This window comes from Ranitomeya imitator, chromosome 6 (genome assembly GCF_032444005.1).
Source record: "Ranitomeya imitator isolate aRanImi1 chromosome 6, aRanImi1.pri, whole genome shotgun sequence".
NCBI classification, from domain to species: domain Eukaryota; kingdom Metazoa; phylum Chordata; class Amphibia; order Anura; family Dendrobatidae; genus Ranitomeya; species Ranitomeya imitator.
The window spans coordinates 167,752,105-167,896,283 of NC_091287.1; the positions used below are offsets into that span (position 1 = coordinate 167,752,105).

Below are 144,179 nucleotides of genomic sequence, written 5' to 3' on the forward strand. Positions count from 1 at the left end.
TTCAATGGTGGCTTCACGATGCGGAACCTAGAAATTGAAGAAACACATTAATATAGTTGTAAAGATAAAATAAAACAAAAACAATCAAGAATACTTACCCGCAATCTTTCCATCTGAACTTGGGCCTGAGTCTGCTCCTGCTCTGCCGCACTGGAACTGTTCTGTAAAGAAAATACATGATTTTACCATTCAGTAGCAAATGTGTTCACTTCATCAATCTCCTGTCAGCTCTGGGAGGTATGCTTTTCACTGGAGGACATCTTTGATGAGGAATGCTGCAAGAGAGACAGAAGTGAGTACAGACTGCAGTGAGAGAAACAGACAGACATTTTCATAGCTTCTATACTCACATCCTGAGTGAACTCGAGTTTTCAGATCAGCAAAACAGTCTTCAGAGCAGCAAAGCAGTAACAATCACTTCCAGAGGCTTGAGAGTACTGTACTTCCAGTGCCAGCACCCTCTTTTTATACAGCTTTGTTTTGGTGGTGGAGTAAACCATTTCCTGGACCTGCTTATTCTGAAGTAAGCATGTGTATCAAAAGCAAGCGTACGCATGTCCTTGCGTACCAAAGCGTTTCAATAGACAGTAATGCGTTGTTTTGACGCATTTCATCCGCACTCATCCGCATACGTATGGCAGCGCATATTAGACGCCTCAAAAAATGCAACATGTTGCGTTCGCCGGACCCCGCCGCAGACTGCGAAACGACGCATGCTTACGCATTCGCAAGGGAATGCATGCAGTCCCTGCGTACACCATGTTAAATATATGTACACAGATGTTCCTGCCTCCTGACATCCAGGAAGGTTATTTGTGCCACCAAATCTGCGCCGCAAAGTAATAAGGGAACATCACAACTCTGTGCTTGCTGGTCTTCCAGGTGGTAAGGCAACCACAGATCTACTTTCTCGTTGTTTTTGGTGGCCGGGGTTGCACAAGTATATACTTGTAGCGTCTGCGCATGTTCTAAAGTATCGCATAACCATCCGTCTGGTACCCTTCTTCCACTACCTATTCCTAGTAGACCATGGACACTCTTGTCCATGGAATTTATTAAAGACCTACCGTTGTCTGCAGACAAGACTGTGGTTTGGGTGGTTGTAGATAGGTTCAGTAAAATGGTCTATTTCATCGCATTACCGGCACTTCCGAATGCCAAGACTCTTGCTCAGGTGTTTATAAATGAGATTGTGAACTTTCATGGCGTTCCCTCCAATGTGGTGTCAGATTGGAAGACACAATTTGTTTACAAGTTATGGAGGGCTTTCTGTTCTCAATTCGGTGTGCAGCTGTCCTATTTCTCTGCCTTCCATCCCCAGTCGAATGGACAGACCAAGCACGTTAGAATTTAGAGACCTACCTTAGGTGTTTTGTCGCCGAAAATCAAGAGGATTGGATATCCTACTTACCACTGGCAGAATTTGCTATCAATAATCACCATCAGGAATCTACTGGCAGGTCACCGTTCTTTGGTGTATACGGTTACCATTCTCAGTTTGGTACTTTTAGCAGGGGAAGGGCTTCAGGAGTTCCTGATGAGGAATGTTTTGCTTCGTCGTTGTTCTCAGTGTGGCGGGGGTTTCTAAGTAATCTGAAGATTATGGGAGACAAGTACAAACGTATGGCTGACAGAAAGCACGTGCCTGGTCCAGACCTGAATGTGAATGGCTCTGTGTGGTTGTCTACCAGGAATATCAGGTTGAAGGTTCCTTCCTGGAAGTTGGGGTCTAGATTCATTGGTCCCTATAAAATAACTGCAGTCATTAATGGAGCAGCGTTTCGTCTTGAGCTACCTCAGGATCCTAAAATCCACAAAGTCTTCTATAGGTCTTTGTTCAAGAAACATGTGGAACTTCTTGAGTCCTCATTCCTACCGCCGCCACCAATAATGGTTGATGGAAATCTGGAGTTTCAGATTTCAGGCATTGTAGATTCTCAGAGAATGCCATGATTAAGGGAGCCTAGTCTCCAGAAATGTGTTGAGATTCTTACCCATATGGTTTGTGCTGAAGTTTGTATCCTCCATGTTTAAGTTTGTGACTAAAGAAAACTTTTTTTCACGGATTCGGTGAAGCTGGACATTTTCTTCTCTTGGATTCTACACGCCTGGACACAGCGGGTCCGTGCTCCCGAAACTCAGCTTATGCATCACGGGTCAGCTGGTTTATATTCCTTCTCTTCATTGTAGACTCTCGCCTCCAATATCATTCCCTACAATACTTGGTGCACTGGAAGGGTTATGGCCTAGAGGAAAGGATATGGGTCTCAGCATCAGAGGTGAATGCCCAAAGACTGGTTTGTTCATTTCACACTTTTTGGCCTGAGAAGCCTGGTCCTAAGTGTCCGGAGGCCATTCATAGAAGGGGGGGTGGGGGGGGTACTGTCACGGGTGTGTCAGAGGCTGCAGACAGTCACACTGCATTTAGATGCAGAAGGTCTCAGCAGTTGGCTTTGCAGACTCCTTCCTAATCCTTCTGACTTTGGGACCCTGTGGCAATCTCCCCAGGCTCTAATTGATACACCTGGACTGGGATGTTTATAGAATCCCAGCTTGCTTACTGGGAGTTGCAAGTGATGTTTCCATTTCCCACTGTTGAGGCTTAGAGCTATAGCAGTCGGCTATCCCATCTGTCTTTAGATATAGAGGGGATCGACCAGCGCTCACCTCGTCCTTCCCTAAGCAGGGTTTACTGCTAGGGTCAGGCAGGGTTTAGGTATCCTGCTCGGCGATAGGTGCGGAACCTATATAGGGATGCTTAGGGCAGACAGGGTGACGTTAGATGTGCCTATGGGTCTCCACTCCACGCTTTCTTAGTGTTGGGCCCCCTTCCCCTCATTCCTTTGTGTTGTAATTAGTCTTTCCTACGCTGTGCGTGACAGCTGCAGAAGATAACCGTGCGAGTAGTACACAGCTGAGAGATCACTACCACGCAACTTTTTCCACACAATAATTTAGGAGAGGAAGTTACCCTCCTGGAGCAGTGGGATATAACTAGCTCAGACACACCCACCTTCAACCAACATCTGATGTCTCAGCATGCCATGGCATTTCTGTGTGTGAGCATTTTTGACATGATTATTACTTGTGTTTTTGGTGCAGATTTTTCAGTGCCCTGAACCAAATCTCTAAGTCAAAATTAAGTAATGTGTGCATCAAATCAGCTAGGCCCAGAGCTGCTATGAGATTTTGCCCATTATTGCATACCACCAAGCTGGGCAAGAGGTTCATGAGCAGAAACCACTCATCTGGCTGCTGTTGATCCCAGTCAAAAACTCTTGCGTGTTGTGGGATTTGTCCCTCAAGTAGAGGAGTTTAAGAACAGCCTACTATCTTTTCCCCCTGGCTGTGCTCAAGTGGGTGGTGCAGGTCTTCCTGTGACCAAATGAGGCGGCGAAATAGGAGGAGGGTAAATGCCCAGCAATACTAGGTGGTGGTTAGTGTTGAGCCACCCCCCCTAGTGTTCGAGTTCAGTTAATCGAATTGGGGCGTGTTCGATGAATGTTCGTCGAACCTTCGACGAACACCGTCGAACCCCATTGAAACCAATGGCAGGCAAACACGAACACATACAAACACATAGAAAACACATAGAAAACACCTTAAAAGGTGTCCAAAAGCTGACAAACTACTCAGAAGACACAACAAACACATGGAAAAGTCACAAGTACATATAGTCATGCGAAAAGAAAACAGGTGGAGGAGTAAAAGGAGGAGTAGACACAGATATAGACATGTCATGCCCTTCTAAAATCAAGACAGACTGGAGTAAAATTCTAAAATCAGCCTACCAACACCCAGACGTCATGACAAAAAAATTTAAATAAGAAAAATCTTTAGGTAGAATGGCGGCAGGTCCATTCAGAACACTTTCCTTAGAAGACGTAGTGGTATCCCCGTTGGGAATCGTGCCAAAAAAGGAACCCAATACATTCAGGCTAATCCACCATTTGTCATATCCAAGGGGCAGGTCAGTAAACGACAACATCGACGCGGAACCAAGTACAGTACTATGTACTGTACCTCCTTTGACGAGGCGAGTCAAGAAGTTGGGAAGGGGCACGCTAATGGCCAAAACAGACATTGAGAGGGCGTTCCGGTTACTACCTGTGCCTCCGAATAGTGTCCGCCTATTGGGCTGCTTCTGTGAAGGAGCATACTACATAGATCGCTGTTTGCCCATGGGGTGATCCATATCCTGCTCACTATTTGAGGCGTTTAGTTGCTTCCTCGAATGGGTCATCATGGACATTTCTAAGGGAGCACATATTATCCATTACCTCGATGACTTCTCATGCCTGGGCCCAAAAGATTCGCCATAGTGTGAATACACGCGATAGTCCACCTGTGAGAAGGAGAGAGCTGGAAGGAGAGCGGACACCCCAGAGCCGAGGGGTTAGATTGAGAAAGGAAGAAGGCGGTGTAGCTTGCTTCATGGGTGGGGTACTCTGTTGAGTAGCAGAAACTGCTACCAGGCCCAAAGTATTGCCGGGCTAGATGTAGTTAAAAATTAGTACTTAGATAAACAGGTGGTGTAGCTTGCTTCATGGGTGGGGTACTCTGCTGAGTAGCACAAAATGCAACTAGGTCCAAAAGGATTTCCTGGGCTAGATGCAGTTAAAAATTAGTACTTAGATAAACATGCGGTGTAGCTTGCTTCATGGGTGGGGTACTCTGCTGAGTAGCACAAAATGCAACTAGGCCCAAAAGGATTTCCTGGGCTAGATGCAGTTAAAAATTAGTACTTAGATAAACAGGCGGTGTAGCATGCTTCATGGGTGGGGTACTCTGCTGAGTAGCACAAAATGCTACAGCAAAATAGTTCTGGGACATAGTGCACCAGCGCATGCTCACTAATGCTTTTTGGCTTTGCCCACAGTTGGGCAAAGCATACTGCGCGTGCGCAAGGCAAGATTGCCTTGCGCAGGCGTTTACTACGGAGGACAGAGAATGAACTTCAATCCAATATTGCGGCCAGCATGCAGCCAGCGCATAAGGAAAGGGTGAATCAAACACCCGAAAACTCCGCCCATATGACCGAAAACCGGTCCCGCCAAATTCAGGTGACAGGTTCCCTTTAAATAACCGCCAGAAAACTAGAGGGCCTGGGTTGCGGGGAGGTTGGTAACTCGGGTGTACTCATAACCTCTGTGGGAAAAAAACTCAGTTTTCCTTCCAGCTATTTTATACGTGGGTGAAAATAGGTTTGACATGTCCGCCTTCTTGGACAGTGGGGCGGGGTTTAATTTGGTCGACACTAGGTTCATCTGGGACCAAGGCCTGATCTCACATACCTTGTCCAGACCGATACCCATTATAGCTATAGATTCTGGCCTTCTAAAATGGGGGCACTTCATGCAGGTGGTCCGTGACTTATGGCTTCAGGTGGGGGCCATACACTCTGAGGTGTTAAACTGCTATGTACTTGAGTGCCTGCCCTCACCTGTAGTTCTGGGACTTCCTTGGCTTGTTCTGCACAATCCGGTAATTGATTGGCAGACACAGGAAGTGGTAAAGTGGAGTACCTACTGTCAAGGACACTGTTTGGGTACCCGGTTGGCAAGGGTGGATACCCAGTCCGTGCCCCATTACCTGTCAAACTTCGTGGATGTGTTTTCTGAGCAGGGGAGCCAAGAGCTTCCTCCTCATCGTCCTTATGATTGTGCCATCAATCTGGTTCCTGGTACCAAGCTTCCCAAGAGTAGACTCTATAACATCTCAGATCCAGAAAGGCAGGCCTCTTCTTCCCCTTGCTGCAGGGTTCTTTTTCATCAAGAAGAAGGATGGCGGGTTACATCCTTGCCTGGATTTTCGGGAACTTAATGCGATCACTGTCTGTGATCCGTATCCGCTACCTTTTATCCCTGACCTTTTTAATCAAATTGTTGGGGCAAAATGGTTCTCTAAGATGGACCTCAGGAGGGCATACAACCTCATCCGCATTAAGGAGGGGGATGAGTGGAAGACTGCGTTCAATATGCCAGAAGGACACGAGAATCTGGTGATGCCTTTTGGGTTGACGAACGCACCCGCCGTCTTCCAGCACTTTATTAATGACATCTTTAGTCACCTAGTAGGCAGGTTTGTTATCTACATGGATGACATTCTTGTGTATTCACCTTATCTTGAGTCACACCAGCAACATGTCAGGCAAGTCCTACACATGCTTTGTGACAATAAATTGTATGTCAAACCTGAAAAGTGTATGTTCTCGGTTGAGGAGATCCCTTTCCTTGGATATGTATTATCTGCCACCGGTTTTCGCATGGATCCGGCGAAAGTCCGGGCGGTATTGGAATGGGATCGTCCTGAGGATTTGAAGGCCTCTGAGGTTTTTGGGTTTCGCGAATTACTACCGTAAATTCATGACTTTTCGGTAGTAGCCAAACCGCTCACTGATATGACTAAAAAGGGGACGGACTTCTCCAGGTGGTCCAGTCCTGCCAGGGAGGCATTTGACACATTGAAAAGGTGTTTTTCTTCTGCGCTGATTCTTATTCAGCCTGGTGTCACTCAGCCTTTCATTGTGGAGGTGGATGCTTCAGAGGTGGGAGTGGGGGCTGTATTGTCGCAGGGTGCGTCTCCTGGTAAATGGCTACCATGCGCATACTTTTCTAAAAAACTTTCACCAACTGAAACTATGATATTGGTAATAGGGAACTCTTAGGCTACTTTCACACATCAGTTTTTTTGTTTCAGGCACAATCCGGCAAGTTTTGAAAAAAACGGATCATTTTTTTTTTACGCTGGATCCGTTTTTTCTCATAGAGTTGTATTAGCGCCGGATTGTGCCTGATAGTCACACGTTTCATCCGTTTTTTTCCGGATCAGTCCAAATAGTCGTTTCCGGCGGACAGAGAAATGTCCAGAGGAATTTTTTTTGTGCGGCGAAAAAAGCGCACAGTGACGGAACTAGCCAAAACCGTATGAAATGGACATGTGAAACAATGATTCCGGCGTCCGGATCCGGTTTTCAAAGCATTTTCCATTCTGGGGTCTCTCTCCTCTTTTCCAGGAAGTCACTGCTATAAACTCCATGTTAAAAATTAAAACCAGATCCGGCAGAAAAACGGATCCGTTGCATCAGTTTTTACACTATTTGCAACGGATCCGTTTTTTTCGAACATTAGCCGGATTCTGCCCAAAACAAAAACCTGATGTGTGAAAGTAGCCTTAGCTATCAAATGGGCATTTGACGAGTCGCATCATTTTGTGGAGGGAGCGGTTCACCCGGTGATGGTAATTACTGACCATAAGAATCTGGTTTACTTGGAGTCGGCAAAATGTCTTACACCTCGTCAAAAAGGTGGGCATTGTTCTTTACCAGGTTTAACTTCGTTACTTTTAGGCCGGGGAGCAAAAATGTTAGAGCAGATGCTTTGTCCCGTTGCTTTCCTGGGGGAGCAAGTGCAAACCGTTACCTATTTTACAAAAAGGGGTAGTGATGGCGTCTATATGCTCCAATCTTGAAAGAGAGGTTGCTGACGCTCAGGGGGATGCCCCTGCTACCTGTCCACTTGGTAAACTGTTTGTACCATGTATCATGATACAGTGCTGGCTGGACATCCAGGGAATAAGGCCACCGCAGATCTACTTATGCGGCGTTTTTGGTGGCCAGGTGCTTATAAGAATGTTCAGGAGTATGTGGCCGCCTGCAATATCTATGCGCATTCTAAGACCTCACATACTCGTCCATCACGGGTTTTTCTACCATTGGAGATTCCCAGCAGACCTTGGACTCATTTGTCGATCGATTTTATTATGGATCTACATGTGTCGGCAGGGAACACTGTAATCCTGGTGGTGGTGGACAGGTTCAGTAAAATGTCTCATTTTATTGCTTTGCCAGCTTTGCCTGATGCCAAAACTCTGGCGCAAATCTTCCTCAGGGAAATAATAAGACTGCATGGGATTCCTACAGATATTGTTTCGGATTGGGGGGGTGCAGTTTATTTCCAAATTTTGGAAGGCGTTTTGCACCTGTCTGGGGATCCATTTGTCTTTTCCTTCTGCTTTTCACCAGCAGTCTAACGGGCAGACTGAACGGGTTAATCAGAATTTAGAGACATATCTTAGATGTTTTGTGTCTGAGAATCAGGAGGACTGGGTGACCTACTTACCATTGGCTGAATTTGCAGTTAATAATCGCTGTCAGGAATCAACCGGTAAGTCCCCGTTTTTCAGGGCATATTGGTTCCATCCGCAGGTTAGTTCGTTCAATGGTGATCGCCCTTCTGGTTTACTGGAGGAGGAATGGTTCTCTTCTTCCATTTCTACTATATGGCAGGAGGTGATTAAAAATTTGCAAAAGATGGGTTCCAAATATAAGAGTGTGGCTGATCGGAGACGTCTGGTGGGTCCGGACCTGTGCATTGGTGACTTGGTATGGCTGTCCTCAAGGAACATTAAGCTAAAGGTTCCATCTTGGAAATTGGGTCCCAGGTTTATTGGTCCTGATATCTTAGCCGTCGTCAATCCGGTAGCATTCCGCCTTGCTCTGCCACCTACTTTTAAAATCCATGTTTTTCACCGTTCACTTCTCAAGAAGTTAGCCACTCCTCTCTCCTATAAAAGCTAGGCCTTCTGGCCAGATCCTTGTCTGAGATAGCACTTGCTACATGGACCTGGAGTAGTGAGGAGCTGGTGTTTGGAGAGCTGGAGGAATTTATTGTGTGACAGTTGTTTGGTTTGTAAACTTGGAAATTCCTCATCCTAAGGCTACTTTCACACTTCCGTCTTTTAGAATCAGTCACAATCCTTCAGTATTGAAAAGACGGATCCTGTGCAGATTGTAAAAAATGGATGCACTGGATCCTGGTTTTTGACGGATTCGTCAATGCTGCAGGAAAAATGGGTTAAATTAAAGGAATCGAAATCCTTCCAGGCATGCTCAGTGTAAAAAAAATGGAATCTGTTGCTGGATTCCGTCATTTGACGGACAGCAACGGATCCTGCGCCCATAGGCTTCCATTCTAGCCAACGACGGACGCCGCAGGATCTGTCGCTGTATGTTTTTTTGACGCAGACAAAAAACGCTACATTGAACTTTTTTCCAGACGACAGTCCGCGAAAACACGACAGATCCGTCGCACGACTGATGCGACGTGTGGCCATCTGTGGCGATCCGTCGCTAATACAAGTCTATGGGAAAAAACAGATCCTTCGGGTACATTTGCAGGATCCGTTTTTTTCCCAAAACGACGCATTGCAACGGATCTGAAAAGACGGAAGTGTGAAAGTAGCCTTACCTGCCTTATTTTCTTCCCCCGTCCTTCACACCCTGGTGAATACCTCTGTTATTCGTGAGAGTATATTTTGTGTGAGTGGAGTTTTCTTTTACCCTTGTCTTGGTTCCCGTTTGTCGGGTTGGTGTACTATGGTACACGGTAGCGCCTCTCTACCCCAGATTGGGAAGGGGACAGACGCAGGGCTGCAGTTAGGAGACAGGGCAAGAGCGGAGGCCCCGACATCCTCACCATCTGAGGTATACTGGTGAACAGGGCGAGTTAGGGTGCCCCCTAGTGCTAGGGCCAGGAAAGGAGCCCCTGGTCCCAGTTAACTCACCAGTCCAGTCGTGATAGATAGTTTATGGGTAATTTATACAGTGGAGACTGAGTGTCTCCACAACATAAATTGACATGCTGAGGTCTGGAAAGAAGCACCGCATGTCCGTTTACTCAGGGATGGTGCAGGGGTCTCTGAACACATAGTGGAGATGGGATTTCTTGAAATCCCATCCACTATGCTGTTACATCTGGCTGCTGTGGGTTGGATGCTGTGTACATCCGCAGCGTCCAACCTGCAGCGTTTACTGCCCATGGGAACATACCCTTAGATTTATTTTTTCAGCACTAAAATAATAAAAAAAAAAACTGAACAAGTTTGGTATTGCTGTAATCATAGACAAATCATGTTGCCAGGTCATCTTTACCACATAATGTACACCGTAAAAACATTTCCCCAAAACAATGTTAGAAATGCAATTTTTTTAATTTTTCATGGCACAAATCTTTTTTTCTAACATTTTCTAGTGCACTATGTAGTAAAATAAATGGTGTCATGCAAAAGGACAACTTGTCCAGCAAAGAAGTCCACATATGGCTGTGGGGACGGAAAAATAAAAAGGTTGTGGCTCTTGGAAGAAAAAAAAGAAGAGGCCACAAGACCTTTATCCATCAAATAATAATTTACTGATTGCTGGGACCACAGTCACCTCTACAGTCCCATAGACAATGAGTGGAAATTGAGAGCTCTGCAGAGTATGGTGTCCAGAGCGCTGATCTCGGGATTGCTGGGGTCCGGTCAGCAGAGTCACCTGTCCTATGGATCAGCGATAACGTGCTACCTCGAGTAACCCCTCATATGCCTCGATCAGAGCAATACCAATTACATGGTGCTTTTCTTACTTCCGGAGATCGATATTGTAAATAAAACCTTCTAAAGGTCATGTTCCTGTTCCTAGCTATGTATCCTTTATTCATCTGTCACTGTGGATTCTGGTAATGTGGCCTGGGGTGCTCGATTGTCTAGGGTTCATCTGTATTACTGACACCAATATTATAGGTATTCCTCTATGAACGGGTAAGCAATAGAAGACTCCAGGGGTGGCCATATCATTGGTGTGTTCGCCCAGGGGTCACTTCCCCCCATACTGAGTTGGCTCCAGGATAGCCCAGTCTTCAAAGAGGACTGCAGCCCACCATTATGTGCACACCCACAGGGGTCTGCAGCCCACCAGCTGTGCACGACCACAAGGGATTGCAGCCCACCATGCTGTGTACGACCACAGAGGACTGCAGCCCACCACGCTGTGCACGACCAGAGGACTGCAGCCCACCATGCTGTGCACGACCACAGAGGACTGCAGCCCACCATGCTGTGCACGACCACAGAGGACTGCAGCCCACCATGCTGTGCACGACCACAGAGGACTGCAGCCCACCATGCTGTGCAGACCACAGGGGATTGCAGCCCACCATGCTGCGCACGACCCCAGAGGACTGCAGCCCACCATGCTGCGCACGACCCCAGAGGACTGCAGCCCACCATGCTGAGCACGACCCGAGGACTGCAGCCCACCATGCTGCGCACGACCCCAGAGGACTGCAGCCCACCATGCTGCGCACGACCCCAGAGGACTGCAGCCCACCATGCTGCGCACGACCCCAGAGGACTGCAGCCCACCATGCTGTGCACGACGCCAGAGGACTGCAGCCCACCATGCTGTGCACGACCCCAGAGGACTGCAGCCCACCATGCTGTGCACGACCACAGAGGACTGCAGCCCACCATGCTGTGCACGACCAGAGGACTGCAGCCCACCATGCTGTGCACGACCAGAGGACTGCAGCCCACCATGCTGTGCACGACCACAGGGGATTGCAGCCCACCATGCTGTGCACGACCACAGGGGATTGCAGCCCACCATGCTGTGCACGACCACAGGGGATTGCAGCCCACCATGCTGCGCACGACCACAGGGGGCTGCAGCCCACCATGCTGTGCACGACCACAGAGGACTGCAGCCCACCATGCTGTGCACGACCACAGAGGACTGCAGCCCACCATGCTGTGCACGACCAGAGGACTGCAGCCCACCATGCTGTGCACGACCACAGGGGATTGCAGCCCACCATGCTGTGCACGACCACAGAGGACTGCAGCCCACCATGCTGTGCACGACCACAGAGGACTGCAGCCCACCATGCTGTGCACGACCAGAGGACTGCAGCCCACCATGCTGTGCACGACCAGAGGACTGCAGCCCACCATGCTGTGCACGACCACAGGGGATTGCAGCCCACCATGCTGTGCACGACCACAGGGGATTGCAGCCCACCATGCTGTGCACGACCACAGGGAATTGCAGCCCACCATGCTGCGCACGACCACAGGGGGCTGCAGCCCACCATGCTGTGCACGACCCCAGAGGACTGCAGCCCACCATGCTGCGCACGACGCCAGAGGACTGCAGCCCACCATGCTGTGCACGACCCCAGAGGACTGCAGCCCACCATGCTGTGCACGACCACAGGGGACTGCAGCTCACCATGCTGTGCACGACCCCAGAGGACTGCAGCCCACCATGCTGTGCACGACCCCAGAGGACTGCAGCCCACCATGCTGTGCACGACCCCAGGGGACTGCAGCCCACCATGCTGTGCACGACCCCAGAGGACTGCAGCCCACCATGCTGTGCACGACCACAGGGGACTGCAGCTCACCATGCTGTGCACGACCACAGGGGACTGCAGCTCACCATGCTGTGCACGACCCCAGAGGACTGCAGCCCACCATGCTGTGCACGACCACAGGGGACTGCAGCTCACCATGCTGTGCACGACCACAGGGGATTGCAGCCCACCATGCTGTGCACGACCCCAGAGGACTGCAGCCCACCATGCTGTGCACGACGCCAGAGGACTGCAGCCCACCATGCTGTGCACGACCCCAGAGGACTGCAGCCCACCATGCTGTGCACGACCACAGGGGACTGCAGCTCACCATGCTGTGCACGACCACAGGGGACTGCAGCTCACCATGCTGTGCACGACCACAGGGGACTGCAGCCCACCATGCTGCGCACGACCCCAGAGGACTGCAGCCCACCATGCTGTGCACGACGCCAGAGGACTGCAGCCCACCATGCTGTGCACGACCCCAGAGGACTGCAGCCCACCATGCTGTGCACGACCACAGGGGACTGCAGCTCACCATGCTGTGCACGACCACAGGGGATTGCAGACCACAGGGGATTGCAGCCCACCATGCTGTGCACGACCACAGGGGACTGCAGCTCACCATGCTGTGCAGGACCACAGGGGACTGCAGCCCACCATGCTGTGCACGACCACAGGGGATTGCAGACCACAGGGGATTGCAGCCCACCATGCTGTGCACGACCACAGGGGACTGCAGCTCACCATGCTGTGCACGACCACAGGGGACTGCAGCCCACCATGCTGTGCAGACCACAGGGGATTGCAGCCCACCATGCTGTGCACGACCACAGGGGACTGCAGCCCACCATGCTGTGCACGACCACAGGGGATTGCAGCCCACCATGCTGTGCACGACCACAGGGGACTGCAGCCCACCATGCTGTGCAGACCACAGGGGATTGCAGCCCACCATGCTGTGCACGACCCCAGAACAAAAGCCTGCACATGAGAGCACGGCGCTGAGTCATACTATCCCGGCCGCACAGCAGCGGGTGACTCACGCACTGGATCTAGAACCCTCCACCACACGCGGGAGGAGGCAGCGGGGGCGGCTGCAGCCAATCACGTGCTCATGAAATGACGTAAAAACAAAGGCTGGAGGAGCTGAGGGGACGCCGCTAGGAATGTCGTGACGTCACGAGCGGAGCACTCCACTACTTCCACACACCAGAGATGACGCTCATGTGTTCCCGCCCTTGAGTCACTATTGGCGCCATTTTAGTGTAGGTGCTATTACCGCGCTCTAGTGGACGCTGAGGCACGCCGGCTGTGTACTGTGCAGTATGAGTGTGCCTGCGCTGCCCTGGAGCACCCCGTGAGCACAATGCTTATAGTATAATTCACAGAGGTGCCCGGGGACGTCCCCTCATTAAACATGTCTGCCGCAGCGCTGTAATGAAAGGTGCCACAAGCACTGGCAGCACTCAGCAGGGAGTGGGCGTGGCGGAGCTCGGCGGCCATCATCAATCACTGGCTGCAGACGCTCTTGCGCACTTCCGAAAGCTTCTTCCGATTTTTTTTTTTTACTCCACGAAAACTTTATTGAAAATTCATAAAATAGTCCCAAAATTGCACCACCGCCTTCCTGCATTCTCCGCCTCGGTGTTTGTCTGCTCTCTTCCACTCTCACCGCTGGTTGCTGGAAGGGGGCGGCGGTGGCAAAAACTGCACGGCGAGGTCACACCCGGAAGGAAAAGGAAAAGAGAGCGGCGGGGAAGTGTCAGGACGTGTGCGCAGCGCCGCCAGCACCCGGTGAGTATCATCATCATCAGTGGCTGCGGCGGTCTGTGCGGCTCTGGATCGCAGTGCATCAGATGGAGGGGTATTACACACAGCGGCATTCTCCCCGGATCACGCGCTATATCGGCGGCAGGGGGTCCACGTTCTGCTCCGGGGGCTGAGGACAATACTGTCTCCTGATGACACTGGGCTAGTAATGCTGACTGTCTCCTGATGACACTGGGCTAGCAATGCTGACTGTCTCCTGATGACACTGGGCTAGCAATGCTGACTGTCTCCTGATGACACTGGGCTAGTAATGCTGACCGTCTCCTGATGACACTGGGCTAGTAATGCTGACCGTCTCCTGATGACACTGGGCTAGTAATGCTGACTGTCTCCTGATGACACCGGGCTAGTAATGCTGACTGTCTCCTGATGACACCGGGCTAGTAATGCTGACTGTCTCCTGATGACACCGGGCTAGCAATGCTGACTGTCTCCTGATGACACTGGGCTAGAAATGCTGACTGTCTCCTGATGACACTGGGCTAGTAATGCTGACTGTCTCCTGATGACACTGGGCTAGCAATGCTGACTGTCTCCTGATGACACTGGGCTAGTAATGCTGACCGTCTCCTGATGACACTGGGCTAGTAATGCTGACTGTCTCCTGATGACACTGGGCTAGCAATGCTGACTGTCTCCTGATGACACTGGGCTAGCAATGCTGACTGTCTCCTGATGACACTGGGCTAGTAATGCTGACCGTCTCCTGATGACACTGGGCTAGTAATGCTGACCGTCTCCTGATGACACTGGGCTAGTAATGCTGACTGTCTCCTGATGACACCGGGCTAGTAATGCTGACTGTCTCCTGATGACACCGGGCTAGTAATGCTGACTGTCTCCTGATGACACCGGGCTAGCAATGCTGACTGTCTCCTGATGACACTGGGCTAGAAATGCTGACTGTCTCCTGATGACACTGGGCTAGTAATGCTGACTGTCTCCTGATGACACTGGGCTAGTAATGCTGACTGTCTCCTGATGACACTGGGCTAGTAATGTTGACTGTCTCCTGATGACACTGGGCTAGTAATGCTGACTGTCTCCTGATGACACTGGGCTAGTAATGCTGACTGTCTCCTGATGACACTGGGCTAGTAATGCTGACTGTCTCCTGATGACACTGGGCTAGTAATGCTGACTGTCTCCTGATGACACTGGGCTAGTAATGCTGACTGTCTCCTGATGACACTGGGCTAGTAATGCTGACTGTCTCCTGATGACACTGGGCTAGTAATGCTGACTGTCTCCTGATGACACTGGGCTAGTAATGCTGACTGTCTCCTGATGACACTGGGCTAGTAATGCTGACTGTCTCCTGATGACACTGGGCTAGTAATGCTGACTGTCTCCTGATGACACTGGGCTAGTAATGCTGACTGTCTCCTGATGACACTGGGCTAGTAATGCTGACTGTCTCCTGATGACACTGGGCTAGTAATGCTGACTGTCTCCTGATGACACTGGGCTAGTAATGCTGACTGTCTCCTGATGACACTGGGCTAGTAATGCTGACTGTCTCCTGATGACACTGGGCTAGTAATGCTGACTGTCTCCTGATGACACTGGGCTAGTAATGCTGACTGTCTCCTGATGACACTGGGCTAGTAATGCTGACTGTCTCCTGATGACACTGGGCTAGTAATGCTGACTGTCTCCTGATGACACTGGGCTAGTAATGCTGACTGTCTCCTGATGACACTGGGCTAGTAATGCTGACTGTCTCCTGATGACACTGGGCTAGTAATGCTGACTGTCTCCTGATGACACTGGGCTAGTAATGCTGACTGTCTCCTGATGACACTGGGCTAGTAATGCTGACTGTCTCCTGATGACACTGGGCTAGTAATGCTGACTGTCTCCTGATGACACTGGGCTAGTAATGCTGACTGTCTCCTGATGACACTGGGCTAGTAATGCTGACTGTCTCCTGATGACACTGGGCTAGTAATGCTGACTGTCTCCTGATGACACTGGGCTAGTAATGCTGACTGTCTCCTGATGACACTGGGCTAGTAATGCTGACTGTCTCCTGATGATGACACTGGGCTAGTAATGCTGACTGTCTCCTGATGATGACGACATTGGGCTAGTAATGCTGACTGTCTCCTGATGATGACACTGGGCTAGTAATGCTGACTGTCTCCTGATGATGACACCGGGCTAGTAATGTTGACTGTCTCCTGATGATGACACCGGGCTAGTAATGCTGACTGTCTCCTGATGATGACCCTGGGCTAGTAATGCTGACTATCTCCTGATGATCCAATATCAAAAATTACCGCACACTTGAAGCTGGTATGATGCAAATATATAACAAGTTTATTGTGTTCACAAAACAGGTTGCCACAAAAAGGAAACAAAAAGTGCAGATAGAAACCCAACGTTTCGACCCTCCCGGGCCTTATTCATGGGGTTACTTGATGCACGCTAGGATACATATGTAGGTGGCAGGCATAGGGTAGGAGGGCAAGTCCCTTGGTATACAGTTAGGGCCAGAAATATTTGGACAGTGACACAATTTTCGCGAGTTGGGCTCTGCATGCCACCCCATTGGATTTGAAATGAAACCTCTACAACAGAATTCAAGTGCAGATTGTAACATTTAATTTGAAGGGTTGAACAAAAATATCTGATAGAAAATGTAGGAATTGTACACATTTCTTTACAAACACTCCACATTTTAGGAGGTCAAAAGTAATTGGACAAATAAACATAACCCAAACAAAATATTTTTATTTTCAATATTTTGTTGCAAATCCTTTGGAGGCAATCACTGCCTTAAGTCTGGAACCCATGGACATCACCAAACGCTGGGTTTCCTCCTTCTTAATGCTTTGCCAGGCCTTTACAGCCGCAGCCTTCAGGTCTTGCTTGTTTGTGGGTCTTTCCGTCTTAAGTCTGGATTTGAGCAAGTGAAATGCATGCTCAATTGGGTTTAGATCTGGAGATTGACTTGGCCATTGCAGAATGTTCCACTTTTTGGCACTCATGAACTCCTGGGTAGCTTTGGATGTATGCTTGGGGTCATTGTCCATCTGTACTATGAAGCGCCGTCCAATCAACTTTGCAGCATTTGGCTGAATCTGGGCTGAAAGTATATCCCGGTACACTTCAGAATTTATCCGGCTACTCTTGTCTGCTCTTATGTCATCAATAAACACAAGTGACCCAGTGCCATTGAAAGCCATGCATGCCCATGCCATCACGTTGCCTCCACCATGTTTTACAGAGGATGTGGTGTGCCTTGGATCATGTGCCGTTCCCTTTCTTCTCCAAACTTTTTTCTTCCCATCATTCTGGTACAGGTTGATCTTTGTCTCATCTGTCCATAGAATACTTTTCCAGAACTGAGCTGGCTTCTTGAGGTGTTTTTCTGCAAATTTAACTCTGGCCTGTCTATTTTTGGTATTGATGAATGGTTTGCATCTAGATGTGAACCCTTTGTATTTACTGTCATGGAGTCTTCTCTTTACTGTTGACTTAGAGACAGATACACCTACTTCACTGAGAGTGTTCTGGACTTCAGTTGATGTTGTGAACGCGTTCTTCTTCACCAAATTAAGTATGCGGCGATCATCCACCACTGTTGTCATCCGTGGACACCCAGGCCTTTTTGAGTTCCCAAGCTCACCAGTCAATTCCTTTTTTCTCAGAATGTACCCAACTGTTGATTTTGCTACTCCAAGCATGTCTGCTATCTCTCTGATGGATTTTTTCTTTTTTTTCAGCCTCAGGATGTTCTGCTTCACCTCAATTGAGAGTTCCTTTGACCGCATGTTGTCTGCTCACAGCAACAGCTTCCAAATGCAAAACCACACACCTGGAATCCACCCCTGACCTTTTAACTACTTCATTGATTACAGGTTAACGAGGGAGACGCCTTCAGAGTTAATTGCAGCCCTTAAAGTCCATTGTCCAATTACTTTTGGTCCCTTGAAAAAGAGGACGCTATGCATTACAGAGCTATGATTCCTAAACCCTTTCTCCGATTTGGATGTGGAAACTATCATATTGCAGCTGGGAGTGTGCACTTTCAGCCCACATTATATATATATAATTGTATTTCTGAACATGTTTTTGTAAACAGCTAAAATAACAAAACTTGTGTCACTGTCCAAATATTTCTGGCCCTAACTGTATAAGCTGTCGCTTAACCTGGAACAGGCTGGGAATATGCTGTTTTGTAATGCAAAGCGATAGTGGCACACAGAGGCTCTGACATCCGTAGTGGGCCTGTGTATAGCTGGATGACCCGTGCGGGCAGCACTCCTGAGGCTTGTAGTGACGTGAATGGAGGGTGCTGGATGAGCGCACTACAAGCCTCAGGAGTGCTGCCCACACGGGTCATCCAGCTATACACAGGCCCACTACGGATGTCAGAGCCTCTGTGTGCCACTATCGCTTTGCATTACAAAACAGCATATTCCCAGCCTGTTCCAGGTTAAGCGACAGCTTATATACCAAGGGACTTGCCCTCCTACCCTATGCCTGCCACCTACATATGTATCCTAGCGTGCATCAAGTAACCCCATGAATAAGGCACGGGAGGGTCGAAATGTTGGGTTTCTATCTGCACTTTTTGTTTCCTTTTTGTGGCAACCTGTTTTGTGAACACAATAAACTTGTTATATATTTGCATCATACCAGCTTCAAGTGTGCGGTAATTTTTGATATTGGACTGTTTTGGACCACACGGTCTGTTTTACCAGCACCTACTTACCTCTGTCCTGAGTGCACACCATTATTTCCTTTATCTCCTGATGATGACACTGGGCTAGTAATGCTGACCGTCTCCTGATGATGACACTGGGCTAGTAATGCTGACTGTCTCCTGATGATGATGACGACAGTGGGCTAGTAATGCTGACCGTCTCCTGATGATGATGACGACACTGGGCTAGTAATGCTGACTGTCTCCTGATGACGACACCGGACTAATAATGCTGACCGTCTCCTGATGATGAATCATAGAATGGTTGAATTGGAAGGGACCTCCTGGGTCATCTGGTCCAACCCCCTGCTCAATGCAGGATTCACTAAATCATCCCAGACAGATGTCTGTCCAGTCTCTTTTTGAAGACTTCTTTTGAAGGAGAACTCGCCACCTCTCGTGGCAGCCTGTACCACTCATTGATCACCCTAATCTGTGTCTCCTCCCATTCAGTTTCATCCCATTGCTTCTAATCTTTCCTTGTGCAAATGAAAATAAAGATGATCCTTCTACAATGTGACAGCCCTTGAGATATTTGTAGACAGCTATTAAGTCTCCTCTCAGTCTTCTCTTTTGCAAGCTAAACATTCCCAAATCCTGTAACCTTTCCTCACAGGACATGGTTTGCAGACCTGTCACCATTCTGGTAGCTCTTGTCTGAACTTGCTCCAGTTTGTTGATGTGTTTTTTTTAAAAATGTGATGCCCAAAAGTGGACACAATATTCCAGATGAGGTCTGACCAAAGCGGAGTAGAGGCCAATAATGACTTCACGTGATCTAGACTGTATGCTTCTGTTAATACATCCCAGAATTGTATTTGCCCTTTTTGCTGCTGCATCACACTGTTGACTCATGTTAAGTTTATGATCTATTAGTATACCCAAGTCTTTTTCACATGTGCTGTTGTGCCATATTCTTCCCATTCTGTATATGCCTTTTTCATTTTTATTGCCCAGATGTAGTACTTTGCATTTTTTCCGTTTAAAAATTATTCTATTAGTTGCTGCCCACTCTTCCAGTTTGTTTATATCTTTTTGAATCCCCTCTTCTCTAGTATTAGATATCCTTCCTAGCTTTGTGTCATCAGCAAATTTAATCAGTTTACCCTCAATTCCTTCATCTAAATTATTGATAAAAATGTTCAACAATACAGTGCCTAGGACAGAACCCTGTGGTACCCCACTTGAGACCTTCCAACTGGATGTGCAGCCATTTACGACCACTCTTTGGGTCCAATCACTAAGCCAGTTATGAATCCACCTAACAGTTGTCCATTCCATACTTAGTCATTTTTTTTCAATAAAGATTGTGTGAGATACTTTGTTAAATGCTTTGCTGAGGTCAAGATGTACGATATCTACCACATTTCCCTGATCCACCCAGTCAGTGATTCTGTCATGGAAGGAAATTAAGTTAGTCTGACATGAATTATTACAAACCCACGCTGACTGTTTAATCAATTCATTCTTATCCAGGTACTTGCATAAATGTTGTTTAATAATTTGTTCAAAAATCTTTCCTGGTATAGATGTCAGACTCACCGGCCTATAGTTCCCTGGGTCCACCTTCTTCCCTTTTTTGAAGATCGGAACAACATTTAGGGTATGTGCACACGTCAGGATTTCTTGCAGAAATTTTCCTGACAAAAACCGGGCATTTCTGCCAGAAATCCGCATGCGTTTTTACCGCGATTTTACAGCGATTTTGACGCCTTTTTTGTGCGTTTTTTCCCAAATGCATAGAATTGCGGGAAAAACGCAGAAAATCCGCAAAAATAATGAACATGCTCATTTTTTTTTTACTGCGATGCGTTTTTTTCGCGGAAAAAAACACATCCATGTGCACAAAACATGCAGAATGCATTCTAAATGATAGAATGCATAATGTATGCGTTTTTAATGAGTATTTATAGCATTTTTAGCGCGAAAAAACCTGTACGTGTGCACATACCCTTACTCTCCTCCAGTCTTCTGGGACTTCTCCTGTTCTCTAAGAATTTTCAAAGATTATGGAGAGTGGTTCAAAAATTTCTTCTGTTATCTCCTTCAGTACTCTGGGGTGTAATTCATCTGGACCCGGAGACTTGAATTCATTTATGTTACCTAAGTGTTTCCTCACTATCTTTCTGTTTGTAGATATCCTGGATTCTTCTATTCCCTTAATAGAACAGTGAAAATCAGTTGATGTTAGATTTTTTTTCTGAGAGAAAACAGATGCAAAATAGGACTTTAAAAGTTCGGCCTTCTCAACATCCTTTCTCACCAGTTCCTCATTTTCATTCTGTAAAAATCCTATAGCATCTTTGACTTTTTTTGACATATCCCCAAAATACTTTTTTTATTGCTTTTGACGTCTCTTGCAAGCCTTAATTCATTGTCAGCTTTAGAAAACCTGATTTGTGCCCTGCAGGATCTGCCGACAGCATTATAGTCTTCTTTAGATATGCTTCCCTCTTTCCATTTGATAAACATTTTCTTCCTTTTTATTATGTGTTTTAAGTTTTGTGTTCATCCATCCTGGTTTCCTTAAATGCTTCTTATTCTTCTTTTCGGAATTGTTAACGATTGTGCTTTGAGAACCTCATTTTTCAAGATTTTCCATCCTGACACTTGGCTAATAATGCTGACTGTCTCCTGATGATGATAATCTTTATTTATATAGCACCAACATATTCCGCAGCGCTTTACAGTTTAACCTTTTCAAAACACAACAGTCATAAGTACCGTAACAACGTTAACCATACAATCATTAAAGCAAAATAAGACGACCCTGCTCATGAGAGCTTACAATCTACAATGAGGTCGGGGAGATACAAGGTAGAGGTCTGCATTTACAATGATCTATCTACACTGATGGTCCAGCCATCTTGAAGGAGTGAGGGATAGATGGAGCTGGTGAATGGGCTAAACACGCACAGTTACACATAAAATGACTTTGATTAGGGAACGTGATAGGCTGCTTTGAATAATTGTGTTTTGAGGGAGTGCCTAAAATTATGCAAATTGTGGATAGTCCTAATTTCTTGGGACAGAGCATTGCAGAGGATTGGCACAGCACGGGAGAAGTCTTGGAGTCGGGAGTGGGAGATACGGATGAGTGCAGAGGTTAGTCGAAAATCATTTGCAGAGCACAGCGATCGGCTAGGCCGATAGACAGAAATGAGGGAGGAGATGTAAGGGGGTGCCGCACTGTGGAAAGCTTTGTGGGTGAGAACAAGTACTTTGAATTGGATCCTATAATGAATGGGCAGCCAGTGTAACGACTGGCGAAGAGCGGACATGTCTGAATACTGATTAGCCAGATGGATGACCCTGGCTGCTGCATTAAGGATGGACTGGAGAGGGGAAAGTCAACTAACAGGGAGGCCAATTAATAGTGTTGCAGTAGTCCAGGCGGGACTGGATCAGGGCGACAGTGAGGGTCTTTGTTGTTTCCGTGGAGCGAAAAGGCAGATTCTAGAGATGTTGTTTAGGTGTAAGCGGCAAGAGATTGTATATGGGATGTGAAGGAGAGATCGGAGTCAAACATAACACCCAGACAGCGCCCCTGCTGCCGTGGTGTTATTATGGTGCCACCCACGGAGAGGGAAATGTCAGATTTAGGCTGGTTTCACACTTGCTTTGGGCAGAGTTGTAGAGGGCTGCTTGGTTCCTCTGTTAAGCCCCGCCCACTGCCGCACCTCTTCCATTCAGCTCCGCCTACGTGGGCATGCATTCTGCGTAGGCAGAGGCATCCGTATACATTCACATGGCCTGTGTACCCAATGTTAAAGATAGGTGCGCAGGACGCATGCCGACATAGGTGGAGCTGAATGGAAGAGGTGCTGCAGTGGGCAGGGCTGAACAGAGGAAGTACGCAGCCCTCGGCAGCACTGTCCAACGCAAGTGTGAAACCAGCCTTAGGGAGGATAGTAGACAGCAGGAGCAGAAGAAGTTCAGTTTTGGAGAGGTTGAGTTTCAGATAAAGAGTGGACATGATGTTGGAGACTGCAGACAGTCAGTGGCGTTCTGTAGTACAGCGGGGGTAAGGTCAGGGGATGACGTGTATAGTTGTGTCATCATCGTAAAGATGGTACTGAAAGCAAAATCTGCTGATGGTCTGTCCAATTGGGGCCGTGTAGCGAGAGAAGAGAAGGGGGCCAAGGACTGAGCCCTGAGGTACCCCAACAGTGAGAGGAAGAGGAGATGAAGTGGAGCCAGAGAACAGAACACTGAAGGAACGGTCAAAAAGATAGGAAGAGAACCAGGAGAGAGCAGTGTCCTTAATGCCAAGTGACTGTAGCCTAGGGAGTAGGAGACGGTGGTCAACAGCGTCGAAAGCTGCAGAAAGGTCGAGAAGTATGAACAGAAATGATGATAACACTGGGCTAATAATGCTGACCATCTCCTGATGATGATGAAACATGGCTAGTAATGCTGACAGTCTCCTGATGATGATGAAACATGGCTAGTAATGCTGACCGTCTCATGATGATGACGACACCGGGCAAGTAATGCTGACCGTCTCCTGATGATAATGACAGCGGGCAAGTAATTCTGACTGTATGTTGATGATGACGACATCGGGCTAATAAAGCTGACCGTCTCCTGATGATGATGACACCAGGCTAGTAATGCTGACCGTCTCCTGATGATGACGACACCGGGCTAGTAATGCTGACCATCTACTGATGATGACGACACCGGGCTAGTAATGCTGACCGTCTCCTGATGATGACGACATAGGGCTAGTAATGCTGACCGTCTCCTGATGATGACGATACAGGGCTAGTAATGCTGACCGTCTCCTGATGATGACACTGGGCTAGTAATGCTGACCGTCTCCTGATGTTGACGACATCGGGCCAATACTGACTGTCTCCTGATGACGACGACGACACTGGGCTAGTAATTCTATCTCCTGATGATGTCACTGGGCTAGTAATGCTGACCGTCTCCTGATGATGACGACACTAGGCTAGTAATGCTGACTGTCGCCTGGCAATACTGTGGTAATTTGCTGGAGCGGTGGACATATTCTCCCTTGTGTTTTCTGCCCTGTAAGGTTGGTTCCATCACTGTCAGTTGTGTGATGTCACACAGAACGAATGGCACTAGGTGTCTGGCCAAATCAAGTGATACAGAGTTTGATCCGTATTGACCTTTAAAAATAGTTGTTTTTCGCTGCTGGGAAACTGGTGCTCTGCATCATATAACAATTAGTGTATCAATAGCAAATTAGAAAAGATGCGGCACTCACCCAGTTGTAGTGAAGAAAATGTCCTTTTAATTCACCATCCAAGTGATGGTGCACCCTCACGCACACCTGCCGTCTTCAAGTAAAATGTCTGAAACCGTTGGATGGTGAATAAAAAGGACATTTTCTTCACTCCAACTGGGTGAGTGCCGCATCTTTTCTAATTTGCTATTGTTACAAATAATCCATCCCAATATGCTGTTAGGGACTTGGATACAGGGGTAACATAGTTTGCGCTGCCCCCTATAAGGCTACTTTCACACTTGCGTCGGTACGGGTCTGTCGCTAAGCGTCGGCACGACGTACCGACACACGTTGTGAAAATTTGGCATGACGTGGGCAGCGGATGCAGTTTTTCAACGCATCCGCTGCCCATTCTAAAGTGCTGGGGAGGAGGGGGCGGAGTTCCGGCCGCGCATGCGCGGTAGGAAATGGCGGATCCGACGTACGAAAAAACGTTATATTGAACGTTTTTTCGTGCTGACGGTCCGCCAAAACACGACGCATCCAGTGCACGACAGACGCAACGGATGGCCATCCATCACAATCCGTCGCTAATACAAGTCTGTGGGAAAATGCAGGATCCGGCATTCTCAAAAAAACAACGGATTGTGACTGTCACGGATCCATTCTCCGTGGTGTCACTTATTTGTCATGTGCCTGCTCTCACACGTGACTTGGGGTTGTGCCTGCAAGGGTTAATCTATCTCCCCCCACTCTCAGTCCCAGCATTCAACCTCTGTCCTATGCTGTAATGGGAGCATAAATCACACGCCAACCCAGGCCACACACCCGCTCATACGCGCTGCCACCACTCATCGAATACACGGGCGATGAGTCCCGGAACTAACAATACTAATAAAAAATATGTCTATCACTCATAAGGCTCACACACCTTTTAGTCCATGGATTCTTTTAGAACATTCAAGGTTCAACTTGTTAAAGTTTTATACTTTAATAGCAAAAGGTTAATAAAAGATAATAAGACATACAACTTATGCAAAACAGTGTCAAAATAAACAGGAGAAAACTTACAGAAATCATCTAACTGGTAGTTTGCTTTCTGCTCCCTGAGGGGGGGTAAATGGAGTTGATGGAACACATCAGCTTCTCTGGCTGCCCTCACATGTGAACACAATTCTCTGTCTGCAGCCTAAATTTATAACTTTGGTCTGAGGTCAGGTTTCTAGACCGGCCTCTCAGGTTAATATCATAATTGTGTTCTGTTTGATTGGGCACGGCCACTCTACTAATGAATATATATTATTTTCCTCTGGAGACACTTGTGATGTGGTTCCCAGGGATAGCTAGCCCTCAGGCCGCAATTAGCGTCTCCCCTCCAAGACCTGGAAGATGCCAAATGTTGCTTTTCTTCTCGGCCCTAGCTAGACCCCCTGGTGAGATATGGAAACAGAATTTCTACTAGTCCCAAGGAAGTACCTATTAACACCTAGGTGCGACTTGCCTTTAGGACAGATGTTACATTATCACTAGCCACACATATAACCCTAGACATTATATATATATATATATATATATATATATATATATATATATATATATATATATATATATATATATATATATATATATATATATATATATATATATTATTTTTTTTTTTTTTCACCACAGTGACGGAAGGTGAAAAACGCAAGTGTGAACGTAGCCTAAGACAGCATTATTTCAGTGTGGTATGTTATGTCAGCAGTCTATTACCAATGTGTTTAATGTCCAGTATTTTTTGAGAGTTGATATCCTAATATTTGCAGTGTTGAGGACCCTCGTCCCGCCCACCAATAATTGGTGGTATTCTAATTATTGCGGTAAGGAGAATCTTATCATCAGTGACTGGAGGGCACATACACCGGACTTGTATCCCAGCGAATCCCTCGTTGGCTGCATTCTGTGAGGCTAGATGAGCCCGATTCCCTGCAGCCGGAGGAGCCCAATTTTTCTAGAAGTCAGGAGGCCCTATAAACATCAGATAGTTGCTGACATTTATCTTAAATGTCACTCGTCATGCTGTCTAAACTGTGGGCACCATGAATCCGCCTGCATGCAGGATTGCAGCAACGTATGCTTTCTCAGAAACACTATGGCAATTGAAAGAAAACATTGAAGATCTGGCTGGGGCCTATAGGGAGAGACTTGCTGAGTCTGGCACAGCCGCTGGCCGCTTATCTCTGCTGCATCCAGTTGCTGGTGACACCAGCAGCAGGAGGCCAGACAAGTAGCGGGAGCACCACCAGTAATGTGATTTAGGCTATGTGCACACGTCAGGATTTCTGGCAGAAATTTTCCTGGCAAAAACCTGACATTTCTGCCAGAAATCCACATGCGTTTTTTTCCACGCGTTTTTGGTGCGATTTTTGTGCGTTTTTTTCCAAATGCATAGAATCGCGGGAAAAACGCAGAAAATCAGCAAAACTAATAAACATGATGCTTTTTTTTACCGCAATGCGTTTTTTTCTCGGAAAAAAACGCGTCGTGCACAAAAATTGCAGAATGCATTCTAAATGATAGGATGCATATGTCTGCAGTTTCTAATGCGTTTTTAACGCAAAAAAACCTGAACGTGTGCACATACCCTTAAAGCTTACTTAGCACACTACCCTGATCAGGGAAATAGCCCCATACAAACTGCATCTATCTCCATGACTTAAGGAATTACCAACGACGTATTGAATAAGACCTGGGACAGGGCGAAACGTCACTCAAATATAGTCGCTTTAGAATTGTTCCTGCGCTTTACCGATTTCTTCTGTTCCCATGAACTGTAAATAAATATTGTATTTTTGCGGTGATGTCAAAAAATAGTGCGGTGAATTTTCATTGACTAGAAAAGAACTATAGAAGTCGAACAAGTGCGGGGCCGCACTGGACATGTCTTGTCTCTCTCTGTTCCCTGTCTTGTGACTGTTCCAAAGAATAATATACCTGGCTGCATTAGCGCATGCAAGCTCTGATTCCTGGCTTCCGGCGGGCAAGCTCTGATTCCTGACTTCCGGCGGGCGGGCTCTGATTCCTGGCTGCCGGCGGGCGGGCTCTGATTCCTGGCTGCCGGCGGGCAGGCTCTGATTCCTGGCTGCCGGCGGGCAGGCTCTGATTCCTGGCTGCCGGCGGGCAGGCTCTGATTCCTGGCTGCCGGCGGGCAGGCATGATCGAATCTAGAATCACAAACTTACTAAACGGAAGTCAGTAAAAAACAAATTACTGAGCTCCCGCAGCTATCTGACACTAAGGCTACTTTCACACTTCCGTTTTTTAGAATCCGTCACAATGCGTCGGCGCGACGTATCGACGGATGCGTAAAAAATCGTGAAAAACTGATGCAACGCATCCAATATTTCGACAGATCCTCTAGACGGTTCCGTTGAAAAACTGGATCCGTTGCATCCGTTTTTACCATCAGTTTCATTCGTTTTTTTTTTTTTTTTTTTACGGAACCGTTTTCCATGCCTAAAAATGGGAGTCTCCCAAATGTGATTGGCTACTGGAAAATAAGGAAACCAATATATTGACTGGCTGGCTGTCTTCAGTCTGGCAGGAGTCTTGCTGTCACATTTGGGGGTGACGCCCCAAGCCAGGTTTATATAGATTTGGGGCCTGTCTGGCCAATTGGCTACAAATTCCTGATTCTGAGCATGCTCAGTGTAAAAAAAAAAAAAAAACTGATTCCAGCGCTGGATTCCATCATACGACATGTCACAATGGATCCTGCGTCCATAGGCTTCCATTCTAGTCAATGACGTATGCCGCAGGATCCGTCGCGACGCGTTTTCCCAACGCAGAAAAAAAACGTTACATTGAACGTTTTTTCCAGACGACGTTCCGCCAAAACATGACGGATCCGTCGCACGACAGATGCGACGTGTGGCCATCCGTCGCGATCCGTTGCTAATACAATTATATGGGAAAAAAATGGATCCTGCGGGCACATTTGCAGGATCCGTTTTTTCCTAAAACAACGCATTGCAACGGATCTGAAAAGACGGAAGTATGAAAGAGACCTTAAGGTACCATCACACTGAACGATATCGCTAGCGATCCGTGACGTTGCAGCGTCCTGGCTAGCGATATCGTTGAGTTTGACAGGCAGCAGCGATCAGGATCCTGCTGTGCCATCGTTGGTCGGAGCAGAAAGTCCAGAACTTTATTTCGTCGCTGGACTCCCGCAGACATCGCTGAATCGGCGTGTGTGAAGCCGATTCAGCGATGTCTTCACTGGTAACCAGGGTAAACATCGGGTTACTAAGCGCAGGGCCGCACTTAGTAACCCGATGTTTACCCTGGTTACCAGCGTAAACGTAAAAAAAAAAACACTTCATACTTAAATTCCGGTGTCTGTCCCCCGGCGCTGTGCTTCTCTGCACTGTGTAAGCGCCGGCCGGAAAGCAGAGCACAGTGGTGACGTCACCGCTGTGCTTTCCGGCTGGCGCTCACAGTCAGTGCAGAGAAGCACAGCGCTGGGGGACAGACACCGGAATGTAAGTATGTAGTGTTTGTTTTTATTTACGTTTACGCTGGTAACCAGGGTAAACATCAGGTTACTAAGCGCGGTCCTGCGCTTAGTAACCCGATGGTTACCAGGGGACTTCGCATAGTTGGTCGCTGGAGAGCTGTCTGTGTGACAGCTCTCCAGCGACCACACAGCGACGCTGCAGCAATCGGGATCGTTGTCTAGATCGCTGCAGCGTCGCTAAATGTGACGGTACCTTTACTCTTTCTATATCCAGTAGAAAATACTGTAGTAGTCCTTCCCAACCACGTGTCGTATACTGAAAATTTCGGGAAGGGGTTAAAAATTTGTTTTCAGGATTTCAGCCCTCGTCCCCCAAACTATATGTGCATGTAGCGCTTTTAAAAACAAGTCCAGCAATATCTTTACGTGGCCAGTCCGTTCCTCTGTTTTTGAGAATCAGTTGTTGAAAAAGTATGCAAATGAGGCTGTAGAGCTGAAGCCTCTGTCACTCCAGCTCCATTCCCCACCCACCCAGTGCTTCCTGCTTCTGTTTGACTGAGTGCTCCTTAACCTCTATGCTGTGCAACTTCAGGTAATCAGTAGTGATGAGCAAATGTGCTCAGATAAGGTGTTATCAGAGTATGCTCGAGTCCCCGCACCTGCATGTCTTCCATCTTTCGCACAGCCTTGTTGGGTAATTCCTGCATGTATTGTGGCTGTCGAGCAGGCGTGGAGACTCGAAAATATTATTAGAGCACACCGAAGTCATTCGGTTAGCACCCAAGCATGGTCAGATAACGCCTCATTTGAGCACATTCACTCATCATCACTAATGATCTTTGTGGATGACATATGCAGTAATGACTATGCCATGAGTTCTATTAATGCAGAGAGGAGGAAATGGGATAATATTTAATGTAAAGTAGTTTTCTGGCACCTTGCATATAGATATTGACAGCGTTTAGTGAGTGTCACCATGTCTGGATTTCTTTATGAATCTAGTGTAATTTCACCACCAGACTGCTTCAGTGTGGGTATATGAGGCCTTGGACTATCTGGCGAGCCCAGCTTCATTGGCACATGGTCTTCATGAATCTTGGGTTTTATTCAGTCCATAGATGGATATCTTGGTTTTATCAGTAATGGGATTTAACAGATAATCAAAATGATAGAGAAGCATTTTTTAAGATTTACTTTTAGGTTATAAAACGTACAGTAAGACAGGAAAATATATGTTATCACATTCGTATGCTTCCATGCAATGTCTGTCACTGCATCACCTATAGGTTCCCATTGTAAAAATATTGTGCAGGATATACAGCGGGTGACATAAGAACATGTCACCAATTTTCTAAGTAAGTATATTTCTAAACATGCTATTGACATGAAATGATCACCAGATGTCTGTAACAACCCATCCAATTCACACAGGCAAAGAAATCAAACCATAGATGTCCATAAATTAAGTTACGGTATGTGTAATAATGAGACGACACATGGAAATAGTTTTGCACAAACCTACTGAAATGTATCCATTACTTCATTAAAAAGCCTTTGTTGGTGATGACCGCTTCAAAACGCCTCCTGTATTGAGAAACTTGTCGCATGCATTGCTGAGGTGTGTTTTGTCACATTCTTCCACATAGTGCTAAATGATTGGAAGGGAGATGTCACTCTAGCCCTGCTGATAATGAATCCACAATGGTTACCAAAGGATAAAAATGTGTTCATAAAACAGGTTTCTGTCCTGATGAAGAGGTCCTGCACAACCTTGAAATTTTTATCCGTTGGTAACCATTGTGGATTCATCAGTAGCAGCGCAGGAGTGCCATCTTCCTCCCGATCGTTTTGCACTGTTTGGTCCTTCTAGTGACCGATGTGCTTGCTACAGCTGATATCTATTTCATGCCAGTTACATGTTGCTCTGTAGCATTTATATGAGGTGAGTGAATTTCTTTCCTTGCCACCTTTTGTTACCAGTTAAGACCCTATTGCGCTCTTTCTTTGCCAGTTTTGTTTGCATTCTTCCACATAAACCCTATACAAAACCTGAAGGTTCTCCTTCTATGAACTCTGAGCTTTAGTTCCTTACATAAATTTTTTATTGGATTCAGGTCATGTGATTGGCTAGGTGATTTAATTTTTTGTATCTGAAACCAATTGAAAGTTTCTCTGACTGTGTTTGGGATCATTGTCTTGCTGAAATGTCCACCCTTGTTTCATCTTCGTCATCCTGGTAGGTGTCAGCACAATTTTTTTTTTTTTTTTTTGGAGAATGGCTCGGCATATTGGTCCATTCATCCTTCCGTCATTTGTGTGAAATTTGCCAGTGCCGTATGCTGAAAATAACTTCACAGCATGATGTTCCCATTTCCAAACTTCACTGATGGTGTGCTGTTTTTGGGGTGATATGCAGTGGCTTTTGTCCTCCAAACATGGTGCGCATTATGGCATCCAAAGAGTTAAATTTTGGTCTCATCTGACCAGAATATATTCTCCCAGTATATCACAGACTTGTCTAAATGTTGAGAAAATGTTAAATGCACTTGATGATGATTTTTGTTAAGCCGTGGAGTCTTGTGTGATGAGCGTGCATACATATCTAGAGGAAAAGTAATTCACTAGTGATGAGCACACCTACGAAAAGTGTGCATATAGGCAATGGAGGCTGAGTGCATTACTTATAGTTTTCTTTGAAACGATTGTACCTACAGATTACAGGTCTTTCTGTAGCTCTTCGTGGGTGGTCCTTTTCTCTTGGACAATATTTCTGATAATTCTTTTCACTCCTCTCTCTGCAATCTTGCGGGAAACACCTGGTTGTGGCCTATTTATGGTGAAATGATGTGCTTTCGGATTATCGCCTCAATAGTGCCCACTTAAGTAGTTGAGAAATGTTTCTGTAACCAATGTCATCAGTATGCTTTGCAACAATAAGGTTGCGAAGGTTTTAGGACAGCTCCCTGGTTTTACCCATCATGAGGTGTCTTGTGTGGCACTTTTGTAATGAGACACATTTTTATAGGCCATCTGATGAACTAGCTGATATTATCTTTCACTAAAGGTACCGTTACAATAAACGACTTACCAACGATCACGACCAGCGATACGACCTGGCCGTGATCGTTGGTAAGTCGTTGTGTGGTCGCTGGGGAGCTTTCACACAGACAGCTCTCTCCAGCGACCAACGATCAGGGGAAAGACTTTGGCATCGTTGAAACTGTCTTTAACGATGCCGAAGTCCCCCTGCAGCACCAGGGTAAACATCGGGTTACTAAGTGCAGGGCTGCGCTTAGTAACCCGATATTTACCCTGGTTACCATTGTAAAAGTAAAAAAAACAGAACATACTCACATTCCGATGTCTGTCACGTCCCCCACCGTCAGCTTCCCGGCACTGACTGTGTCATTGCCGGGAAGCTGACGTCGGGGGACGTGACAGACATCGGAATGTGAGTATGTTCTGTTTTTTTTTTTTTTTTTTTACTTTTACAATGGTAACCAGGGTAAATATTGGGTTACTAAGCGCGGCCCTGCGCTTAGTAACCCGGTATTTACCCTGGTTACAAGTGAACACATCGCTGGATCGGCGTCACACACACCGATCCAGCGATGACAGCGGGTGATCAGCGACCAAAAAAAGGTCCTGATCATTCCCCAACGACCAATGATCTCCCAGCAGAGGCCTGATCGTTGGTCGCTGTCACACATAACGAGATCGTTAGCGGGATCGTTGCTATGTCACAAAGTGTGACGTTGCAACGATATCGTTAACAATATCGTTATGTGTGACGGTACCTTAAGTGACAGGATTGCTTTCTAATTCCTGGTAGATTTCAGTTGGTGTCATGACTTCCCATGGCTTTGTGCACCTCTTTCTTGTTTAATTTTTTTTCTTGTGTTATTCCTACTTCTTACACCTAATGTATGGACATCTACGGTTTGACTTCTTTGCCTGTCCGACATCTGATGAGCATTTTATGTTAATAGCACCTTTAGAAACATATTTACTTAGAAAATTGGTGATGTGTTCAATACTTATTTCACCCATTGTATGTTCATTACTTCATGCCTCTGTATAGAGGATTGCGGAAGTCCATCCGTTCTTCTGTAATTATGCTGAAGTCACACTAGAGAGAAATACGGACGAGTGCTATGCTAGAAAAAAAATCGCATAGCACTCGGACCAATGTTAACCCCTTCCCGACCTTTGACGCATACGCTGCGTCATGAAAGTCGGTGCCATTCCGACCCATGACGCAGCATATGCGTCATGGAAAGATCGCGTCCCTGCAGGCCGGGTGAAAGGGTTAACTCCCATTTCACCCGATCTGCAGGGACAGGGGGAGTGGTAGTTTAGCCCAGGGGGGGTGGCTTCACCCCCTCGTGGCTACGATCGCTCTGATTGGCTGTTGAAAGTGAAACTGCCAATCAGAGCGATTTGTAATATTTCGCCTAAAAAACTGGTGAAATATTACAATCCAGCCATGGCCGATGCTGCAATATCATCGGCCATGGCTGGAAACACTTATGTGCACCCACCCCACCCCTCCGATCGCCCCCCCCAGCCCCCCGATCTGTGGTCCGCTCCCCTCGGTCCTGTGCTCCGCTCCCCCGTCCTCCTGTCCGCTTCCCCCGTGCACCAATCACACCCCCCGCGCTCCAATCAAACCCCCCCGCACTCCGGTCCCCCCCCGCACACAGCGACCCCCCCCCCGTGCTCCGATCCACCCCCCCGCACAGCGATCCCTCACCCCGTGCTCCAATCCACCCCCGTGCTCCAATCCTCCCTCCCGTGTTCTGATCCACCCCCCCCCCCCCCATGCTCCGATCCACCCCCCCGTGCTCCGTCGCCCCCCCCGTGCCCTGATCTCCCCCCCCCCTTATACTTACCTGGCCGCCCGAGGTCCGTCCGTCTTCTTTCCTGGGCGCCGCCATCTTCCAAAATGGCGGGCGCATGTGCAGTGCGCCCGCCGAATCTGCCGGCCGGCAGATTCGTTCCAGAGTGAATTTTGATCACTGAGATAGGTTATATCTCAGTGATCAAAATAAAAAAAATAGTAAATGACCCCCCCCCTTTGTCACCCCCATAGATAGGGACAATAAAAAAATAAAGAATTTTTTTTTTTTCACTAAGGTTGGGGTAAGAACTAGGGTTAGGGTTAGGGGTAGGGTTAGGGCTAGGGTTAGGGTTTCGGTATGTGCACACATATTCTGGTCCTATGCGGATTTTTCCGCAGCGGATTTGAAAAATCCACAGTGCTAAACCGCTGCGGATTTAAGGTGGATTTACCGCGGTTTTTCTGCGCATTTCACTGCGGTTTTACAACTGCGATTTTCTATTGGAGCAGTTGTAAAACCGCTGCGGAATCCGCAGAAAGAAGTGACATGCTGCGGAATGTAAACCGCTGCGTTTCCGTGCAGTTTTTCCGCAGCATGTGTACAGCGATTTTTGGTTCCCATAGGTTTACATTGAACTGTAAACTCATGGGAAACTGCTGCGGATCCGCAGCATTTTCTGCAGCGTGTGCACATACCTTTAGAATTAGGCTATGTGCACACGGTGCGGATTTGGCTGCGGATTCGCAGCAGTGTTCCATCAGGTTTACAGTACCATGTAAACATATGGAAAACCAAATCCGCTGTGCCCATGGTGCGGAAAATACCGCGCGGGAACGCTGCGTTGTATTTTCCGCAGCATGCCAATTCTTTGTGCGGATTCCGCGGCGTTTTACACCTGTTCCTCAATAGGAATCCGCAGGTGAAATCCGCACAAAAAACACTGGAAATCCGCGGAAAATCCGCAGGTAAAACGTAGTGCCTTTTACCCGCGGATTTTTCAAAAATGGTGCTGAAAAATCTCATACGAATCCGCAACGTTGGCACATAGCCTTAGGGTTGGGTTGGAATTAGGGTTGTGGTTAGGGTTAGGGGTGTGTTGGGGTTAGGGTTGTGGTTAGGGTTATGGCTACAGTTGGGATTAGGGTTAGGGGTGTGTTGGGGTTAGTGTTGGAGGTAGAATTGAGGGGTTTCCACTGTTTAGGCACTTCAGGGGGTCTCCAAACGCAACATGGCGCCACCATTGATTCCAGCCAATCTTGTATTCAAAAATTCAAATGGTGCTCCCTCACTTCCGAGCCCTGACGTGTGCCCAAACAGTGGTTTACCCCACATATGGGGTACCAGCATACTCAGGACAAACTGCGCAGCAATTACTGGGGTCCAATTTCTCCTGTTACCCTTGAGAAAATAAAAAATTGCTTGCTAAAACATCATTTTTGAGGAAAGAAAAATGATTTTTTATTTTCACGGCTCTGCGTTGTAAACGTCTGTGAAGCACTTGGGGGTTCAAAGTGCTCACCACATATCTAGATAAGTTCCTTGGGGGGTCTAGTTTCCAAAATGGGGTCACTTGTGGGGGGTTTCTACTGTTTAGGCACACCAGGGGCTCTGCAAACGCAACGTGACACCCGCAGACCATTCCATCAAAGTCTGCATTTCAAAAGTCACTACTTCCCTTCTGAGCCCCCACGTGTGCCCAAACAGTGGTTTACCCCCACACATGGGGTATCAGCGTACTCAGGAGAAACTGGACAACAACTTTTGGGGTCAAATTTCTCCTGTTACCCTTGGGAAAATAAAAAATTGCGGGCTAAAATTCATTTTTGAGAAAATAATTTTTTTATTTTATTTTCATGGCTCTGCGTTATAAACTTCTGTGAAGCACTTGAGGGTTCAAAGTGCTCACTACACATCTAGATTAGTTCCTTTGGGGGTCTAGTTTCCAAAATGGGGTAATTTGTGGGGGATCTCCAATGTTTAGGCACACAGGGGCTCTCCAAACGCGACATGGTGTCCGCTAATGATTGGAGATAATTTTCCATTTAAAAAGCCAAATGGCGTGCCTTCCCTTCTGAGCCCTGCCGTGCGCCCAAACAGTGGTTTACCCCCACATATGGGGTATCTGCATACTCAGGACAAACTGGACAACAACATTTGTGGTCCAATTTCTCCTATTACCATTGGCAAAATAGGAAATTCCAGGCTAAAAAATCATTTTTGAGAAAAGAAAAATTATTTTTTATTTTCATGGCTCTGCATTATAAACTTCTGTGAAGCACCTGGGGGTTTAAAGTGCTCAGTATGCATCTAGGTAAGTTCCTTGGGGGGTCTAGTTTCCAAAATGGGGTCACTTGTGGGGGAGCTCCATTGCATAGGCACACAGGGGCTCTCCAAATGCGACATGGTGTCCGCTAACAATTGGAGCTAATTTTCCATTCAAAAAGTTAAAAGGCGCGCCTTCCCTTCCGAGCCCTGCCGTGTGCCCAAACAGTGGTTTACCCCCACATGTAAAGTATCGGTGTACTCAGGAGAAATTGCCAAACAAATTTTAGGATCCATTTTATCCTGTTGTCCATGTGAAAATGAAAAAATTGAGGCTAAAAAACTTTTTTTGTGAAAAAAAAGTACTTTTTCATTTTTACGGATCAATTTGTGAAGAATCTGGGGGTTTAAAGGGCTCACTATGCATCTAGATAAGTTCCTTGGGGCGTCTAGTTTCCAAAATGGGGTCACTTGTGGGGGAGCTCCAATTTTTAGGCACACGGGGGCTCTCCAAATGTGACATGGTGTCCGCTAAAGAGTGCAGCCAATTTTTCATTCAAAAAGTCAAATGGCGCTCCTTCCCTTCCAAGCCCTGCCGTGCGCCCAAACAGTGGTTTACCCCCACATATGAGGTATCAGCGTACTCAGGACAAATTGGACAACAACTTACGTGGTTCAGTTTCTCCTTTTACCATTGGGAAAATAAAAAAATTGTTGCTGAAAAATCATTTTTGTGACTAAAAAGTTAAATGTTCATTTTTTCCTTCCATGTTGCTTCTGCTGCTGTGAAGCACCTGAAGGGTTAATAAACTTCTTGAATGTGGTTTTGTGCACCTTGAGGGGTGCAGTTTTTAGAATGGTGTCACTTTTGGGTATTTTCAGCCATATAGACCCCTCAAACTGACTTCAAATGTGAGGTGGTCCCTAAAAAAAATGGTTTTGTAAATTTCGTTGTAAAAATGAGAAATCGCTGGTCAAATTTTAACCCTTATAACTTCCTAGCAAAAAAAAATTTTGTTTCCAAAATTGTGCTGATGTAAAGTAGACGTGTGGGAAATGTTATTTATTAACTATTTTGTGTCACATAACTCTCTGGTTTAACAGAATAAAAATTCAAAATGTGAAAATTGCGAAATTTTCAAAATTTTCGCCAAATTTCCGTTTTTATTACAAATAAACACAGAATTTATTGACCTAAATTTACCACCAACATGAAGCCCAATATGTCACGAAAAAACAATCTCAGAACCGCTAGGATCCATTGAAGCGTTCCTGAGTTATTACCTCATGAAGGGACACTGGTCAGAATTGCAAAAAACGGCAAGGTCTTTAAGGTCAAAATAGGCTGGGTCATGAAGGGGTTAATCTATGGGGCAGCTCACATCCTCAGTTTTTTTTTTTTCTCGGCTGAGACTCGCCAATGAAAGTCTATGGGTGTGAGAAACTTGCACACCACACGGACCATCAATGTGACTTGCGAGACATACGCACCAGTGTTCTTTTGAAAAGCTGGCAATTCAGTGCGGTGTACAGTAAAATTGCACTAACAGGATAGAATAGATAAAATAAATGTATACACATAGCATAGGTGTGTGTGTATATATGTGTGTATGTGTAATATCTCTCTCTCTCTCTCTCTCTCTCTCTCTCTCTCTCTGTCTCTCATAATGTTAGTAGTGTGTGTCAAATTTTGGAGTTGTAGGTGTTCTTCTGTAAAGAAAAAAAAAAAAAATTAAAAAAGCAACAATATCCCATACCTGTCCGCCGTACAGTGAAGTCCCACGCTGCAATCCATCTGAAGGGGTTAAATGGTTTACAACCGGGAGCAGTGCTAATGCTACTGAAAGGGTAACTAAACTGATATTTTATTTTCAAATAATTTATCCAACATGGAAAACTGACATTTTGCAAATCGCTTTATGTGATCATTCCTGTTAAAAAAACAAACAAAAAAACCAAAAGCTATGTAAATGGCTTTCCAACCCCTTCTTTTCCCAGTCTATTTGCCTGTCTTTACCTGTATTGATATTAGAACGTCCTTTGGAGTACTGCTGCTGGCAGTGAAAGGGTCAGCCGCTATCTTTGAGTGTTGTGCTAATGGATGTACTCCTGCAGCAGCTTATCATCAGAGTTGATGTTAATTCAGATGTCAATGCTTTGTCTCATATGCAAAAAAAAAATTGACCTGAGTTTCATCAGTGTTTTGATCAGTATGTCATCATTTTGGTCAGTGTCAGTTTCATCAGCTTTTCTTCGATTAAAAAAAGCTGGAAGTTTCTCAGGCTTCTCCCATTAAATAGTCCATGAAAAATAGACAGCACTTAGACGGAATGTAAGTGCTAGCCGATATTTTGCACGGACCCATAAAATTTTGTTGGAAACTTTGATCCAATGCTTGGATCAAAGTAGGACATCTCTCCGTGATTCTGTGTGGACTACTGTGTGTGCCAAAATACACGCACATGTGAACAGCCACATAGACTATAATAGGTACAAGTGTTATCTGCGAAAACCACAGATAGAACTCATGCAAGAAAAAACGACTCCCAAATGAGCCCTTAGGCCGGTTTCACACGTCAGCGGCTCCGGTACGTGAGGTGACAGTTTCCTCACGTATCGGAGCCACTGACACACGTAGACACAGTGAAATCAATGCATCTGTGCAGATGTCATAGATTTTTTTTTTTTTGCGGACCGTGTCTTCGTGTGCCAAACACGGAGACATGTCAGTGTTCGTGGGAGCGCACAGATTACACGGACCCATTAAAGTCAATGGGTCCGTGTAAAACACGTACCGCACACGGACGTTGTCCGTGTGCAGTCCGTGTGCCGTGCAGGAGACAGTGCTACTGTAAGTGCTGTCCCCCCCACTGGTGCTGAAGCCGCGATTCATATCATCCCTGCAGCAGCGTTTGCTGTAGAGAAGATATGAATAATCGTGTTTAAAATAAAGATCCACGACCCCACCCCCTGTGCGGACCCCCCCCCCCCCAGGCCAGGACAGGAAGCAGCGCCAGCCAGCGAGGGAGCCGGGTGAGTATTTTAAGAACAGCGGGAGGGGGTGCACGGGGGGTGGGGTCATGGATCTTTATTTTAAACACGATTATTCATATCTTCTCTACAGCAAACTCTGCTGCAGGGAAGATATGAATCGCGGCTTCAGCACCAGATGCAGGGGACAGCGCTAAACTTTAGCGCTGTCTCCTGCACGGTGCATGTGGTACCCAGTGGGCACACGGGCGGCACACGTGTGCCATACTGATGTGCCACAGAAACGCACGGGCACACGGACACAGATAGTTCCGGTACCGGAATTATCTGGACGTGTGAGACTGCCCTTAGTGAGACACTGTTCCTGAGTTAACACTTTCACTGCCATCACCTGTACACCAGATGAGAACATTCTTGATATTTAGGCTATGTGCACACGTTGCGGATTCTGAAAAATCTGCAGGTAAAAGGCAGGGCGGTTTTTTGTGCGGATTTCACCTGCGTTTTTACACATGCGGATTCCAATTATGGAACAGGTGTAAAACGCTGTGGAATCCGCACAAAGAATTGAAATGCTGCGGGAAATAAACCGCAGAGTTAACGCGCGGTATTTTTCACAGTACAGGTCCTTCTCAAAAAATTAGCATATAGTGTTACATTATGGTAAATAATGAAATTTAATGATTACAATTAAACTTTCATATATTATAGATTCATTATCCACCAACTGAAATTTGTCAGGTCTTTTATTGTTTTAATACTGATGATTTTGGCATACAACTCCTGATAACCCCAAAAACCTGTCTCAATAAATTAGCATATTTCACCCATCCAATCAAAGTGTTTTTTAATAACAAACAAAAAAACCATCAAATAATAATGTTCAGTTATGCACTCAATACTTGGTCGGGAATCCTTTGGCAGAAATGACTGCTTCAATGCGGCGTGGCATGGAGGCAATCAGCCTGTGACACTGCTGAGATGTTATGGAGGCCCAGGATGCTTCAATAGCGGCCTTAAGCTCATCCAGAGTGTTGGGTCTTGCGTCTCTCAACTTTCTCTTCACAATATCCCACAGATTCTCTATGGGGTTCAGGTCAGGAGAGTTGGCAGGCCAATTGAGCACAGTAATACCATGGTCAGTAAACCATTTACCAGTGGTTTTGGCACTGTGAGCAGGTGCCAGGTCGTGCTGAAAAATGAAATCTTCATCTCCATAAAGCATTTCAGCCGATGGAAGCATGAAGTGCTCCAAAATCTCCTGATAGCTAGCTGCATTGACCCTGCCCTTGATGAAACACAGTGGACCAACACCAGCAACTGACATGGCACCCCACACCATCACTGACTGTGGGTACTTGACACTGGACTTCAGGCATTTTGGCATTTCCTTCTCCCCAGTCTTCCTCCAGACTCTGGCACCTTGATTTCCGAATGACATGCAAAATTTGCTTTCATCAGAAAAAAGTACTTGGGACCACTTAGCAACAGTCCAGTGCTGCTTCTCTGTAGCCCAGGTCAGGCGCCTCTGCCGCTGTTTATGGTTCAAAAGTGGCTTTACCTGGGGAATGCGGCACCTGTAGCCCATTTCCTGCACACGCCTGTGCACGGTGGCTCTGGATGTTTCCACACCAGACTCAGTCCACTGCTTCCTCAGGTTCCCCAAGGTCTGGAATCGGTCCTTCTCCACAATCTTCCTCAGGGTCCGGTCTCCTCTTCTCGTTGTACAGCGTTTTCTGCCACATTGTTTCCTTCCAACAGACTTACCATTGAGGTGCCTTGATACAGCACTCTGGGAACAGCCTATTTGTTGAGAAATTTCTTTCTGGGTCTTACCCTCTTGCTTGAGGGTGTCAATGATGGCCTTCTTGACATCTGTCAGGTCGCTAGTCTTACCCATGATGGGGGTTTTGAGTAATGAACCAGGCAGGGAGTTTATAAAAGCCTCAGGTATATTTTGCATGTGTTTAGAGTTAATTAGTTGATTCAGAAGATTAGGGTAATAGGTCGTTTAGAGAACCTTTTCTTGATATGCTAATTTATTGAGACAGGTTTTTTGGGTTATCAGGAGTTGTATGCCAAAATCATCAGTATTAAAACAATAAAAGACCTGACAAATTTCAGTTGGTGGATAATGAATCTATAATATATGAAAGTTTAATTGTAATCATTACATTATGGTAAATAATGAAATTTAACACTATATGCTAATTTTTTGAGAAGGACCTGTATGTGCACTGCGGATTTGGTTTTCCATAGGTTTACATTTTACTGTATGCCACATGGAAAACTGTTGCGAATCCGCAGCATCAAATCCGCTGTGCATCTGCAGCCAAATCCGCAACGTGTGCACATACCCAAATGCAGCTAAATGAAAACCAATATACAGTAACTGAAGAAAATCAAGGGTTTGAAAGTTGCATACATTATTATTTTAATTTATTAACATTAAAGAAAACAGATACCAAAGTCAGTTTTCCCCAACTTTAGTCATAGGGGCCCCCCAGTCTAGTCCTCTGGGTCCATGAGCAGATAACGGTTTCAGGATTTAGTATTGCACAGGTGATGGATTTATCGAAATCCTGAAAACATGATCTGTTGCTGGGCTTTGAGGACTGGAGTTGGGACTTATTTTTGTGGTGGCTTTATGTTTAGAAGGAGGCTAAAAGGATGATCCTTTGTCTGGTGAAAGAGGGACTATGGCAAAGTAACATGTATCCAGGGAGATTATTTCGGCGTAGGTGTTCGGTTGAGTGCGCAGACGCAGCCTAAGGGTATGTGCACACGTTGCGGTTTTGACGCTGCGGATCCGCAGCAGTTTTCCATGCGGTGTACAGTACAATGTTAACCTATGGAAAACAAAAACCGCTGTGCACATGCTGCGGAAAAAAACGCGGAAACGCTGCGGTTTATTTTCCGCAGCATGTCAATTCTTTGTGCGGAATCCGCAGTGGTTTGGCACCTGCTCCATGTTAAAAATCCGCAGGTGTCTAAAACCGCAGTGGAAACCGTACAAAAAATCGCGATAAATCCGCAGTACTTTTTGCACTGCGGATTTAATCAAATCCGCTGCGGAAAATTCCGCAACGGAATCCGCAGCGTGTGCACATGGCCTAAGGCTGCCGTTACACTCGCAGTATTTGGTCAGTATTTTACATCAGTATTTGTAAGCCAAAACCAGGAGTGGAACAATTAGAGGAAAAGTATAATAGAAACATATGCACCACTTCTGCATTTATCACCCACTCCTGGTTTTGGCTTGCAAATACTGATGTAAAATACTGACCAAATACTGCTAGTGTGACGGCAGCCTAAGATATACTGCAAAATCTTTGGCACATACAGTATATCCTAGATACCATAGAAACACAACTTTTGGAGGAGCTCAACATTTAGGCTATGTTCACACGTTCCTGATTTCCCTCCTTTTTTTCAGGACTAAAAACCCCAGCTCTTGGCAGAAAACGCAGGTCCTTTTTTTTTTATGCGTATTTTAGTGCGTTTTTTAATGCAGTTTTCTATGCAGAGTCTGTGTGTTTTCTAGGAAGTTTTTAGGGTTAAAATGGCTGAAAATACCCTACCCCTAACCCTACCCCTACCCCTATTCTAACCTTAGTGGGAAAAAAAAAAAATTCTTTATTTTTTTTATTGTCCCTACCTATGGGGGTGACAAGGGGGGGGGGGGGGGGGGGTCATTTACTATTTTTTTTATTTTGATCACTGAGAGAGATTATATCTCAGTGATCAAAATGCACTTTGGAACGAATCTGCCGGCCGGCAGATTCGGCGGGCGCACTGCGCATGCGCCCGCCATTTTGGAAGATGGCGGCGCCCAGGGAGAAGACGGACGGACGGACACCGGGAGGCCGGGTAAGTATAAGGGGGGAGATGAGGGCACGGGGGGGGGTGGCATCGGAGCATGGGGGGGTGGGATTGGGGCACGGGGGGGGGCAGCCACACTGCAGCGGTTCTGCACCACAAACCGCAGAAAACCCGCAGATATTTTTTTCATCTGCGGGTTTTACTGCGGGTTTGACCTCACAATGGAGGTCTATGGGTGCAGAACCGCTGCAGTTCCGCAAAAAGAATTGACATGGTACTTATTTTTTACCGCAGCTATTCAGCGCTGCTTTTTTCGGGATTTTCCGCAATGTGGGCACAGCAGTTCCTGTTTTCCATAGGGTACATTGTAATGTACCCTGCATGGAAAACAGTTGCGGACCCGCAGCGGGAAAATCGCGGAGATTCCGCATTAAAAAAAAAGGATGGTGTGAACATGGCCTTACAGCCTGTCCTTCATATCATATGTGCCTGTTCTGTGGTAACCCTAAACTGCACCAACACCTTATGTATTAAATTACATTATGTGACTGCATGCATATATGTGCACTATTTTATATTTCACTTGAAAAAATAAACCTTGTTTAGAAATTGTCAGGAAAAACATCTAAAAAAAAAAAAAAAAAAAGTTGGGACGGGGTTAATTAGAGGCTGGAAAAGTACGGTAAGTCGCATGACTATAAAGCGCATGTTAGGGAGGCAGAGTCTCAGAAGCAAAGATGGTCAGAGGTTCATCAATCTGTGAACAACTACATTCCAAGTGCAGAAAGGACAAGGCAGATGGTCCACACTGGATACTCATGATCTATGGGTCCTCGGGTTGCACTGTATTAAAAACCGACACAATTCAGTGGTACAGATCTCTGCATGGGCTCAGAAAAACTTTCAGAAATCCTTCTCTGTGAACACGGTTAACCATGCAGTCAACAAATTCAATTTAACACATTGGCTGCTGCCCACTTATATCTCAGTAACTGAGTTTATTCTTTCTGCGCTGCCTACTAATATACACGTACCCCAATGAATCAAAATTATATGGTATTATATGAGCAAGGTTAGCATGCTAGGGACCTTCCCTTAGCGTCTCAGTCATGTCTTCAGCAGATAGTCGCTGATTGGGGGCAATAATGATGTCAGTGGTCAATGTGTTAATATTCTATCATGCAAAAAAGAAGTCCTATATCAAACACAGTCCAGGAAAGCTGCTGACTTCTCTGGGCCAAAATTCAATAAAAATGGACTGATGCAAAATGGAAAACTGTTCTGTGGTCAATTGAATCAAAACTTGCAATTTGTTATGGAAACCTCCAGTTTGGAATAGAAAGAGACCATTGACCTTATCAGTCCAAATTTCTCTGGTATGGGGTTGGATTCGTTTCTACGGCATGGGCAGTTTACACATCTTATGCTATGTGCACACGTTCAGGAAAGTTTGCAGAATTTTCCTGAGCAAATCCGGACTACTTTCGCAGGAAATCCGCTTGCGTTTTTTGCGCATTTTATTGGCACATTTTTGGCTGATTTGTCTGGAGGTTCCCAATGCAATAATATAGTAGCAAATCCGCGAAAAATCTGCAAAATTAATGAACATGCTGATTTTTTTCCACGATGCGTTTTTTTTCTGCAAAAAAATGCAACATGGGCACAAAATTGCGGAATTCATTAAAATAGATGTGATGCTTAATGTAAGAGTTTTTGCAGCGGAAAACCGCCAAAAAATCCAGAACATGTGCACATAGCGTTACACTTCTATATATATGCTGATCATATATTGAGGTTTTAGAACAGCATATGCTCCCATCCAGACCACTTCTATTTCAGAGAATGGAAAGACACAGGCAAATTATGAATCAAAAAATCCTGCAAAGATGACCCAGAACTGTTGAGCAGTTAGAATCCTAAATCAGTGAAGAATGGGACAACTTTCCTCTTCCAAAACTCCAGAAATTGGTTTCTTCACTTTTGCGATGTCAAAGACTGTTGTAAAAAGAGTAGATGCTGCACAATGGTACACAAAGCCATGTCCTAACTTTTTTGAGATGAGTTGCTGACATCAATTTCTAAATATGTTAATATTTTCAAAGGAAAAGGAAAAATGTCTAAATTTTAGCTTCTGATCTGTGTTCTATATTCTGAGGCTTCCAAAGTTAATTCTTGTTTTCTTTACATTTTACACAGCATCCCATTGTTTGGGATTTTGTGGTTTAATTTAATTACATGCAAACTTTAGTAATCAGATGTATAGAATAGGATTTTTTTCCTAGAAGCTATTATTGATTTTTGACGTTCAGGAAAAGGGCTAGGCTTACTAGAGGTGTAAGGGGGAGGGGTGGCGGGGGTTCCATACTTTGTTTTTTCAAGTATCCAGGAAGCAGAATGGAGCTATGTGGGAGAGGAGATGGTGCATTACGTCTCTGCTCTGACATTTCAGTGGATTGCTTTATACTGTTTAAAAGCTTCATCTTTCTCTTGCAGGATGACATGAGGGGCCATGTAAGGACACAGGTTATGTCTATGCTATAGATGTGTAGTGTGGTCTAGGCGGGCATTTAAGGATGCTGTGCCATGTCTGTTCTACACGGATAGTGTCATATGCCAGAGTTTTACTTCTTTGAGTTTTGAACCTTTGAAGCGTTTCAAACGATTCAACCTACACATCTTACAACAGCTAGGTTTCCTGCACAGCATTTATATCTTCGTATTAACATATGAAATAGAATGTGGGACACATTTGCTGATTCGTCTGATGTGTAGATAAGCGATCGCTTAAGCGATCCCGACAACGATACGACCTGTCAGGGATCGTTGCTGCGTCGCTATGTGGTCGCTGGTGAGATGTCAAACAGTGAGATCTCCCCAACGACGCAGCAGCGATGCGGCGACCTGTAGCGACCTGTACAACGATGCTATTTCATGACGATTCAATGGGACGTCCTGTCAACAAGGTCGTTGGTAAGGTGTCAAACACAGCGATGTGTGCTACCCAGCGGGACCTCAACGATCAAAAAACGGTCCAGGCCATTCCGACACGACCAGCGATCTCACAGCAGGGGCCTGGTCGCTGCTACGTGTCACACATAGCGAGATCGCTACTGAGGTCACTGTTGCATCACAAAACTTGTGACTCAGCAGCGATCTCGCTAGCGATCTCGCTATGTGTGACGGGGGCTTTAGTCTAGCCAGTAGATAATACACATTTGCCTTTCTTTGCCCCACTTATTGGTTGACTTCATTTTTACAAATAATTTTGTGCCAAAATATTAGGGCAAGTTTAGCCCATTTCAGACCCAATTCCTTTTCGTATGAAGCCATGCCTGCTCTGAGCTGGCTAAAACACATAATAAATATGGCACAGGTCACGCACAACAGCTTTTGGCACAATTTTTGCCAGAATTTTGAACCATTTAATTTTCTTCCGACATACATATACCAGGAAGGCCTGCTGCACAAAGTCTCTTCTTAAGGCCGGAGTCACACATGCTAAAAAACACGTCCGTGTCTCGCATGTGAAAAGCAAGCTCAGCTCTGGAGTGCCGGCTCCAGATCTCTCTTTTCACATGCGAGACACGGACGTGTTTCTCGCATGTGTGACTCCAGCCTAACAGTTGTTGCAGAGATGTCTGCTGCTAGAACTCTGTGTTGTATTGACCTGATCGCTAATCTGAGATGCTGTTAACCTGCAATTTTTGAGGCTGGTGACTCGGATAAACTTAAGGTACCGTCACACTGAGCGACGCTGCAGCGATACCGACAACGATCCGGATCGCTGCAGCGTCGCTGTTTGGTCGCTGGAGAGCTGTCACACAGACAGCTCTCCAGCGACCAACGATGCCGGTAACCAGGGTAAACATCGGGTTACTAAGCGCAGGGCCGCGCTTAGTAACCAGATGTTCACCCTGGTTACCAGCGTAAAAGTAAAAAAAAAAAAAACATTTCATACTTACCTTCTGCTGTCTGTCTCTCGGCGCTCTGCTTCTCTGCCCTGTGTAAGCCCAGCGGCCGGAAAGCAGAGCGGTGATGTCTCCGCTCTGCTTTCCGGCCGCTGGGCTTACACAGGGCAGAGAAGCAGAGCGCCGAGGGATAGACAGCGGAAGGTAAGTATGAAGTGTTTTTTTTTTTTTTTACTTTTACGCTGGTAACCAGGGTAAACATCGGGTTACTAAGCGCGGCCCTGCGCTTAGTAACCCGATGTTTACCCTGGTTACCAGTGAAGACATCGCTGAATCGGTGTCACACACGCCGATTCAGCGATGTCTGCAGGGAGTCCAGCGACCAAATAAAGTGCTGGACTTTCTGCAGCGACCAACGACATCACAGCAGGATTCTGATCGCTGCTGCGTGTCAAACTGAACGATATCGCTAGCCAAGACGCTGCAACGTCACGGATCGCTAGCGATATCGTTTAGTGTGACGGTACCTTTATCCTCAGACTCTTGGTCTTCCTTTCCATGGGTGGTCATCATGTGAGCCAGTTTCTTTGTAACACTTGATGGTTTTTGCAACTGCACTTGGGGACACTTTCAAAGTTTTCCCAATTTTTCGGACTCACTGACCGTCATTTCTTAAAGTAATGATGGCCACTCGTGTTTCTTTACTTAGCTGCTTTTTTCTTGCCATAATACAAATTCTAACAGTCTATTCAGTAGGACTATCAGCTGTGTATCCACTTCTGCTCAACACAACTGATGGTCACAACCCTATTTATAAGGCAAGAAGTCCCACTTAATAAACCTGACAGGGCACATCTGTGAAGTGAAAACCATTCCCGGTGACTACCTCTTGAAGCTCTTCAAGAGAATGCCAAGAGTGTGCAAAGCAGTCATCAAAGCAAAAGGTGGCTACTTTGAAGAACCTAGAATATAACATATTTTCAGTTGTTTCACATTTTTTGTTAAGTATATAATTCCACATGTGTTAATTCATAGTTTTGATGCCTTCAGTGTGAATTTACAATTTTCATAGTCAAGAAAATACAGAAAAATCTTTAAATGAGGTGTGTTCAAACTTTTGGTCTGTACTGTATATATTTCCCATTCCCCACGACCGAACCATGGAGAGAGGATCTGCCCAAAAGGACAGGAAACCCCACAACTTTAAGAGGCGGAGCCCCCTAGTGTGATTCAGTGGCTTCTTGTTCCTGAGGGAGCCCCTACAGCTCCCCTGTCCTGCCGGGGAGTGAAGAAATCTTACTTGGAGGCTGAAGTCCCACAATTGCTGACATAGGTTGGTGTCCAACAGGTTCCTGGCGGCGAGCGCAGAATCGGGGACATCTCACAAGGGAGCACGGCTTGGCTCTGCGCAGGTCATCCCTAGGAGCCGGGCAGTGCAAGTGACGGCAGTTTCGGGGGCACAGCCTGGTATGGCGCTGTGCTTCTCCAAAATGAAGCAGGCGTCCAATGTAAAATCCGGGGGCACGGCCTGTTATGGCGCGGTGCATCCCCAGACAGGAGCAGCACAATGAGAGTTGGAGGGGATGTGGCAGGGCACATGCCTAGTCTACAACTGCCTCCATCTGGCTCGGACCTGGAAAGGTGAAGGAGGTTAAATACTTCCCATTACACAAAGACCATGCTGCAAGAGGGTTCCAGATGGAGGACAACAGCCATCACGGAGAACCCTCCGACCTCGATAGTCCTGCGTCAAGTGGGGTGAGTCGGGGTTGATCACTGGATAAATATCCTAAATGTATTTTTATTTTTGATAGGACAGGCCTAGGAAAGGGCAGTCTAAATCTAAGCACAAGGAGTGTGCGTTATGCAAGTGCAGATTAGTGCCCGCTTACACTGAAAAGCTATGTAAAGAGCGCATCGAAAGAACTCTAGCAGAAGAATCCCCTTCTCTCATGGAAAATATGAAAACCATGATCTATGTGAAAATTAATAAATCCTTAAAGGTAATTAAAGCTAGCACCTCATCAAGAGCAATGAGTGTGAACTCTTGCTCAGAGGAAGAAATAAAAGATGGAGGACTAGGTGGTTACTATTCAGATGCTTCATCCTCCTTTCGACCACTGCAGAAATCAATCTTGTTTTCCAGTAGAGGATGCGAGCGAACTAGGCAGGCAGTTAGGGCAACGAGGAAGGTAGAGGAGATTAGGGAGCCAAAATCCATAAAAATACTTACCGTATATACTCGAGTATAAGCCGACCCTCCTAATTTTGCCACAAAAAACTGGGAAAACTTATTGACTCGAGTATAAGCCTAGGGTGGAAAATGCAGCAGCTACCGGTGAATTTCAAAAATAAAAATAGATGCCCCATAGCTGTGCCATATAGTGCTCTGCACCGTTCATTATTGCCCCATAGCTGTGCCATATAGTGCTCTGCGCCGTTCATTATTGCCCCATAGATGTGCCATATAGTGCTCTGCACCATTCATTATTGCCCCATAGATGTGCCATATAGTGCTCTGCGCCGTTTATTATTGCCCCATAGATGTGCCATATAGTGCTCTGCGCCGTTCATTGTTGCCCCATAGCTGTGCCATATAGTGCTCTGCGCCGTTCATTTTGCCCCATAGCTGTGCCATATAGTGCTCTGCGCCGTTCATTATTGCCCCATAGCTGCCATATAGTGCTCTGCACCGTTCATTCTTGCCCCATAGCTGCCATATAGTACTCTGCAACGTTCATTATTGCCCCATATCTGTGCCATATAAAGCTGTGCCATTGCTGCTGCAATAAAAAAAAAAATGCCATACTCCCCTTTCTTGCTTGCAGCTCCCAGCGTCCGGTCCCGGCGTCTCTCCGCACTGACTGATCAGGCAGAGGGCGCCGCGCACACTATATGCGTCATCGCGCCCTCTGACCTGCACAGTCAGAGCAAGAGGACGCGAAGACAGAGCGGCGCCTGGCGTGTGGAACGCGGACAGGTGAATATTACATACTTACCTGCTCCCGGCGTCCCGCTCCCTCTGTCTGTCACATGGTCTTCGGTGCCGCAGCCTCTTCCTCTATCAGCGGTCACCGGCACCGCTGATTAGAGAAATGAATATGCGGCTCCACCCCTATGGGAGGTGGAGCCGCATATTCATTTCTCTAATCAGCGGTCCCACGTGACCGCCGAACAGGGGAAGAGCTGCGGCACTCGGAGACAGTGACAGGCAGGGAGAGCGTCAGGAGCGCCGGGACTAGGTAAGTATGCCTCAGCGCCCTCACCCGCTGACCCTGCCACCCACCGTGACTCGAGTATAAGCCGAGAGGGGCACTTTCAGCCCAAAATTTTGGGCTGAAAATCTCGCCTTATACTGGAGTATATACGGTAATGCTTAGGAGATTGGATGTCAGGAAGCATAAATGTTTCCCTGCCCATAAGAACATAGCTTAACTAATTAGGAAAGAGTGGAAAAAGTCAGACAAAGCTTTTATCCTGACAGAAATGAAAAGGAAGTATCCTTTTGAAACAGGGGATTTGGAAATCTGGGACAAAGTGCCCAAAATAGTTGTGGCAGTATGTAAGGTGTCCCTCAATACAGTGCTCCCGTTTGACGATGCATATGATAGGAAGGCAGAAAGCTTTCTGAAGAAAGCCTGGGAATCTGGGGCAGCAGCCTTTAAACCAAATATAGCAGCCTCATGTACGGCGAGATCTTCGAGTGCGTGCCATCTTGAGGCACAAATTATGAACAACTGCACAAGAGATCAGTTGCCTGCCAGCCTTCCAAATGTAGCAAAGCTAGCAGATTTCCTAGAGGATTCTTCAGCTGACTCCAGTTGACAGGACATAATGTGTCTTCTTGAATTCAGCCAGAAGGGCCATTTGGCATAAAAAGTAGACTGGGGACTTCCACTCAGGTCTAAGCTCTGCAGCATTCCCTTCAAAGGTGAACACCTCTTCTGGTCTTCCTTGGGTGAGATCCTGGATAAGGCTGTAGATTGAAAGCGTTCCCCTAAACCAGAGCCCCAAATTTCAAAAGACCTTTTTGTGCTTCAAGACAGAAGACACGGGATGGTTCCAAGTCAAAGAGGGCCAAAGAGGAAAGGTTCCAGGAAGAAAGGCAAGACCTCTCAAGGGGGACAGCTTTTCTTTCTTTTTTTTTTTTTTTTTTCAATCCGGATTCCCTAAAAAGCCAGGAAGACAATGATGCCGGAGCCCAGGTAGGTGGAAGACTGAATAAGTTTCTTTCTGCCTGGGAAAGGATTTCCCTTAGCCCATGGATATTAGAAAGTATAGGAGAAAGGTTAAAACTAGAATTCCGTACTTTTCCCCCAAACAGATATGTAATCATGAAAGGTCAATACTCGGGGCAAATCAAAGGGTCCTAGAGAGGGATGTAGTATCACTTATAGAGAAGGGGGTGCAGATTCGCGTACCCTAAGAAGACTAAGGAAAAGAGTTCTACAGTTCCCTCTTTCTAAGGAAAAAAAAACAGACCAGACTTTCAGAACAATTATAAATCTAAAACGTCTAAATCAGTTTCTGGTTCCCAAACATTTCAAAGTATCTATCTCAAGAGTAGCAGTTAACATTCAGGGATGCTTAACACATTTACAATTTCAAGTCCTCCCTATGGCCTATCTATGGCTCCAACGGCTTTCACAAAGGTAGTGGTAGAGATGTCGGCTCACATAAGAGAGAAAAACATTTTATTCATTCCTTACCTCTAGGCAACTTCTTGATCGTAGAAAAATCGAAAGCAGTGCGAACAAATGGTAAAGCAAGTCAAGGAGATACTGTGTTCTCTGGGGTGGATAATAAACTTAAAAATCGCAAATAAAACCAGAACAGATGCAAATATTTCTGGGAATTTTGCTAAATGCCCAAAGCCAAAACTTTATTTTCTTCCAGAGAAAAAATTAAGGCGTGCAGGTTAGTGTTAGAATTAATCATACCCAGTGACCACTCTAAGGCTACATTCACATTTGCGGCTTTGGATGCAGCGTCGTGGACGCAACGCACGAAAGACGCAAGTAGAACGCATGCATTTTTGACGCATGCGTTCAACCCTTTTTTAATATATAGGGTTTTTTCAGTTTCTCTATTTTTAAAGTACAGAACGCATGCGTCCTACAACGCACAACAACGCAAGTACTTGCGTCTTCTGCGTTGCCAATACACTTCAATGGAGGATTTGAAGTTTCGACGACGCAAATACAACGCAAGTGCGACGCAAGCGTTTTTTAAAAATTTTGGACGCAGAAAAAATGCAACATGTTGCGTTTGCAACGCACTGCCAGGTGCGTCGAAAGGACGCATGCGTCGCAAAACGCACCGAAACGCATGAAAACAAACGCACATGCGTCCCCAATGTTAAAGATAGGGAAGCATGACGAGTGCGTTGTTTTGCGGCGACGCCACTGCGTCCAAAGCCGCAAATGTGAACGTAGCCTTAGAAAGGCTATGTCCATCCTGTGGACCCTAGCTTTGTGCATCCCTGCCTTGACTTGGGAGGGAAATTTTGAAAGAAGAAGAAAAAGCCAAAGGAAACATATACAAAAGGATTATTATTTCATCAGATGCAAAAGAATACTTAAAGTGGCGGCAGTGCAAAATAAATCTCTTGGGTGGGGGTTTCCATGGGAGGTCCTGAATCACAAAATGATCACCAACTATAAAAACCAAAAACGTGATCATCACCTCCATATAGTATGAACACCTAGGTGCAAGCTGCAGTGACTGCACAATATATAAAAAGGAGCACAGCAGCACTCTTAGTGCCAGAGTATATTCAAACACTGAATACGAGTTCTAAAAAGCATTATTGCTAAATAAAATGTACTTACAGAAATGAAGGTTCTTGGTGCATAAATTGGCCAATTCATGTATATATAAAATGTCAATATATTAACAGTAAGTAGGCATATACAGTGCTTTGTGAAAAATAACATGGTTCTGTGGATAATTGTACATCCTTTAAATCCATTAGGATCTGGGGAGATCCATGCATGGCATTCCATCTGTGATGTTAGAGAACCTGTCACCAGGTCAAAGTGTCCAGTTGTGCTTTTAAGGGTGTGTGCACACGTTGCGGATTTTGATGCGTTTCTGCAGCGTTTTTGGACGTGCGGAATTGCATCAAATTCACAGTGTAGTACAGTAACAATGATAGTCGATGGGAATTTGAGAATTGCTGTGCACATGTCAATTCTTTGTGCGGAAACGCAGCGTTTCTGCACCCATTGACTATACATTTTGTAAGGCAAATCCGCACATCAAAAACTGCATGACCATCCACAACAAATCCGCATTAAATCCGCAAGCATTTTGGCCTGCGTTTTCTGCAAAGAGATGCAGATTCTGTGCAGAAAATTCCGCAGGCCAATCCGCAACATGCGCACATACTCTAATTCTGGCCACGTCCATGAGGGTTTTTATTTATTTATTTTTTTATATTTCAGGTGCATTACTGGTTACGTTTCAGTGAGGGTTTTCAGCAGTATCCCACTGGACTATGTCCACGTACATAACATACAACCGCGGTGTAACCTTCCTAGCACTTGAAACACGATCATCTGACGATAATCGAGTTCAAATCTGTCAGCATAGTTCTCCCTCCACTTATGTGAGAGTCTTTCACAAGTGTCACCCATCAGACCTTGGTGTTGGGTTTCAGGAAGCAGCCTGTTCATTTTTCCCTCTCCAGCGTTCCTGGCAACAAGTTATGCAAATAATGTAGGAGAAGAAGTTTTAATCATTGGCTTCTTGTTTATAGATATTGAGAAAGGAAGTCATGTGTTCCCCGGAGCTTTCCGACTAAGCTTTTTCTGACCTGTTTCAAGCCAAGCCTTGTCTAGTGTATGACTATAACAGTATTGTCTTTTCTTCCACTCCTAAAGTCTGGTGCTCAAATACACTATGTGTTTACAAGGGCACTGCTTCCGGCCAATCTGCGTTTCTTTTCAAAATGTCTACTGGATGATGCTCTACATATCTAAGAATAGTTCACATTTAAACATCTGACGTCATTGATAACCATAAAATCTCTTCACTATTTTATAAAGGAGCATTTCCCAAACCTCATTCCCTTTTAATGTACAAGATCTGTAGGCTTTGTGAGGAAGATTCACATCCTTTGAGATGCCGTGGGTATTGAAGCAGTATATTGCTGTAATTTTGAAATGAAATCTGTAAATATCATAGAACATTACTCATGCCATAGGTGGTGCATATCGTCTTGAGGGATGCAAAAATAGTTGAAGGCACTGCCTTAACTCTGTCTACATGTAAACCTGGAGCCAGTCTTGGGTCATGACCTAAACAGTTTTCTAGATGTCCACTCATTAGAGAACACTCTAATGTGCAAGCGATCGCTTGTACTATTTGCAACAATGCAATTACTGTATACAGCAATAATCATGATATTCCATAAATTATAGCCACAGGTATGGTTTTAACAGGACTGTTTGACATGACTGGGTGCTGGGGTCGTCAGCAGACCCCTGGCTGTATCACAACAACCCAACCTCACCCCCCACCCTGAAACACATGCTGTGCTCTCATAGATTGACAGTGGCATTTAACAGGTGAACACTAAAGGGTGGAGCACCGCAACATGAACAGCCGTTAGAGGAAGATGATGGTTGAATATTACAGCCATCATCTGCCACCAAAGCTGCATGCTCAGTTCCAAAGTCAGGGATATGATATGATGTTATGTCAGTAAGGGGTTATATTGTCTTTTTATTGATGTACAGTAGAAAGTATTTTACATGTCCCTTTTTTAAAATATATATACTATATGCAGAGAATTGATTTCTGAGCGAAAATAAATCTGTTAGAATGGCCAATCACCTGACCTGAATCTAATAGAACATGTATGGAAGGAGTGAAAGCTCAGAGATCACCAAAGGAGCCCATGGAACCTTCAGGATTTTGAATACCAAATGACACCTGAGCAATGCATGTGACTAGTTTCTCCATACAGGAGGTGTCTTGAAGCTTTCATAACCCATAAAGGCATTTTCCTTGTGTTGTTCCTCATTATTGCACATAATATATGGACAGCTATAGTTTGATTTCTTTGCCTGTTTGGTTTGGATAGGTTGTTCCTGACATCTGGTGAGAATTTGTCAATAGCACCTATCTATATACATAATTGTCTAAGGGGTACTTCCGTCTGTCTGTCTGTCCTGTCAGTTATTCATTCGCTGATTGGTCTCGGCAGCTGCCTGTCATGGCTGCCGCGACCAGTCAGCGACGGCCACAGTCCGATTAGTTACTCCCCTGCACTCACTGCCCGGCGCCCGCTCCATAATCCCCTCCATTCACCACTCACACAGGGTTAATGGCAGCGGTAACGGCCCGCGGTGTAACGCACTCCGTTACCGCTGCTATTAACCCTGTGTGTCCCCCAACTATTAACTATTGATGCTGCCTATGCAGCATCAATAGTAAAAATGTCATGTTAAAAATAATAGTAAAAAAAAAAAAAAAACCTGCTATACTTGCCATCCGCCGCCTTTCCCTCTCCTTGCCACGCTCCCGGGACCGCTCCATTGCAAGTGGCAGCTTCTGGTCCCAGGGCTGGTGTGCGACAAGGACCTGCCGTGACGTGAGGGTCATGTGACCACGACGTCATCATAGGTCCTGCTCACACCAGCCCTGGGACCGGAAGCTGCCGCTTGCAATGGAGCGGTCCCGGGAGCGTCCCGAGGAGCGGGAAAGGCGGCGGATGGTAAGTATAGCAGGACTTCAACGGGCCTTCGGAAGGTGAGTATATGTTTTTGTTTTTGTTTTTTTTTAAGTCTCTATACTACGTGGCTCTGTGCTGGGCAATATACTGCGTGACTGGGCAATATACTGCGTGGCTGGGCAATATAGTTCGTGGCTGGGCAATATAGTACGTGGCTGGGCAATATAGTACGTGGCTGGGCAATATAGTACGTGGCTGGGCAATATAGTACGTGGCTGGGCAATATAGTACGTGGCTGGGCAATATAGTACGTGGCTGGGCAATATAGTACGTGGCTGGGCAATATAGTACGTGGCTGGGCAATATAGTACGTGGCTGGGCAATATAGTACGTGGCTGGGCAATATAGTACGTGGCTGGGCAATATACTGCGTGACTGGGCAATATACTATGTGGCTGGACATTATACTCTGTGGCTAGACAATATACTCCGTGGCTGGACAATATACTCCGTGGCTGGACAATATACTCCGTGGCTGGGCAATATAGTACGTGGCTGGGCAATATAGTACGTGGCAATATACTGCGTGACTGGGCAATATACTCCGTGGCTGGACAATATACTCCGTGGCTGGGCAATATAATAATAATAATTTTTATTTATATAGCGCCAACATATTCCGCAGCGCTTTAAAAATTATAGAGGGGACTTGTACAGACAATAGACTTTACAACATAACAGAAATACAGTTCAAAACAGATACCAGGAGGAATGAGGGCCCTGCTCGCAAGCTTACAAACTATGAGGAAAAGGGGAGACACGAGAGGTGGAGTACGTGGCTGGGCAATATAGTACGTGGCTGGGCAATATAGTACGTGACTGGGCAATATACTCCGTGGCTGGGCAATATACTACGTCGTTGAGCAATATACTACGTGACTGGGCAATATACTACGTGGCTGGGCAATATACTACGTGGACATGCATATTCTAGAATACCCGATGCGTTAGAAACGGGCCACCATCTAGTAGAAATATATTTACTTAGAAAATTGGAGACTTGTACAATACTTACTTCACATGCTGTGTGTACTGTATGTGTTTGCAAGTGTATGTGTGTGTGTGTGTGTGTATATAAAGAAAGAAAAGAGGGAAAAATCTATATAATATAAATATAATATGATTATAATATAAATGTGCTATATATTAAAAAATAGCATAACGTATGCATATGCCCGGATCTAAATCCCATTGAATAGCTGTGGAGAGATCTTAAAATTTCTGTTAGGAGATAGCAGCCATCATATATGAGAGACATGGAGCAGTTAGAAAAAGAAAAGTGGTCCAAAATTCCAGTTGAGAGGTGTAAGAAGCTTGTTGATGGCTATAGGAAGCTATTGATTGCAGTTATTTATTCCAAAGGGCGTGCAACCAAATATTAAGTTGATGGAACCAACAGTTTTCTCTAGCTCACTTTTGATGATTTTTGCGAACTGATGTCCAATTTGCCTTTTTTTCATATTTTTTTGTTTGTGTTGATACAATACACACAAAAGAAATAAACATGTGTATAACAAAACATGTGTAATTGCAATGAATTTCTGTAACAATTTCATGGGTGCCAATACTGTAACATATGAGACCTTCCCAGATTTAGCACATGATCTGCTTTTAAGTGGGAAACGTTAAAAGAGAAATATAAATATATTTCTCTTTTAACGTTTCCCACTTAAAAGCAGATCATGTGCTAAATCGGGGAATGTCAGTAATTAATTATTTCAATATTTCTAAAGGCTTCCTCTTCTGAGAGTCATGTTACTCAGAGATTATCCCTCATCTTTTGGCAATAGTTCTTTCAGGGCTTGGCAAATCTCTGAAGGGTCTTGTTACAGTCCTTGCGGCATCTGATACCTCGACTGCTGATGACATTCCACACATGTCGTCATATTGTAAATGCACATGCTGGCAATATTCAGGGTATCCAACATTCTTTTTTTTTTTTTTTTTTTTTAACCCCGACCAAATTAATTGCAGACATCTAGTTAACCCTTTCACCAAACAGGCTGTTTTCGCGTTCCTGACCGAGCTACATATTACAATTCTGACTAGTGTCAATCTTTGGAGCGCTTTACCGAATCCCAGTGATTCTGAGATTTTTTTTTTTGTGACACATTGCATTTTATATTAGTGGATGTTATTGTTTGCACTTATTTGTGGAAATGTCGGAAATTTGTCAAATTTTGAAAACTTTACAATTTTCCAACTTTAACTGTTATCCCCTTGAACCTCAGAGCTATATCACACAAAATGAGTTAACATGTACCACATGTCTACTGTACATCAGCATCATTTTTTTTTTTTTTTTTAAACATAATTTTTTTTTATTAGGAAGTTGTTTATTAACCATTAAGGTGCGTCACTGAAATCAAAGCAATGTGTTAGGAAATATGAACATTTTACTTTTTCCCACAAAATGTTTTTAGCTCCTAATTTTTTTATTTTCACATAAGTAACGGGAGAGAATGGACCCCAAAATTTGTTGTGCAATTTTTCCTGAGTACACCGATATCAAATATGTGGTGGAAAATTACTGCTTGGGTGCACGAAGTAAAGGAGTACCATTTAACTTTTGGAGCGCAAAATTGGCTGGAATAATTAGCGGATGCCATGTCGCATTTGGAGAGCCCCTGATGTGCTTAAACAGTGGAAATCTCCCATAAGTTACCCCAATTTGGAAACTAGGCCCCCTCAAGGAACTTTTCTAGATGTGTTATGAGCTCTTTGAAAACCCCCAGGTGTGTCACAAAGTTCTACACTGTTGGACTGTGAAAATAAAAAAAACAAGTATTTTTTTCCTTAAAAAAATATTGCTTTTGACCCCAAAACAGAAGAAAATGCTGTTTAATTTCTCTTGAGTACAGTGTTACCCCATATGTGATACAAAAGTACTGTTTGGGCAAACTGAGAAGCTCCAAAAGGAAGGAGTGTGACATTTTGGAGCGCAGACTTGCATGGAATTGTTTGCGGATGATATATCGCATTTGCAGAGCCCTTGAGGTGCTAAAACAGTAGAAACCACACACATAAAGTGACCCTATATTGGAATTAATGTAATGTTTTCCTGGTATGGGAATTTCATAATTTGGAGACATATGAGTTATGTAGAGTACATCCAGTTCTGCAATAAATTAGAGTAGATCTGAAATAAATTTAGTAATCCGTGAATGTGTGGTACAGTTAGAAATAGTTTATTATGCACAGGCCTGTGTAGTGGTAGGGGTGCTGCGATTACGATATATGGTGGTCAAGAAAAGGACATCCCTCTTGTCCTCCTTTTACCGTCAGCATGTTGTTGCTACATTGGGCTCTACTCTCATCCTTTCTGATCAGCAGCCCAATTAGCAACCTAGGGAGGCCTCTGGCAGAGAAGGATTTGAAGAGTGGGAAGCTGGTATAGAAGTTATCTATGTAGCTTTGATAATACTGATCTAGCAGTGGGTGCACCAATTCCCACACAATCGCCACCAGGATAGGGGGGCATTCCGGGGGGTTGAATTTGGATGTTCTTCCCTTCACAACCCCTAAATCTGTGCATGTACCCTGAAGTACTGTTGCACAGTTTGTACAATTTTACTACGTACCTTGCTCTCGTACTGGGCGGTTATTCCCAGAATTTAAGCCTTGGCTTGAAGTGTATTAGCTACTCATCTACTCATATGTCCCTTTTGTGGAATGAACACCACAGCAAATTTATTGCTGAAGTGGTCAATGATGGGCTGAATTTTAAAAAGTCGGTCAAAGTTAGGGTTATCTTGGGGTGGAAACTGCATTATCTTTGTAAAGCAAAAATTTGTGGAAGACCTCACAGCGTTTCCGCCATTTCCGTCATAGCCATGCGGAAAACTGGAGTGTTGTACAAAACATCAACACTCCAATAATGCCGAACTTCTGTCTTCTTCACTATCCCCATGTGAATGAAAAGTCCCCAAATCTTCATCATTTCGACTCAGTTTATTGTGGTCCAATTAGCATATGATGGGGTTGTGGGCAATAAATTGTTGGGTAAATTTGTCTGGGCCATGATGAGATTTACAAAACCTTGTAAAGACTTAGAAAAAACTGATTTCTATGAGGCTGGAAGTGTCAAATTGGGACTCACTAATTGGGGTGATAGCTCATTTACTATCCTGGGGCATCTACATGATGGTTTGCTTTAACTGGAGGAGGAAAAGTAGAGGAAGGTGGCATCCTCTCTATCCGTGTCAAAGGCAAGGAAGGAGTATGCCTCCTAGGCTGAATACCATCTTTGGGAAGAGCAGTACATTTTATTTTTCACATGGGTGGTGTGTCTGTTGTGTTTTTCACATGTGTGTTGGACAACCAAATTTGATTTAGTTGTTTGGTGGAAGCTGCTTTCTTTTTTTTTTTTTCTTTTTTTTTTCATTTTTGAATACTTACTGTAAACTTAGAATAGACGAATGAAAAAAAAATATTGAAGTAAAGAATCTAGAAATTTAAAAATAAAAATATTATAAAAAGTTATTATATGGACGACCGTAAAAGCAATTGAGTGACCGCAACTAAATTTACGCTAATCGTAATTCTATGCAGAAGAAAAAAATCTGTACTATAAGTACTTCAAGATTTTTCCACTGAAATTCTAATACAATTACTAAGCACTAGCAGACGTCAGTAAAAAAAATAATGAAGCGCCTGCAACTGTCTGACGCTAATTTTTATTTCTCAATATATGTTTACTGTCTCTAATTTAGCCTTATTGACTTATATAAATTATTATTATATATATATATTTTTTTTTTAACGGTGGAAAAAAACCAACCAAATATTGACCAGTGATGTGCATCACTAATCGGTGCTCAATGGCTGCAGAACTCAAGCACGGGTGGGGGGGAATGGACAGGAGAAAAAAGTCTTAAGCCAAATGCCACCATGGATGCTGATCAGTGATGTGTGTCAAAGATCAGTGCTCGGTGGCTGCGGGACACACACAGAAGTGGTGGAAAACAAGAAAAAAAAAACTGCCAAAAATTGAGCAGTACTGATGGTGCTGGGCGGCAGAAGAGGAGTTGGGTAAGGGGGGTGGGGGGGGGGGGGCTTTGAGGTGGATAAGAAAAAATGCAGGTGACGGGAACAGGTCAGGAAGGTCTTTTTTCATTGTTTGTTCAGGTCTTCAATCTGCAACAGCAGAAGTGGTGGCACAGATTAAAATCATCTGTGGTGCCACAAGGCCCAGCAGGTCTGCAGCAGAATGACACACCGACCACTGTGCACATGTTTCCAAGCTGGAATGAGGCGGTGCAGATCGGTCACTGTGAAATCCATCTCTGTGCTTTGTGTAGGAAAGATTGTAGCCCATGGTCTTCTCCCCCAGATCCTCGTGGATTGTAAATTGGAGATGGAGCATGCAGAGGGGACAAATCGGTGAAAATGTACGGTATGACCCCAGTCATATAATAGCTTGGTAGTATTCCTCCTCTACATATAGAGGACCGCTTGTTCTGAAAAGTTACTTGAAGTACAGTAACCCTTTTCAAAATGCCCCATCTGAAAGGAGCGGTGGTTGATCAGTGACGACTTTTGACGCTTCCTACTCTAGCTATGGATTCATTCACTTCATTTTTTTTTTTTCCATGTGCAGGAAAAACTGAGTTTCATCATTGATTTCGGTGTGAGTTTCATCGTATTATAAGTATTTGATCTGAATTTGGTCCAAGGTTCATCAGTTTTTCTTATACGTGGGGGAAAAAAAAGGTTTCTCTATTCTTTTCTTATCTACCAGTCTGTGAACATTGGAAAGCACTTGCATAGCATCCAAGGGCTGTCCAATTATTTATATTTATTTATTTCTCATTCTTACAGACTTGCAATGTTAAAATAGAACTCTTGCAACCCGTTAAAAATAGAACTCGCTCACACCAAATGGACATCTGAATGAGCCCTAATAGAGAGAGTAGGGTGCCAAACAAGTTTGTGTCATTTAAAGAACAACGCTATTAAAACAGAATTGTAATATCTAATATAGTAATCATTTTTGTTTTTCTTTTCTAGGTTCCAAGAATGGCAAGATTAAATTTCCATCAAGTCGCTATCATGTGGTTTAATTTCTAAAGACACTTTTGTTTATAATTGTCACTGGATTTTACATCTGGGTTTTTAAAAGATCCTACAACCAATCATGAATTCTGAAATACTTTGGATCAATGTTTTTAAGCAGTGTGCTACATCGCACTGCTGATTCAAGCTGCTAAGAACAATTGATATATTTTTTTAAAAGCCACCACCTCTGCAGTATTGATCATTTTCCTATTGGTATTTCTGATTAAATACAGTCAAATTTTGATTTTGGAGAATTGTAACTATTAATGGAATGCAATCATGTCCACCCAGGACGAAAGGCAGATCAATACTGAATATGCAGTCTCCTTACTGGAACAGCTGAAATTGTTCTATGAACAGCAGCTACTAACGGACATTGTATTAATTGTGGAGGGCACTGAATTTCCATGTCACAAAATGGTTTTAGCTACATGCAGCTCCTATTTCAGGTAATTTATATGCTTTATTTTATTTATACCTGCTGTTAAGTGAGAAAAAAAAGTACCGTATATACTCGAGTATAAGCCGACCCGAGTATAAGCCGACCCCCCCCCCCCCCTAATTTTGCCACAAAAAACTGGGAAAACTTATTGACTCGAGTATAAGCCTAGGGTGGAAATGCAGCATTTACCGGTGAATTTCAAAAATAAAAATAGATCATTATTTCCCCATAGCTGTGCCATATAGTGCTCTGCACCGTTCATATTTCCCCATAGCTGTGCCATATAGTGCTCTGCACCGTTCATATTTCCCCATAGCTGCCATATAGTGCTCTGCACTGTTCATTATTGCCCCATAGCTGTGCCATATAGTGCTCTGCACCGTTCATATTTCCCCATAGCTGTGCCATATAGTGCTCTGCACCGTTCATATTTCCCCAAATCTGTGCCCTATATGCTCTGCACCGTTCATATTTCCCCATAGCTCTGCCATATAGTGCTCTGCACCGTTCATATTTCCCCATAGCTGTGCCATATAGTGCTCTGCACCGTTCATATTTCCCCATAGCTGCCATATAGTGCTCTGCACTGTTCATTATTGCCCCATAGCTGTGCCCCATATAGTGCTCTGCACCGTTCATATTTCCCCATAGCTCTGCCATATAGTGCTCTGCACCGTTCATATTTCCCCATATCTGTGCCCTATATGCTCTGCACCGTTCATATTTCCCCATAGCTCTGCCATATAGTGCTCTGCACCGTTCATATTTCCCCATAGCTGTGCCATATAGTGCTCTGCACCGTTCATTATTGCCCCATAGCTGTGCCCCATATAGTGCTCTGCACAGTTCATTCTTGCCCCATAGCTGTGCCCCATATAGTGCTCTGCACCGTTCATTATTGCCCCATAGCTGTGCCATATAGTGCTCTGCACCGTTCATATTTCCCCACAGCTGTGCCCCATATAGTGCTCTGCACCGTTCATTATTGCCCCATAGCTGTGCCCCATATAGTGCTCTGCACAGTTCATTCTTGCCCCATAGCTGTGCCCCATATAGTGCTCTGCACCGTTCATATTTCCCCATAGATGCTCCACATAAATCTGTGCCGCTGCTGCAATTAAAAAAAAAAACAAAAAAAAACACATACTCACCTCTCTTGCTTGCAGCTCCCAGCGTCCGGTCCCGGCGTCTCTCCGCTCTGACTGATCAGGCAGAGGGCGCCGCGCACACTATATGCGTCCTCTGACCTGCACAGTCAGAGCGGATAGACGCCGGGAAGATGGAGCAGCGCCCGGCGGCTGGAACGGGGACAGGTAACTATGACATACTTACCTGGTCCCGGCGTCCGGCTCCTTCTCCCGGACAGCTGGTGTTCGGTGCCGCAGCTTCTTCCTCTATCAGCGGTCACCGGCACCGCTGATTAGAGAAATGAATAGGCGGCTCCACCCCTATGGGAGGTGGAGCCGACTATTCATTTCTCTAATGAGCGGTCCCACGTGACCGCTGAAGAGGGGAAGAACTGCAGCACCGAAGACCGTGGGACGGCAGGGGGAGCGCCAGGATCGCTGGAAGCAGGTAAGTATGCCTCAGCGCCCTCACCCGCCGACCCTGCCACCCACCTTGACTCGAGTATAAGCCGAGAGGGGCACTTTCAGCCCATAAATTTGGGCTGAAAATCTCGGCTTATACTCGAGTATATACGGTAATATGGGCAACACTTCTCTTTTTAATGTACCATATATATGCGAGAATAAGCCAAGGCACTTAATTTTACCACAAAAAACTGGAAACTTACTGACTGGAGTATAGGCCTGGTATGTATGGCCTCCTTATCCCTATCCTGGTATGTATGGCCTCCTCATCCCTATCTTGGTATGCATGGCCCCCTCATCCCCATCTTGATATGCATGACCCCCATCAGAAAAACATTAAAAAAACAAACCATTCCCTCCCTCGCAGCATCCTGTTCTGATACGAGTAGCTGATTTATGCTTGTAAGCAGCAGATGGCCTTAACGTCATGTGCTGCTTACAAGCCGAGGACAGCTGCTGGAATTCCCTTAAGTAGCGGGCACACTTCAGAGCCCAACAGCTGCAGGAAGCCGTCTGCTGCGGCTAACAGCATGTCTGCTATTAAAGGGAAATTAATATTCACTGTTCTCCACTCCCATGAGCATGGAGAGCAGTGAATATTCATTTCTCTTAAGCAGCGGGCACACGTGATCTCCCGGCCGCTGCAGCAAGCCAGTGGTTGAGGTTACTGTGCCCGCTATTAAAGAAAAATGAATATTCACTGTTCTCCACTTCCATGATCATGGAGAGCAGTGAATATTCATTCCTCTTTAGCAGTGGGCACAGGTGTTAGCCGTAGCAGCCGGCTTCTGCCTCCTGTGACCCACTTCACCACCGCTGCCACTTCCCCTCTTTCTTATAGTCCGAAAAATAAATGAATGTGCTGAAAAACTCTGCTTATACACTAGTATATACAATACTTTTTATTCATTATGTTATAGTAGTAATGTTCCTGTTTCCTGGTTCCTGTTTCCTGTTATAGTAATATATAGCATTTTAGGAATTGTATTGTGATTTAAAATAGAAGTGTCCAATTATACTCCACAGATCTAATAGCCATACATTTATGGTATTGTGGTCCTGTCCTCGAAAAGTGTCTCTCTAATGACAGATCCCCTAGAGCAGTGTCCCCCAACTCCAGTAATGGGTCATGTTTTCAGGCAGGGCTGTGCAGTCTGTAAGCCAAACCTCCAACTCCGGACTCCTTAATTTCCCTGACTCCTACTCTGACTCCCTCATACATGGCTCATGATTAAACAATACATTTACTGTAGTAAAATTGTACCATTCTTTTAATCACTGTTATGATACAATAATCAAGCTATTTAGATAGAACATAAAATAAATGTATTGGCATAGCAGTTCTTAAGATGAGTGCAGGGCTGCAGACATTCCTTCCCAGTGCCTTTTTTCCTCTGATTTGTAGAGGAGTTTCACTACTGAGCATGTACATAAAGTGTAGAACAGATTCATCTCAACTAAAAGCCTAGATCGTTAGATCAGAAATAGAACAGACCTTTATACGACACTTCATAAGTTTCCCAAATTTTTATGAAAAAATATTCAGCACATACTGCGTTGTACTGCTGTAGCCAATGTATTATATGTTTTTGGAGTCTTTTCATTTTATACTGACTTCGCCAAAATGGACACGGACTCCACAGCCCTTTCTTCAGGATTTCCAATAATTGTATCACCTGCACAGTCAATAATTTCATCACCAGTGCAACAGTAAAGAAATCCTGAAAACCTGACCCCTTGGTAGTTCTCGGACTGGAACTGGGGAGCACTGCCCTAGAGTGTAATTTCAGTTCCATTATGTGTTCTTGTTTCAGCCCATCCTACATGTAGTAGTTTCATAATGTTTTTGTTTTTTTCTTCCAAACCCTGTTCACTCTGTGTATCCTAGGTTCCCATGTTCACTAGAGAACTTTTTTTTTTTTTGTGGATTCTAATATAACCAGTAATGCTAAATTTACATTTCCGTTTGTTACGCTTAGAGGAACAAACAAACTTGTTCCGTTTTGTCAGTCTTCAGAATGGAAATAAATGTTCTGCATGCATAAATAACCCTGATGTTGATATTTTTCTTAACATTTTCCATATTGCAATCTATATTAAAACAAAGTAAAAAGCAAATCTTGCGGTTTTCAGTCTTCATGAAGTCTTGTATTATACTCACACTTGCTCTCCTGCACAAAAAAGTCAGCAGTCTTATTGTCATTAGACACAGGATTACAATGACCGATAAATCACACAGGATCTGCCATTTACTATCTCCCTTCTTTACTATCTTGCTTCTCCCTCTCCAATCACAATGCCCGTTGCGCAGATTAAATAATACTCTGAGGATAGTTCTACATGATCAAATAGGGTCTTAAGTAAAGGTACCGTCACACTAGACGATATCGCTAGTGATCCGTGACGTTGCAGCGTCCTCGCTAGCGATATCGTCCAGTGTGACAGGCAGCAGCGATCAGGCCTTCTGTGCTGTCGCTGGTCAGGGAAGAAAGTCCAGAACTTTGTTTCGTCGCTGGACTCCCCGCAGACATCGCTGAATCGGCGTGTGTGACACCGATTCAGCGATGTCTGCGCTGGTAACCAGGGTAAACATCGGGTAACTAAGCGCAGGGCCGCGCTTAGTAACCCGATGTTTACCCTGGTTACCATCCTAAAAGTAAAAAAACAAACGCTTCATACTTACCTACCGCTGTCTGTCCCTGGCGCTCTGCTTCTCTGGTCTGGCTGTGAGCACAGCGGCCGGAAAGCAGAGCGGTGACGTCACCGCTCTGCTTTCCGGCTGCCCGGCGCTCACAGCCAGACCAGAGAAGCAGAGCGCCGAGGACAGACAGCGGTAGGTAAGTATGTAGCGTTTGTTTTTTTACTTTTAGGATGGTAACCAGGGTAAACATCGGGTTACTAAGCGCGGCCCTGCGCTTAGTTACCCGATGTTTACCCTGGTTACCGGGGACCTCGGGATCGTTGGTCGCTGGAGAGCTGTCTGTGTGACAGCTCTCCAGCGACCAAACAGCGACGCTGCAGCGATCCGGATCGTTGTCGCTGCAGCGTCGCTAAGTGTGACGGTACCTTTAGTCTATTGGGTTCTGAAGTGAGCAGGAATTATGCAACTAATATTAGACCAAGGTGTTTCTTAGATGCCTATATAAAATATCAAAAATGTCTAAAAAATACATTTTAATATAAAATGTAATTTAAACAATAGAACATTTCGGCTATGTGCACACATTCAGGATTTCTTGCAGAAATGTCCTATGCAAAACCGGACATTTTCTGCAAGAAATCCGCATGCGTTTTTACCGCGTTTTTGGTGTGTTTTTTTTTGCAGATTTTTGCAGAGGTTCCCAATGCAATAATATAGTGGGAAATCCTCAAAATTAATGAACATGCTGCGTTTTTTTACTGCGATGTGTTTTTTTCGCGGAAAAAAACGCATCATGTGCACAAAATTGCGGAATGCATTCTAAATGATGGGATGCATAATGTATGCGTTTTTGTTTTTTTTGCGTTTTTATAGCAAAAAAAAAAAGCGAAAAATCTGCAACGTATGCACACAGCCTTACTGATAACACGTGCCTTTTATGTGCGGTGATCTATGTCAAAGCTTTATAGATTTTATACCAGACAGAGCGTGCATACCCCCATAGCTATATTAAAAACTGTTTTCACATGTTTTTTTTCTCATGTATAGTAATTATCATGTTTCTTGTGTTTTTTTTTTTTTTAAGTTCATGATACACTCACTTTTTGCTTTAACATTTCTTTTTTCCCTTTTTTTTTGCAGGGCAATGTTTATGAGTGGACTGAGTGAAAGTAAGCAAACACATGTACATCTGAGAAATGTGGATGCAGCTTCTTTGCAGATTATTATAACATATGCATACACGGGTAATTTGGCAATAAATGAAAGCACTGTAGAGCAGCTATACGAGACTGCCTGCTTCTTACAGGTAAGCTTTGCCATTTTTTTTTTTTTTTTGCAAAGGGTCTCAATTGTCAAAACTAAAAAAAAAACTGCAATTGATAAAGCATACAAGGCCAATTTTTCTAGACCAATTTGATAATTAAGGCCCCTTGCATATGGGTATTTTTTTTTGTACTTAACACAATTCTGTATGTAACCCGTGCTTTCTGTTACAGGTGGATGATGTATTGCACCTCTGCCGAGAATATTTAATTAAAAAAGTCAATGCCAAAAACTGTGTTCGACTGATGAGTTTTGCTGACCTGTTCAGCTGTGAAGAGTTGAAGCAGAGTGCTAAAAGAATGGTAGAGCACAAGTTTACTAGCGTGTACCGCCAGGATGCATTTATGCAGCTATCAAGTGAACTTTTGATAGATCTTGTAAGCAGTGACAATCTAAATGTGGAAAAAGAAGAGACTGTTAGAGAGGCTGCAATGTCATGGCTAGACTACAACACAGTGTCTCGCTCACAGTACTTGTCCACCGTGCTAAGTCACCTACGCATTGATGCTCTTTCGGAGGTTATTCAGCGGGAATGGTTCCAAGGTTTACCACCAAATGATAAGTCTGTGGTAGTCCAAGGACTCTATAAATCAATGCCCAGATTCTTTAAACCAAGGCTTGGCATGACAAAAGAGGAGATGATTATAATAATAGAAGCTGCTCTGGAAAACCCTGGTTGTTACTCCATCATCTGTTACAGCCCGCAGGCAGAGAAGGTTTACAAACTTTGCAATCCACCTTCTGAGCTGCTTAAAGTGGGGGCAGTTGTGTCTCCTGATAATGATATTTATATTGCCGGAGGGCAGATGCCCATAAAGAATGCCAAAAGCAATCACAACAAGCCAGGCAAGTTTCAGTCTACCTTCAGGATAGTGAATAGTTTTTATTGGTTTGATGCCCAACAGAATACTTGGATTCCAAAGACCCCCATGTTGTGCGTTCGTGTAAAGCCTTCTTTAGTATGGTGTGATGGATACATCTATGCAATAGGAGGAGATAGTGTTGGTGGAGAGCTGAACCGAAGGACCGTTGAAAGATATGACTGTGAGAAGGACGAGTGGACATTGGTGAGCCCTCTTCCAAGTGCATTTCAGTGGAGTATTGCTGTAGTGGTCCACGATTGCATTTATGTAATGTCTTATAATCTGACATATTGCTTCATTCCACGGTCTGGTATCTGGGTAGAAATGGCAAAGCGGCAAAGCAGTAGATGTTTTGCGTCTGCTGCAGCCTTTGATGGCAAAATCTTCTACCTCGGAGGCCTGCCAACCGACAACAACGCTGGCGTAAGGCTACCATCCAACACAATGGATGGCTTTTCCCCTGCAGTTGAAGTTTACGACGTGCATAAAAATGAATGGTATTTGGCATCCAATATTCCCGCCAAACGATTTGTTGACCCCTGTGTTCGAGCAATGGTCATCTCAAATTCCTTATGTGTCTTTATAAGAGAGTCACACATGAATGAAAAAGCAAAATATTCCATTTATCAATACAACATGGACCTTGACCAGTGGTTTCTGCGTCAGCCGATATCGGAGCGTGTGCTGTGGGATTTGGGCAAGGAGTTTCGATGCACTGTAGGAAAGCTCTACCCATCATGTCTAGAAGTATCTCCATGGAAGCCTCTAACACATGTTTTTTCACAAGATGGTGCAGTTGACTTTGAACTTGGTGGAAACATGGTTACGTTACCCCCAGTATAGCTATCTTCTAGCAAGAGACTTCGCGTATGCATGGCTCTGTTTCCGCAATGAGAATTCCTAAGAACTACGTAAAGTGGGCTTTGGAGAACGAAGTTTGCATTGCTTACTATTCAAACTTTATTTTTATGCCCTACGCAACATTTGTAATCTTTAATGCATTTATATAGGGAGATATGCTTCCAGTATCAGACATATTTGACCAGCTAATGGGAAAAGAAAACTTTATATATTCCAGCCTTTGCATTCAGTTTACGAAAAGCATTTAAATTGTATCCCTGTGATATTTTTTTTTCCTTGCCCCCTTCCTTTTATTGCAAAAAGGTGCAAGTTTTTAGACACAAACTATTAATGGGATTGTAAGTATAGATGCTTTCTGCGAAATATCTTCCATTATCCATATTCCTCTTTAGTTGGCTAGCCAGTTTGTGTGCTGGACTCTACATACAAATGTGGAGAGTGTGAACCCATCTACTATGTATCTATGTCTATCTCTCCAAGGTTAAACGTGCTTGCTGAAATAAGACCTTATATGTTCTTTAAACTTCAAGTTTGCCTCCTCAGTACACTTACTACTGTATAAATAGCTTTTCCTTCATATATTTACTCCTAAAAGAAGCCCAACTCTAGTGCTGAGATCTCCTCTCCAGGAAGGACATATCTCAAGGTTTGTAATCTCCCAGTGCTATGTAACAAACTGAAGTGTGTGATGTAAACTAATGACCCAGAGCAAGCTTGACTTGGAAGTAATCGATGAAATATGCAGAGAACCTGCAAACCTTTTATTTTTTACAAAGTGATTTATCACCAAAGTCCCACTTTAACACGTAACCTATATATATTATATATAAATATATTTTTTTGCTAAATTCATACTTTCCTGCTGAGGAAATGTAGTGTTTCACTTGGTAACACAGGTCAATAAAATGACTGCAGGCTCAGTCAGGCTGTGCAAGGAGCATGTGTTTATGTTGTCAATAACCTGTACCTTTCTGTTGTAGAATACAGGTCTTCCAATATGGCCTTGTAACGTTCCTTCTGGCGTCACCAGGCATCCAACCTATTTGCCAGCCCCTCGTCGTACGGGTCCCTGTGGAGCTTTAACCCTTTTACCGCAACTTTGCCGTGAAGGGATTAAACAAATGGCGCTCTCAACCTCTAATAGTGATGGGAGCTCACTCATTAAAAAACAAACTGCTGCTGTCTTTCTTTCCCTTCCCACATTTGTGCATTTAGTGTTGGATTACCAGCTCTTATATCATTTTTAACTTAACAAGCATTTACTGTAGTGTGATTGTGTATTGGTATACCCTAGATTTTTTTTTTTTATATATATATATATATTTTTTGGGGAAGGGAAACAAACTGTTCAGGAATAACTTACTTGGCACGAGAGAGCAGATGCCCTTGTCCTGCTCTGGCATTACTATCAATCCCAGGAACCACTAGCAGTAGAGGGGCACCGTCGCCAACTCAACATGAGCACAGGTGCTTCATGACAAACCCTACTAGCATGTTCAGCTGCATCATGTTCTGGCACTGTATTTTGAATGACCTTAATTTATTAAAAAATATTAAAATTCTAGTTGTGCTGTGATTTATTTAACGAGATTCATATTTCATACACTGTAACCCGTTTGTCATGATTTAGTACTTTGATCGTGTTTATTAGTAAATCAATGGTTTCCTGATAGTCAAATATAACTTGGTAGGTTATAGTATTGTCAGTTGTATCCTTAAAGGGAACCTGTCACCCCCAAAATGGAAGATGAGCTAAGCCCACCGGCATCAGGGGCTTATCTACAGCATTCTGTAATGCTGTAGATAAGCCCCCGATGTATCCTGAAAGATTAGAAAAGGTTAGATTATTCTGGGGGTGACAGGTTCCCTTTAACTATACTTTTACTGATCAGATGAGTCCCCCGTAGTTAATTACCATTATTATTCAATTTCTGACCATATCGTCCTATGAAATTTGGAGGGCTCTCGTAGAGAAATTGAACTGGAGACCGTTCTAAAAGCAATCACGGTTTTTCTCTAATTTTATTCCCACTGCTTCACTGAGTATTTCAGCCATCTCTGTGAAGGTTTTTATTTATTTTATTTAAATCTGTCGTAGAGTTCCAGAGATATTTGCCTTTTCATTTACTGCTGATTTTTATGAACTATAAGAGTGTTGGTTACAGGATAATGAGGCAGAGCATCTTAGACATGCCTCCGGAGCATCCGGTAAGCTACTACCAATGGTGAAGACTATAAATATTTAAACTAAGTGAAAAGGTCTATGTCTGGAACCATATAGCGCAGTGGTCCCCAACTCCAGGCCTCGAGGGCCGCCAACAGTGCAGGTTTTCAGGATTTCCTTAGTATTGCACAGGGGTTGGAATCATCACCTGTGCAGATGATCACATTACCACCGCTGTAATACTAAAGAAATCCTGAAAACCTGCACTGTTGGCGGCCCTCGAGGCCTGGAGTTGGGGACCCCTGATATAGCAGATTTAATCCTTTAATGACCTTTGACATACTTGTACATCGTGGACAGGAAGCGGTTCCCAACCCATGTCATACAGGTACATCATAGCAAACATTTTCTCCTGATACCCTTTTGAAAATGCAATATATTATGTGGTCAAAAGTAAAACTTTTATTTTTCCCTTCCACATTGCTTTCATTTCTGTGAAGCCCCTAAAGGGTTAAAGGGGTTGTCTTTAACTACTAGGACAACCCCTTCTCATTCCCTATGCTTGGCCCTAATAAAAAAAAAAAGCCTATACTCACTCACCTCCCATGCCAATGCTGTTGCAGCAGTGTTGGCACTCACGATCCCAGGGCTCTCGTGCACTTGTTATGCCACATGTTGCCTGGTTCCCAATCAGTGCTGGCTTTACTGTCCCCACCTTCGGACAAATTGAACATGAAGGGGAAGTCCGGCTGTAGCTGATCTAACTTCCTGTTCAATGCGACAGAAGGCGGTGTCGGTGACACCAGTGCTGATTGGGCGCCAGGCACCATGTGTCATACAACCACACGAGAGGCCTGGGACCACAAGTGCTGGCACGGGAGATGAGTATAGGCTTTTCTATTTCATCTGAGTCAAGCGTGGATTATGAGAAGAGGATGTTCTAGTAATGGACAACTAAAACTTGAATGTGGTTTTGAGCATTTTGAGGGGTGCAGTTTTTAAAATGGTGTTACTTGTGGGTGTTTTGTGTCACATAGGCCCCTCAAAGTCACTTCAAATGGAATTTAGTCTATGTTCACACCTAGGAAGGGGGCTGCGGGTTCTCCCGCGGGTTTTCCCGCAGCGGATTTGATAAATCTGCAGGGCAAACCCGCTGCGGTTATCCCTGCAGATTTATCGCGGTTTGTGTTGCGGGTTCCGCTGCGGGATTTACTCCTACTATTGATGCTGCATATGCAGCATCAATAGTAATGTTAAAAATAATGATATACTCACCCTCTGACATCCCGATCTCCTCGGCGCTGCAGGCGGCAGTCCGGTTCCAAAGATGCTGTGCGAGAAGGACCTTCGTGACGTCACGGTCATGTCACCGCAGGTCCTGGTCGCATAGCAAACCTGAGACCGGACGGCCGCGTGCAGCGCTGAGAGGTGAGTATATCATTTTTTATTTTAATTCTTTTTTTTTTTTACACAAATATAGTTCCCGGGGCCTGGAGGAGAATCTCCTCTCCTCCACCCCGGGTACCACCACCCGCACATTATCCGCTTACTTCCCGCATGGTGGGCACAGCCCCATGCGGGAAGTAAGCGGATCAATGCATTCCTATGGGTGCAGAATCGCTGCGATTCTGCACAAAGAAGTGACATGCTGCGGGTTGTAAACCGCTGCGTTCCCGCGCGGTTTTTCCCGCAGCATGTGCACAGTGGTTTGCGGTTTCCATAGGGTTTACATGTTACTGTAAACGCAATGGAAACTGCAGCGGACCCGCGGCAGCAAAATCGCCGCAGTTCCGCGGTAAAAACCGCAAAGTGTGAACATGGCCTTAGTCTCTAAAGAATTGATTTTATTGGGAAGAATTAAAAATTGCTGATTAAATTTTAACTCTTCTAACTTCCTAACGAGAAAAAAAAAATTGTTTAAAAAAAATTGCTGATTTAAAGTAGACATGTGGGAAATGTTATTTATTAACTATTTTGTGCAGTAGAACAATCTGGTTTAACGGCAAAATTAATTGCAAAATTAAATAAAAAAAAGCAGGCTGGGTTTGAAGGGGGATAAAAAAAAGGGGGAATAGAAACTGAATACTCTGGGAATAAAATGGCAAAAACTGGACACTTTTGACCTTCTGGCAGGTTACCCTTTAGCCGCTTTTAATACAGCGTAATAGATTTTAAAAGCAAACCTGTCATTTAAGACTTTTCAGAATAAGCAATTGTCTATACATAAGAAATTGCACCATTGGAGGACGTCCTTCTTACCCTCAGTGGGACAGGAACAACAAGCGGTTAAAAGGACCCACCCCACTCCACCCACCAGTGTTTTTCCTGTCACACTGTGGGTAGGAACGGCAAGCTTTTCCTCTGACGGTGCTGTGGGGATTGGGGGGCCCAGCCTTTCCCTTCCCTGCCGCAAGATATCTGCGGCTGATACTTGCCATGGGGGGTCCCTCAGCCTCCCCAGTGTAGCGCTGCTCCTGGGGTCAGGTCCGCTTCCTCCGTACAGGGGGCTCTCGGTCCGAGCGTCTGACTGCTGGGGGGTGAATGCCGCGGTTGCTTCCAGCAGTGACCGACTCCCAGCATGTGGCCTCATCCTTCTCCAGAGACCGCTACCATCAAGCGGCCACTTCCGGATCCAGCGGCCACGTCACTTACGGCCGTGGGACGCCAGCAGCAGCGCCGGCCTCAGGAGAGGCAGGGACGCGGTAAGGAGGGCAGGATCAACCAGGTAAAACCTATATAAATGTAACAGGGGGGTCTTTATGCCGCCGGCCATCCTGACAAGGAGCACTCGGCTAAGCTATCTCCGCTGTGGAAGAGACAGCCAGACTTGAGGGGACTGACCAGCTACAGGGGCACGTAAGTGGGCTAATCTAAGCCATACCATAATGCTCACCCCTCCCCCCACTTCACTACTGCTGGTATCTCTATGTATTCTAGGCAGAGCATCCCATCCCCGCACCTGAAAGGAAAAAAATCTGTGAAAAATAAATGCCCGATATGTGCTGCTAAATTCCCGGAAAATTGGCGGAAGCCACTATGCAAGTCATGCACATCTAAGATTGTGGGTGATAAACAGACTGCGTAATTAACCAGTATGAGAACAATGATTCGTCATGAGGTTCAGGCATCCGTCTCAAGCCTGAATCTTCCCCAGACAATTCAGTCAGAACTGCAAACATCACAGAAAAGACCAAGAGAGTCTAGTCCTTCCGAAGAAGAGAATTCGGAAGAATCAGACCAGGAAGGAAGAGACGAATCATTGGGCAGAGGGAAAAGATAACTCTTCTCAGCGGCAGATACAGATGAGCTTTTCATGCAGTCCGTAACACCATGCTGTTACAGGACATGCCAGAGGAAACCTCGATCCAGGATGAAATGTTTGTCGGTTTACATGCTCAAGTCACAAAGGTTTTTCCAGTCAACAATCATATTCGTTCCATGCTTCTGAAAAAATGGCAGGAAGTGGAGAAGAGACTAGTAGCACCTAGAGACTTCAGACTCTGTTTACCTTATAATCCAGAGGATATTAAAGTGTGGGATGAAGTTCCCAAGATTGATGTTCCATTGGCAAAGGTGGCAAAAAAGACCTCAATTCCATTTGAAGATTCCTCCGCTTTAAAGGATCCAATGGATCGCAAAGCAGATGGACTGCTCAGGAGAACTTGGGAATCCTCGGCAGCAATAATACGGGCCAATATAGCTGCAACATCAGTAGCCTGGTCCATGCATTTATGGATAGATGATTTGGAGGAACATCTCAAAGCTAAGACCTCCAGAGATGTTCTTCTCAAATCTCTTCCGTTACTGAGACTCGCAACAGGCTTTATGGCGGACGCTTCAGAAGAATCTGTACGCTTCGCCGCCAGAAGCGAGTCTTTGTCCAATGCGGCCAGAAGGGCTATCTGGCTAAAGACTTGGTCAGGGGATATCCAATCAAAAAATAAACTGCAGAATCCCATTCTCAGGGAATAAAGTATTTGGGCCTATTCTAGATGACATTTTAGAAAAAGTCTCAGATAAAAAGAAGGGGTTCCCTGAGGAGAACACAAAAAAATTCCAGCCCTTTTGTAGATCCCGACCTGGTCAGAAGACAGACTACAAAGGGAAATCGGGGAGGTGGTCTTATCCCAAGGGTGGAAAGGGTAGAGACTCCATCTTCCCAAGTGCAGGTGCAGGAAAGACAAATAAATGACATCAAGGGGGAGGTCGTTACAGAAATTTCTAGGGGGTTGGCAGAAAATATCCCCAAATCCTTGGATTCTGCAGGTAATTGCTCAGGGGTACAAACTAGAGTTTTCCAACCGTCCCCCAGAAAGATTTGTAGTAACCAGACCCTGTCCACTCTTAGACTCCTCTATGTGGACAAACATCCAGGAGTTGTTAGTTAGAGGCAATCATCCTGGTACCCGTCTCGGAAAGAGGCAAGGCCCATTATTCTCACTTGTTCTCAATAAAAAAAACCTTCGAGAGACTCCCGAACGATCATAAATTTAAAACCTTTGAACAGGTGGGTCAGGTATAAAAGATTCAGGATGGAACCTATAAGGTCCACAACGCCTCTCAGACAAAGACATGGTGATGTGCACCTTAGATCTAAGCAATGCATACTACCATGTCCCAATACACGCTTCCTACCAAAAGTTTCTGAGATTCGCCCTGATGAACAAAGGAGTAATGTATCACTTCCAGTTCAGATGTCTCCCCTTCGGTCTTGCTTCAGCACCCAGAATATTAACCAAACTAATGTCAGAGGTAGTAGCCTATCTAAGGAACCAGAATATTGCCTGCCATAGTGCCAGCTTCACACTCTCCATTCTACAGGACCTGGGGTGGATTGTGAATTGGAAAAAATCATGCCTGGTCTCAAATTCGAGAATGACATTTTTGGGGGTCATATTAGATTCCACCTCCAGAACCTCTTTCTTACCAGAAGACTGACAGACAAGGCCTTAATGACATACTCCAATTCAGAAGGAGTACCCCCTTCATAGGAGAGGCAATGAGGATTCTGGGCTTAATGACGGCATGTATACCCTGTGTGAAATGGAGCCAATTCCACTTGCTAGGGTTACAGAAAGAGATTTTGAATTCTTGGAACAGGACTCTCTGGACAAGAAGATGATTGTTTCTCCGTCAGGAAAGAAATCCGTAACCTGGTGGACCACACCGAAGAACCTAAAAATGAGGGTTCCATGGGTCCTCGATCCCTGTGTCACTGTTACCACAGACGCCAGTCAATTCGGATGGGGCGGACATATAGAAAGGACATACTACCAGGGAGAATGGAGTCCTCAGATTGCAGCAAGGTCGTCAAATTTCATGGAGCTGTATGCGATCTGGAAGGTGCTATACCAGGTCCAGAGACAGGTCAGAGACTGACATGTAAGAATGCTGTCCGACAATGTGACAGCAGTGGCATTTCTAAGACACCAAGGAAGTCCAAAACATCCACCGCTGCAACACCCAGCAGACCAGATCTTCAGATGGGTGGAGAAATCTGTCAAATCCATCTTGGCAGTTCACCTGGAACGTGCCAAAAATCAGGTAGCAGACTTCTTGAGCAGAACGCCTGTACATCCTGGAGAATGGGAACTAAACCCAGAAATATTCAGCAGTCTGTGCCAGTAGTGGGGAACACCTCAGGTTTTTGCCTCCAGGTCAAATGCAAAGACCAGAGCATTTTTCTCTCTCAATCCTCTAGATGGAGCCACAGGAGTAGATGCCTTATCTCCGTATTGGAGAGAAGGTCACCTGTATGCATTTCCGCCTCTTCCTCTGATACCGAAGACACTCGGGAAGATACGGGACAAGAGAGCAACCGTAATCCTGGTGGTTCGTTTTTAGCAAAAAAGGAGCTGGTTCTCTCTACTATCCAGAATGTCAACAGAGAAACCAATCTTACTACCGAACAGGCAAGACCTTCTACTACAGGGGCCGGTGTTCCACAAAGACCCAGACTCTCAACACCAGGGGTGTCACACTGCATTCCTTGAGGGCTGCAAACAGGTCATGTTTTCAGGATTTCCTTGTACTGCACAGGTGATAATTTAATCACCTACACACATAATGATTGCAGCACCTTGTGCAATGCTAAGGAAATCTTGAAAACACGCATGGTTTGCGGCCCTCGAGGAATGCAGTTTGACACCCCTGCTCTACACCTATTTGCTTGGATCCTGAACGGCGAACCCTAAGATCCAGAGGCCTGGCAGAGGATGTCATTACCACGCTCCAGGCAAGCAAAAGCCAGTGACCTCAGCGATCTATACCAAAATCTAGAAGCATTATTCCATCCTAGGAGAGGTTCCTGTGGATACTTCAAAACCCGACATTCCCAGAATCCTCGACTTCCTACAACTCTGTTTTGAGAAGGGCCTCCAGCCTAGTTCTTTAAAATTACAGATTGCAGTGATAGTGATATGTCACTAGACTCTCATCCTTGGATAGCAAGATTTTCCAGGGCCACACAGAGAATGAGACCACTTGTAAGAAAATCAATTCCTCCTTGGGACCTAAGCTTGGTCCTTAATGCCCTGTGTAAAACCCTGTGCTTGCTATCAGAAGATATGGGCATAGCAAATCTCTCCTTTAAAACAGCCTTCCTGATTGCCATCACGTCAGCTAAAAGATTGGGGGAGGTGCAAGCTCTATCCACACAGGATCCATATCTTCAGATCTTTGACCACAGAATAGTCTTAAGACTTAACCCAGCCTTCCTCCCCAAGGTAGTGTCCTCAACAAATATAAATCAGGAGATACTCCTTCCCTCATTCTGCCAACACCCTAGAAATGCAAAGGAAGGGGTCTGTTATGATCTGGTGGTTTAGGAGCAACATGAAACAAGCTCTGAAGGACGTGGTAACTGTACTGACCGCAGTCCCTAAGCTCAACACAACACTAGAAGTAGCCGTGGAATGCTCCTAAGAGCTAACTACCCCTAAAGATAGAAGCAGGAAAGCTATCTTGCCTCAGAGAAAATCCCCAAAGGATAAATTAGCCCTCCACAAATAATGACTGTGAGTGGACAGGGAAAAGACATACACAGAATGAAACCAGGATGAGCACAGGAGGCCAGTCTAGCTAAATAGATAGGACAGGATGGAATACTGTGCGGTCAGTATAAAACACTACAAAAATTCCACGCAGAGTTTACAAAAATCTCCACACCTGACTAAAGGTGTGGAGGGTAAATCTGCTTCCCAGAGCTTCCAGCAAGACAGAATTAATTCATACTGATAAGTTGGACAAACAAAGAAAGCACAGAACGGATAAGTCCACAATCTATGGACAGAAAAGAGCAAGCAAAAACTTAGCTTTGCTGAACTGGTCAGGATAACGGAAATCCAAAGAGATGTGAATCCAACCAGGAACCATTTACAAGTGGCACTGGCTGAAGGAAAGAGCCACGCCTAAATAGCAGAGCAGAAGAGACGATAAGTGGAGGCAGCTGATGACCGCTAACTCCAAGGAGCAGGCATACCACTTGAAACCACAAGAGGGAGCCCAAGAGCAGAACTCACAAAAGTGCCACTTACAATCACCGGAGGGAGCCCAAGAGCGGAATTCACAACAGGGGTCTACCATAACCTTGACGTTAGGAAGACTGCTCTAAAATACCTGGGGGCGACGGAAGGTTGGAGACGGGACACTTAACTTGTTCATACAGTACGGGTGTCCAAATAAAGGTTGTAAGGCAGCAAAATCAACCATTGCTAGGTGGATCAAAACCATGATAAACCTAGCGTATACAGACCAAGGTAAAGATCTCCCAGATATTCTTAGAGCCCACTCAACTCGAACTATCTCTACATCATGGGCAAAGAAGGGGGGAGCCTCAGAAGAACAAATTTGTAGGGCGGCGACTTGGACCAGTCTTTTTTCCTTTGCCACACACTATACATTAGATGTCTCATCAGATCAGTTAGCTTTTGGTAGAAAAGTATTACATGCAGTAGTCCCACCCTAGTTTACCATCCTTTGGTATTCCTCAAATGGTGCTGTCAGGTGGTGAACTGGAAAACAGTAATTAAACCTACCGGTAATTGTATTTCCAGGAATCCATCCTGACAGCACTACTAGTTCCCTCCCACTGCAAGTTTATACTATTGACTAATGTGATGTAACATTGGTGTATGACTGTTAATAAACTCTCTTTTTGCATCCATCCAGATGTGGTACTTAGGAAATCACTGGTGGGTGGAGTGGGGAGGGTCCACTGAGGGAAGGACGTTCTCCAATGGTGCTGTCAGGATGGATGCCTGGAAATACGATTACGGGTAGGTCTAATCACCTATTTTTCTAGTTTGTGTGTATTTTTTTTTTTTTTTGGGGGGGAGGGGTAGCCATTTTCCCAATTGACAGCTCTATTGCTAGTTTTCACACCACAACTCCAGAGTGTTAAATCGTTAAATCTTTCTGAAGGTCTTTGGCAGTCAGTGGGGGTTCTGATTTGCCTCTCTACACTCCTAGGAGCAGCTCTCACTGAAATTTTTCTTGTTCTTCCAGCTCTTATCTTGATCTCCACTGTCTCTGGTAGCTGCTATTTCTTAATTACATTTCAAACTGAGGAAAAGGCAACTTGAAAACGCTTTGCCATCTTCTCATGGTCTTCTCCTGCTTTGTGGGCCTCCACCATTTTCAGAGTGCTACGCAGCTGCTTGGAATGTTTTTTGGCACAAAGAGCAGGCTGGGTTTTTATAAAGATGGGAAATTTACATCACCTGGCCTTTCCGAACGATGATAGTGAACAAGCTATAATCCTAATAGGCTAATTAAGGTTTGAAGCACAGAAGGAAAGTTATCTGAGCACACACATCTCTAAAGACGCCTAAAGTTTCGTGTACGGTGTTAATCGGGCATGCTCATGTGCGAACCGTGTGACTTCAGTGTGCTTATAAAATATGTTCGAGTCCTCGTGGCTGCAAGTCTCGCAGCTGTTCGACAGCTGAAACATATGCAGGAATGACTTGTTAGCTGCAACAGATGCAGGGATTACCTGTCGGAACAGCTGCGAGACATGCTGCCGCAGGGACTCAAACGTATTTTTCAAGCACGCCAAAGTCACTCTGTTAGCACTTGAGCATGCTTAGATAATTGGCACTTTATCAGAGCGTTCATTTAATCTCTGACGGATATTCATAGACTGGTACAGACCGAATGGACAGCAGCAGGGGGAGAATAAACAGGCAAGTAAAGACTCAAAACAAACAAATAGAATATGGAATTAACTTACAGCAGGAAAATTAATCTAAACCAATTGGTGAGTATAAAAAAAATATGCATACTCAAGCATATGTAAAAAAGAAAAGGGAGAAAGATACAAAGCTTCATCTTGGCTTCTCTTCCCCCTCTGACCCCCCTTTTGGCGCCAATCGTCGCCATTATACAGAGGAACAGGTACATTCCTGAAGATAACATCACACCAGCTGCTTTGCTCAGAACACATAAGACACATTAGACTCCAGGTCATATCCCTACTTGAGTGGGAAATCCTAATAGGGGAGAGGTGTTTGCTGTTGGAGAAACTGGCTATCTGATGTAGACATTTTTGCCTCACAAGTCCCCTCCACAGCCATATATTAGCTATTAAGGCCTGCTGGTGTATATGGGCAAATCCAAAAGACGTACTGGACCACCTCCAGATTCTGAAACTCATTCTGAAGACATGGATCGTTTCCTAAATACAAATAGCCAGCATAGAAGCACAAGATCCAAATACTCCACTAAAGGTACCTTCACACATAACGATATCGTTGCTTTTGGTGACGTTGCAACGATATCGTTAAGGAAATTGCTATGTGTGACAGCGACCAACGATCAGGCCCCTGCTGGGAGATCGTTGGTCGCTGAACAAAGTCCAGAACTTTATTTCGTCGCTGCATCTCCCGTGGACATCGCTGGATCGGCGTGTGTGACACCGATCCAGCGATGTCTTCACTGGTAACCAGGGTAAACATCGGGTAACTAAGCGCAGGGCCGCGCTTAGTAACCCGATGTTTACCCTGGTTACCATCCTAAAAGTAAAAAAAACAAACAGTACATACCTACCGCTGTCTGCCCCCGGCGCTGTGCTCTGCATTCCTCCTGTACTGGCTGTGAGCGTCGGTCAGCCGGAAAGCAGAGCGGTGACGTCACCGCTCTGCTTTCCGGCCGCTGTGCTCACAGCCAGTGCAGGAGGAGTGCAGAGAAGCACAGCGCCGGGGACAGACAGCGGTAGGTAAGTATGTAGTGTTTATTTTTTTTACTTTTAGGATGGTAACCAGGGTAAACATCGGGTTACTAAGCGCGGCCTTGCGCTTAGTTACCCGATGTTTACCCTGGTTACCGGCATCGTTGGTCGCTGGAGAGCGGTCTGTGTGACAGCTCTCCAGCGACGCTGCAGCGATCCGGATCGTTGTCGGTATCGCTGCAGCGTCGCTTACTGTGAAGGGGCCTTAAGATCTCAAATGACTGCTCTTTATTACATGACTCATCAGCTTCCCAGGGATCTCCAGATAGAGCAACAGATGAGGGGGGGATGACAATAGTGAACTTTCAGACGATGTGACTGTAAATGACCATAGCAAATTTATTAGAACACTCCCCACCAAAAAGGACTTGAAAGTTTTTGCTCGTCGCATTGAAATTCCTACAAAAAAGAACTTCATGCCCTAAAATCAGAATTCACATCTCGAGTAGAGGACGTGGAGAAGTCCCAGGAAATCATTCTACAAGCGCTACAAACTCACAGAGAGGTTATTACTAGTCACGCTTTGAGATTGGAGGAGTTTGCGACTGGATTGGAGGACCTAGAAAACCGCAATAGGCAAAACAACATTAGAATTTGTGGCCTTCCTGAATCTGTGAGCTCATCTGATCTGGATCCCACAGTTCAAAAACTGTTCCTTGAAATATTAAACGATGAAGGGGTGGGCTCAATAGAATTTGACCGTATACATAAATCACTTTGACCCAAACCGCCATCAGAATCAAGACCCAGAGATGTTATTTGCAGAGTACACTACTACAAGGTCAAGGAAGCCATCATGCTGGCTGCCAGACAGAAAGGCACCATTAATTACTGTGGAACACAGATTTTACTACTCAGATTTATCTAGGCGTACACTACAGCTCAGAAGACCATTACGTCCTTTATTATCCCTCCTCAAAGAAAGGGACATTGCATATAAGTGGGGATTCCCATTCCAGCTGATGGCCTTTAAAGGAGGGAAAACAGCCACCTTCCGTAACCTGGGGGACCTGACTAACTTTCTGGGTACTTTAGAGTTGCCGATGACTGACCTTCCTGATTGGCCACACTCTCCCCAACTCCCAGATATTCCTCCAAGATGGCTGAAAATTCACACCAAGCAACATAAGACAAATGGTTCTCCTCCAGTTATAACATGAAGGGACTTATTTTTCTCTCTACCTCCTCTTTTCTCTCTGTGTGAAATATTCTACACACACAAACCCTAAGGAGTGGCTTCAACTCTTGAGGTGGTTTGGTTTTGGATTGCTCATGTCCCGTCTTGTGGACCATTTCCTATTGGTTTTTCGATCCAGTCATCGAAATAACATTGAAGATTATATAGTCTAATCATTCATTTTATTGTTTATATTGTTAAGTTTGAACTCAGATTTAGTTTGGTCAGGATCAGGTGTTGGTTAACAAAGTTTAACACAACATTGTATTTGTCTAGGTTGTGGGGGTGGCAGATAGAGGCTAGTTCTCACCTCTGGCTTCTTCCCACCCCCACTGTTGTGCTTGGTGGCCTCCCGCCAAGCAACCGCATCATGATTTCCCATCCTATGTGCTCATTCACCATATATTTAACTTTTCTCTCTTATCCACAACCTTCTTGTCTTTTTCTTTTTCCTCACCCCTTTCTCTCCAATCCCTTGACCTATCCACCACCCAAAAATCACACACAAACCTCCCTAGGGCCTAGTCTCAATGTCCACATAATCCATTGAAATTTACTTTAGATATGGCCGGAATTAAATTTTGTTCCCATAATGTTGAAGGGTTAAATATACCCAAGAAAAGAAAACAAATTTTTACTCTAACCACAAACAACATGTCTCAATTTTAATGCTTCAGGAGACACACTTTAAGACCGGGGTGACCCCTAATTGCACATCACCATCACCACCATTACACAAAACTACTATATGGGCACACGTTGGGGCTCGGAAGGGAAGTAGTGACGTTTTGGAATGCAGACTTTGATGGAATGGTCTGCGGGTACCATGTCGCGTTTGGAGAGTTCCTGATGTGCCTAAACAGTGGAAACTCCCCACAAGTGACCCCATTTTGGAAACTACACCCCACAAGGAACTTATCTAGCTGTGAGGTGAGAACTTTGAATCCCCAGGTGTTTCACTAAAGTTTATAGCGACCGGGCGTGAAAATAAAAAAAATAATTTTTTCCACAAACATGATCTTTTAGTTCCCAATTTTTTATTTTCCCAAAAGTAACAGGAGAAATTGGACCCCAAATGTTGTTGTCCAATTTGTCCTGAATACGCTGATACCCCATATGTGGGGATAAACCACTGTTTGGGTGCATGGCAGAGGTCGGAAGGGAAGGAGCACCGTTTGACTTTTTCAATGGAGAATTGGCTGGATTCGAGATTAATATTATAGATCAAGAGTAGTGCACTCGAAAGAGTATATGGTGCCCGAAGAATAAAAATCACAGAACAAAATGGTAATCTTCGGCACTCAAAAAGAATCAGCACAGTGTTCAGAAGTTCATTTCATTTATTATACAGCTGCTACAGGAAAGCATAGACATCAATCCATCCGACGTTTCGGCAAATCTGCCTTCATCAAGGAAGTCTATATCTGTAAGCTCAAAGAAGTGGCACATGGGGCTTAGTGGTTCATTACCGGCAAGAAATAGCATCCAGCTAGACTGTGAAAGTCAGCGTACTAGTTGCAGTGCTCGCACATAACCGTAATCCTAACTTTAGCTCCAACCCTAACCCAAACTTTAGCCCTAACCCCAACTTTAGCCCCAACCCTAACTTTAGCCCCAACTCCAACCCTAATGGGAAAATGGAAATAAATACATTTTTTTTTATTTTATTATTTTTCCTTAACTCAGGGGGTAATAAAGGGGGGTTTGATTTACTATTTATAGCAGGTTTTTATATTGGGTTTTTATGTTTGGCAGCTGTCACAAACTAAAAGATGCTTTTTATTGCAAAAAATAGTTTTTGCATCACCACATTTTGAGAGCTATAATATTTCCATATTTTAGCCCACAGAGTCATGTAAGGTCTTGTTTTTGCAGGATGTGTTGACTTTTTTAATGGTACCATTTTCGGGCACATGACATTTTTTGATCGCTTTTTATTCCAAGTTTTGTGAGGCAGAATGAACAAAAACCAGCAATTCATGAATTTCTTTTGGGGGGGGGTTTATACTATTCCGCGTGTGGTAAAATTGATAAGGCAGTTTTATTCTTCGGGTCTATACGATGACAGCGATATCTCATATCTTTTTATGTTTTGGCGCTTTTATACGATAAAAACTATTTTACATAAAATTTTTTATTTTGCATCGCTTTATTCTCAGAGCTATAACTTTTTTATTTTTCTGGTGATGGAGCTATATGCTGGCTTTTTTTGCGGGACAAGATGACGTTTTCAGTGGTACCATGTTTATTTATATCCTTCTTTTTGTTCGGCGGTATAATGATAAAGTATTGTTTTTGTTTGTTTTTTTAATGGTGTTCACTAAAGGGGTTAACTAGTGGGACAGTTTTATAGGTCGGGTCGTTACGGACGCGGCGATACTAAATATGTGTACTTTTATTGTTTAGATTTTTTTAATTCAAATTCTTATTTATTGATGGAATAGTGTTTTATTTTTTATTGTTTTAAATATTTTACAATTATTTTTAAAAAAATTTTTTAAATTCATTCTTTTACACTGTGTCCCACTATGGGACACTTTTTTGTGCAGGTTGATTGCTTTTATAGCAGATCTGCATGCTATAGAAGCTGTCAGTGCTGCAGATACTGCACACTGACATCAGAGACTTCCTGATCATCACTGCGCATGACAGGAAGTCTCTAAGCTCTGGAGACCCGGATATCGTCATGATGACATCGGGTCTCCATGGCAGCAATCAGGACCCCGTGTCCGATCCAAAGGCAGTAGGGCTGTCAGCCCCTCTGCCGGCTCCAATGTCTGATTGCAGAGTTTTGGGGGTTAAAGTGCCGGGAGCGGTCAGTGATCACTCCTGGCACTTAGTGAGAAACAGCTGTGAGGAAGTAGTGAGAGCACCGCAAGATACCATGTGTACCGTACCGAAGACCAGCTGGAGGTGCGAGGTCAAAGGAAAGGAAGGAGGCGGAGTCAACCACCACGCGACGGAACGGGAGCCAGCTGGAAGTGGTAACGGGGACGTAGTCAGGAGCAGGCAGGGGGTCGGAAGCCAGACGGGGTTTGCAGGAGCCGAAGGGCGAGACAAGAGAGAAGTCAATAACGAGCCGAGGGTCAGAGGCCAGGAGGGAGCGCGATATCCAAAGGGCTGGACAGGAGAATAGTCAGGAGAGGAGCCGAGTGTCGGAAACCAGAGAAGTCAGGATGGTACAGAGGCAGGAGACAGAAACGAGTTAAGGAACAAGCACACGCATACAGAGGAACAACGATAGGTGACTGAGTAATCTGGGCCAGCTACACTAGCTGAGTGTAACGGAAGTATCACTGACACCAGACCTAGGAACAACCAGCATTAAATAGCCATTCCACAGTACATAGCAAGGGCTCATTTATAAGATTATTTCAGCACAGGAACATTTTATTTAAACATCCAATTGTGGTACTTATTATCATTACAAGATTTCTTGATTAAAATTAACTTTTGTTCATGAGAAAACCCCTTTAAAGCAGTTGGTAGGATTTAGGCCATTTACATATCTAGCGTTCCTCTCTGGGAATCTGTCCCTGGTTCTTAATGTTCTAAATAAAGTGAGTTGGTGAGATACAGTTAGGGCCAGAAATATTTGGACAGTGACACAATTTTCGCGAGTTGGGCTCTGCATGCCACCACATTGGATTTGAAATGAAACCTCTACAACAGAATTCAAGTGCAGATTGTAACGTTTAATTTGAAGGGTTGAACAAAAATATCTGATAGAAAATGTAGGAATTGTACACATTTCTTTACAAACACTCCACATTTTAGGAGGTTAAAAGTAATTGGACAAATAAACATAACCCAAACAAAATATTTTTATTTTCAATATTTTGTTGCAAATCCTTTGGAGGCAATCACTGCCTTAAGTCTGGAACCCATGGACATCACCAAACGCTGGGTTTCCTCCTTCTTAATGCTTTGCCAGGCCTTTACAGCCGCAGCCTTCAGGTCTTGCTTGTTTGTGGGTCTTTCCGTCTTAAGTCTGGATTTGAGCAAGTGAAATGCATGCTCAATTGGGTTTAGATCTGGAGATTGACTTGGCCATTGCAGAATGTTCCACTTTTTGGCACTCATGAACTCCTGGGTAGCTTTGGATGTATGCTTGGGGTCATTGTCCATCTGTACTATGAAGCGCCGTCCAATCAACTTTGCAGCATTTGGCTGAATCTGGGCTGAAAGTATATCCCGGTACACTTCAGAATTCATCCGGCTACTCTTGTCTGCTCTTATGTCATCAATAAACACAAGTGACCCAGTGCCATTGAAAGCCATGCATGCCCATGCCATCACGTTGCCTCCACCATGTTTTACAGAGGATGTGGTGTGCCTTGGATCATGTGCCGTTCCCTTTCTTCTCCAAACTTTTTTCTTCCCATCATTCTGGTACAGGTTGATCTTTGTCTCATCTGTCCATAGAATACTTTTCCAGAACTGAGCTGGCTTCTTGAGGTGTTTTTCTGCAAATTTAACTCTGGCCTGTCTATTTTTGGTATTGATGAATGGTTTGCATCTAGATGTGAACCCTTTGTATTTACTGTCATGGAGTCTTCTCTTTACTGTTGACTTAGAGACAGATACACCTACTTCACTGAGAGTGTTCTGGACTTCAGTTGATGTTGTGAACGGGTTCTTCTTCACCAAATTAAGTATGCGGCGATCATCCACCACTGTTGTCATCCGTGGACGCCCAGGCCTTTTTGAGTTCCCAAGCTCACCAGTCAATTCCTTTTTTCTCAGAATGTACCCAACTGTTGATTTTGCTACTCCAAGCATGTCTGCTATCTCTCTGATGGATTTTTTCTTTTTTTTCAGCCTCAGGATGTTCTGCTTCACCTCAATTGAGAGTTCCTTTGACCGCATGTTGTCTGCTCACAGCAACAGCTTCCAAATGCAAAACCACACACCTGGAATCCACCCCTGACCTTTTAACTACTTCATTGATTACAGGTTAACGAGGGAGACGCCTTCAGAGTTAATTGCAGCCCTTAGAGTCCATTGTCCAATTACTTTTGGTCCCTTGAAAAAGAGGACGCTATGCATTACAGAGCTATGATTCCTAAACCCATTCTCCGATTTGGATGTGGAAACTGTCATATTGCAGCTGGGAGTGTGCACTTTCAGCCCATATTATATATATAATTGTATTTCTGAACATGTTTTTGTAAACGGCTAAAATAACAAAACTTGTGTCACTGTCCAAATATTTCTGGCCCTAACTGTATTGTTCTAATCTTGGGTACTTCCGTACGTTTAGATTCTTGATGATCTGGTAGTCCTTAGGCCAGATCCTGCATTAAGACCCAAAGTTAGATCTCGGTTTGATCCTTCACAAGAAACAATTCTTCAAAATTCGCCCCACCTTCTGTAATTACACTACTTGCCAAAAATAAAAACAATTTCCATACCTTAGCTGTTAGGTATGTTATCTCGTATCTTAAACGATCTAAATCCTGAATAAAATCCAAAAATCTGTTTGCTCAATTTTCTGGCCCAAATAGGGATGACAATGCTAGTATACATTCTATAGCAAAACAGATCCAGCAGATATTCTATATGGCCTAACAGTCCTCAGGTGTTCCTATCCCTCTTGATTTCAAATCTTACTGCACAACTGTCCTATCTATCTCTTGGGCGGAACATTGTGAGGCCTCTATTGATTCGATCTGCAAAGCTCCTAAAATTTATTTCCATCACTATCAATTGAATGTGTTTAACCCCTCTGTGACCTTAGACGTACTATCCCGTCGAGGTGCCCTGGGCTTATCTGACCCTGGACGGGATAGTACGTCATAGCCGATCGGCCGCGCTCACGGGGGGAGCGCGGCCGATCGCGGCCGGGTGTCAGCTGCTTATCGCAGCTGACATCCGGCACTATGTGCCAGGAGCGGTCACGGACCGCCCCCGGCACATTAACCCCCGGCACACCACGATCAAAGATGATTGCGATGTGCCGGCGGTGCAGGGAAGCACCGCGCAGGGAGGGGGCTCCCTGCGGGCTTCCCTGAGCCCCCCGCAGCAAAGCGATGTGATCGCGTTGCTGCGAGGGTCTCCTCACCTCCCTCCCTGCTCGAGCCCCGGATCCAAGATGGCCGCAGATCCGGGTCCTGCAGGGAGGGAGGTGGCTTCACAGAGCCTGCTCAGAGCAGGCACTGTGAAGGCTGCAGCGCTGCATGTCAGATCAGTGAACAAAAAGTGGAATAACACGCGATCAAAAAGACAGATATAAATAACCATGGTACCGCTGAAAGCGTCATATTGTCCCGCAAAAAAAGAGCCGCCATACAGCATCATCAGCAAAAAAATAAAAAAGTTATAGTCCTGAGAATAAAGCGATGCAAAAATAATTATTTTTTCTGTAAAATAGTTTTTATCGTATAAAAGCACCAAACCATAAAAAAATGATATAAATGAGGTATCGCTGTAATCGTACTGACCCGAAGAATAAAACTGATTTATCAATTTTACCAAACGCGGAACGGTATAAACGCCTCCCCCAATAGAAATTCATGAATAGCTGGCTTTTGGTCATTCTTCCTCACAAAAATCGGAATAAAAAGCGATAAAAAAGTCACGTGCCCAAAAATGTTTTCAATAAAAACGTCAACTCGTCCCGCAAAAAACAAGACCTCACATGACTCTGTGGACCAAAATATGGAAAAATTATAGCTCTCAAAATGTGGTATTGCAAAAAATATTTTTTGCAATAAAAAGGGTCTTTCAGTGTGTGACGGCTGCCAATCATAAAAATCCGCTAAAAAACTCGCTATAAAAGTAAATCAAACCCCCCTTCATCACCCCCTTAGTTAGGGAAAAATAAAAAAAAATGTATTTATTTCCATTTTCCCATTAGGGCTAGGGTTAGGGCTAGGGTTAGGGCTAGGGTTAGGGTTAGGGTTAGGGCTAGGGTTAGGGCTAGGGTTAGGGTTAGGGCTAGGGTTAGGGCTAGGGTTAGGGCTAGGGTTAGGGTTGGGGCTACAGTTAGGGTTGGGGCTAAAGTTAGGGTTAGGGTTTAGATTACATTTACAGTTGGGAATAGGGTTGGGATTAGGGTTAGGGGTGTGTCAGGGTTAGAGGTGTGGTTAGGGTTACCGTTGGAATTAGGGTTAGGGGTGTGTTTAGATTAGGGTTTCAGTTATAATTGGGGGGTTTCCACTGTTTCGGCACATCAGGGGCTCTCCAAACACGACATGGCGTCCGATCTCAATTCCAGCCAATTCTGCGTTGAAAAAGTAAAACAGTGCTCCTTCCCTTCCGAGCTCTCCTGTGTGCCCAAACAGGGGTTTACCCCAACATATGGGGTATCGGCGTACTCAGGAAAAATTGGACAACAACTTTTGTGGACCAATTTCTCCTGTTACCCTTGGGAAAATACAAAACTGGGGGCTAAAAAATAATTTTTGTGGGAAAACAAAAAGATTTTTTATTTTCACGGCTCTGCGTTATAAACTGTAGTGAAACACTGGGGGGTTCAAAGTTCTCACAACACATCTAGATAAGTTCATTGAGGGGTCTAGTTTCCAATATGGGGTCACTTGTGGGGGGTTTCTACTGTTTAGGTACATTAGGGGCTCTGCAAACGCAATGTGACGCCTGCAGACCAATCCATCTAAGTCTGCATTCCAAATGATGCTCCTTCCCTTCCGAGCCCTCCCATGCGCCCAAACGGTGGTTCCTCCCCACATATCGGGTATCAGCGTACTCAGGACAAATTGGACAACAACATTTAGGGTCCAATTTCTCCTGCTAACCTTGGAAAAATACAAAACTGGGGGCTAAAATATAATTTTTGTGGAAAAAAAAATATTTTTTATTTGCATGGCTCTGCGTTATAAACTGTAGTGAAATACTTGGGGGTTCAAAGCTCTCACAACACATCAAGATGAGTTCCTTAGGGGGTCTACTTTCCAAAATGGTGTCACTTGTGGGGGGTTTCTACTGTTTAGGTACATTAGGGGCTCTGCAAACGCAATGTGACGCCTGCAGACCATTCCATCTAAGTCTGCATTTCAAATGGCGCTCCTTCCCTTCCGAGCCCTCCCATGCGCCCAAACGGTGGTTCCCCCCCACATATGGGGTATCAGCGTACTCAGGACAAATTGGACAACAACTTTTGGGGTCCAATTTCTCCTGTTACCCTAGGGAAAATACAAAACTGGGGGCTAAAAAATAATTTTTGTGGGAAAAAAATTTTGTTTTATTTTTATGGCTCTGCATTATAAACTTCTGTGAAGCCCTTGGTGGGTCAAAGTGCTCACCACACATCCAGATAAGTTCCTTAGGGGGTCTACTTTCCAAAATGGTGTCACTTGTGGGGGGTTTCAATGTTTAGGCACATCAGTGGCTCTCCAAACGCAACATGGCGTCCCATCTCAATTCCTGTCAATTTTGCATTGAAAAGTCAAACGGCGCTCCTTCCCTTCCGAGCTCTCCCATGCGCCCAAACAGTGGTTTACTGCCACATATGGGGTATCAGCGTACTCGGGACAAATTGGACAACAACTTTTGAGGTCCAATTTCTTCTCTTACCCTTGGAAAAATAAAAAATTGGGGGCAAAAATATAATTTTTGTGAAAAAATATGATTTTTTATTTATACGGCTCTGCATTATAAACTTCTGTGAAGCACTTGGTGGGTCAAAGTGCTCACCACACCTCTAGATAAGTTCCTTAGGGGGTCTACTTTCCAAAATGGTGTCACTTGTGGGGGGTTTCAATGTTTAGGCACATCAGTGGCTCTCCAAACGCAACATGGCGTCCCATCTCAATTTCTGTCAATTTTGCATTGAAAAGTCAAACTGCGCTCCTTCCCTTCCGAGCTCTCCCATGCGCCCAAACAGTGGTTTACTGCCACATATGGGGTATCAGCGTACTCAGGACAAATTGGACAACAACTTTTGAGGTCCAATTTCTTCTCTTACCCTTGGAAAAATAAAAAATTGGGGGCAAAAATATAATTTTTGTGAAAAAATATGATTTTTTATTTTTACGGTTCTGCATTATAAACTTCTGTGAAGCACTTGGTGGGTCAAAGTGCTCACCACACATCCAGATAAGTTCCTTAGGGGGTCTACTTTCCAAAATGGTGTCACTTGTGGGGGGTTTCAATGTTTAGGCACATCAGTGGCTCTCCAAACGCAACATGGCGTCCCATCTCAATTCCTGTCAATTTTGCATTGAAAAGTCAAATAGCGCTCCTTCCCTTCCGAGCTCTCCCATGCGCCCAAACAGTGGTTTACTGCCACATATGGGGTATCAGCGTACTCAGGACAAATTGGACAACAACTTTTTGGGTCCAATTTCTCCAGTTACCCTTGGTAAAATAAAACAAATTGGAGCTGAAGTAAATTTTTTGTGTAAAAAAGTTAAATGTTCATTTTTATTTAAACATTCCAAAAATTCCTATTAAACACCTGAAGGGTTAATAAACTTCTTGAATGTGGTTTTGAGCACCTTGAGGGGTGCAGTTTTTAGAATGGTGTCACACTTGGGCATTTTCTATCATATAGACCCCTCAAAATGACTTCAAATGAGACGTGGTCCCTAAAAAAAAATGGTGTTGTAAAAATGAGAAATTGCTGGTCAACTTTTAACCCTTATAACTCCCTAACAAAAAAAAAAATTGGTTCCAAAATTATGCTGATGTAAAGGAGACATGTGGGAAATGTTACTTATTAAGTATTTTGTGTGACATATCTCTGTGATTTAATTGCATAAAAATTCAAAGTTTGAAAATTGCGAAATTTTCAAAATTTTCGCCAAATTTCCGTTTTTTTCACAAATAAACGCAGGTACTATCAAAGAAATTTTACCACTATCATGAAGTACAATATGTCACGAGAAAACAATGTCAGAATCACCAGGATCCGTTGAAGCGTTTCGGAGTTATAACCTCATAAAGGGACAGTGGTCAGAATTGTAAAAATTGGCCTGGTCATTAACGTGCAAACCACCCTTGGGGGTAAAGGGGTTAAAGGTACCGTCACACATAGCGACGCTGCAGCGATACCGACAACGATCCGGATCGCTGCAGCGTCGCTGTTTGGTCGCTGGAGAGCTGTCACACAGACAGCTCTCCAGCGACCAACGATCCCAAGGTCCCCGGTAACCAGGGTAAACATCGGGTAACTAAGCACAGGGCCGCGCTTAGTAACCCGATGTTTACCCTGGTTACCATCCTAAAAAGTAAAAAAACAAACGCTACATACTTACCTTCCGCTGTCTGTCCTCGGCGCTCTGCTTCTCTGGTCTGGCTGTGAGCGCCGGGCAGCCAGAAAGCAGAGCGGTGACGTCACCGCTCTGCTTTCCGGCTGACCGACGCTCACAGCCAGAGCAGGAGGAGAGCAGAGCACAGCGCTGGAGGACAGACAGCGGTAGGTAAGTATGTAGTGTTTGTTTTTTTACTTTTAGGATGGTAACCAGGGTAAACATCGGGTTACTAAGCGCGGCCCTGCGCTTAGTTACCCGATGTTTACCCTGGTTACCAACGAAGACATCGCTGAATCGGTGTCACACACGCCGATTCAGCGATGTCTACGGGGAGTCCAGCGACGAAATAAAGTTCTGGACTTTCTTCCCCGACCAGCGATCTCCCAGCAGGGGCCTGATCGCTGCTGCCTGTCACACTGGACGATATCGCTAGCGAGGACGCTGCAACGTCACGGATCGCTAGCGATATCGTCTAGTGTGACAGTACCTTTAGTCTGGAGATCTCTCCTTGGGGCGTAAAGTAGGATAGTCTGTGATTCACCCATGACTGTTCCTCTCTGGTATTCTTTCAGATTGTTGATATGGACAATCCTTTCAAATTGCTTTGTGATGATGGGAAAATCGGTAATTATCTTCAACAGAAAGCTTGTCTCCTAGAATCATAGCAGTACCTTTTATTCCCACCTTTTCTTTTCACTTCTCACTTAGTGTATTTAATAATCTAAAGTCTAATCATGACTGATCAAGGAAGTCTCTCCAGGTCCTGGTAAGTCACAAAGACTGGGGTAGGAAGTGCTTAATTTTTCTTGCTTGTGTATGTGGATCTTTCTCTCTTTGGTTGTGCTGTCATGGTTTGAGGAAACAAAATTACTAATAAGTGCAGTTACAAATTCTCCATGTCCGTTTTCATACGATTTGTGTCTGCACTTTTTTTTGTTAAACATGTCGCAGACAGATGGTATTCTGAAATATGAAATGAACTACGGTATATTTCTAAATCTAAGAATTTTTCAAACAGTCAGGAGCCTAAAAGGAAAAAAAATACTGTATACATGAAGGCACTCCTTTTTATTTATTTTTATACATTTCCTAATCAGGGCCATATTTTGTCTTCATGCTGCCCTAGGCACTTTTAAGTGTCCAAGTTCCTTACTGCTACGTCATACACTAGCAGACACCACTGGAGAAGTGTGGCAACAGCTTTCCTATATAGAGCATAGGAGTGCTTGGCAGTGTATGAGAGAGTTAGGCGAGATAGCTGTCCAAATGTTCAACTGGTGGCTATCTGAAGTTTATGGGGAGGCTTTAGACATGCACTTATTTGATTGACGTATATGGCCTCTTTCAGATGGCTTTATATTCAGTCTTTGTGTTGTCCATGTGTGCAATTGATAGCACACTGACCTTATAATGATCTATGTCAAGTTTAATTTATGAAAGACTTCTATATCTACATTAATACATGATCAGAACCACCATCAGAACATGCATTACTTCAGAGGCGCACTGCACATGTCTGGAAGTGGAGGCGCAATGATGTTGGTGAGGAATGCCGCACGCATGCGCAAGATTTGAAAAGAGATGGCGATGACATCGGCTCTTGCAAATCATGTTGTCACGTCCACAGGGGTGTGATAACATGCTGTGAGGACCAACTAGTCTGGGGAAAACAGCACTCTATTAAGAGGCCTAATTAGCATAGGAAAAGCGAACTTTAGAAAAAAATAATTGGGAAACATATTTAGGTGATAATCACTATAAAGGATTGTTTAGGCAGGGTATTTGACAACAAATACACAAATGCTGGTGGGTTGGAGGGCACAAGGGACCTGTCATGTTCCATTTAGACATAGTAGTGTCATTATAATGCCGCCTGAATAAAAATTACTGCTCATGCTGTGCCCTAAATAAGCCCTAAGTTGTGCCTCTGAATATACGATTTCCCGTCGCTGTGCCCCATGCACAAAAAATTACTCCCGAACTGTCCCTTTTATACCATATTACCTACACACTGTCCCCTCCTTTAAAATATTCTCTCCACACCTCCCCCCTTATATACTACTACCACCACACAGTCCGACCTTGTGAACTTTGATTGTCACACCATCCTCCTTATGAAATACAACTGCCATACTGCCTCAGTTACACACTATAACTGGTGCACTGTCTGTCCGAGGCACCATCTTCATACTATTCCCAAGCGCTCCCCTCTATCCCAGCACGCTCACAACTTCATTTGTATTCACGTCTAAAAGAAGCGAATACAAATGATTGCACGCTTTCCACAAAGATGTTATATGTATATATATATATATATATATATGGGGCGATCCAAAAGTAATGATAATCGGTTATTTCTATTGCACACAGAAATTAAAATAAAATGTTTTCTTCTCTCTTAGGTACCCACTAGTCCAGGAAAAAAAAATTACTTAAATAGACCACGATTCCTGGGAGCTACATTCATTTGAATATGAACTGCCGAGGAGTGAACATCAAAATGGAAAAAAACGAGCTCAGAGCTGTCATCAAATACCTCTGCTTGAAAAAAGTGACTACCAAAGGCATACACAGCGACTTGGTGGAAACATTGGGGGACTCTTCTCCTCCATATTCCACAGTTGCACGCTGGGCCAAGGAATTTAAGCTGGGAAGAACATCGACGAAAAATAACCATCGTGAAGGACGCCCATCCACGTCCCTCAATGAAGAAAACGTGAAAAAAGTTGAAGAAGTTGTATTGGCAGATCAAAGAGAGGGTCAAGATCAAGAATTTTTTTCGAAGGGAATTCTAAGTTTAGAAAAGAGATGGACTAAATGTATAGACTTGTTAGGAGACTATGTAGAAAAATAATTTTATTTTTTTGCTATATTCATTGTGTTTAGTATTGATTACCATTACTTTTGGATCGCCCTATATATATATATATATATATATATATATATATATATATATATATATATATATACATATATATACACTAGCTATTGAACCCGTTCTATGCCCGGGTGGCAAGCATTTATATTGGTATATGGTCTCCATCCTGTCATGTGCTGCTCCATCCTGCGTCCCCATCCTGTCATGTGCTGCTCCATCCTGCGTCCCCATCCTGTCATGTGCTGCACCCATCCTGCGCCGCCATCCTGTCATGTGCTGCTTCCATCCTGCGCCCCCATTCTAACATGTGCTGCTCCCATCCTGCGCCCCCATTCTGACATGTGCTGCACCCATCCTGCGCCTCCATTCTGACATGTGCTACACCCATCCTGCGCCTCTATTCTGACATGTGCTGCACCCATCCTGCGCCTCCATTGTGTCATTTGCTGCTCCCATCCTGTGCCCCCATCCTGTCATGTGCTGCTCCCATCCTGCGCCCCCATTCTGTCATGTGCTGCTTCCATCCTGCACCCCCATTCTGTCATGTGCTGCTGCCATCCTGCGCCCCCATTCTGTCATGTGCTGCTGCCATCCTGCGCACCCGTTCTGTCATGTGCTGCTGCCATCCTGCACCCCCGTTCTGTCATGTGCTGCCCTATTCTATCATGTGATGCTCCCATCCTGCGCCCCCATTCTGTCATGTGCTGCTCCCAACCATATGCCCCATACGCTGCTCCATAAAGGTTTATGGCCCCCATAAGATGCTCCATAGTATATGCCCCGTACACTGCTCCATAAAGGTTTATGGCCCCCATAAGATGCTCCATAGTATATGCGCCGAACACTGCTCCATTATGGTTGATGGCCCCATAAGATGCTCCATATTATATGCCCCCGTACACTGCTCCATAAAGGTTTATGGCCCCCATAAGATGCTCCATAGTATATGCCCCCGTACACTGCTCCATTATGGTTGATGGCCCCATAAGATGCTCCATAGTATATGCCCCCGTACACTGCTCCATAAAGGTTTATGGCCCCCATAAGATGCTCCATAGTATATGCCCCCGTACACTGCTCCATTATTGTTGATGGCCCCATAAGATGCTCCATAGTATATGCCCCCGTACACTGCTCCATTATGGTTGATGACCCCCATAAGATGCTCCATATTCTATGCCCCCGTACACTGCTCCATTATGGTTGCTCCATTATGGTCCATTATATAAAAAAAAAAATACCATACTCACCTATCGTCGCTGGGCGCCGAGTGCTGGGGGGGCCTGAGCAGGCCGGGACATTGGCACACTGTGAGGGTCAGGTGCCGGAGTCGCCGCTAGCTCAGGCCCCCCAGCACTTGCTATATTCACCTGGCCCTGATCCAGCGCTGCACGCCGCTCCGTGTTCCGGCTCCTCTGGCTGTGACTGTTCAGTCAGAGGGCGGCGCGCATTAAGCGCGTCATCGTGCCCTCTGAACTGTGAACGTCACAGGCAGAGGACCCGGAACATGGAGCCGCACGCAGCGCTGGAACGGGGACAGGTGAATATAATACTTACCCTCCTGGTGCGTCCACGGTCCCTGCCTCTCCGTTGGAGATCGCAGTGTGCTTTCAGTGTTTACGCATACCGCGATCTCCTGGGAGCGTCACTCTGTGGGGTCCAGACTGTGCCGGCGCTTGCGCAGTCTATAAAGGCTTCGGACAGAGTGACGCTCCCAGCGTTATATTATATATATATATACACACAGTGCCTTGCGAAAGTATTCGGCCCCCTTGAACTTTTCAACCGTTTCCCACATATCATGCTTCAAACAGAAGATACCAAATGTAAATTTTTGGTGAAGAATCAACAAGTGGAACACAGTTGTGAACTTGAACAAAATTTATTGGTTATTTTAAATTTTTGTGGAAATTCAAAAACTGAAAAGTGGGGCGTGCAATATTATTCGGACCCTTTACTTTCAGTGCAGCAAACTCACTCCAGAAGTTCATTGTGGATCTCTGAATGATCCAATGTTGTCCTAAATGCCTAATGATGATAAATATAATCCACCTGTGTGTAATCAAGTCTCCGTATAAATGCACCTGCTCTGTGATAGTCTCAGGGTTCTGTTTGAAGCACAGAGAGCATCCCGAAGGCCAAGGAACACAACAGACAGGTCCGAGATACTGTTGTGGAGAAGTTTAAAGCCAGATTTGGATACAAAATGATTTCCAAAACTTTAAAAATATTGAAATGGAAGGAGTATCCTACCATTGCAAATCTACCAAGACCCGGCCGTCCCTCTAAACTTTCATCTCAAACAAGGAGAAGACTGATCAGAGATGCAGCCAAGAGGCCCATGATCACTAGCCAATCAGTTGTACACTGCACAAATCTGGCCTTTACGAAAGAGTGGCAAGAAGAAAACCATTTCTCAAAGATATCCATAAAAAGTGTCATTTAAAGTTTGTAACAAGCCACCTAGGAGACCCACCAATCATGTGGAAGAAGGTGCTCTGGTCAGATGAAACCAAAATCGAACTTTTTGGCAACAATGCCAAACTATATGTTTGGCGTAAAGGCAACACAGCTCATCACCCTGAACACACCATCCCCATTATCAAACATGGTGGTGGCAGCATCATGGTTTGAGCCTGCTTTTCTTCAGCAGGGACAAGGAAGATGGTTAAAATTGATGGGAAGATGGATGGAGCCAAATACAGAACCATTCTTGAAGAAAACCTGTTGGAGTCTGCAAAAGACCTGAGACTGGGATGGAGATTTGAGTTCCAACAAGACAATGATCCCAAACATAAAGCAAAATCTACAATGGAATGGTTCACAAATAAAGATTTCCAGGTGTTAGAATGGCCAAGTCAAAGTCCAGACCTCAATCCAATCAAGAATCTGTGGAAAAAGCTGAAAACTGCTGTTCACAAACGATCTCCATTAAACCTCACTGAGCTCGAGCTGTTTGCCAAGGAAGAATGGGCAATAATTTCAGTCTCTCAATGTACAAAACTGAGACATACCCCAAGCGACTTGCAGCTGTAATCGCAACAAAAGGTGGCGTAACAAAGTATTAAGTTAAAGGGGCCGAATAATATTGCAATAAATTTCGTTCAACTTCACAATTGTGTTCCACTTGTTGATTCTTCACCAAAAATTTACATTTGGTATCTTTTGTTTGAAGCATGATATGTGGGAAACGGTTGAAAAGTTCAAGGGGGCCGAATACTTTCGTAAGACACTGTATATATACAGTACACACCAAACATTTGGACACACCTTCTCATTTAAAGATTTTTCTGTATTTTCAGGACTATGTAAATTCACACTGAAGGTGTTGGGGCTGGCGGAACGCACCGAGTAAATAGATGTTATTTGGTGCGTTCACAGACCAGGGTCCACCGTGCAGGAGAGAACCTGCTGCTGGCAAATGGCGGCCCTATATGGCAGTAGAAGCGAACTCTGTTACTTCACAGAGTCGCCTAAAGAAAGCACTGTGTCCTGCTAAACTCACAGGAGTACACAGCGACAGCCGAGCAGATAGCAGTTAGTGGTTACGCAAACATACAATCTCCTCACCGGAGGTGCCGGTATTCTAGGGGCTTATTTCAGCCGGGTCCCTGAACACATACAAACGTAACCACACTGGTGCAAAGCACATAACTTAGATTTGATACTAGCGCATGGCCGTGCGGCCATGCAAACCTTTTATAGCTGCAGCAAGTACAGGACCTTCCTAGAAGGACCAATGAGAGGCTGCCACAGAGCCTGAGGAACTTCACGACCTTCCTGGAGAACCAATGGGTTTTGCTGCAGTATCTAAGCATGTGACCCTCGATCTCCAATGAGAGATCTTACCCTGGGCATGCTCAGAAGGGAAAAAGCAGGACTTGTTCCCAAAAGCGTCTGCTTGCCGCTGCCCTGCACTGGCTTCAATGGCAGAAGCTGGAAAAGCAGCAGTAACCCTTTGCACAGAGTCAGACTGAGCGAGACGCTAGGACCGACATCACCGCTGAGCAGGCTCCACTGCGGCAGGAGAAAAATGGGAGACCGCAGCGGAGATGGCCCAAGATTCCCCCTGTGCAGAGGCGGGAACTCGGCCCCTAACATTACCCTCCCTTCCAGTTCCCCCCTCCTTGGACCTTGCTACGCTCGAAGGCAGCAATGAGCTGCGGAGCCCGAATGTGCTCAGCAGGCTCCCAGGACCTGTCCTCAGGACCATAACCCTTCCAGTCCACCAAATAAATTTTTTTGCCACGTACCAACTTGCACCCCAAAATCGTGTTCACCTCGTAATCATCCGTAGATGGACCTGATGTCCTGGCAGATGACTCGGAAAACCGGGACATGTATACTGGTTTCAAGAGGGACACATGAAAGGTGTCTGTGATACCCAGGTATGGCAGAAAGGGCTAAACGGTAGACCACAGGATTAACCTGTTCGAGGACCTTGAAAGGGCCCAAGTAGCGAGGTGCAAACTTAGTGGACTCAACTCGCGGCCTGATGTTACGGGCGGAGAGCCATACCAAGTCGCCAGGAGCAAAGGTCAGAGCGGGGCGCCGATGTGCATCGACAGAGGACCTCATTCTCTCCTTGGAGGCCAGAATGGCATCCTGAGTGCGGTACCAAATATCCCGTGCCTCCACAGCCCAGTCTGCCACCATGGAGTCGGTGGAAGACACGGGCATAGGCAGAGGTACCCTGCTGACAATAGTTAAGGAGGAATGGGGTTTGTTCAGTGGAGTCGGCTACGGCGTTGTTCAGCGCAAACTCTGCCCACGATAGGATGCCCAGTCATCCTGCCTGGCTGAGACAAAATGTTGCAGATATGTGACCAAGGTCTGGTTGGCCCTCTCTACCAACCCATTTATCTCGGGATGATATGCGGAAGAGAGATTTAACTCAATGCTGAGAAGACGATAAAGTTCTCTCCAGAACTGAGACGCAAACTGGGGACCCCGGTCACTGACAATTTTGTCCGGCATACTGTGTAGGTGGAAGATGTGTTTTATGAACAACGCTGCCAAGGCCCGTGCAGAAGGTAGCCGTGGAAGCGGCACCAAATGCCCCATTTTAGAAAAAATGATCGGTGATAACCCAAATGACGGTACAGCCACGAGACTTGGGCAAACCAACCACAAAGTCCATCCCGACCACCTCCCAGGGCCTGTCTGCCACCGGCAAGGGATAGAGTAACCCAGCTGGCCGTTGTCGAGGAGACTTATTTTTGGTGCAGGAGACACACGCCCGAATATAATCTCCGACGTCATGGACCATATGTGGCCACCAGTACATCCTCGCCAGCAGCTCAGATGTCCTCTTTGCCCCACGGTGTCCACCCATCCTGGACGAATGAACCCAAGAGAGAACCTCCGGTCGCAAATTAATGGGTACAAAAGTCTTGCCCGGAGGCACAGACCCTAGTGAAACCGGAGCTACGGTTCTCATGCTCTCAGAAGGGACAATAAGCCGAGGCTCCCCTTCCTCCTCAGATGACAAAATGGAGCGAGAGAGGGCATCAGCACGAATGTTCTTCTCCCCAGCGAGATAAGGAGGGTGAAGTGGAACCGGGAGAAGAACAAGGACCATCTGGCATGATGAGAATTTAGCCGCTGGGCTGTTTGTAAATATATCAAATTTTTGTGGTCCGTGAAGACTTGAAAGGGAAAGTGAGCCCCCTCCAAAAGATGTCTCCACTCCAAGAAAGCCAACTTCATTGCTAGCAACTCCCTGTCCCCGAAGGAATAATTCCTCTCCGCTGGTGTGAAGGTCTTGGAGAAGAAGACGTAAGGATGCTTCCGACCTTGAGCATCCTTTTGGAAGAGGACTGCTCCTGCACCAACGGATGAGGCATCCACCTCCATTATAAACGGCTTATCAACATCGGGACGATGTAGGATGGGAGCGCTAGCAAAATGAGACTTAATAGAGGAGAAGGCCCTGGAGACCTCTTCAGACCACAATTTGGGATTTGCTCCCTTCTTGGTGAGGGCTACCCAGGGAGCTACCAAAGTTGAGAAGTGGGGAATGAACTGGCAATAGTAATTAATGAACCCCATAAAGCGCTGCACCGCTTTAAGAGAATGGGGTTCTTGCCAGTCCATCACAGCCTGTAGTTTGCCAGGATCCATAGCCAATCCCTGGGCGGAGATGATATAGCCCAGGAAAGGCAAACATACACTTCTCCAAGTTTGTATAGAGGGAATTTGCCCGTAAGAGGTCGAAGACTCTGCAAGCATCTCTCCGGTGGGAGTCAATATCTGGAGAGAAGATGAGAATATCATCCAGATAGACTATGACCGAGGTGGAGAGCATATCCTGGAAGATGTCGTTGACAAAGTCTTGGAAAACGGCTGGGGCATTACAGAGCCCGAAGGGCATCACCAGATACTCAGTGCCCATCCCTGGTATTAAACGCCGTCTTCCATTCATCCCCCTCACGGATGCGAATCAGGTTATAAGCACCCCGCAGATCTAATTTGGTAGATACCCTTGCTCCCCGTAGCCTATCAAAGAGCTCAGAAATCAGGGACAGCGGGCACTTACTCTTAACAGTGATGGCGTTAAGACCCCTGTAATGTATGCAAGGACATAATTCTCCGTTCTTCTGCACGAAGAAGAACCCCGACCCTGCAGGTGACACTGACTTCCTAATTCACCCTCTTGCCAAATTTTCTTGGATGTATTGGGACATTATCTCCGTTTCCGGGAGAGAAGGGATAGACCCGTCCCCGAGGAGGTTCTGCTCCAGGCAAGAGATCAATAGGACAGTCATAGGGATGGTGAGGCGGAAGGGTCTCCGCAGCCTTTTTGGAGAAGACGTCTGCATAGGACCAATAGCATTTGGGAAGGGAAGAAAGATCTGTGGGTATCTTGGTGGTGGAAACCTGAACGCACTCTCTCACACATCTGCCCTTAGATGATTCACTCCAACCCAATATCCTCCCAGAGGTCCACTCAATATGTGGGGAGTGGAAATGGAGCCAGGGTATTCTCAGCAGAATCTTGTTCATTCCCTCGGGAAGGACAAGAAGGAAAATAATCTCCTGGTGGGAAGGGTACATGGATAACATGAAAGGGACAGTCTGGTGTGTGATATGAGATGGAAGTGTTGACCCATTCACTACTCTAACAGTCACCGGTTTGGCGAGCATCATCACCAAAGGTATTGCATGGCGCAGAGCAAAAGCAGAGGACATGAAATTCCCCTCTGCTCCAGAATCCATACAAAGCTCGACTGTTAGAAAGGATGAGCCTAACATGATTGTCCCTTTGAAGGACAGCTTGGAGGAAAACGCCGCTGTGTCTAGTGAACCTCCTCCAATGGTTACTAGACGTGATCGTTTACCTGACCACCGTGGACATTTATTTGCATAATGTCCTTGTTGGCAATTTCTACAAACCACGGGTACTCGAGTGGTCCGAGACTTAGGTCCCGCTCAAGAAACCTCCATGGCCTCATGGGAGTCGGACACCTGAACGGAAGAGTCTAGAGGTCTGGCGAAGGTGGGAGCCAGCCGAAATCTCTGCCTATATTGGGTGCACTCTAACCACCACTCGTTAAAACGAAGGTCGATGTGGGTAGATATAGAAATGAGCTCCTCCAGTGTGGCGGGAATCTCCCTGGTGGCCAAGGCGTCCTTCACATGGTCTGCCAGTCCTTTCCAGAACACCGGAATAAGGACTTTATCTGGCCACTCCAGCTCAGAGACCAGAGTCCATAATTGGACGGCGAACTGGCTGACCATGGACAAACCCTGTGTTATTGCCAACAATTGGAGCGCGGTATCATGGGTGACACGAGGTCCCAAAAAGACCTGTTTCAGAGCGTCCAGGAAGAGAGGAACACTCTGCAGCACAGATCATTACGCTCCCATAGCGGCGTTGCCCACTCCAACGCCCTGTTCGACAAAAGGGATAAAATAAATCCTACTTTCGCTCGTTCCATAGGAAAACGTGCAGCCAGGAGCTCTACATGTATGGAGCAATGACTCACGAATCAAAGACATAGCTTACTGTCACCAGCAAACTTGTCTGGAAGCGGGAGATGGGATAAAGTCGGAGCAGGGGTGGCAGAGGACAAACTGGCTGCAGCTACACTTGCAGCCTGAACAGCGACTGCGGTAACATCTACAGCTGAGGTTGTGCGCTCAAGAGCCGCCAACCTACCCTCCAGCTGCTGGATGTACCGCTGTAAACGCTGATCGTCTGCCATTTACTAGCCAGACCCTGGCGCTAGTATTCTGTTAGGGCTGGTGGAACTCACCGCGTAAATAGAGAGATGTTATTTGGTGCGTTCGCAGCCCGGGGTCCACCGTGCAGGAGAGAACCTGCTGCTGGCAAATGGCGGCCCTATATGGTGGTAGAAGCGAACTCTGTCACTTTACAGAGTCACTTAAAGAAAGCGCTGTGTCCTGTTAACCTCACAGGAATACACAGCGATTGCCGAGCAGATAGCAGTTGGTGGTTACGCAAACATACAATCTCCTCACCAGAGGAGCCGGTATTCTAGGGGCTTATTTCAGCCGGGTCCCTGAACACATACAAATGTAACCACACTGGCGCAAAGCACATAACTTAGATTTGATACTAGCGCATGTCTGTGCGGCCATGCAAACCTTTTATAGCTGCAGCAAGTACAGGACCTTCCTAGAAGGACCAATGAGAGGCTGCCACAGAGCCTGAGGAACTTCAGGACCTTCCTGGAGAACCAATGGGTTTTGCTGCAGTATCTAAGCATGTGACCCTCAATCTCCAAGGAGAGATCTTACCCTGGGCCTGCTCAGAAGGGAAAAAGTAGGACTTGGTCCCAAAAGCGTCTGCTCGCCGCTGCCCTGCACTGGCTTCAATGGCAGAAGTTGGAAAAGCAGCAGTAACCCTTTGCACAGAGTCAGATGGAGCGAGACGCTGCGACCGACGTCTCCGTTGAGCAGGCTCCACTGCGGCAGGAGAAGAATGGGAGACCGCAGCAGAGATGGCCCAAGATTCCCCCTGTGCAGAGGCGGGAACTCGACCCCTAACAGAAGGCATCAAAACTATGAATTAACACATGTGGAATTACAGTATATACTTAACAAAAAAGTGTGAAACAACTGAAAATATGTCTTATATTCTAGGTTCTTCAAAGTAGCCACCTTTTGCTTTGATGACTGCATTGCACACTTTTGGCCTTCTTTTGATGAGCTTCAAGAGGTAGTCACCGGGAATGGTTTTCACTTCACAGATGTGCCCTGTCAGGTTTAATAAGTGGGATTTCTTGCCTTATAAATGGGGTTGGGACCATCAGTTGTGTTGTGCAGACGTCTGGTGGATACACAGCTGATAGTCCTACTGAATAGACTGTTAGAATTTGTATTATGGCAAGAAAAAAGCAGCTAAAAAAGAAAAACGAGTGGCCATCATTACTTTCAGAAATGAAGGTCAGTCAGTCCGAAAAATTGGGAAAACTTTGAAAGTGTCCCCAAGTGCAGTGGCAAAAACCATCAAGCACTACAAAGAAACTGGCTCACATGAGGACCGCCCCAGGAAAGGAAGACCAAGAGTCACCTCTGCTTCTGAGGATAAGTTTATCCGAGTCACCAGCCTCAGAAATTGCAGGTTAACAGCTGCTCAGATTAGAGACCAGGTCAATGCCACACAGAGTTCTAGCAGCAGACACATCTCTACAACAACTGTTAAGAGGAGACTTTGTGCACCAGGCCTTCATGGTAAAATAGCTGCTAGGAAACCACTGCTAAGGACCGGCAACAAGCAGAAGAGACTTGTTTGGGCTAAAGAACACAAGGAATGGACATTAGACCAGTGGAAATCTGTGCTTTGGTCGGATGAGTCCAAATTTGAGATCTTTGGTTCCAACCACCGTGTCTTTGTGCAACGCAGAAAAGGTGAACGGATGGATTCTACTTGCCTGGTTCCCATGGTGAAGCATGGAGGAGGAGGTGTGATGGTGTGGGGGTGCTTTGCTGGTGACATTGTTGGGGATTTATTCAAAATTGAAGGCATACTGAACCAGCATGGCTACCATGGCAGCGGCATGCTATTCCATCCGGTTTGCGTTTAGTTGGACCATCATTTATTTTTCAACAGGACAATGACCCCAAACACACCTCCAGGCTGTGTAAGGGCTATTTGACCAAGAAGGAGATTGATGGGGTGCTACGCCAGATGACCTGGCCTCCACAGTCACCAGACCTGAACCCAATCGAGATGATTTTGGGGGAACTGGACCGCAGAGTAAAGGCAAAAGGGCCACAAGTGCTAAGCATCTCTGGGAACTCCTTCAAGATTGTTGTAAGACCATTGGAAACTATGGCTCTGTTTCTAACAATGGCGAAAAAAAATCAAATGTGTGTGAATTTTGTGAGCAAGTCATAAAGTCATGGCAAACTGAAATTTTAACTAAATTTTTTTAAGCCCACCTACATGTGTTGTACTGGATTTTGTTGAAGATTTTCAGGATTTGCACCATACATTTAGATCAAATCTTCCATATGTGAATATAGCTTTACGATCTTACAATTTCTATTCTCTTTTACAAAGCCTTTCCCACAAAACATACATCCTGAGTAACTGAAAGGCGGCATGTAGAAATTTTCAGTTTGCTTCTGCCAGATGAGCTATATATAACTAAACTAGTTAATTAGTTCCAGGTATTGTAAACTCCAGTTCTCATTCATAGAATGCAGAGCGTCTACAGCCCACATTGCTTTTAAGAATATCTGCAGAAAGATTAACCACTGTCCAACACACGTAGCACAGACTGCGCTTGCAATCCTATAATATTGTATTATGGCTCTTCTATAATACATGAGTCATTTGTGTTGGTGTCATTTCAGATGAGTTTCCTTTAAACACGCTTTTCTTAACCTGTTCAGGATCAAAGCCTTCAGATGACTTAATGCACACAAAGCAAATTTGCTCCTTTTTTAAAATGCAAATTGCCTCTTCTGAGAAAAAGAGGACTTAAACTCTATAACGCCACCTGTTGGAAGTAGCGATCCTACAAGTCACAATCAACCCTTCAACTAGTCGGTCAATAGGATAAAAGCCAAATCAATATCTCAATTTGCAGACACGGTGTTTCAGGCTGTTGGCCCTCATCAGTGCAAAGCATGAGAACTGATTTGGCTAGGTGAGAGGCTCTGGACAAGGGTCTAAGGGGTATCGTTTCTCCTTATGGAGAGTGACATACCACCTCTGGCTTGTCAAGGTAAGGAGGCTTATTTGCCGTGCAATGCTCCTCTGGGAAATATAATATGCAAATTGCCTCTTCTGAGAAAAAGAGGACTTAACCTCTATAGCGCCACCTGTTGGAAGTAGCGATCCTATAAGTCACAATCAACCCTTTAACGAGTCGTGCAATATGACTTAGGATAAAAGCCAAATCAATATCTTAATTCGCAGACACGGTGTTTCGGGCTGTTTGTGCAGCGCCCCAGAGACCTGGTCGTTGCAGTATGGTGCTCTGCCGCTAAGGGGAGCAGCAATACGTCTGATGGCACAAAGGAGTTCTCCTGACCAGGTATCACCAGAACACATTACACTTCACACTCCGGCCACTAGGGGGAGAAAAAGGCTTTATTTATTGGGCCACTCCTCACACTGGTAAAACTAGGGGCTGGGGAGGAAGTTAGAGAGAAGCTAACTGGGTTGGAACCAGGCAACATCCCGTGGCAGGGGGTGTTGCAGGGAGAAGACACAGGGGGTCCCTGTCAGGCGTGGGAACCTGGCAGGTGCCTAGCGAACAGAACATAACGGAACCGCGCCTGCACACCTTGCAGCAGTATCCTAAGAAAGAGACACGAAGGGAAGGATATTGTGGAACAGTGTAAACGAGATCAGCACAAAGGAGAGCCAGTAAGAGTCGTGCCGAGAGAGGAAGGCAACATCTTACTGAGGCGCGTAGTCGGTGGCCGGATCACCGTAGGAGTAACTGACTTCAGGCCTTACTTCAAATTCCGCTGGACAGTTAATCATAGGTTGGCTGTCTAGCTTCTACACCTATGAAGACATAGGGGGCAACATTGGGAGAGGGACGTCTCTAGGGTCCCGGAAGACCTCCAAGCCTTTCAGTCAAACGGGTGGTGTCCTAGCCATAACATATCTGGGGGACGTTAGAAACTAGCAACATCTGGAACCAAAGAACGAGAGAGAGAGAAAGCTGTAGAGAACAAACGAACGAGAGCAGCAGTTGTGAGGACTATTCCGAATGCTCAGCAGGGTAGGACTACAACACACAGGCGCTATTGGTAGGCAACGATTTCCATCTGCGAGGGAAACTCTGGATGTGCCCATCGGACCAGCCGGTCTCTGATAGCCTGGTTGATCGTGCTCTGGATTGAGGATATTGATGCCTTCAGTAAAGAGGTAAAGAGACTGCAACCTTGTGTCCTTGTTATTGCCTGCACCTCACACCATCACCATCTACATATCTGGGAAGCCCTGGGGACACACTTCACCTGTGGGAAGTTATACCATCCAGCTGCCATTCCATCACCCCAGCGGACCCCACAGCAGCGTCGGTCACCTTGACCGAACACCACAGGTGGCGTCACGAACCCCTGACAGACTGTACCAAAACCTTTATTGGACGCCCCTTAGCAGGGTCACAACCGGGTCCAGCCACCGTGACAACCGCATAACCGAGCAGAAAGGACCGGCACCGAGTGACTTGTGGCCCTGTGTCTGGGGGCGCTCCAACTTGGCATCACGAACAGGATCGTACTGAAACCTGAAGAATTGGGTCATGTGTGCCTTGGAACTGTGATTGAAACGTGTTCGGACTGTGATTTATTGCAAAGACTGTGTATTGCTATTTGCCGCCAAGATTCCCGCCAAAACCGCCGCCATTGCCGCGCCGAGGAGCGCAGGAGAAGAAGAAGGGCGTGGAAGTGGGCGTGGACAAGTTGAAGAGCGCGAACGACAATGGCCGCCCAGTCTAAATATTTCTGTACCTTGAGGACGTGTCCATCAGCAGCCGAGATCCGCCTCCTGATCCTCAGTGGAGGGCGGAGACAAAGAAAATGAAACCGCCCACGAAGGAGAGAGCGGGAAAAGGACAAGGAGGGAGAAGAACTGAACCACGTGGGAGACGCCATGGCCAGCCGACCGGGATCGGAGCGTGGGGTCGGAGCAGAGGACTCCCCCAGCTACCCAGAGAGATACCGCGGCCAGGCGTCACCTATTGGCCCCGACTTCCTGCAGGCTGGAGTGGACGAGCTCAGCGATCGACTCCGGCGGACGCAGCTGGGCACTGCGGCCGGGTGGAAGGAGATCGTCACCGGGGGCCTCACCAGACGTCTGTCGGCAGCCTCGTCTGGTCCGGAGCAAGAAAGAAGTTCCAGCGCTCCAAAGCCAGAAAGAAAGGCCGTGTCGAAAAGCGAGATACTGCAAACAGATGACGACGCCACAGCGCAAGGCCCTGCAGTCAGCGTTCCAGATCCCAGCAGAGACGGAGCAGGCCGGCACCGGAGGGACCACATCTGAAGCAGGTATGAAGAACGACCCTGCCCCAGTGGCAGAAGACCTACTGATAAGCTCTGTAGCAGCGCCACCTGCTGCCATGACTAAGACTAACTCTGAACTGACAAATCCTGATACTACTACCACAGTGGGCATTATTGCCACTACTGAACCTACCAACAAAATTGACACTCGAACCCAGATCATACCTGAAGAACCGATTAGTGACATTGATACCGCATCGGATGAGAAAAGAGATATGCAAAGCCATAAGGCCCCCATCTGGAGTGAGGGAGCCCCTTATGTGGCACCTGGTAGCCGCCAGTATCCAGCTGGGCTACTCCGACCGGTGCTACCCCCTGACTTACAGAAATAAACCTCGTAAACCCGATTTGTACATAGTTCGTTGTTTCCTGCTGCTACCTTCAACCCATCCAGGGTTAACCCCTAGGGATCCCTTTGTTTACCCGGGATCCCTGTTTTCTATTGTTTTCTTTTCTACTGTTAACCAACGTTCATCATTGTTTTAAAGACTGTCGGATCATGGAAGGTGAATGATTCAGAACTGCCTTGTAAATAGTTTGCACCTTCTTAAAGGTGCTCCCTACTGGTTTTATAAGTCGAAGAAGACTTTGCGAAGACCTGATGCAGAAGGACTTGCTGATTGCGAACTTGCTGCTGAAAGAGAGTCTGCACCAGATACTTGGGTCCCTCTTAAAGGGAATGTTTGACGATTACTTTCATAGAGGTTGAAACGTTAATAATGTTGGAGAATGTAGATAGTTAATAATGTTGGTAAAGATTGAGGACAGGAAAGCCTGGAAGTGAACTCGTAGGGGTTAGAGAGAGGGTCCTCTTAAGAAACGTAGAAAGATGGTTGGTACAATGACAGTAGGCCCAGCCAAGGAGCTAGGCGGTCCTGCATTGGGGAAGTTAGAATGGAAAGAAATGAGTTATGTAGCATTTTATAGTAGGCCTTTAGTGGGTTCAGCGAACACGCCCTTAAAGGAAGAGTTAGTTATTTGTTCAAAATTTGCACTTAAGTAGAATACCCGGCTGGGTACTAAAGGTTATTTATAATCTAAATGTTATTTAAAACTATTTAATCTTGTTATTGTTTGCAACGTTTAAGCGTCCTTACCTCCCATAAAGGGAAGCACCTTTTCTAATTACTTGTTCCTAGCATTCAAAAAATTTTGTATGTCTTGCACTGTATTATATTGTTGTTCTTCTTCCCAGTCCAGGAGTACTGGATTTAACCGGGGGGGAGTGCAGCGCCCCAGAGACCTGGTTGTTGCAGTATGGCGCTCTGCCGCTAAGGGGAGCAGCGGTACGTCTGATGGCACAAAGGAGTTCTCCTGACCAGGTATCACCAGAACACATTACACTTCACACTCCGGCCACTAGGGGGAGAAAAAGGCTTTATTTATTGGGCCACTCCTCACAATGGTAAAACTACGGGCTGGGGAGGAAGTTAGAGAGAAGCTGACTGGGTTGGAACCAGGCAACATCCCGTGGCAGGGGGTGTTGCAGGGAGAAGACACAGGGGGGTCCCTGTCAGGCGTGGGAACCTGGCAGGTGCCTAGCGAACAGAACGTAACGGAACTGCGCCTGCACACCTTGCAGCGGTATCCTAAGAAAGAGACACGAAGGGAAGGATAATGTGGAACAGTGTAAATGAGATCAGCACAAAGGGGAGCCAGTAAGAGTCGTGCCGAGAGAGGAAGGCAACATCTTACTGAGGCGCGTAGTCGGTGGCCGGATCACCGTAGGAGTAACTGACTTCAGGCCTTACTTCAAATTCCGCTGGACAGTTAATCATAGGTTGGCTGTCTAGCTTCTACACCTACGAAGACATAGGGGGCAACATTGGGAGAGGGACGTCTCTAGGGTCCCGGAAGACCTCCAAGCCTTCCCGTCAAACGGGTGGCGTCCTAGCCATAACATATAACGGGGACGTTAGAAACTAGCAACATCTGGAACCAAAGAACGAGAGAGAGAGAAAGCTGTAGAGAACGAACGAACGAGAGCAGCAGTTGTGAGGACTATTCCGAATGCTCAGCAGGGTAGGACTACAACACACAGGCGCTATTGGTAGGCAACGATTTCCATCTGCGAGGGAAATTCTGGATGTGCCCATTGGACCGGCCGGTCTCTGATAGCCTGGTTGAACATGCTCTGGATTGAGGATATTGAAGCCTTCAGTAAAGAGGTAAAGAGAATGCAACCTTGTGTCATCGTTATTGCCTGCACCTCACACCATCACCATCTACATATCTGGGAAGCCCTGGGGACACACTTCACCTGTGGGAAGTTATACCATCCAGCTGCCATTCCATCACCCCAGCGGACCCCACAGCAGCGTCGGTCACCCTGACCGAACACCACAGGTGGCGTCACGAACCCCTGACAGACTGTACCAAAACCTTTATTGGACGCCCCTTAGTAGGATCACGACCGGGTCCAGCCACCGTGACAACCGCATAACCGAGCAGAAAGGACCAGTACCGAGTGACTTGTGGCCCTGTGTCTGGGGGCGCTCCATTTGCCCTCGTCAGTGCGAAGCATGACAACTGATTTGGCTAGGTGAGAGGCTCTGGCTTCTTTTTTAAATACATTCTGACATTGTAACTTTTTTTTGGCTTGTACTCTAGTTAAACGCTTTTTGCGCACTGATGGTAGCAAAACGCCGTAGTTTTACAAAAGAGAAAAATTGTAAATGTAAAAAAATACAGTAACTATTTTAAGTTGCGATAGGAAAAAATAAACTTCATAGCACAATCTAATCCTTGAATGTTAATGTGTACAGTGGCACTAAATATATGTAGTTTGCCTAACATACCTAGTTGCTATAAGGCTCCAAAACAAAGATACCCATACTTTTTCTAGTCCCTTAGAATAAACTCCTTGAAAAAATGACACAGACTCCTTTAATAATCTCAAATAAACCATACTTTCAACCTCGCCTAATTCCACCGAAGCCATCAATCTCCTGTAATAAGCCAAAAAAACAACAACAATATACCATACCTTTCTGTCTTTGTGTCCCACGCTGTAATCCATGTCTGGGGGAGAGCTAGTTTTCAACCTGGACGGTGCCAAGATGCGACTGTCCAGGCTGAGAACCACTGGTAAATGAACTGCAAGCGCAGCCTCAGTGACTGGAGGTGACGTCATTGAGGTTGCCTACAGTCACTGAAGCACCGTTCCCAGCCAGGCTGAACTGTGATGACTTCAGTGAGATATCGTCTAGCAGCATGTCATTTTTTTCAATTAAAGGAGTTTATTCTGCCTGTGTCTTTATTTGTAATACAACTATAGGATTAGTAATGGATAGGTGTCTTATAGACGCCTCTCCATTACTAATCTGTGGGATTGATGTCACCTGACATTACAAAGGTGACATCAACCCCACAAATATGAACCCCACTTGCCACTGCTACAGGGCAAGTGGGAACAGCCATGCAAAGCGCCAGAATTGGCGCAGCTTATAGATGTGCCTTTTCTGGGCAGCTGCTGGCTGCTATTTCTAGGCTGGGGGTCAATATCCATGGCCCCTTACCAGCCTGAGAATACCAGCCCCCAGCTGTCTGCTTTAGCAAGGTTGGTTGTCAAAAATGGGGGGGATCCCCACGCTGTTTTTTTAAAAAAAAATTATTTAAATAATTGAAAAATACGGTGTGGGGACCCCTCTATAATTGATAACCAGCCTTGCTGAAGTTGACAGCTGAGGGTTGGCTGGTTAACAAAAATACAGGGGAGCCCATGCCGGGTATTGTTTAAAATTATTTACAGGGCAGGAGTGGCAGATGAGTACTCCCAACTTCCGCTCCTGCTCTTGCTGTTATTAGCAGCAGCAGGTGTCGGATGATGGAAGTAGTTGTCCCATCAGCTGACACCAGTGACCTGAGGTAAACTTTATACCTCCGATCACAGCTGAGTGTTCCTGCTGTTTTTTGACAGTGTGGGAACAGCGACTCTGACTTGCGGGGATGATTTCACTGCTGATCAGAAGCAGTGTGCACATAACAGCGCAGCAAACACTGGATGTTCGGGCCCTCTTTTCAAGTGAATGAGGTCCGGGTTCCGGTTCAGGTCCGCGTACTGTTGTGGTACCCGAACCCGAACTTTTTGAAACTGTTCAGCCAAACCCACTGGACCCAAACATCCAGGTGTCCGCCCATCTATATTGTTAATCCTGTATTTTTATCAATTAACAAAATGGTAAGTGAATAAATGAACGAGAAATCTAAATGAAATCTATATTTGGTGTGATTTCCATTTTACATCAAAACAGTCAATTCTTCTAAGTACACTTGTAGAAGTAGGAAATCAGGGATTTTGTAAAATTGTAATTAGGTGTGTGAATAATTATGGTGGTGAAAAAAAATCATTATTTTCATATCTAGGATAAAACATAGTAATTAAGTTAAAGTTAAACAGAAACAACTGTGCAGGAGGCTTATATCTGGGTGTGGAGCAAACCAACTCTGCGACAAAGGTGAGATTGTGGAAGATTGGTTCATGTCACGTCAAAAACCATGGCAAGACTGAGAACTGCAGCAAGACAAGTTAGTGAAAAAGAACTTCAACATACAAAAAGAAAGAGTCCTAGAAGTAGGATCCCACAGAGTATATGGCTCCCACAGAGCCTTCAACTCAACATCATCTAATCTGTCTGTCATAAAGAGACAGAAGGATTGTATAAGCCTACATCCACAGAAGGTCTGTAATTAGTTCACCAAGTTGTTTGGAATAGCCTCCCTTCTGAGTTACCCAAAATACTGTGTGCAAGGGTGCGTAGAAGAATTGATTTTGAAGGAATAGTATGGTCTCACCAAATATTGATTTTTGAAAGAATTCTTACTTTGCCGCATTTTTCTATATCCTCCTAAAACTTGTAATACCTTCATTTTGGCGGCTTTTGTGTCTGTAAACGTTTGAACTTTTGGAATTTCTTCCTTTTTCTATTCAGTACATTAAATGGTAAAATGAATTGAGGTGTTTGTAAGAGGGAACATTTGCTTCTGTGAGAAAATGATGCATTATCAAAAAATGAACACTTCAGTACTTGGAATTGTATTGTCTTTAGTGCTGTAGTGGTTAATGCAACCACTCAACCCCTTAGCGTGAAGAAACCATCCATAATGACAAAGTGAATGCTTGGACAGATGCCAAAGGAAAATATAATCTACGGTATATATTATACAAATGTTCTGCCTGGAGCCAACAGCAGTGGAAGAAAATGAGACATCCAAGTGCATGACTAGAGAGCTCCCGATAAAATTGTTTGATTAGCTGTGATTGCATTACCAGAGGCTGTGTGCTAAAATCATGCAAAGGGTTATTTGAGGACAGGAGCCAGCCGGAGAGGTGGGTTTGGGAGTTACAACTTCTGCTCTGGTTTCTGTATGACTCTGCGGCAGTGGGTTCCATTCCTAGCTAAGTCTTTCTTGGCTCAGATCCCTTGGAACTCATGAAAATGAATGCACTGGTGTTTATGGGCTAAATGCAGCGGTAATTTATAAGAAGCCTTTGTGGGTGTTTTCGGCTATAAGCTTTTCAGTAAATGCAAAAAACAACATTTAAGAAAAATGGAAATTATCACTTGTAAAGAGTATTTTTTTTTTTTCAATTACATGACTTTTTTTTTCTTTGCGAATTAAAATTTGGCATAAATTAAGTGTTCATAGTTGAATTCTGTAATGTTTTAAACACTGTTATAGGAATAGAGATGAATGCCTCATGAGCTACAAATACTGTATTTATTTAGACAATTATTCTAAGGTCATATGCTCCGAGCCTGTACAGAGGTTCGGAAATGGAGAGTCTGAGGCCTGCAGGCTGGAGGGGAACCTGATAGTCACACTATCCCTCCTCTAAATCATCCAAGAGGGAGCCATTGAGATGAGGGAACTGTACCTTGAAAAGCTCTTGTGACAAGGACTCACAGTGAAAGAGTTATACACAGTAAAACAAAATAAATAAGTGGAGATTTTAAGAACAAATAGGATTCCAAAATTATCATTCCTTTGCACATGATTGATATTAACTGGTATATATACTGTATATATCTTCTGTGTATTGCAAACCTATATCCTATGACTAAGGGCGCCTGTATAGCACCAGAAACTAGTCAGTTTTCATGGTTTCCTTGGATTCTTGTTTTTAATGACTTCTGAATAAATTGGATCTTAAGATTGGATGGTTGTGTCGGATTCCTTCCTTTCTCCTCCAGAAGAAACAGACTGTACCTTCCACAAGTAAATGTTAAAATTCCTCATCCTAGTTAGAAGATCCAGAAAAAAAGGTGCATGCAAATGAGCTAATAACGTAAGTGGAGTTCCACACCCAATAATTTAAGGCACCAATCTTAGGGCCCTTATACATCTCAGGCTCCTGAGGGTCAGGGTCACCTGACCGGCTGACTATAAGAGCCACACAGCATGCACTCCAAAGGTTCCACCCAGTCTGCATTGTATTAATCTAATATGGTCGATCTTAGCCGAAAGGCTGAGAAACATGCTTTTGAGTTTTGGCCACTCATCAGTGCAAGGCAGGAGGTCTGATTTGGCTAAATGAAAGGCCTCTGACAGGAGGTGTACGGGGTATCGTTTCTCCATGTGATGAGTGTCCTGTCGATGTAAGGAGACTTAAAGGCCATTCAAAGCTCATCTGGGAATTTAAATATGCAAATATCCACTTTAAAGAGAAAGAGGACATGAACTCTAGTGCCACCTATTGGAGGTAGCTATCCTAAAAGTAAATTTCGACCCTATAACGAGCCAAACCAGACACTGGGCGTGTTTATCCTGATCAAAGCAGAAACACAGAATGCACTGTTATTTTTATATACAATTCTATATAGAAATTTTAAGCATTAAACACAGTTTGCAAAATAAAAACTACCACCCAAAATTTTTTTTAAATGAGCTGGATAATCCCATCTGGACAACCCAGTTATAGCTCTGACAAAGTAGTTAAGGCTGTAGCCGATCAGCAGCCACTGATTAGATTCAGCAGTGACCCTGTATTGTATATGTCAGAAGACCAGTGGAGTATAAAGGACTAACAGCAGAGGGGAGGTTTTGGTCTAGGTGGTAAGTATAATTTTTTTTTTAACTTTGTTAAGTACTCAATTACCGTATTTTTTCGGACTATAAGATACACTTTTTTCCTCCAAATTCTTGGAGGAAAGTGGAGAATGTGTCTTATAGTTTGGATGTACCTTATAGTCTGGCTGTGGATGGGGTGGGGTGGGGTGGGTGGAGGCATCAGCAGCAGTGCAGCGGGTCACAGGAGGCAGTTGCGGCTGCTGCAGCTAACACTGTCCGCTGCTAAACAGAAATAATATTCCCTGCTTTACGCGCCCATTGTCCCTCCAACCTCTATGCTGTGAAGCCGGCACCGAGAGTTGGGATGGACTATGGGAGTGGAGTTCAGTGAATATTCATTCTCTTTAATAGCAGGCACATGTGATTACCCAGCTGCTGCAGGAAGCTGAAGTTTGCTGCTCACAGTGTGCCCGCTATTAAACAGAATGAATATTCACTGCTCCCACTTCCATAGTCCCTCTCACCTCTCAGTGCCAGCTTCATTGCATAGAGGTGGGAGGGGCTATGGGCGTGGAGAGCTGTGAATATTCATTCTCTTTAGCAGTGGGTGCAGTGTTAGCTGCAGCAGCCATAACTACCTCCTGTGACCCGCTGCTCCACCTCAGAATGAATATCAGAATCAATAACAGTCCCGGGTGTGGGGAGCAGTGAATATTCCTGCAGCTGGGGGCCATGGATACCAGGATGGGAATATGGGGGCCATGGATACCAGGGTGGGGGCCATGGATACCAGGATGGGGACATGGGGGCCATGGATACCAGGATGGGGACATGGGGGCCATAGATACCAGGATGGAGATGAGGGGGACATATATACCAGGATGGGGATCACATATATACCAGAATGGGGGATATTAGTACAGAATTGTGGGACATTACCCATATAACAGTGTCAGCAGCAGATCCCCTCCTTCATAACAGTGCATCATGACCACATTTTTTGGGTAAAATTTTTTTCTTCCTCCTCTACAACCTTATGGTCTGAAAAATATGATAGGGATTATTCAATAATGTATGTTGTGTGTGCGTGCATGTGTAGTTTTGTTTGTGTGTCTAAGAGTATGCTCACACTTGTGTATAAAAAAAATTGGTCCCATTCTAATCCAGGAGATTGAAACAATATTTCCTCACTTGTCATCAGTGTGCTCTCTGTATGCAATCCATTTATTTACTCAGCAACTGTTAATCATTAACAGAACCATTTACAGTTTCCTATGTTACAGAATTGTAATGTATCTTAAAAGTTTACATACCATACTGATGATTCATATGGCATATGGTTTTTTTTCTCTTCACTATACCGATTTTTGTGCAAAATCGTAGCATTCGGTGATTTTTTTTTTACATGCCGAATACAGCGGAGAAAAAAATATACAGGTCTGCACTGGCTCATTGAATAACATTGGTCTGAGTGCAATCCCATATTTTATCAGATTGCACTCGTCTGGTTTATATGCTCGTGTGAGCAAGCTATACAGGAGCTTAAATTCATTTTACTTTGCTGGGATATTGTATTGTTTTGCTTTTTCTTCTTTTAGAGTCCATTTCAAATATAATGCAAGATATAAACCAACAGTGATACCTCTAATATTTGATTTTCAAAAAGCTTAGAACCATCTATTATATTGTTCAATGCACAAATTATACCTCATAAATGCTAGTGGCTTACTGGATTACCACATTTTCTTGATTTTCTGGTTACACATTAATAAGCAACCTGTGTGAGTCATACATTTTCTTATAAATTGTGCATAACACTTGTAATGACTCATGGTGCGTGTAAAAATAACACAATTGTTAATGGTGGAAAATGTGGGACTGCATTAAGTTCAATCATTTACTGCAATAGATGTATTATTGACTCAGAATAAAGCAGTAAAGATATTTTGTAGGTTGTCTATGCTGAGCCTGTAAATAAAGTACAGTAAGTGTGGTTTATTATATTAAATTCAAATTTGGGTTTACATGGGGGAATTGCTTGTTCTAGGTCAATGGTCTCCAACCTTTCTTATTTGAGAACCACTTTCAGCTCTGAAAGATTGTCATGAACTGTATTCTATAATAAAATACACAGCAGAGAGAGTTGCCATGCAACTTGCAAAAAATCAAATTCATTGGGCAGTGGCATAACTACAAAGTGAGGGGCCCCGGTGCGAACTTTCAAATGGGAACCCCCCCCCTCCCCACCAAAATATTTCCCACCAAAATTCACATTTTCCCTATTCATTTTGCACACTATAGTTTTGTTGCAATGTTGTATAGTCTGACCTAATACTGCCCTGTAATCGCTGAGAAAAATGATTTTATAACTAACATGTCCTTATACTAATTAGGGCGATGTCTTCAGAAGTGCAGACTCTGGGCGTTCGTGTCCTCCATCGCTCTAATTCCAAGCGCACTCCCGGCGTTTGAAATCTGTGTGCTGTTTCTTCCTGGTATGACGCTGCAGTGCGTCATTTCCAGACCTGTGCAGTGTGGGAGTGTATTGGGTGTACTGGTTGGCTCCGGAGCATGCACACTGCACATTCTGACGCTGGCGAGTACACGCAATACTCCCCACAGTGCACATGCTGGGCTCTGCCCACAGCCGTGTACCATTCTTCCCGACTCGGAAATTTACAGCCCGTACACACACGGCTTCGCTCCGAGAACCCCGTACACACAGGGCTCTGCTCCGTACACCTTGTCCACACGCGGCTCTGCTCCTTACACCTTGTACACACGCGGCTTTGCTCCTTACACCTCGTACACACGCGGCTCTGCTCCGTACACCTTGTACACACGCGGCTCTGCTCCTTACACCTTGTACATACGCGACTCTGCTCCGTACACCTTGTACACACGCGGCTCTGCTATTGACACCTTGTACACACGCGACTCTGCTCCGTACACCTTGTACACACACGACTCTGCTCCTTACACCTTGTACACACGCGGCTCTGCTCCTTACACCTTGTACACACGCGGCTCTGCTCCTTACACCTTGTACACACGCGGCTCTGCTCTGTACACCTTGTACACACGCGGCTCTGCTCCGTACACCTTGTACACACGCGGCTCTGCTCCTTACTCCTTGTACACACGCGGCTCTGCTCCTTACACCTTGTACACACGCGGCTCTGCACCTTACACCTTGTACACATGTGGCTCTGCTCCTTACACCCGCGGATCTGCTCCGTACACCTCACACACACAGCTCCGCTTCGTACACTCCATACACACGCTTCTCCACTCTGTCCACCCCGTACACACGCGGCTCCGCTCCATACACCTCATAAACATGCAGCACCACTCCATACACCCCATACATACACGACTCCGCTCACCTCTTTCACCCTCGGCTCAGCTTTGTACACCTCGTATACACCTGACTCCGCTCCATACACATTGCTCCACTACACACATACACGGCTCCACTCTGTACACCTTGTACACACACAGCTCTGTTACATCCACACTGTAAACCTCTCCTGACCCCACACATAAACATCCCTTCATTCAGCACCATGACAATCAAGCACAGCAGAGTCCTGCATACACTGAGGCCACTGATCATGTGACCCCTGACTCCTCCCCTCCTGTGTCATCATCACAGGTCCTGTGCGCACAGAACAGGTGTGTGTGTGTGCGTGCGTGTGTGCGCATGTGTCAGGTGTAAGCAGCACATCAGCACTTTACAGCCGTGATTGCACTTCACTCACCAGCTGCTGCCTTCCATCTCTGTCAAGCTTCAGTGACACGCCCAGCCCTTCTGCTAGGTCACATGTCCTTTACGGACACGCCCACTCGCCGCACACTGCTGGAAGTCTGGGGAAGCTGGCCGTTGTGTGCGTGGCCAGCAGGGTGCATGACTTGTGTGCTTAGTTTCCCCTGCTAGTGCTACTTGTTTGCTGGACAGGGCGGGCCCCTAAACACTCCGGGCCCAGTCGCGGCTGCGACCCCTGCGACCGCAGTTGTTACGCCCCTTTCATTGGGACTTTCTGCAACTGCAAGTTTCAGAAACTTACAGGTCACTACTTAACATTTACTTCTTACATTATGCTTCAATGTAGTAGCAGCATAGTGCAATCTTTGGCTGCATGTTGTGTGTCATGGCTAACGTTTCTAGATAGCTCAAACTTTGGACCTTTTCAGACTAGCACATTTCAGGCTGTGGATATGAACCGCAATGCAGGGATTGGCTGCAGATCTCCTGACCTGATCAAACAGCCCCATAGGTGTCTATCGGGCGGATAGTATGGATCAGGATACCCATTGACTGTCCATGAGTTGTGGTGTTTACATGAAGTGTGAAATACACCGATCTGAAATCATCTTGAAACAAAAACATTTTTTGAATTTTTTTTTTCTTTTTAGAAACGGTCCAGTGGTTTAGTCCATGGACTAAATTTGCACTGTTCCTGGAAAAAAAAATTATCAACCTATTTCCTAATCTTAGAAACATATTAAATTAATTATTTTCGTGCCATTTCTATTGCTATTTAGTTTTCTTTCTTGAGAGAGGGCAGATGTGGTGCAGTAAAGAAGGGGAAGAGTGAACCAGGGCACTGTGCATAGGGAATAGCATGGGCAGTGCCGAATGGAGATGAAATGGCATGGGTGGACAACATGGAGCAGGGACATTGTGGAAATTATATTCATAAAAGGGCACAAAGTCCTTAGTTAATAAGAAAGGACAGAGTGGAGGCAATATGTTATATGAGAGGACAGTGTGGAGGCCAAGTATCATTAGAGGAATAGTGCAAGGTCATATTTCCTGCAGAAAACACAATGACGGGCAATTATTTATTCATGTACACAGCATTGGTGAATATTTTTACTCGGGGCATTATATTGACACTTTTATCTTTAAGGGCACTATGTTGGTTTATGCTGCAAAAGGCCAAAGAACAGCGTACTGACTACATATTGTAAGTACTGTGGTTCCTGTATGGCCTGCAGTCTGAGGATGCCTGCTAAAAACTCCCAGCATATTTGAGTCGCCCACCAGGGCAATGGAGATACTCAGTGCCGGGTCCAGTCGCACTTAAAGGGGATGTCATGGTGCCTGCGACCCGGTCCGTGGCCCTGGGACTCAATTAAAGGAGAAAGGTTTTTTAAGGGAATTGTGAAAGTCTATTTTCGTGATGCCACCTGTGGTCCTCGGTCAATAGGGATCAACGCTGCTTAATGGGGTCCTTTGGGGTGATGTTGTGGCAGCAAGATGGTGATACTTCCCACAGGTGAAGTGAGGTCCCCAGGGCTCCCAAGGTGTATGGCAGGGATTATGTGTTGCCGGTAAATAACGGGAGACACAGGGTTGCAGTCTTTACCTGGTTTACAGGTGGTAGCAGGCCACAGTCCAGGGTACCGGCCACAGGTACAGAAGGAGTCCAGGCAGCCCGGAAACAAGTGGAAATCCCCTTGGCAGGTCAGGTTGGGAGCCTTCCACTATGCGCTGCTTTCCTGGTCCCTTGCTCCCTGTAGTTTGCTGGCAAGGTACCCCTTTTCTCTCCTGTCCTGGGACAGTACCTGCAGGGCAGGCAGCTTGAGCTGTTTTCTTGGGGTCTCTGACAGGGTGGCTCCAGGCTCTAACTGCTGCTGTACCTCAGGTGTTGTATGGGCAGTTTATGTATAGTCCTATGCCCTCCAGTTCTGCTGTGGACCTTGCAGTTATCCACAACCTCGGGGTCCCGGTGCCCGGTTTCTGTGCTCTGGCTCCTAGGAGGCCCAATTGTAGCCTCCTTGAACCTTCAATTTCTCTTCTGCTCCTTTCCTGTCTCTCTTCACTCTCAGACTTTCTGGTACTGACCTGACTCCTCCTCCAGACCAGGATCTATATATCTCATGGAAGCTCCCCTAAAACAGAGTTTTGAGCTCCCCCTCCTGGCCTGGAGTTAGAATGTTTTGTGTGTGGGATAACCTGCCAAAGGGATCCCTCTTGTCTTCAGGCATAGCACTACCCTCCCCGAGAGGAAGGCAGCACTACTGTGGTACCCGAACTCATGGCGTGCAACATATTCTTGTTAAGAATTGTTAAGAAAATACCAAGAGTTATAAGTTCATGTTATGCAAATGGATAGCGGCCGACCTGACATTGCAATCAATCGCTGTGCTACGTTTTCTGCAGCATTCACGTATTTAAAGTGGTTCTGGTATTTCTTTCCCTACACCTGATCTAAGTGCATGTTACTCAAAATAGACATTACATTTACAGAGCAGCATTAGTACCTGTTTAGTTGCAATACATTAACTGTATCATTTAATGATCTATGCAGATTTGCATTATTATAGAAATACAATCAAACCACATCACAACACATCTTTAGATATTCTCCTTGCAAATGTCTTTAGGGGGAGAAGTGTATGACATCTCCTATCACACCCTTCCATTTTCATGTACAGATAATTGTCCTGGTGTTGCATTCATAAACATTTATTGGATCTAATTCTGTGCAGATTTAGAAATCCTTTATTTGTTATATAGTAGCCGCCGGATGAGACCCAGAGGGTGGGAGGTAGGCGAACATGACACTGGCAGGGAGTAAGTGACGATATGGGGGAAATTGGGATAAAGCGGGGGGGAAGAGAAGGGAGGGAAGTGGGGGGAAGGAAATGACATAGGGGAAGTGACATAGGCAGAGGGGTCGGGAGAACAAAAAGGATGCGGGAGGGGCCATAGCCCTCTTTGTTACCAAGGATGTCCAAACAGCAAGTGGACAGCAAGCAAGATAACTCACCTCCTGAAGATACAAGTGGAGGGAGACATTACAGAAATCCTCAGACTACTACTCCCCTCATCATCTCACAGACACAATCCTTCAAACAAATGAAGACAACAGGAAGCATGTCTGCAGCTCAGGGAGTATAATATTGGGGATATCAGACCTCATTATGAGGGATGCGGGTACATTTACCTTATACACCATGTACTGCTGCAGTATCTGATCCTGTATATAGAGGCTCATTATATCCTCGGAGAACTTTGTCCTCAGGGATTTCTATATGTTAGCTCTCACATGGCAGATCCTCTCTGTGTGCATATATCGTAATATATATAGACAATCCTGTTACATTATGTACTGCATGGCTGTAATGCCATGGATTACTGCCCGGTTATTCATAGCAGAGATATATATATATGTATGTATATGTATGTATATATGCTGCTATATGGTATATATATATGGGCATTGCAATGTGGTGCATGGTGTAGATATAGATACGGCAATATAGTGCAGGAGGTATTGATAGATACTGTAATGTGGTGCATGCCGATTAGGTATATGTATGCAATGTAGTGCATGGTGAAGTTATGTAATTCTTTAATATAATGCATGGCAGATATATGTACATACTGCAATTTAATGCAGGGGTATATATAGATACAACATTACAGTGCATGATGCTTGTATAATAATAATAATAATTTTTATTTATATAGCACCAACATATTCCGCAGCACTTTACAATTAAGCGGGGACATGTACAGACAATAAATTCAGTACAAGTTAAGACAATTTAAACAGTGACATTAGGAGTGAGGTCCCTGCTCGCAAGATTACAATCTACAAGGAAATGGGGAGACACAATAGGTGAAAAGTGCATGTTATTTCAGGTCTGGCAGTTATAATAAATAGGGATCTATAATATAAGGCTGGGAGCGTCACTCTGTCCGAAGCCTTTATAGACTGCGCTGGCGCAAGCGCCAGTGCAGTCTGGACCCCACAGAGTGACGCAACCCAGGAGATCGCAGTATGCGTAAGCACTGAATGCACACCGCGATCTCCAACGGAGAAGCAGGGACGTGCCAGGAGGGTGAGTATAAGCTATATTCACCTGTCCCGTTCCAGCGCTGCATGCCGCTCCATATTCCGGGTCCTCTGCCTGTGACGTTCACAGTTCAGAAGGCGCGATGACGCGCTTAATGCGCACCGCCCTCTGACTGAACAGTCACAGCCAGAGGACCCGGAAGATGGAGCGTCGCGCAGCGCTGGAACAGGACAGGTGACTATAGCAAGTGTCGGGGGCCTGAGCTAGCGGCGACTCTGGCACCTGACCCCCACAGCGCGCCGGTGTCCCCGCCTGCTCAGGCCCCCCAGCACTCGGCGCCCAGCGACGATAGGTGAGTATGTTATTTTTTTTTTATATATATTGCAGCAGCATACGGGGCATAAACTATGGAGCATCTTATGGGGACCATAAACCTTTATGGAGCAGTGTATGGGGCATATACTATGGAGCATCTTATGGGGCCATCAACCATAATGCAGCAGCATACGGGGCATATACTATGGAGCATCTTATGGGGGCCATCAACCATAATGCAGCAGCATACGGGGCATATACTATGGAGCACCTTATGGGGGCCATCAACCATAATGGAGCAGCATATGAGGCATATACTATGGAGCATCTTATGGGGGCCATCAACCATAATGGAGCAGCATATGAGGCATATACTATGGAGCATCTTATGGGGGCCATCAACCATAATGGAGCAGCATATGAGGCATATACTATGGAGCATCGTATGGGGGCCATCAACTATAATGGAGCAGCATATGAGGCATATACTATGGAGCATCTTATGGGGGCCATCAACCATAATGCAGCAGCATATGAGGCATATACTATGGAGCATCTTATGGGGGCCATCAACCATAATGCAGCAGCATATGAGGCATATACTATGGAGCATCTTATGGGGGCCATCAACCATAAAGGAGCAGCATATGAGGCATATACTATGGAGCATCTTATGGGGCCATCAACCTTTATGGAGCAGCGTATGGGGCATATGGATGGGAGCAGCAAATTACAGAACGGTGGCATAGGATGGGAGCAGCACATGACAGAACGAGGGTGCAGGATGGAAGCAGCATATTACAGAATGGTGGCGCAGGATGGGAGCAGCACATGACAGAACGGGACGCAGGATGGGAGCAGCACATGACAGAACGGTGGCGCAGGATGGGAGCAGCACATGACAGAACGGGGGCGCAGGATGGGAGCAGCACATGACAGGAAGGGGGCGCAGGATGGGAGCAGCAAATGACAGAATGGAGGCGCAGGATGGGTGCAGCACATGTCAGAATGGAGGCGCAGGATGGGTGCAGCACATGTGAGAATGGGGGTGCAGGATGGGAGCAGCACATGTCAGAATGGGGGCGCAGGATGGGAGCAGCACATGACAGAATGGGGGCGCAGGATGGGTGCAACACATGACAGGATGGGGGCGCAGGATGGAGCAGCACATGACAGGATGGGGACACAGGATGGAGCAGCACATACCAGGATGGGGACCATATACCAATATAAATGCTCACCACCCGGGCGTAGAACGGGTTCAATAGCTAGTTTTCATATAAAGCTGCATGATCCGGTCATCAGCCCGTGTGTTTAAGTGCAATAGTCAAGTATCAAGTGCAGTTATCGTGTGCATGGAGGGTGTGGAGACAGATGAATAGTAGGGTGCAGATTCACATGCAGATAATATTTGGAAGGAGGGAACAGGACAAAGTTAGTTTACTGAGTAGTTGATGTGGTAGGCTTGTTTGAAGAGATGGGTTTTTAAAGCTCGCTTGAATAGGTCGGGACTAGGTATCAGTCTGATCGTCTGGGAAAGTGTATTCCAGAGAGCTGGTGCAGCACGAGAGAAGTCTTGGAGACGGAGGTGCAAGGTTCGGATTACGGGGGATGTTAGTCTTAGGTCATTTGTAGAACGGAGGGCACGTGTAGGGTGATAGACGGAGATGAGAGAGAAGATATAAGGCGGTGCAGAACTGTGGAGAGCTTTGTGGGTGAGAGAGATGAGTTTATACTGGACCCTGTAGCGAATGGGTAGCCAGTGTAATAACTGGCACAAGATGGAGGCATCGGTGAAGCGGCTGGACAGAAATATGACCCTGGCTGCCGCATTCAAGATGGATTGGAGAGGAGAAAGTTTGGAAAGAGGGAGACCGATCAGAGAGTTGCAGTAGTCCAGACGAGAATGAATGAGAGCAACAGTAAGAGTCTTAGCAGTTTCAAAGGTGAGAGAAGGTCGGATTCTGGAGATGTTTTAAGATGCAGGTGACAGGAGCGAGTGAGTGATCGGATATAGGGAGTAAAGGAAAGTTTGGTGTCGAATATGACCCCAAGACAGCGGGCAGGCTGCTTGGGAGTTATGGTTGAACCCTCCAGGGTAATTTTGATGTTGGGTAGAGTGAGGTTAGTAGAAGGGAGAAACACAAGTAGTTCAGTTTTGGAGAGATTTAGTTTCAGATAGAGGGAGGACATGATGTTAGAGACAGCAAACAGACAATCCTTGGTATTTTGAATTAGGGTAGGGGTGATGTCGGGGGAAGAAGTGTATAATTGGGTGTCGTCAGCATAGAGATGGTATTGGAACCCAAATCTGCTGATTGTTTGTCCAATAGGGGCAATGTATAGAGAGAAGAGGAGGGGGTCCAGGACTGAGCCCTGCAGAACCCCGATAGTAAGGGGACGAGGAGAGGAAGAGGAGCCGGCAAAAGATCCAGTGAAGGAGCGGTCAGAGAGGTAGGAGGAGAACCAGGAGAGGGCTGTGTCCTTGAGTCCTATGGAGCGGAGCATGGTGAGAAGGAGCTGGTGATCCACAGTATCAAATGCGGCAGATAGATCCAGGAGAATCAGCAGAGAGCAATGTCCTTTGGATTTAGCTGTTACTAGATAATTAGAGACTTTAGTGAGGGCAGTTTCAGTGGAGTGTAAAGAGCAGAAACCAGATTGTAAGGGGTCAAGAAAAGAGTTATCCGAGAGATAGCGGATTAGACGGGAGTGGACCAAGCATTCCAGGAGTTTAGAGATAGGTTAGAGATAGGTCTGTAGTTAGCCGTGAAGATCTGGTCCAGGGATGGCTTTTTAAGTAAAGGGGTAATGATGGCATGTTTAAATGAGGAGGGAAAGATGCCTGAGGAAAGAGAGAGGTTAAATATTTTAGTCAGGTGAGTGGTGACCACTGGTGAGAGAGACTGCAGGAGAGGTGAAGGAATGGGGTCACTATTGCAGGTTGTAGGCCGAGCAGAAGTGAGGAGCTTGGAAACTTCTTCTGAAACAGGCTCAAAGATGTCTAATGAGCTTGAGGTGCGGCAGGTAAGGGGATCCAGGCACTGAGGAGATTGGGCTGAGATATCCTGATGGATGTGGTTGATTTTTTATAGGAAATAAGTGGCCAGATCCTCACCACTGAGATTGGAGATGGGGGCCTGTACTTTAGGTTTCAGGAGGGAGTTTAAGGTTTCAAAAAGTCATTTTGGGTTGTTGGATAGTGAGGTGATGAGGGTGGTGAAGTAGAATTGTTTGGCCAGAGAAAGGGCAGAGTTATAGGTTTTGAGCATGAACTTATAGTGGATGAAGTCTTCTGCTAAGAGAGATTTTCTCCACTGCCGCTCTGCACACCTTGAGCAGCGCTGAAGAAAGCGTGTTTGCATAGTGTGCCAGGGCTGCCGTTGTCTGTGTCAGGTCTTTCTGCGTGTAGAAGGTGCTGCTTCATCCAGGACATTTTTCAGTGTAATATTGAAGTGTGACAATGCTAAGTCTGGACAGGATAGTGAGGAGATGGGGGCTAAAGATGTGTGGAGGTTGTCCATAAGCTGCTGGGTATTAATGGTACGTGTATTCCGATAAGTGTGGTAAGTGGGGGTGTCCCGGGTGAGGAGACAATTCTTGACAGAGAAGGAAAGAAGGTTGTGGTCCGAGAGCGGGAGAGTGGAGTTAGTAAAGTCGTGCAGCGATCCGGGACGGGAGAAAACCAGGTCCAGAGTATTCCCGTCCTCATGCGTAGGAGAATTAGTAAACTGTGAGAGGTTGAATGAAGAAGTTAGAGAGAGAAGATGAGAGGCAGATTGGGAGAGGGGATCATTGATGGGGATGTTAAAGTCTCCCATGATGAGGGTGGGGATGTCACAGGATAGAAAGTGAGTAAGCCAGGTGGCAAAGTGGTCTAGAAACAGGCGGGAGGAGCCTGGAGGGCGATAAACAACCACCACCTGCAAGGGGAAGTGCTTAAAGAGTCTGACGGCGTGGACTTCAAAGGAAGGAAATGTAAGTGAGGGAACCGGGGGGATGACCTGGAGAGCACATTGTGATGAAAGGAGTAAACCAACACCTCCACCCTGTCTGTTCTCAGGTCTGGTGGTATGTGAAAATTTCAGCCCACCAAACAAGAGAGCGGCAGCGGAGGTGGTGTGTTATGACCTGGTGGTTAAGAGGCCACACTGATATGACCTGGTGGCTAAAACGCAACATGGAGCGAGCTCTGAGAAGGTGGTAGGTTGAGTCCAATCATGAATGGCCTGGACTTTAACAGGGTCCATTTCAATAGCCGAGGGGGAAAAAATGAACCCAAAAAAGAAACCTTCTGAACTCCAAAGAGGCACTTAGACCCCTTCACAAACAACGCATTAGCACGAAGGACCTGAAATACCATCCTAACCTGCTTTACATGAGACTCCCAATCATCGGAGAAAACCAAAATATCATCCAAATACACAATCATGAATTTATCCAGATAATTCCGGAAAATATCATGCATAAAGGACTGAAATACCGATGGAGCATTAGAGAGCCCGAATGGCATCACAAGATATTCAAAATGGCCTTCGGGCGTATTAAATGCTGTTTTCCATTCATCACCTTGTTTAATACGCACGAGATTATACGCCCCTCGAAGGTCGATTTTAGTAAACCAACTGGCACCCTTAATCCGAGCAAACAAATCAGAAAGTAAAGGTAAAGGGTACTGGAATTTGACAGTGATCTTATTGAGAAGGCGATAATCTATACAGGGTCTCAAGGAGCCATTCTTCTTGGCAACAAAAAAAAATCCCGCTCCCAACGGTGACAAAGACGGGCGAATATGCCCCTTCTCCAAGGACTCCTTTACATAACTCCGCATAGCGGCATGCTCTGGCACAGATTGAAAAGTCGGCCCTTAGGGAACTTACAGCCAGGAATCAAATTAATGGCACAATCGCAGTCCCTATGAGGAGGCAGGGAACTGGACTTAGGCTCATCAAATACATCCTGGAAATCCGACAAAAACTCAGCAACTTCAGAAGAAGGGGACGAGGAAATGGACATCAAAGAAATATCACTATGTATCCCCTAACAACCCCAACCAGTTACAGACATAGATCTCCAATCCAGCACTGGGTTATGTACCTGTAACCATGGAAAACCCAGCACAACAACATCATGCAAATTATGCAACACCAAAAAGCGAATATTTTCCTGATGTGCTGGAGCCATGTACATGGTTAACTGAGTCCAATACTGAGGTTTATTCTTGGCCAATGGCGTAGCATCAATCCCCCTTAAGGGAATAGGACTTTGCAAAGGCTCCAAGGAAAAACCACAGCGCTTTGCAAATTCTAAGTCCATTAAGTTCAGGGCAGCGCCAGAATCCACAAATGCCATAACAGAAAAGGACGACAATGAGCAAATCAGGGTAACAGACAAGAGAAATTTAGGCTGTACAGTACTAATGGTAACAGACCCAGGAACCCTCCTAATACGCTTAGGGCAATCAGAAATAGCATGAGCAGAATCACCACAGTAAAAACACAGGCCATTCTGACGTCTGAATTTCTGTCTTTCTGCTCTAGTCAAAATCCTATCACATTGCATAGAGTCAGGACTTTGCTCAGAGGACACTGCCATATGGTGCACCACCTTGCGCTCAAGCAAGCGCCGATCAATCTGTATGGCTAGAGACATAGATTCGCTCAAACCGGTAGGCGTAGGAGAGCCCACCATAACATCTTTAAGGGTTTCAGAAAGACCTTTTCTGAAAATAGCAGCCAGAGCCTCTTCATTCCACTTAGTGAGCACAGACCATTTTCTAAATTTCTGGCAGTATAACTCTGCCGCTTCTTGACCCTGACATAGGGCCAACAGTGTTTTCTCAGCATGCTTACTGAGTTAGGTTCGTCATACAACAATCCGAGCGCTTGAAAAAATGCATCCACACTCAACAATGCCGGATCCCCTGTTTCAAGAGCAAAAGCCCAGTCTTGAGGATCACCACGCAGTAAGGATATGATGATTTTTACTTGCTGAATGGGATCACCAGAAGAACGGGGTTTCAAAGCAAAAAACAATTTGCAGCTATTTTTAAAGTTCAAAAACTTGGATCTGTCCCCAAAAAACAAATCAGGAGTAGGAATTCTAGGCTCTAGAGCCGGAGTCTGGACAATATAATCTTGGATACTCTGTACTCTTGCAGCAAGTTGATCCACACGAGAAAACAAACTCTGAACCTCCATACCAGAGCATATATCCAGCACCACCCAGATATCAAGAGGAAAAAAAAGACAAAACAGAGAACAGAAAAAAAATGGTTCAGAACTTTCTTTTCCTTCTTTTGAGATGCATTTAATTCATTTCTGGCCTGCTGTACTGTTATGACCTGGTGGTTAAGAGGCCACACTGATATGACCTGGTGGCTAAAACGCAACATGGAGCGAGCTCTGAGAAGGTGGTATCTCTACTGACCGCAGTCCCTAATCCTAACAACAACACTAGAAATAGCCGTGGGATGTTCCTGACTCTCCCTAGACACCTCTTCACAGCCTAAGAAATAACTACCCCTAAAGAAGGAAATAGAAAGCTATCTTGCCTCAGAGAAAACCCCCAAAAGGAAAGATAGCCCCCCACAAATATTGACTGTGAATGGAGAGGGAAATGACGTACAAAGAAATGAAATCAGAATTCAGCAAAGGAGGCCAATACTAAACTAGATAGACAGAGAGAAAGGGATACTGTGCGGTCAGTATAAAAACTACAAAATCCACGCAGAGTTTACAAAAATGAACTCCACACCGACTCACGGTGTGGAGGGGCAAATCTGCTTTCCCAGAGCTTCCAGCTAGCCTGAATAACACATAGTGACAAGCTGGACAAAAAGAGACATACTTGCAAAGCAATAGAGTCCAAACAAATGGACAAACAAAAACTAGCAAAAACTTATCTTTTGCAGACAAGGACTGGCCATATGAGAATTCCAAGGAAAGAACCAAATCCAACCAAGAACATTGACAGCAGGCATGGACTAAAGCCCAGAGCAGGTTTAAATAACAAACCCAGGCAAGGCGATTAGTGAAGGCAGCTGCTACAGCTACCTAAAGGAGCAGCAGTTCCACTCGAAACCACTAGAGGGAGCCCAAGGGCAGAACTCACAAAAATACCATTAGCAACCACAGGAGGGAGCTCCAGAACGGAATTCACAACAGTGGTGTCTGAGTGCTGGATCCAGGTTTCTGTAATAGCCAGAAGGTTAAGGGAATTAGAGAGGAAAAGATTGTGAATGTAAGTTAGTTTGTTACACACAGACCGTACATTCCAGAGAGCACAGTGGAAAGCAATAGGAGAAGGCATGCACTGAATGTTAATAAGATTAGCAGGGTTTCTATTTGTAGCTGGATGAGAGTAATGTATGCTGGTGGAGGGAGGTCCAGGGTTTGGGGAGATGTCACCTGCAACTAGTAGAAGGAGAAAAAACAGAAAGAGCAGGTGGTGGGATGATTTGTATGAACGTTTTGAGTGCTGCATGGCGGTAGTGGCTGGTTTGGAGTGGGTAAGAAATGTCAGTAGAGCCTCAGAGTTATACATGGGAGAGGGGAGAAGGGAGGGGTGGATATAGAGAGAGTGCCCAGAATGTGTTAAAGGGCAGGCGAATTGTGAGAAAGCAGAAGTAAAAACAAATAAGCAGATTGATATGATCAATGCATAATGTAGTACGACTGACCAAGAAGTATGATTGTTTGAAAAACTTCTGCACCTTACCTGTCTCCTGCCCTGTCCAACTGCCATTGTCTAACTGCAAAGCACTTTAAACTGTCGCACTTAATATCTGTTGCACACGCGAACCCGCACACGTCCTATCCCAGCCAGACTAAATATATATGAAATGGAGTGACTGCTAGCATCAGGAGCCAAATGGTCCAAATCAGCAATCAACCAATTAGCATAAGGCCAGAGCATAGATAGGATTGTAAATAGCTTCCCCAATACAGCATAGATAATATTGTACTATTATGGCTGACTTATAGACACTGCTGTATAATATATATAGCAGATGTATCACAAATACTACTAGGCAGATATACATTTTGTATTATAACTATCCTATATATGGGTCTTTGTTAATATATTTATATACAGTATGTCTATATTATTATTGCTATCTATTAATATCTTTATATGCTCTGTGCGCCCGCTCTGGGATATTTTCCCGGCACGTACACAAGGACCTGGCCATCGCAGTGCGCATGCGCCGATTGTGCCATTCTGATTGGCTGTATACGTACATGTGACCGGGGTTGGTGGGTTATTAGAAGGTCCTGGACGATCCAATGGTCATCCCCTTGAGAAAGCGGCATGGCAGTGCCGCGAAACGCGCATCGGGGCTTTCTATCTGGCCTGACCCCCCTCCTCACCCATTCTCTGGTAAGCCTATTCTATTACATGTTGTGATGCCCGGGATAATTGACAGTCTGTCTCCCACATGGGTGCCTGGGGCCAGATAACGTGGCGTACTTTCCTTATATGGGCTTGCCTGTGATGTACTCTATATGGGGATTGATTTTCCTGTCTGACTATTTTTCATTGTAAGGGTGATCAGGGTGGTTAGTTCTTTCTGCATTTGATTGGAATAGAAGTATAATGACATATTACTGATAGATATTTTAATGTTTATATTTGGATCAATAAAGACAACTTTTATATTTATTTATATTCCCAGTGTATGCTCCTTGTTCTCCTTTTTCTATATATTATTATTACTAGATGGTGGCCCGATTCTAACGCATCGGGTATTCTAGAATATGCATGTCCACGTAGTATATTGCACAGCCCACGCAGTATATTGCCCAGCCATGTAGTATATTGCCCAACCACGTAGTATATTGCCCAACCACATAGTATATTGCCCAGCTGTGTAGTATATTGCCCAGCTACGTAGTACATTGCCCAGTCACATAGTATATTGCCCCGTCACGTAGTATATTGCCCAGCTACGTAGTATATTGCCCAGTGACGTAGTATATTGCCCAGCCACGTAGTATATTGCCCAGCCACGTAGTATATTGCCCAGCTACATAGTATATTGCCCAGCCAGGTAGTATATTGCCCAGCCACGTAGTATATTGCCCAGCCATAACCTTTCTCCTCCGTATATTTCCACTCTAATCTCTCAATATCTTCCCTCACGTGATCTCCGGTCCTCCCAAGACCTCCTCCTTTCCTCCACGCTTATTCGCTCCTCACTCAATCGCCTCCAAGACTTCTCCCGAATATCACCCATCCTCTGGAATTCAGTGCCCCAACACATCTGGTTATCCACTACTTTTGGATCCTTCAAATGAAACCTGAAAACCCACCTCTTCAACGAAGCTTACAGCCTGTAAAGACCACACGGCCACCTCAACACCATTGGAGCTACTGCAACCCTTAACCTACTGTCTCCTTCCCCATAATCCTGTAGAATGTAAGCCCGCAAGGGCAGGGTCCTCTTCCCTCTGTTCCAGTCTGTCATTTGTTTACTGTAAGTGATATTTGTATTTTGATGTAACCCCTTCTCATGTACAGCACCATGGAATTAATGGTGCTATATAAATAAATAATAATAATAATAGCTACATAGTATATTGCCCAGTCACGTAGTATATTGCCCAGCTACGTAGTATATTGCCCAGCTACGTAGCATATTGCCCAGCCACATAGTATATTGCCCAGCGACGTAGTATATTGCCCAGCCACATAGTATATTGCCAAGCCACATAGTATATTGCCCAGCCACGTAGTATATTGCCCAGTGGTGTAGTATATTGCCCAGCCACGTAGTATATTGCCCAGGCACGTAGTATATTGCCCAGTCACGTAGTATAACATACCCGATGAGCCAATCCTCAGGCCATTTATATGGACAATCAGACAATCAAAGAAAAGGGAGTATTACCCAATAAGATCAGATCATCTGTAAGGAAACAGGGTTCAGAGGTCATCTCCTCCTGTATATAGTATATACCTGTATGTCATCTCCTCCTGTATATAGTATTGTATATATATGTATGTAGTCTCCGCCGTATATAGTATATACCTGTATGTCATCTACTCCTGTATTAGACCTCGTTCACACGTTATTTGTTCAGTATTTTTATCTCAGTATTTGTAAGCTAAAACTTGGAGTAAAACAATCAGAGGAAAAGTATATTAAAAACACGTCATAACTTCTGTATTTTTCTCCCACTTGTGGTTTTGGCTTATAAATACTGAGGTAAAATATGTAATCTCCCTTTTATATAGTATATACCTGTATGTCATCTTCCCCTGTATATACAAAATACCTGTGTGTCATCTCCTCCTGTATATACTATATACCTGTGTGTCATCTCCTCCTGTATATACTATATACCTGTGTGTCATCTCCTCCTGTATATACACAGCTCAAAAAAATAAAGGGAACACTTAAACAACAGAATATAACTCCAAGTAAATCAAACTTCTGTGAAATCAGTCCACTTAGGAAGCAACACTGTTTGACAATCAATTTGATATGCTGTTGTGCAAATGGAATAGACAATAGATGGAAATTATTGGCAATTATTAAGTCAATAAAGACAGAGAGAGTCAATAAAGTAATGGTTCTACAGGTGGGGACCACAGACCACATCTCAGTACCAATGCTTTCTGGCTGATATTTTGGTCATTTTTAAAATGTTGGTTGTCCTTTCACACTTAGGGTAGCATGAGACGGACTCTACAACTCACACAAGTGGCTCAGGTAGTTCAGCTCATCCAGGATACTATTGCAAAACAATGGGGAGACAAAGAGCGCAATAGGGTCTTATCCACGTTACACAGAGGAGAATATACACCAAATTTGCTCACCTGGTTAGGATGAGATTAGAGCACATAGATAGCGGCTGCTGCAGATCCACAGGTCTTCACCGACCAGAGAAAATAATGTCTTCAAAGGGAGATTTGTAGTTAAAATTCTGCGCTGTTGCTAAGATGAATTTCAGGAGAGTATAGTTGATTCACAGTGGTTTTATTCAATGCGTTTCAGGGGTCTCATGCCCCCTTCATCAGGAAATACCACCTCAGGTATCAGGAAATTCATCTTAGCGGCAGCGCAGAATTTTAACTGCAAATCTCCGTTTGAAGACAGCTCATTCAGGATGGCACATCAATGCAAGCTGTGGCAAGAAGGTTTGCTGTGTCTGTCAGTGTAGTGTCCAAAGGCTGGAGGCACTACCAAGAGACAGGCCAGTACACCAGAAGACATGGAGAGGGCCGTACGAGGGCAACAACCCAGCAGTAGGACCGCTACCTCAGCCTTTGCGCAAGGAGGAACAGGAGGAGCACTGCCAGACCCCTGAAAAATGACCTCCAGAAGGTCACAAATGTGCATATGTCTGCACAAACGGTTAGAAACCGACTCCATGAGGATGGTCTGAGTGCCCGACATCCACAGAGGGGGATTGTGCTCACAGCCCAAAACCATGCATGACGCTTGGCATTTGCCACAGAACACCAGGATTGGCAAATTTGCCACTGGCGCCCTGTGCTCTTCACAGTTGAAAGCAGGTTCATACTGAGCACATGTGACAGATGTGACAGAGTCTGGAGATGCTGTGGAGAGCGATCTGCTGCCTGCAACATCCTTCAGCATGACCGGTTTGGCAGTGGGTCAGTAATGGTGTGGGGTGGCATTTCTTTGGAGAGCCACACACCCTCCATGTGCTCGCCAGAGGTAGCCTGACTGCCATTAGGTACCGAGATGAGATCCTCAGACCCCTTGTGAGACCATATGCTGGTGCAGTTGGCACTGAGTTCCTCCTAATGCAGGACAATGCCAGACCTCATGTGGCGTGAGTGTGTCAGCAGTTCCTGCAAGCTGATGGCATTGAAGCTATGGACTGGCCCGTCTGTTCCCCAGACCTGAATTCGATTAAGCACATCTGGAACATCATGTCTTGCACCATCCATCAACGTCACGTTGCACCACATACTGTCCAGGAGTTGGAGGATGGTTTAGTCCAGGTCTGGGAGGAGATCCCTCAGGAGAACATCCACCGCCTCATTAGGAGCATGCCCAGGCATTCTAGGGAGGTCATACAGGCACGTGGAGGCCACACACTACTGAGCATTATTTCCTTGTCTTGAGGCATTTCCACTGAAGTTGGATAAGCCTGTAACTTCATTTTCCACTTTGATTTTGAGCATCATTCCACCTCTAGATCTCCGTGGGATATTAGTTGTGATTTACGTTGATAATTTTTATGTTTTATTGTTCTCAACACATTCCACTATGTAATGAATATAGATTTACAACTGGAATATTTCATTCAGTGATATCTAGGATGTGGCATTTTAGCGTTCCCTTTATTTTTTGGAGCAGTGTACTATATACCTGTATGTCATCTCCTCATGCATATAGTATATACTGTACATGTATGTCCTCTCCTCCTATATATAGTATATACCTGCGTGTCATCTCTTCCTGTATTAGACCTCATTCACACGTTATTTGGTCAGTATTTTTACCTCAGTATTTGTAAGCTAAAACTTGGATTAAAACAATTAGAGGAAAAGTGTATTAGAAACATGTCACCACTTCTGTATTTTTCTCCCACTCGTTATTTTGGCTTATTAATACTGAGGTAAAATATGTCATTTCCCCTGTATATAGAATGTACGTGTATGTCATCTCCTCCTGTATATAGTATATAACTATATGTCATCTCCCCTGTGCATATAGTATATACCTGTGTGTCATCTCCTCCTGTATATAGTATATACCTATATGTCATCTCCCCTGTATATAGTATATACCTGTGTGTCATCTCCTCCTGTATATAGTATATACTGTACCTATGTGTCATCTCCTCCTTTATTAGACCTCGTTCACACGTTATTTGGTCAGTTTTTTTACCTCAGTATTTGTAAGCCAAATCTTGGAGTAAAACAATCAGAGGGAAAGTATAATAGAAACACGTCACCACTTCTGTATTTTTCTCCCACTCGTGGTTTTGGCTTAGAACTACTGAGGTAAACTACTGACCAAATACTGAATGTGTGAATGTGGCCTTATACACAGCCTCTACCTGCAGCGCCTCACTCTCTCTCTTCTCTGTACACAGCCTCATACTGCAGTAGCACCTCACTTCTCTCATTTTCCCATGTCATGTCTCATTTTCCCCTCACATCTCTATCCATGAGGCTCCTCTCTTTCCCTTGACGTCACACCTCACAGGAGCAACTCCATTCTAGACACAACGGAGCTAGATGTGGCCTGTGCCTGCTATGTGGTGTTGGCGTGGCTATGTGGAGTGGGCGTGACTCAACACACACACACACTCAACTTAATATATTAGATATCATAGACACTGTGTATAATACACATTGGTATATACATATTGCTGTAGGATTCATGACTGATATACCGATATTCCATTATCTAGATATTTCTGGATCATACATGGCCGATTGTGGGACACGGCCAGTATATCTGAGTCGCCCGCCAGGGTCGTGGGGTACTCGGTACCGGGTCCGGTGTTCACAGGGGGATGTCACGGTGGCTGCGACCTGGTCCGTGGCCCTGGTCGCCCATGTAAAAGGGGGAAAGGTCTTTAAAGGGATAAAGTCTATTGTTCGTGACGCCACCTGTGGTATTTGGTCAGGGTGACCGACGCTGCTTTAAGGGGTCCTCTGGGGTGATGTTATGGCAGCTAGATGGTATAACTTCCCACAGGTGAAGTATGTCCCCAGGGCTTCCCAGTGTGTAGATGGTAGAATGGTGAGAGGTGCAGTAAGGAACGAGGACACAGGTTTGCAGTCTGTTTTCCTTGTTTACTGAAGACTTCAGCAGCAACAGTCCAGGGCACTGGATGACAGGGTAAGTAGGGTCCGGCCGGTTTAGAGGCAAGTCCAGAGTCCCCTTATCTAGGTGGAAAATAGAATCCTTCCATTGTGCTGTAGTGGCATAGTCCCTTACTGCTAGAAGCTTCACATAAGGTCCTCACAGATGTTATCTCTTTCTCTCTGTCCCCATTGTGAAGAGCAGAACAAAAATGATTACCTCAATGAACAAAAATAAAAAAAAGAATTTGTGATAAATATTGACCTGTCCATTCAAGGACATTTTAGCTATAGTATGAAATCCTGTTTTTCTTGTCTGTGGAATTGCCTTTGTACTGTTTGTTGTGAAACTGCCGCCCACGAAACTGTTTTCTTTTCTTTCTTTCCTGTTTTGTCTCTTTGTTTAAACATGCAAAACTTGTATAACCACTAAACAACTATATAAAGAAGGGGTAGCTGTTATGTTTGCTAATGACAGGTGTTATGAAGGCAATCCAGAAACACAGTGTGCTTAGCGATCAGAGCGCACACAGTGATCTGACAAATACCCAAAAATACAAGAACGAGCTCTGAGACGTGGAAACTCTGTAGACTGCACACCTGATCCTATCCTAAACACAACTAAAAGCGGCTGTGGATTGCGCCTAACAACTACCTAGGCAACTCGGCACAGCCTAAGAAACTAGCTAGCCTGAAGATAGAAAAATAGGCCTGACTTGCCCCAGAGAAATTCCCCAAAGGAAAAGGCAGCCCCCCACATATAATGACTGTGAGTAAGATGAAAAGACAAAACGTAGGGATGAAATAGATTCAGCAAAGTGGGGCCCGATATTCTAGGACAGAGCGAGGATAGTAAAGCGAACTTTGCAGTCTACAAAAAACCCTAAAGCAAAACCACGCAAAAGGGGCAAAAAAAACCCACCGTGCCGAACTAACGGCACGGCGGTACACCCTTTGCGTCTCAGAGCTTCCAGCAAAACAAAAGACAAGCTGGCGTGCTTCAGAGACTTCCCAGTGATACACTATACAAGACGTGTCTTGTGTATTATTTCTGGTGATATCCCACTTCCAAAGGCTGCTCCGACTGAGTGTGATCCCGACATTTCCTGGCGCCCGAACAGGGACCCGAGGTCTGTGTATTCCTTCAAGAACACCGGCAGAATATGAACGAAAAGAGAATCTGGGATAATGGATGGCAGATGAACAAAAACCTGGCCAGGTAAGAGACACTTTTAGATCTCTAATATCTGCCCTGCACTGTCCGTAAGATTTTCTGTGTCGTGTTCTTTAGCGGGTAGTTCTAGTAGAGGAGGATACCTATAGCTCGGGTTCTTGAACTATTTAGGAATTGATCACCTCACGGAGTACGGCATTGAATGAGAGTGAATGTGAATAGAAGGTGTGTGGAAGTTGGGAATAGCCCTATAAGCCGCCCAGGGGGTTGAAACAGAAGAAGTGACTGTCCCACTGGGCAACGTGGTTGCGTCCTTTCGGGGAGACCTCCGCGCCTATGTTCAATCTCTGATCCTGTCTTTGACAAAAACCTGGTGACGGATAAGTGTATGATAGTATGAGCCCAGGACAGATAAATTAGCCTGGGACAAGATACGTTGTATGTTCTTTTTCTGTCTGGTTGCATTTGTGTTGTTTGCTATAGGTGTAGGAATCAGGATTTTCTTACATCAACACAGTTTAAACATCCTAGCTCCTTAGGAAGAAGGTAACGAGGTATTCTCATACCCAAACGCCACCTAGGGCAAGAAAAAAGACATCCTAGCTCCTTAGGAAGAAGGTAACGAGGTATTCTCATACCCAAACGCCACCTAGGGCAAGAAAGCTCAGGATAAGAAAATGGGGAATAAGCAAACAAAGTCGGAACCAGAAGAATTAGATATCTATACTATCATAAAGGAGAGAAGTGGTGAAGATGCCACTAAGGGGCTGAAAAAGATTTTTAGTAAGTTTGGAGTTACTAGGGCAGAAGCTTTTAGTAGAAAACTATGGGAAGGAATTCAGGAAAGGAAAAAAGGCATAATCAGAGACAAGAAATGGATAGATCAGATCCAAGCATTGATTGATGTCTCTAGGGTAGCAGAAAATGAGGGATGGACATATAATCAACAGAGTAAAAAGTGGTGTATTAGACCCACAGGCTGTGGAGAAAAACAAAATGTGGAATCTAAAAATACCCCATCAGCGTCCAGCAAGAACAGGCGATTTCTCAACAAATTCAGGATTATGTGTTACAAGGTGTTTTGGTAGAAATCAGGTCACCCGCCAATACACCCTTATATCCTGTTAAAAAGAAAGTGTCCTCCAAAGAAACTATGGTGAAATATCGCATGGTGCACGACTTACGGGAAATCAATAAGGTTTTGGCACCGGTCATCCCTGTGGTACCGAATCCTCATACCTTACTGTCTCAAATTCCCAGCACTGCTGCATATTTTACGGTAATTGACTTATCAAACGCATTTTTTTCTGTGCCACTACATAAGAACTATTGGCATTTGTTTGCCTTTACATTCAAGGGTAAACAATTAGCATGGACAAGATTGCCACAAGGTATGGTACACTCACCAACTTTGTACTCTGAAGCAATGCAGACTGTGCTAAAAAATTTCATCCCAGAACCAGGAGTAGTCATTCTACAGTATGTAGATGACTTACTTATTTGTTGCCCTGATGAGCAGAAGGCAGTTACCTCAACTGTTAATTTCTTAATTTTCCTAGCGCAAGAAGGCTGTAAAGTAAATAGACAGAAACTCCAGGCTTGTCAACAAACAGTCGTGTTTTTAGGTCACTGCATATCACAGGGCATCAGACACCTCACACCTCAACGTACGGAAGCCATACGTAACATGCTTGAACCCAGGAATCACAAACAGCTGCGTGCTTTCCTAGGTATTGTTTCACACTGTAGACAGTGGATCATACATGCAAGTCAACTCATGCAGCCTTTATATGACTGTATTGCCAACACACCATATTCACTCAGTGAAGAGGCTAAACAGTCATTTTCCTCTTTGAAAACAGCACTGGTATCAGCTCCGGCTTTGGGACTCCCAGACTACACTAAACCTTTTCAATTGATGGCAGCTGAGATATCCTCACATGCTACAGGGGTGCTCACACAAAAACATGGAAACAAACAGAGACCTGTGGCATACATATCAGCTCATCTGGACCCTGTAGCTAGAGCTGCACCTTCTTGTGTAAGAGTAGTAGCCGCAATTTCACTGTTATTAGATAAAGCTTCTGAGATTGTTCTTGATCACCCACTTCTAGTTCAGACCACTCATGATGTACATGGCATTCTTAACCAGGTCCAACCTAAACATATTTCAATGGCCAGACACCTCCGTCTCCAATGTTCCCTACTACTGCCGCCCAACATTTCCTTTGCCAGGATTCAGACTCTTAATCTCGCGTCTTTGCTCCCTTTAGAGTCTGAGGGGGGTACCATACCTGAGGAAACTGCACTCTCCAACTCCTTTGATCCATCAAAGTCAATGCATGATTGTGTACAATTAATGGAACAAGAGACTCAGGGCTTATGTAATGTACGTGACAAGCCACTCTGTAATGCTACATTTGAACTTTTCATAGATGGCAGTAGATATGCAGATATGAATGGACAATTTCATACAGGTTATGCGGTAGTAACTCAGCATGAAGTGCTGAAAGCAGAACCTCTCCCTGCTAATCAGTCTGCACAAGAAGCAGAACTTACGGCATTAGTTGAAGCTCTAAAAATAGCCAAAGATCAGACAGCAAACATATACACTGATTCTAGATATGCACATGGCATTATTTTCGATTTTGGCGTAATATGGAGAGCCAGAGGTTATATGACTGCTTCAGGCCAACCTGTTAAACATGCCTCCCTCATTAGACAGATTCTGGAGGCAGCACAAGAAACTAAAGAAATAGCGGTGATAAAGGTAGCTGCACATGTGAGACTCGACACCGAGGAAGCCAGGGGTAACGATAAAGCCGATAAGGCAGCAAAACAGGCAGCACGTAAACCCTTACATCATGCCCACACACTAGATAGCTCTGAAGATGATGAGGAAAGATTGAAGGAAGCTCAGAAACAGGTAGACGACGAAGAACGAGGGCAGTGGCAGAAGATCAGCAAGGATTATGGAAAAAAGGAACTTTGTTGTGTTTACCCAGAGCCTGGTACCCCGCAGTGGCAAGTGACCTCCACCTACCCACGCATGTGTCGGCAAATGGTATGACGCTCAAGGTAAAAGAAAGGTGGTTGGCTCCAGGTTTTGGTAATTTTGCTCGGAACATGTGTGCTGCATGCGCTATATGCCTGGCACACAATCCAGGTCAGGCCATTAAAACCCCAACCAAGCATCATGTAAGACCACTGTATCCCTTTCAAAGACTCCAGATCGACTACATCCAACTTCCTAGGTACAATGGATACGAATATGTGCTTGTGTGTGTGGACATGTTCTCAGGGTGGCCAGAGGCTTATCCAGTTCGTAAAGCCTCAGCAAAAACTACTGCCATTAAAATAGCACATGAACTGATACCCCGTTACGGCATGCCTGAGGTGATCGAGTCAGATAGGGGTACCCATTTTACTGGGGAAATATTCCAGAATGTTATGAAAATGTTGGGAGTAGAAAACCAGTTTCACACTCCATATCATCCACAGAGTTCAGGTAAAGTGGAAAGATTAAATGGGACAATAAAATTAAAAATCCAGAAGGCCATGGCAGAAACAGGAAAGCCTTGGACCGAGTGTCTACCACTTGCCCTGTATTCCATCCGAAACACCCCAAGGGGGAAGGCTAAGCTGTCACCACATGAGATTCTTTTTGGTAGAGCAGCAAATTTGGGTTGTTATTTTCCACAACAACTGATGTTGAATACTGAGACTTTAACTGCTTATGTACAAGAATTACAAAAACGTTTAACTAAAGTGCATTCGCAAGTTTTTGCTTCCCTTCCAGATCCAGAAAATCTCGAAGGAGGCCACAAGTTGGAACCTGGTGATCAAGTCTACGTGAAAAGACACACCAGAAAGACTCTGGAACCGAGATTTGACGGACCTTTCCAAGTCCTGTTAACAACTCCAACAGCAGTCAAGCTTGAAGGAAAGGCATCATGGATACATGCAAGCCATTGCAAAAAAGCAGTATAAGACTCATGATATTGATGTTAATAATGTTAACCTCAACGGAGGCATGGGAAAGACTGAATTCTCTAGCCCCTTTGAACAATAGATTCGTACAACATCATAGAAAATTAGTGCATGACTTGTTAAATAATACGCAACCCCTGGCAGATTGTTGGATCTGTACCCATTCACCAGTATCAGCCACAAGTATACCTTTTCTAGCAGTTCCCGTGTCAGCTGAAGAAATATTCGCTTGGCCTAATTGTTCAGACAACCTGGCCAACAACCAACCTGGCAATACTAGGCTATGGAATACTACAATCGCCATACCAATTGTGGGATGGGTAGAATTTCCTTGGTGGCAGGGCAATCTTACAGGAAAAATAGACAACTTACAATATTTAGCATTCAAGGGAGGAAAATGGGTACCTAGGAATAAGACTGGATTAACTGATTTAGGACAGGTCCCCACTGAAAATCTACAGCTCAGTTTCAGTACAACCACCCCTTCCTCTGATGCTTTCAAACCTACAGTATTGGAAAGATACATACATAATAGAAAATGGGAACATTCTGAGTTGTTCCCCCAAGGTGATGCAGACAGTTGTACAAGTAAGCCGGGGAACCTGGTTTGTAATGAATCCAATGAGTATGTCAACGGAATGCATGTATGTGGGAATCCCGCAGCCGGGTACTGTAGCCCCTTGGGACAAAAACCCTCTTGGTGTATGCTTCAGAATGTATCTAGTTTTGTGAATTTGGCTCACAGATTGGTATTGCAGCACTCAGCTTTGTGGGATCTGCCTGAGGGTACATTTTGGATATGCGGAGAAGGAGCATATAAATGGCTTCCCGTAGGTATAAAGGGTACTTGTACATTAGGACGCCTAACCCCGGCTACTTTCATAATTTCAAATAAACAAGTGAATATGCAAGCCGTGCCCAAGCACACACTGTATAAAAGAGCTGCAGATAACTCACCACGTCCCTCGGGGAGGCCGCATATAGTACAAATGGGAATTCCCAACAAAATTGCTAGTACCATTTTTATTTATCCTATGTTAACACAGATGTGGGATAAATTAGTTAGAGCCACGGATTATCTAGATGATCAGATTTGGGATATATCGGACATATTAAATACAAGTATAGCTGTACAGAATCAGCTTAAATAGTCAC

The 144,179-nt window shown here is 45.2% G+C and overlaps 1 protein-coding gene across 1 annotated transcript; it reads left to right on the forward strand.

The window, feature by feature from the left end:
- Positions 1 to 13,746: 13,746 nt before the first annotated feature.
- Positions 13,747 to 70,331, forward strand: KBTBD2 (kelch repeat and BTB domain containing 2). The gene is made up of 4 exons (XM_069730284.1): positions 13,747 to 13,973; positions 60,998 to 61,494; positions 66,861 to 67,026; positions 67,217 to 70,331. The coding sequence occupies exons 2-4, from the start codon at positions 61,325 to 61,327 to the stop codon at positions 68,747 to 68,749; spliced, it is 1,869 nt and encodes a 622-aa protein (XP_069586385.1). The 5' UTR covers positions 13,747 to 13,973; positions 60,998 to 61,324; the 3' UTR covers positions 68,750 to 70,331.
- Positions 70,332 to 144,179: the final 73,848 nt, after the last annotated feature.

Coding starts and splice junctions, on each gene's coding strand:
- KBTBD2 (XM_069730284.1), top strand. CDS start 61,325: ATGTCCACCCAGGACGAAAGGCAGATCAATACTGAATATGCAGTCTCC. Junction 61,495..66,860: donor ACATGCAGCTCCTATTTCAG/GTAATTTATATG, acceptor TTTTTTTTGCAG/GGCAATGTTTATGAGTGGAC. Junction 67,027..67,216: donor AGACTGCCTGCTTCTTACAG/GTAAGCTTTGCC, acceptor TTTCTGTTACAG/GTGGATGATGTATTGCACCT.